We start from the raw sequence: 142,429 nt of genomic DNA, 5'->3' as shown, positions 1-142,429 counted from the left end.
TCCTCTGGTCCTGAGGGCCCTAGTCCCACCCAGGGGCAGAACCTGTAGGCATCCAAGCCTTAGACACCCAGTGGACAACAGAAGCAAAACTCTAGCCCTTCTACAGTTCAGAGGTGGTCAAATTTAAAATCACAGTGCCTCTAAGTCCAAATGAGCCAACTTTCTAAACAGCCAGAGACCTTGCTTAAACTCTGCTGAAATTGAATTGAATGATACAGAAGATGTCTTTGGGGTAAGAGCAACCTCACAGAAATACCACATTTCATCAACTTTAAGACACACAATTGCAAAAGGCACCATTATTTTTTGTTCTGCTGTGAAAGAAAAATACACTGCTAATTAAACCATGACACAATGCTTTCTTATCACTTAGAATTTTTAATTTTACTTATTGAAAGAATTATTTGATACTTAATTAGACAGATTTTAATCACATATTACTATTGTGTGTACATAAAAATGAAAATACAAGTGAAATAAATTGGTTGTTATTCCTCAAACTTCTTTATACCGAGTCCAAATCTTCTGAATCACTTTTCAGCTCAGACTCATCAATGTCTGGGTTTTATTCCACACTCCCTCATACTCTGCGCATTCCATCCATAGCACTGATGATGTGGCATTTCTTTACTGAATCCATAAAAGGATTAAAAGTCGGAGTGCTGGACTCTGAAGTGGACTTTAGAATTATATATGGTTTTTCTGCTTTGGTTCCCATTTCAGCAATGTTGCTAAACATGTATGATTTGCTCAAGTCCTCCATTCCTCCATCCATACAACCATGACATGCATAGAGGTTAAAGGAAGCTTCCTATGCAATACAAGATCTCCTTCCAGCATGCTGTCCTTGGTCAGTTGCATGTTAGTTACATGTGTTCACTGCAGAAGGGAACTTCAGATTTGGATGCTGGTCATTTTGATGTTCACACGCACACGGGCAATTCAACTATATCATGGCCTTCATAACACACCATGAACTGTAAGATACATCGTGATTTCAGCAGTACAAACGTGAAAAAATGTCCATCTTCCAAATAATGGAATGCAATAAGTGGACAAATAAAATAATGTCAGGTGGCCATACATGTTATGAAGAAAATCAAGCAGAGACATATGATCAAGATTGTCTGGGAGGAGGTGGACAAAGCAAACCATTCTGAGAACAGGATATTTGAGAAGAGTCTGAAAAATAAGAAGCCATCGGCCAAAGGAAAATCAGGGGAAAGCTCCCCCACTGTATCGGCAGGAGAAGTTAGATTATGCTCAGAAAAAGAGTGGCATTGACATATATACACTACCAAATGTAAAATAGATAGCAAGTGGGAAGCAGCCGCATAGCACAGGGAGATCAGCTCAGGGCTTTGTGACCACCTAGAGGGGTGGGATAGGGAGGGTGGGAGGGAGACGCAAGAGGGAGGGGATATGGGGATATATGTATACATATAGCTGATTCACTTTGTTATACAGCAGAAACTAACACAACAATGGAAAGCAATTATACTCCAATAAAGATGTTAAAAAAAAAAAAGAATAATACAACCTCCAAGTCTCAGTGATGTAAAAAAAAAAAAAAAGATTTGTTTCTAATTTATACTTGGTGTCCATAAGCAGGTAGGCTGCAATATATCTTTCTCACTTCAAGACCCAAGGTTGATGGAGAAAGTGCTGTCTGGAAAATCTCCAGTTGCCATGGCAAAGGGAAAGGAAAGGGGTAAATTCTGTGCGGGTTCTGCAAGCTTCTGCCCAGAAACGACACATGTTTCTCTGCCCACGTTGTGAAAGCAAGTTACTAGGGCTGCCTAACTTCCAGGGGGTGGGGAGAGGAGCACAGTCTACCATGTGCTTCTGAGAAGAACCAAAAAGACGTGATGAACGGCAGTAATGGTGACCACACAGGCAGGGGAGAAGAGCAAGCACAAATGCAGTAGGGTGCAGAGAAATATGGTGACTGGGAGACAGGGAGAAAGCCAGTGAGACTGGAGAAGTATGGAAGGGGGGAACAGGGGGCAGAAGACAGCACCCTAAAAAGCAGAGAGACCTGTTCTAAAGCCCAGCCATGCTCTAGAAACCACCATTTCATCCTAACTATGACCTCAAATGCCTGTAGACAGAATTAAGCAACTAATTGTATAATGAGGTGGTTGAATTACACCTAATTTCCACAAATGCTTTTGTTGCAACGCCAGAATGTGGTTTTCAATCATTTCATTAGTCTTCCAAAATGCTCCAAAATCGGTGTTAATCACAGTTGTAAAATAATACATGTCATGTGTCCTTAAATACTTTACCGTGTCTCAGCATTAATCCTACAATTAAGTCCATTGAGTAACTGATAACACATTTGACACGTGGTGCTTGGGAATTTGAACATAATGCATTTCTGAAAGCAGGTGACCAATGGGTGAAGTCCAGTGTGTGTTAGTGACTTCCTTTGGGGAGACCTGGGAGGGAGGGGCCTGGCTCTTGGAGGTAGAGGGGTGCAGAGATGAGGCAGGCACTAAAACCAAAGGCTTGGGGCTCCATGCAGGGTCAGAGGATAGCTCAGCTGTGGCCAAGGGAACCTATGGGCACGGCACAGTCCTCCACCCAGCACTGGGCTCCTGTAAATGCTCCTTTGGCACCGCTCCCCCCACCTGGAGATTCTGCCAGGATGCGGCCATGCAAAGATGCTGCAAAAACCAAAGATTGTAAACTGCAGTTGGGCTCTTTCTTCACAACCTCCTCTCAACACAAGGATCCCTGCCCTGCATCCGCTTAACTGCTAGGGAGCTACCGGAAACTTCCAGTGGATGGAGAGCACATCAGTACCCCAGCTTTGATATCCCCATAAAGTTTGAGCCACCAAGAGAACCTGAAAAGGCCAAGTTTGGGGTTGACCATCTCTTGGGATCCAGAGACATCAAGTAACATCTCTGCCCTCCCATTTCTTCATCCTAACTTCAGCAGTGGACAGAAATGAAGAGGGATTTATCGCACATAATAGAAAATTGTCGTGGAGATGCAAGATGTTTGTATCTTGACAACTATGCTTCATTGATTCACTCCCAAAAAAGTGTTTATTGAGACCATCTCAAAGGCATCTTAAAATATATGACATGTCAACAATCTGGATATGGCGGTCTTGGGATAAAAGTTTTCACTTTTGTAATAGAGACCCAAAATAACAGTGGCTTAAGCAACATGAATGGTTATTTTTCTGCTATATAACAGTCCTGACACAGGCAGTGCAGAGATGGATGGCAGATCCAGAGGCAAAGAGCGAGGCTTCTTCTAACTGGTTGGTCTTGCATTCACCCTGTCCATGTGACCCAAGATGGTGCACCACCACCTTTCTGGGTGGACAAAGGGATGAGAGGCAGACACACTCCTTCCCTGCAAGGGCTTGACTTGAATAGCATATAACTCATACTCTGCACAGCTCTTTGACCAGAATTTAGCCATAGGGCCATATATAGCTGCAAGAGAAGTTGAAATGTTTTATTTTTATTCTGGATGACCAGGTATTCTGGTAAAAACTGGGGAATCAGTTACCATGAGAAACAAAGGAAACATGATATAGGACAACCTACAGGCTGGGCCATGTTGCCCTCCGGGAGTGTGGAGTCTGCTGGGGAAGAAAAGCATGTGGCCGAATTCCAACACTTCATCCTAGAATGAGCCAAACACCTATTAGGATGGAAGCCCAGAAAAGGGGGGAGTTTGGGGACCTATACCCAGAGGGAGCTACAGTATCTACCGCAAAGGATAGTTATAGGCGCAACATGAACTCAAGAGGGCAGGGACAAGCTGTGGCAGAAGGCAGCATGGGTTCTGGGTTCACAGACCAGAGCTTGAATCCTGCCCCACCACTTACTTTCTGGATGATTGTGGAAAGCAGAATTCAAAAGAGATATCCTCCGCAAGATTCCCAACCCCTGGTTATTCAATCAAATGTCAAAATGGCAACATTTCATTCCTTTTTATGGCTGAGTAATACTCCATTGTTATATATATACCACATCTTTTTTACCCATTCATCTGTTGATGGACACTTAGGTTGCTTCCATTTCTTGGCTATTGTAAATAGTGCTGCTATGAACACTGGGGTGCATGTATCTTTTCAAAGGGGCAGGAACTATTTTAGCCCCATTTGCAAAAGAGGAAACTGAGGCACAAAGACATTAAATGATTTTCCCAAGGTTCTACAGCTCATAAGAGGCAAAGCTGAGATGCCACCCCAAGCCGTGTGGCTTCAAGCTCTGAGAGGAGGGAATGCAGATGCTCCCATCCCACCCCCATCGTACAGATGAGCAAAGAGAGGCCGGGAGCCCTGGAGTCCCACAGCGAGTCTGCAGTGAGCCAAGTGGGTCTTGGGTTGAGACGATGACGACCACATGACCATGGCCCACAGTGGAACTGATGGTTTTTGTTCATCCTTCCCAGATTTCAGGGAAGCCCAGGGTCACGCTGCTCAGCTTCCAAGAGCAGGCTGCTCGAGCAGAAAAGCCACGACTTCCATCGGTTTAAAGGCCAAAAGAGAGAAAAGCAGACCGAAGTCCCAGGAGAGTTCCTCCATGTATTCAGCAATCACTGGGCTCCTTCTAGATGCCAGGCACTGTCCTTGGTGCTGGGTGAGCAAGATGGGCACGGGTCCCTGCAAGGAGGTTAGGACAAGAATCAAGGAAATCAGACATCTGTAAATGATCATACTAAACCAAATAAATCAAAGGAGTAAATCAGATCATGTGGATAGAGGGAGGCCTTCAGCCCTGGGTCCTGCTGCTTCAGGGCCTGCGTAGGGGGCTGCAGGGGGGTCGGGGGGCAGGTCTGTTGGCTGCTGCTGCCACTACCCTCTGTCCACTGTTCAGTAAGATTCTGGGCATCCCTTTGCATGTTATAGGGATCTGGGGTGGCCCCTATGTCACTGGGAAGCTGGCAAAGAGGTCGTGCCCAAGATGTCCACTGGGCACCGAGTAAGAGGGTCTGGGCTTTGCCTTGTCCCCATATCAGGATGCTGGTCTTCTCTGCTGACCGTCAGTGACCCAAACTTCAAGGCAATGACACTCTAATCTCTGGATGCTGAGAATCAGCAGAACGGCTGCTGAGCAGGGCCTAAAGGAGAAAGAGAAAGAGAAGGAGGAGAAGGGGCGAAGTCCCCATCCAAGGCTAACCTGTGCCACCAATTTGCCTCCCTCTCTGAGCCCCATTTTCCAAGCTTTAGGACGAAAGACCAAAGAGGAGAGATGACCTCGCAGGTCCCCTCCCCGCCCTGGACGCTGACCCACACTTACTCCTTGCTCACTCAGCCAGCCGCGATCTCCCGCCTGCCATGCGCCCAGCCCTGCATTCATGACTGTACATTGATCGTTTGGGTTCCCTCTTCGTACTTGGCAACCGTCAAACCGAGCCGCACATGGGACCACCTGGCCCGCCCATGGGCCAGCCTGTCTGGTTCCGCATGGAGGTGCCTGATGGGGATCTGCGCTGGCCTGCATCGCTTTAAATCACCTCGAACATTGACTTTGGAGGAGAGCTTGATGGGCGAGGTGTGTTTTCCTACTGGAAAAACAAGCAGAGCAACAGCCCAAGGCGACCCCACGGAAGTCACGCGGGACCAGAGGTTGAATAGGCCCTAACAGATCAGTTGAGAAGCTTCCAGCTGTGGTCGGCAGTACAAGGGGCCCCTGTCAGGTCCTGAGACCCTCAGCAGAGCAGAACCTCAGCCCGCGGGGTTTCTCCTGGCTCGGCAGGGCCCGCGTGGCGGTCACCCTTAACTGGCTCACCTCCCTCCAGTCAAAGCCTGCTTGAGATAGAGTTGAGGTTTGCAGAGGATTTAGGTCAATTCACCTTTAGCAGCAATCCAGTGGTTTATAAATAAATATGAAAAGAACAAAGAGGCCAGAATGGGCAAAGGTGTTTCTAGAAGGCACACAAACGCCTAAGAAGCACATGAAAAGACGCTTCACCTCTGGGATCATCAAGAAAAAAGCATGTGAACATGAGATTGCAACAAGGGAAAATATTGCCAACCCTTGGGGTGCGGAGCGTGGGGGGAGAGAGGCCTTCCCCTGCCCTGTTGACAGGCGTGGAAAATGGTCTACTTTTTGGAGTCCAACTTGGCACTGTTGGCACGGAGATTAATCATCTCGGAATTTTTTCCCAACAATGTAATCAGACAAATTCACGATGTGTTTGTACCAGGTGGTTTGTTGAAGCCAGAAAATGCCCCCTCCCGCAAAAAGTTAACACCCCAATGTCATTTGCGGCAACAGGGATGGACCTAGACGTCATCATACTAAGTAAAGTAAGTCAGACAGAGAAAGACAAATACCGTATGATATCACTAATATGTAAAATCTAATTTTTTTTAATGGTATAAATGAACTTATTTACAAAACAGAAACAGACTCACAGATTTCGAAAACAAATTTATGGTTACCAGAGGGGAAACGTGGGGTGGGAGGTGGGATAAATTAGGAGCTTGGGATTAACATACATACACTACTATATATAAAATAGATAACCAACAAGGACCTACTGTACAGCACAGGGAACTCTACTCAATATTCTGTAACAACCTATATGGGAAAAGACTGTAAAAAAGAATGAATATATGTATATATAAAACTGAATCACCTTTCCGTACACCTGAAACTAACACAACATTGTAAATGAACTATACTCCAATAAAAGTTTTTTTAAAAAGTTAAAGCCGAACAAAAGAGGCTCAGCCAGCTCCATCGTGGGACACGCACACAATGAAATGCAACGCAGTCGTGTACAATCCTGGCATCACTCTACATTTTCTGGCTGAGAAAGAAGTCTCTATTATAGTACTGAGTGGAAAAATAGCAAGTCACAGAGCAGGGCACGATGATGATCCCATTTATGTGAAATTGCTCCTACGATGGGGTGTGCGCGAGCCTCGTGCCATCAGACGCTGCAGAGGACGTGGCCGCGGTGTTACCCCTTCCGTGGGAAGAACTGGAGAGATTTTAATGTTCATCTTTATGCTTTCCAGTGTGGTTTGAATTCTTTACAAGGAGCGTGTATAGTTTTTATAATCAGAAAATGTACAATAAAAACGGGTTCTATTTGACGAAGAGAGCAAATTCAATAAGGCACAAAGAATCAGGACCTGGCCGTGCCTGAGCCAGGACCCTGCCAGGCCACCCGTGCCCATGCCTGCACCTGCTGCCTCAGACCTGCTGCTGCCCCCAAGCCCCCTCACCCGTCCCCCCCCATACACAGACACACACACTGCAGCTGCCAGGTTGCCATGTGCGCCAGGAAGCAAGCCCCCTGCTCCCCCCCAGGGCCCCATGAGGACCCCGACACCTGCACGGGTCTGGGAAGTGGAGGATGAGGGGGCGAGGGTCACCCCTGGGGGCATCAGTTGGGATGAGGACAGAGCGGGCAGCAAGAAGTCCAACGAGACCAAGGCTTCTGGAGCCAAACTGACCGGCTGAGCATCAGTGAGCCAGGAACTCCATCTCCTCTTCAGTCCAGGAGAGTGAGATCCTGGGAGCGGCTGCACAAGAGGGCTGAGCGGTGTCCGGAGCAGGGCCTGGACTTCAGAGCCGGAGCAGACAGTAAGTAAGTACGCCACCCACTGGCGTATGGTGGTCACGTGAAGCCTCGATTTCAATACCCCATCTAGGAAGCATCAGGGGACCAGTCCCAAGGCACACCAACATTTAGAGACACAGAAGGCAAGAATCCAGCAAAGAAGACCAATATGATATAAAATAGATAACTAATAAGGACCTACTGTATAGCACAGGGAACTCTACTCAGTACTCTGTAATGGCCTACATGGGAAAAGAATCTAAAAAGAGTGGATATATGTATAGGTACAACTGATTTACTGTGCTGTACAGCAGAAAGTAACAAAACATTGTAAACCAACTACACCCCAATTAAAAAAAAAAAAAAGACCAATACGGAGCCAGCGATGAGGTTGGTGGAAAATCAGGAAAGAGCTAGAGGACAAAGAAAATGCTTCCAGAAAAAGAGGGTGACAAACTATGTCAAATGCTGTGAAGTTCGGACAGTGGAATTTGCAACCCCAGGGCTTCAGGGAACATGAAAAGAGCCTCATCTATGGGGTGTGGGGATAAAGCCCTGAATATCAGTGGATTTGAAGGAAAATGGAGGACAGGTAGAAACAGGGGCAACAGTCGTCTCTTTGAAGAAATTTCAGGTAAAGGGGAGCAGAGAAAAAGGGTGATGGTGGTAGAGAATATGGATGGAGATTCGCCCTTTTTTTAAGATGACAGAAATAACATCAAGTGATAAATAGCTTGGGAGGAGGGGGGATTGATGTCTCGGGAGAGAGAGGAGCAAGGTGGACACATACATGGAGAAGTTGGCCTTTGACAGGAACACAGACTGTTGGAGAAATTGCGTTTCCTAAAGAAATCCGTTACTTTCCAGCGCGGGTAATGATTAAAAGTAATTTCTCACCAAATGTGTTCTGCCAGCCAGGGACGCGTCCATAAGGGATACTCAATAAATATTTATTGATGGATTGATTTTCAAGTATGGTTCCTACTGAACTTGAACACACCGAGGTTCATTTATAATTGGAAGCATCTCATTGCCTCCACTTAGTGAGCCAAAGTCCGAACGACAATTTGCTCTCAATCTTGCTCTCACTCCAACCAGCCTGGCCTCAGTTGAAATGATCACTTCCAAATTGGTGAGGCCTGAATTAATGAGATTTTACTGCCCTCACGGCTTTAGATTAAAATCAATGCTGTACCCAAATGCAAGTCGATGGAAAAGAGTCGAGGAAAGCAGAAACTCATAAACAACTCATATTTTCCTGTGAAATGCCAACCAAGGTCCCCTATCTCCCAGAGCTTTTCCACAACTCCTTGGTGTACCTGAGATGGGCGTGTCAGAAGCTGTAGACCCAACACCTATTACTCTGTCTTGGAGGGAGACTGAGCCCATCACTGTCAAAACCAACATCTTCCTCAGTAGGGTTTGTGGGAAAAATACAGCCATTAAGGCAGGGCTTCTCGAGCTTGGGTGTGCGTGAATCACCTGTGAATTCTAGGGCCGAGTCTAGGGCCGCAGGCATGGGATGGAGTTGAGATTCCACCAATGCCACTGGTCTGGACCACTCTTGGAGGAACAGGGCATTGAGGATGCACTGATCTGCAAGTAACAGCAGCCGGCACTTCAAAACAGCTGAAATGATAAGCACTTTCTTTTATCTCACTTTACAAGAGTTCCCAAAGCAGGGCAGGGCCACGGATGACAAATTCAGGTGTCCTATTGAGGACCTGAGTCCTTCCTTTCTCTCTCTCTGGTCTTGCATCCCTGGAGTGCGAGCTTTGTCTTTGGGCTGTCACTGTCACAAGATGGCCAGTGCCACCCCAGGTGTCACATCCAGCCCTGACAGCATCCAGCCAAAGACAAGAGCCTTGAGCCTCTTTTCCAGAGGCCCCAGACAGATGTCTTTAGTGCCCCATTGGCCAGTCCTGAGACACTTGCTCCCTCCAAAGCTAGCGCTGGTCAGAGCAATGGGCTTGTCGAAGCCGACTGGCTCTAATCAGAATTTAACCCCTGAGTGGGGATGGGGTTGTCACCCCTGAATACATTCCCAACTTGGAGGAGGGTAGGCGCCCACACCAAACAGAGGTTCCGCCAGCAAGGATGAGGCGTGCTGGCCAGCGGTGCCTGCTACGTAACAGCTGCTACATCCCAGGCTGGACCTCGCAAAGGGGCCGCCCCTTCCATGGAGGAAGCTGAAGATTGGAGGGAGGTGGCCTCGCTAGAGTCCTGTCTTGTGACCCTAAGTTCAGCGCCGCCTTGCGTTAGGTCCTCCTTGCCCGGATGGGAAGCCCGGTGAAGAAAGGAGACACTCCCGGACACGCTGTGCCCAAGGAGGTCTCTGACAGCATGACTGTGCTTGCTTGGATATATCTGTGCTCCCCAGCCGAGGGTTTAGAGTCAATTAAAGCCCGATCAACCACTAATCATGATTGTGGAGGCTGAATGATCACAGAACTTGGATTGCTAACCCTGAGACAGATGGCGAGTCGGGTACACAAAAACAAACCTTGCATGGCACTGGGGGATGTTGCCAAGGGACAAAAAAGGCGACAATCTTATCCAAAACCAGGATCTGTACCCAGCTGTGCTTCCAGCCCGCCCATCTTAACACGAGGCCAGACGAGGCCACCAACACAGCGACCGTTTTTCTTTGCCATTGGGGCCTAAGCTGTGACCCTGGGGGCTAACGTTATAGGACACACACAGACAGCCTTGTGTCTGCCTCCCCCTCGGAACTTCATGAAAAGAAACAGCCATAGGAAGAAAGTTTATTTTTCCTGAGCTGTTGGCTGATCACCTGACGTTGCCACCAACACGGATTATTTGGCATCCCACGCCCTCCCCCCTCCTCACTCCCCACACCTGAACCAACACCACTGACCTTCAGGGGGAATGGACACAGGCGCTCCTGGCAGTAGGGAGGTCTGCGTCGCCTGCTCTCGTGTGCCCTGGCCAAGCTAGTTAGAAGTCAAAACTTCACTATCCTTTCAACTGGCCTCCACTTCAAAGATGCTTTGCAGAGTTTTTTAACCTGGCTTCTGTCCTGTGAACAAGAAGCTTGGTCAGAAACCAGAGGTGCTCCGTAAAGCAGAGGCCCAGATCAGAGACACTCACGGGAAAAGGAGACCCCTCTGCTGCTTGCTGACGCTGGCAACTGAGGGAAGACCACTGCCCGCCTAGGAACGAATGGGTAGCCCACTCCCCTCCGCTGTGTGGACCCCGTCATTGAAGTCCACTGCCTTTTATCCTGCTTCCTCCTTGCCGGAGTTGGTCAAACACAAGGGCTACCGATTGGCTCTACAAAACCATCCTTCCCCAGATAATGCCAGCGCAGTTTGCCTCTGGGCTCGGCCGATCTCCTTGGACCACTGTGGACCCCTCCTCTCAATCATCACACCAGGCCGTGCACAGAGATCCTTCCCCCCCCCCGCACAAAAGTTCTTAGCTGGCGTTGTTTAGGTGGGACAGGATGTTCAGGTCTGAAATTCACCTCTGAATATGCAAGCGGTATTTGCCCAACAATTTTTTGCTATGCATAAGATTCCCACGCACGGCTGGCGATTTTCTCTCATAAACAGATGCCCCAAACTTCCTTCCTCTCGCTCTGTGTTAATCCCCACATCTGGGCCATCTGTGTGGCTGCACCTTTCCGCAGGGGCAGCGCCTCAGGCTAGGGGTGTCGGGGAGGAGATGCAGTCTCGGGAGCAGACAGAAACTTCCTGGGGACTTCGGGCAATTTCCTCCTTGACAAAGTGAAAAAAATGAAGCTATGTGACCCTTCCTGCCTGGCAGGCTAGGCTGCCACGAGAGGAAAGGAAATATGCGGCTGCTTTGGAAATTATAAGCTTGGACCTCCGAGAGTATGATACAGAAAATGACAGTGGGCATCTTAAAAGGCACCATCAAGCCTCCCTGAGAAGATTCTGGATCTCACTGGGCCTCCCCAATATGACTTCGATGACTCTGAAAAGGAGAGGCAGAGTGACATGATGACAGTAAAAATAATAGTAAGCACTTGCTGGGCTAAGTGCTTTTCATGCATTAGCTCCCAGAGTTCTCACCACTTTTGAAGTTGATATTATTACGGTTCCCATCTCACGGAATGACTCTAAGAGGTCAGCGGGCTGGTATAACATCACACGGCGAGTAAATAGCACCAGGACATGTACCCGGGGCTGGCTGACTCCAAGGCCGGAGCGCTCAGCCACTCCACTAGAGCAAACTCCTAATGTCATGTCACAGGGACCTCGAGCAGCCCATGCGCCCTCTGGGCCTCGGTTTCCCTCTCTGCAGGAGAGAAGGAGGAAGGGACTAGATGCTCCAAACCCCATCCCAGCCTGGTCAAGCTCTCATTCTTGGAATGAAACTTGGTTGAGAGCAAATTGCAAACTCTTCAAGGCAGCACTTGGCGTCTGTGCTTCACACTGCTCCCTGGCTCTGCAATTTCCCCCCACTGTGGGCATGGGCCGTGGAAAGAGACTTTTCCTATTGCTCCCTTTTTAGCCCCCAATTCAGGCAATGCTTGATTGGCCTGAGACCCCATGGAGGCAAATTGTTGTGGGGGGAGCATTTTCAGGCGAATTTCTCCCCCTCCTCCTGATTCTTCCTATTTTTGATAGTCTCGTGCCTTCCCAGACTCAGATATTCAAACCTGTTGTCAAGGCAACCCTAGGTTTCCCTCTTTACACTCTCCTGTCTCAATGGGGGTATCCATAGCAACAGGAATACCTTGCGTTTTCAAAGTCAGTGACCTCCCAAAGCTTCGTGGGGCTTGTGGAGATAGATTACGTTTAGACAACTTTTTAAGCACAGCAACCAATGTAGTACCTCACAAGCTTAACGGATAACATCTGTAACAGTCAGCTTTTGCTGCATAACAAATAACCCCAAAACTTGGTGGCTTAAAACACTGCACATTTATGATTGCTCTGAAAGTCATCTGGGTGGTTCTTCTGGTCTCAGCCAGGCCCACTTATGCATCTGTCATGAGTTGCAGATGGGGACACAACCCTGCTCATGTTGACTGAACTCTCTCACATATTTGGGGGTCATCTGGCCATAGAATGGAACAGGACGGCCTCATCTAGGACAATCAGGCTGTCTTCTTCAGGGTCTCCCATCCTTCAGAAGCCCAGGGTTTTTCACATGGGGGAAGCAGGCTTCTGGGTCAAGACAGTGAGAGAGAGAGAGAGAGAGGAAATGAATGACCAGGGGATGGGTGGAGAAATGTGGCCATTTTTGCAAACAATCTACCACATCTCTCCACATTTCTTGTAGAAAGATTCAGGCACCACTTACATGCAACCCAAGTTTCAATAGCCAAGAAGCAGTCTTAGCACAGAAGGAATAGAACCCTTCGAATTCTCAAATCTCCCTGGCTCCCTCTAGAAAGAGCTCTGGATTCCCTTGTTCTCATGACCATTCCGATTCTAGCTGTAGTACTGCCTCCCTCTGTGCAGGTGGATCAGCCCATTTGATCCACATGGGCTGAGAATACAGTAGGTCCCCAGCAGAAAAGAGAGATGCTGTCACCAGAAAAAGGGATGTGAATGCTGCACAGCCAAAGTCAACAGGTGACTATGGCAGATCTCACCCAACCATCACCAGCCAAGAAGTAGGAATCCACACCGGGTCAACAGTCAGCTCTTTAGCAGGAGAAATGGAGTGAATTCTTATCAGGTGAAATCTCCACCACCTGTGAACGTGGGGCGGGTTTCAGAACTCTTATCAAAACTATTCTTAAAAACTAACTCTAGAAATCTCAGCTGGTCTAATCCTAGACAAGGAAAGCAGGAGCAGCTGTCTCTCTCCTGAGGCTGATGAAGGATGCTGTGTTGCAGAATGGTCCAGAATGGAGGGTCACGGCACACTCGGGGTTGACCAGCTGCCCAACAAAGGTGGCGAAGATCACCCTCTAACGAGCGCTCACTGTATGCCCAGAGCCACCTCCACTTCACAAACGTTAGCTTCCTATTCCTCAAGATCCTTTGGGTGCTAAGTGACAGAAGCCCAACCCAGACTGGCTTATTTCTAAAAGGAATTAATCCAGTCGGGGAGTGAGGTCAGGCTCAAGCAGGTGGATTCAGGTATGGCCACGTTAGGGTTACAGGTGACGTCTGCAGCCACATGTCTCTCTGTCCCTCTGGCCAGAAACAAGGTCCTTCTAAGTTCTGGTTGATTCGCCTTGGTCCCACCCCAGAAACGCCAACATCTGCAATGATGCCTGGGACCCACTGGGCGCTTAGGAAAGGAACTAGTGAACAAAAGATTGTAAAGAGAAATTTTACATGCATCAGAACTCCTTGGGCAACCTGGTATTTTTCCACTGGGAATGTGAAAACACTCCTATCTGCCCGGGGTTCTGGCAGGGAAGAGCCGACAAGGACTGAGCCAGAAGCCCAAAAGCTCCCTTCCCTGCATCCGCATCAGCGGCAAGGAGAGGGTTAATCTGCTTTTTGGATCTGTCGCCTCTCCGTCTATGCCCTGTCACCCATCTCCCACTCCCTGTTTGTTCTTTGTGCATAAATGAAATAAGTTATCCTCCAGCATTTGGCCTTCAAAAAGCAGGAGAATAGCGTCGCGTTTTGGGATGATCCATGCTCTCTTGCTGTAAGGTCCCCTCTCCAGCTGTTCCTCTCCTGCTCGTACTCCCCGGTGATTCATCCACTTTAAAATTCCCGCTTTCCTCCCACTCTTGCAAATGTCAGGAGCACCATGTCGCCACGTAATCAATTCCCTTATCCTCAGGTTGAAAACCTATTTTTTTTCAAAGGTGGTTGTTTTAAACGGAAGCCAGAAAGAATATCACCGTGTGAAGTTATGACAGTCTGTGAAAGGAAAGAGTTGAAGACAAGAGATGATGGATGGGACTTTCTGGACACTTTCTCTTTATTTATTATTTTTTTTGAGGGCACTTGCAAAATTCATCCCTGGGGCAGTGACGATTAATTTACGTTATTTCATTTAGGGTGGAAAACAGTGGCTGGAAATTATCACCCAAAAGAACCCCTGCACAGCTTCGCCTCTTACCAGAGACATAATAAGAGAGATCCGAGTCTAATCTTTATTAATAAAGCAGCTTTTTATGAAATGTACTTCAGCTCAGACGCAAGTTCAACGGCTACAAAGTCAACAAAAAGCAATATGTCCAAACTGATTTATCTCCTGCATTTTTAATGCTTTCAGATCATTTTCTCATTTACAAATGTGCTGATTTTCAATGACAATGCTTCATTTTTGTCGAAATTTAATATGAGGAAATTGGACTGATGAAAAAAAAGTATAAGGCTCGGTCGCCTTGTGGGTCAAGGAATATGGTATTGGAGATTTTGGTAAATGATTGATTTTAACCCAGTTTAAATCTTTTCATCTCCATGGGCTTTGTGTGTTTTTGTTTGTCTGTTTGTTTTGTGACACAGGTATACTCACATTTTATAATACATATGTGAAATCTCCACATTTGTGCATTAAATTTTTGTAGCACAGTTGAGATGTGTATCTCTATGTTCCTGCTTTGGCCCTGGCCACATCCCCAGCACAGAGTAGGTTGGCAATAGCTGCTGAATAATGAAATCTACTTAAAAAGACTCCTTTAGTATCGTAACAAGTAGTCCTTGAATTGATAAATCTGTATAATCCACAATTCTCCATGTTGAGTTTCCCGCAAGTACCAGAGTGGGCGGCCAACTTCTCAGATTATGGAAAGGAATTCCCGGGATTGGCTTGAGCTAAAAAAACAAACACTTGACATATAAAAAAGTTCTGCCCTTGGTCACCTTCTCTGTATTTCTCCACATATTACTCTCGATATATCAACACATTACATTAAAATAATTGTTGAAAGGCATCTCTTTTGGAGACAAGGCTGGGATCAGGGCAGGATGGAGACCCTCTCCACCTGTCCTTCTCATCAGCCTTGTCATAAATATGTTGGTGTGGGCTTCTTCCTCCTTTTACTCAATGTTCTTTAGATGGAACGGGGTCCAAAATCCCACACATGTCAATATGATGGTTTTCAGAAAGACTTTCCTCCAATTTTCCTTTCATGTATCTTTGTTGTCTTTCCCCATGCAGAGAGCTGGCACTTAGCATCAAGAAGATGCGACGTCATTGTTCTTCCAGTTAGAACAGGAAGCCTCTTACTGGTCCCCTGAAGTTGGCTTGAGGACTCTCTTCATACAGATTTCATCTGGGCATCAACTCAGAGTTTCACGCCACATCGAGGTCCAATATCCTCTGAGGGTATTAAGGAAGAAAAAAATCTCTTGGTGACACATGGTAATTAAACCTCCATGTGGCCCAGAGCTATGACTATTTATGGGCACTTATCTGCAGGCTCAAGGGTGATCTTTGCTGGGTGGCAGAACCAGAAGTAATCTATCTCGACATTTTGTACCTGTTCTTACAAACGCTGAGTGGTGGGATTTTGGAGGGAGGAAAGGGTATTTGAGCATCTGTCCCAATAACAACAAGCTCTCAGCTCTCTGCTAGAAGCCACAGCACTCAGAGTCAGATTGGAAACAGAAAAGAGTACGTGAGCAGAGGTCACCCACTTTCATGACCCATGGAGTGAAGAAACGAGGGCCTCCTTGGGGGCATGAGGACACTAACCCTTTGTACAGACTCTCGGGAACATCTCAGCCATCGGAAGGCAGATTAGGACACCCCGTCCTGCAGGCGAGTCAGCCTCAGAAAGACACCCCCTCCCCAATCAAGGCTTTCAAGTACCAGCTGCTTCAGGAAGGTACTCAAGCCCACTTAAGCTTTTTCCCACAAGGAAATGAATTTAAAAGATTGAAGGTGCATTATCTCTACTCCTAACAACAAAGACTTGGGCTTTTATCTGTTGTCAAGGCAACGCTAGCGTTTTTCTCCCTGGCTTCTTAATGCCTAGATTTATGTTTCCATAGTTACAAGAAATCCCTAGGTCTTCAAGGTAACACACACTGGTCCACCCAAACTTTCAGGGGTGGGATTGTGGCCCTTGGACAAAACATGCCCACGGGCATAGAAGACATCTGTTCACCTACCTACTCACCCCATCCCCACCCAGGGCTGGGATTCAGCATTCCTTCCTGTCCTTGGGGCCTCATTTGCACTTAGGAACAGCTATCTTAGTAACCTCTTGGGCCAATCCAGGAATCTCAGAAGTTAGGAAGTGAAAGTGAACTCAGGAAACAGAGCTCCTTCAAACCACCAGACTGAATTTGTTAGACCCACTGCTGCCAGAGCACCACCAAGAAGAACTCTGCAAAGTCAAAGTTACCCCTTGGGGCTCAGCACAAGAACACCATGAGGACAGGGCATTTGGAGAAACGGAGATATGCAAGCTGCCAAAGCACCCTGCCGGGACCTCAACCCCAAGCCCCAGGCTTCGTGGTGTCAATTTCTAGACCCAGAAACTAGTCTTTTCTCAGGATCAACTCACATAGTTCAGACCTTCCAGACATTTTCGTGATGGGCTTTCAGTGTCTTTGTTTCAGCCAATTGGTTAAGAAATCATTACTTTTCAAAAAAAATCCGAAGCGTCACAGGGTTTTGTGCATTCTATATGGCTTTTTGTTCCTTACTCTTGTTTCTTCTCTTTTCGCCAAATTTTCTCCTGCTTTTCCTTACATGTAATTTTACTAAATTTAAATGCATAAGCAAAGCATATACATTTGTAGAGTTTGTGCACATTTGTAAAAATAAACATAGGAATTAGTAAAAAAAAATAATAATAAAATAAAAAATTATGTAGCCAGAAAAGGTAGGAAGAAGTAATATATGCATGTGTCAGGCAGTTAATTATTAATTAATTAAATACTTTTAAAGTAGGAAAAAAAAAAAAGAAATTACTTTTCATCTCTCCGTGGGCTTCTTGGCCTTTCCCAGGGATTCGTTATCTCAGGAATAGCCTGGCAAATAGTTGGATACTGTTGCTCAGAGTATTATAAGCAAAATTGTGTGTACATGCGCACACGAGTCAGTGTGTGTGTACACACGTGCAGTAGAGAGTGGGAGGAGCCTAATCTAATGAATCAGAAATATCGTCAGAGTAACAGGGAGGTGGCCAAGCTGAGAAACCTAGATGGGAGCCCCGACTTGGGGCAATATGGCCCAATTTTGAAGCTCTTCTTTGTCATCAACAACATCAACATCCTTAACAATAGCTGTTGCCTCCCACTGAGATTTGAGGAGGGCGCTGGGCAAGTGATGCAGGGACACACACACAGGGATCCCCAGTTGTATTAGTTTGCTAGGGCTGCCATAACAAACACCACAAACTGGGTGGTTTAACACGTATTTATTTTCTCGTGGTTCTGGAGGCCAGAAGTCCAGAATCAAGATGTTGGCAGGGCCGTGTCCCCTCTGTTCCATGCTTCTCTCCCACCTTCTGGAGGTTGCTGGCGACCCCTGGTGTTCCTTGGCTTGTGGCTGCATCACTCCTATCTCTGCTCCTTTGTCACGTGGCCTCTTCCCTCTGTGTCTCTCTCTTCTTCTTACAAGGACACCAGTCACATTGGATTTCGGGCTACCCTACTGCGGTATGACCCCATCTTAACTCATCACATCTGCTCACGACCCTGTTTCCAAATAACGTCACAGTCCAAGGTTCAGGGAAGAACCTGCAGTTGGGACGGACACCATCCCCCCAGGCACGGGGATCAAGGCCATTGGTTAGGGACTTAGCTATCTCTCCACAGAATTCAGCTGGGCCACCCCCTCCTCCAGGAAACCTTCTCTGACCTCCCCAAAACCAAGGTCACTGCCCCTCTTTGAGCCCTGAAAGCATGTGACTCTCCCCAGCACTGCGGCTGTACTGTAATTGCCCATATGCTGTCTGAACCCCTCACACGTCAGAGGCCAGGGAGCCCCATTTGGTCCTCTCCCTGACCCCCCATCCTGGGAGTGGACCTCGGTGAATGTTGCTCGTCTCTGACTTTAAGTGACAGAAAAGCTGGGCTTATACACTGGCGAAAACATGAGAGAATAAATTTTCTTCCCAACAGGAAGTCCAGAGGTAGGTGAACTTGGGACTTAGGACATCAGGGCTTTGGCTTTGCTTGTGGCCTCCGCAGGTGTTAGCTTTAGCCTCAGGTGGGGAGCAAGATGGCAGCCTCCATTCCAGGCGAGCCTTTTTCCGAGGGATATTTCCTAGACTCCCCTGCTGTCAGGATGTGTCCCACACCTGTGGTCAGCCAATCGCTGGCAAGGCTGGCTTGGGCTAATCATTCAGGGTTGGCTGGATTTTGGGGATTCAGCCAACAGGACCACTTCTCTATGTGAATGAATCCACTGTTGTTGCTTTGCTATCTCTACATTGGGCCTAGGACAGTGCTCTGCTTGCAGTAGCCTTTTGATTTCATGGTGACTTTGAAAACTCCAAAGGCCCAGCTTAAACCCCCAGAGGCATTTTGCAGGATTACAAGAACCAGTGGAAACACATTTCCTCTGGCTCGGGCCAGCCTCTCCTGATGACCGCTCCTTCGTGCCAGCACTCATGGAGGTCAGCTGAGGGGATGGCTTGATGTTCTTTCTTGGCAGGAATCAACTTCTTTCTTGGAAAGTTACATGTTCCTGAGCCAGAGCTCCCAGGCTGCTCTTAGGTCACGGTTGTGGGTCCATGGAGGGTCTGAATGAGTGTGGCTTGGCCTGGAAGCTGATCTGGGGACAGATGCCTGCCCTCATTAACTCAGGATTTTGGCTCTTACTGGTCAGCAGAAGAAGGGGGGTGGAGTACTAGAGGTGACCAGTCACTTTTGAAAGCCAAGAAATTTCAGAGCAAGGTCAATCTTTATTTAGACATGTTCCTGAAGAATAAAGAAGGTGTTGATGATGTGTCTACTTCCAAAGCAAGATCAGGAGGAATAAATCCTCTTCGGGGAACGCTGATCTCCTATTGCTCCCTTACCTGAACCCTTTCGGTCAGCTGAGGGTGGTGAGGTGTTGACCCTAATTGCATCACAGGTATGCCTGCCCTTCCCCTGCTTAGAAGAGCTTCCTTCTTCATCTGGGGCCTCCTAATTTTGTGACAAAACATTTTTAAAATAGGAAAAAAAGAAAAGATGATGATAATATGTAAATTGGCCAAGCACTTACTATGTGATAAAGGCTATATGTGGGATGTTTCACTTAATCTAGACAGAAAATACAATATACCTATGAGGGGTATAGTACTATCATTCTCCATTTTACACTTGCTGGGCTTGAGGCTCAGAAAGGTAATGTCACCTGCTCAAAGCCCCACTGCTTGGTCATGATAGGGTCCGGATCTGAGGTCAGGTCTTCCTGATTCCAAGCCTGAGCTCTAGACCACCACCCTGTTTTGCCTCTCAAAACCCAGCAGCCACTCTTTGATCACCTCTCATATTTGTCCAAATAGTTACATTTTAGTGGTAAAAATTGCAGTAGTTCTTCCCACTGGCATCCTTTAGTTTAACCATAAGTTGTGATTAAAATGTTCATTTTTCTCATGAGACACAACACAATGATTTTTTTTAACATCTTTATTGGAGTATAATTGCTTTACAATGGTGTGTTAGTTTCTGCTTTATAACAAAATGAATCAACTATACATATACTTATATCCCTATATCCCCTCCCTCTTGCATCTCCCACCCTCCCTATCCCACCCTTCTAGGTGGACACAAAGCACCGAGCTGATCTCCCTGTGCTATGCGGCTGCTTCCCACTAGCTATCTATTTTACATTTGGTAGTGTATATATGTCCATGCCACTCTTTCACTTCCTCCCAGCTTACCCTTCCCTCTCCTGTGTCCTCAGGTCCATTCTCTATGTCTGTGTCTTTATTCCTGTCTTGTCCCTAGGTTCCTCAGAAACTTTTCTTTTTTTTTTTTTAGATTCCATATATATGTGTTAGCATACGATATTTGTTTTTCTCTTTCTGACTTACTTCACTCTGTATGACAGACTCTAGGTCCATCCACCTCACTACAAATAACTCAATTTCTTTTCGTCTTATGGCTGAGTAATATTCCATTGTATATATGTGCCACATCTTCTTTATCCATTCATCTGTCGATGGACACTTAGTTTGCTTCCATGTCCTGGCTATTGTAAATAGAGCTGCAATGAACATTTTGGTACATGACTCTTTTTGAATTATGGTTTTCTCAGGGTATATGCCCAGTAGTGGGATTGCTGGGTCGTATGGTAGTTCTATTTTTAGTTTTTTAAGGAACCTCCATACTGTTCTCCATAGTGGCTGTATCAATTTACATTCCCACCAACAGTGCAAGAGGGTTCCCTTTTCTCCACACCCTCTCCAGCATTTATTGTTTCTAGATTTTTTGATGATGGCCATTCTGACTGGTGTGAGGAAATACCTCATTGTAGTTTTGATTTGCATTTCTCTAATGATTAGTGATGTTGAGCATCTTTTCATGTGTTTGTTGGCAATCTGTGTATCTTCTTTGGAGAAATGTCTATTTAGGTCTTCTGTCCATTTTTGGATTGGGTTGTTTGTTTTTTTGATACTGAGCTGCATGAGCTGCTTGTAAATTTTGGAGATTAATCCTTTGTCAGTTGCTTCATTTGCAAATATTTTCTCCCATTCTGAGTGTTGTCTTTTCATCTTGTTTATGGTTTCCTTTGCTGTGCAAAAGCTTTTAAGTTTCATTAGATCCCATTTGTTTATTTTTGTTTTTATTTCCCTTTCTCTAGGAGGTGGGTCAAATAGGATCTTGCTGTGATTTATGTCATAGAGTGTTCTGCCTATGTTTTCCTCTAAGAGTTCTATAGTGTCTGGCCTTACATTTAGGTGTTTAATCCATTTTGAGTTTATTTTTGTGTATGGTGTTAGGGAGTGTTCTAATTTCATTCTTTTACATGCAGCTGTCCAGTTTTCACAGCACCACTTATTGAAGAGGCTGTCTTTTCTCTATTGTATATTCTTGCCTCCTTTATCAAAAATAAGGTGACCATATTGCGTGGGTTTATCTCTGGGCTTTCTATCCTGTTCCTTGATCTATATTTCTGTTTTTGTGCCAGTACCATATTGTCTTGATTACTGTAGCTTTGTAGTAGAGCCTGAAGTCCGAGAGCCTGATTCCTCCAGCTCTATTTTTCTTTCTCAAGATTGTTTTGGCTATTCGGGGTCTTTTGTGTTTCTTACACATTGTGAAATTTTTTGTTCTAGTTCTGTGAAAAATTCCATTCGTGGTTTGATAGGGCTTGCATTGAATCTGTAGATTGCTTTGGGTAGTATAGTCATTTTCACAATGTTGATTCTTCCAATCCAAGAACATGGTATATCTCTCCATCGGTTTGTATCATCTTTAATTTCTTTCATCAGTGTCTTATAGTTTTCTGCATACAGGTCTTTTGTCTCCTTAGGTAGGTTTATTCCTAGGTATTTTATTCTTTTTGTTGCAGTGGTAAATGGGAGTGTTTCCTTAATTTCTCTTTCAGATTTTTCATCATTGGTGTATAGGAATGCAAGAGATTTCTGTGCATTAATTTTGTATCCTGCTACTTTACCAAATTCATTGATTAGCTCTAGTAGTTTTCTGATAGTGCCTTTAGGATTCTCTATGCATAGTATCATGTCATCTGCAAACAGTGACAGCTTTACTTCTTCTTTTCTGATTTGGATTCCTTTTATTTCTTTTTCTTCTATGATTGCTGTGGCTAAAACTTCCAAAGCTATGTTGAATAATAGTGGTGAGAGTGGGTAGCCTTGTCTTGTTCCTGATCTTAGTGGAAATGATTTCAGTTTTTCACCATTGAGAACGATGTTGGCTGTGGGTTTGTCATATATGGCCTTTATTATGTTGAGGTAAGTTCCCTCTGTGCCTACTTTCTGGAGGGTTTTTATCATAAATGGGTGTTGAATTTTGTCAAAAGCTTTTTCTGCATCTAAAAATTGACAGCGAGCTGAAATAAATGAATTTGAGTGAATATCAAATTGGTGCCCAACCAGACACACAAAAAGAATTATTTCAAATGATTTTAAAACACAGTATCTGGACTCTCTGTCCCTAATGTAATATATCCTAAGGATAAAAGGAACTGTAAATAAATCTTAACTTGAATTCAAAAGTCTTGTTTTCAGTAAAAATATTGGTATTGCTATTTTGAAACTATTATACGGATAATGCAGGTTAAAGCAAAGGGCAATTATGTTAATATCATAGGGAACTAAATTTTTCAGCTTAAAAGTAAAGAGATATACATATAAAACCCAAAGAAGTAAAACTCTGTAGTCTTAAAATATGAATCAGAAATATCAGTATGAACTCATGAGTTATTTTCTCCTTAGAAAACAGCTTACAAAGTTCTTAATTATGTCCCACTGAAAATAATGATTGAACCAGTAGCATTGAGCACTCCAAGTATCCAGATTGTGGTCTCTAAATATCATTTTCCACTAAAAAGAACCAGAGACCTTAGAGAAATGGCCAATTCCAGGTCTGGGGCAGGAAATGTACGAGCTGAACAGGGGAGATTCTGTTCTACAGGAAAGCAAGAAAGCTATCAATGACCAATAGGATCATGTCAAAAGGATACAGTGTAACACTGGGGCTTCCACTGGCCAAAGACAGATCAACTTGGGCAACAAAAAGAATAATGGCTGCAATTGATTGAAACAAATCAATAAGGTCAAACTGATACTAAAAAAAAATAGAAACTCTTTAGTTACTCTTAAAGACTGATAGGGCACCAACTTAGTCTGAAAAATAATGAAGAAAAAGAAATAAGCATTCATACAGTCTTTCTTGAACCCGCTGTACATCATGGTAACCAAAGGTTGACAAGGGAAAGTTCTTTATAGAAGAAATTTAGTTAATAAATGAAGAAGGAATAATAGGATTAGAATCTTACTATTTTGCTGTCTCCAATGAAATTTGGATCTGGGACAATCTTCAAAGTTCTTAATACTCTAGGTGAAAGGTTAGTGGGAAACTCTGTATGGGATGAACCAGGCTGGCAGCACTTAAGACAAATGATCAATCTTAGCATCACTGAGGGACTTCCCTGGTGGTGCAGTGGTTAAGAATCTGCCTGCCAATGCAGGGGACACAGGTTTGATCCCTGGTCCAGGAAGATCTCACATGCCACAGAGCAACTAAGTCTGTGCTCCACAACTACTGAGTCTGTGCTCTAGAGCCCATGAACCACAACTACTGAGCCCACATGCCACAACTACTGAAGCCTGTGTGCCCTAAAGCCCACATGCCACAACTACTGAGCCCATGCACCGCAACTACTGAGCCCGCATGCCACAACTACTGAAGCCCGCACGCCTAGACCCATGCTCTGCAACAAAAGAAGCCACTGCAATAAGAAGCCCACGCAGTGCAATGAAGAGTAGCCCCTGCTCGCCGCAACTAGAGAAAGCCTGCGCACAGCAGCAAAGACCCAACACAGACAAAAAAAAAAGAAAGAAAAAAAAAACAGCATCATTGAAAGGATAAGGGAACAAGTAAAATAACACCACAAATAAGCAACCACCAAATCCAGAATATGGGACTTTCTATAGGACAAATAGCCCAGTTTCTGTAACATAAGTAGCAAAGGGGACAGAAAAGGCAGGGGTGGGGTGAGGAAAGATCTCTAGATTAAAAGAAATGTAAGAGACATATCAATCAAATGCACTCTGTGGACTGTGTCTGTAACCTCATTCAAGTAAATGAACTGCACAAAGAAACTTTGGGATAATTGGGAAAACATGACTGTCTGGATACTAGATGATATTCTTGTTCAATTTTTTTAGAGGTGATAGTAGAATTGTGGTTATTAAAAAGTGTCTTCAATTAATAGAGATGTAATCTAACAGTATTTATAGGTAAAATAATACACTATCCAAGATTTGCTTCAAAACAGTCCAGGAAAAAGAATAGATAAAACAGATTTGCAAAATATTGAAAATCACAGGATCCGGGTGGTGGATACATGGGGATTTATTATATTATTCTCTCAACTTTGGTGTATGCTTGATCATTTCCATAATAAAAAGTTAAAAAAATAAGAGAAAATGGTTTCTTTATAATTAAAAAAAATGTGGCTCATTTTTATATTTCCTTGATTTGGTTATGGTACACAAAAAAGTTTGCTTTGCTCTAAGGCCTGGTCCAGATCTCACCTCCTCTGTGAAGCCTTCCCTGACTGCCCTCCCTTGAAATAATCTCTCCCCAGTGAAGTTCCAGGGACATTCTTGTCCATATATCACTCTAGGATGTATCCAGTATCATTTGGTACCATTAGCTAGGTTTTCACGCCCTGAAGTCAGGATTTTCAAATCCAAAGGTCTTGAGTTTGACACCTGGCTCCGCTACTTATTCCTTAGATGACATTAGGGAAATTATTTAGCCTCAGTTATTCCTCTGACGTAGTGGGATAGTGGATGTTGCCAAGGGATTGGCCCAATGCCTGGCATATGTTTAGAGCCCAAAGAATGGTAGATGTCACCTCTTCCTCCAAAGTGTCAAGGATGGTGTTATGGGTTGAATTATGTCCCATAAATTCATAGGTTGAAGTCCTAACCCTCAACACCTTAGAATGTGACCTTACTTGGCAATAGGGTCATTGCAGTTGTAACTAGTTAAGATGAGGTTATACTGGAGTAGAGTGGGCACCTAATCCACATGACTGACATCTTTATAAAAGGGAGAAATTGGACCCAGGCAGGTATGTGAAATGAAGATGGCGATCTGTAAGCCGAGGAGAGAGGCCTGGAACAATCTTTCCCTCGCAGCCCGCAGAAGGCACCAAGCCAGCCTTGCCAGCGATTGGCTGACCACAGGTGTGGGACACATCCTGACAGCAGGGGAGTCTAGGAAATATCCCTCGGAAAAAGGCTCGCCTGGAATGGAGGCTGCCATCTTGCTCCCCACCTGAGGCTAAAGCTAACACCTGCAGAGGCCACAAGCCTGATGTCCTGAGTCCCAAGTGCACCTACCTCTGGACTTCCTGTTGGGAAGAAAATTTATTCTCTCATGTTTTCGCCAGTGTATAAGCCCAGCTTTTCTGTCACTTAAAGTCAGAGACGAGCAACATTCACCGAGGTCTACTCCCAGGATGGGGGGTCAGGGAGAGGACCAAATGAGGCTCCCTGGCCTCTGACGTGTGAGGGGTTCAGACAGCATATGGGCAATCACAGTACAGCCGCAGTGCTGGGGAGAGCCATGTGCTTTCAGGGCTCAAAGAGGGGCAGCGACCTTGGTTTTGGGGAGGTCAGAGAAGGTTTCCTGGAGGAGGGGGTGGCCCAACTGAATTCTGTGGAGAGATAGCTAAGTCCCTAACCAATGGCCTTGATCCCCGTGCCTGGGGGGACGGTGTCCGTCCCAACTGCAGGTTCTTCCCTGAACCTTGGACTGTGACGTTATTTGGAAACAGGTCGTGAGCAGATGTGATGAGTTAAGATGGGGTCATACCGCAGTAGGGTAGCCCGAAATCCAATGTGACTGGTGTCCTTGTAAGAAGAAGAGAGAGACACAGAGGGAAGAGGCCACGTGACAAAGGAGCAGAGATAGGAGTGATGTAGCCACAAGCCAAGGAACACCAGGGGTCGCCAGCAACCTCCAGAAGGTGGGAGAGAAGCATGGAACAGAGGGGACACGGCCCTGCCAACATCTTGATTCTGGACTTCTGGCCTCCAGAACCACAAGAAAATAAATACGTGTTAAACCACCCAGCTTGTAGGACTTTGTTATGGCCTCCCTCCGTGATCTAATTAGGAAAGCAGTACAGTCCCCTTCATCTTACAGAACAGCATTTGGGGCAGAGCGGGGAAGAAAGATGATGTGCCCATCTGAAAAACCTACATTTCCCAGATTTCCCTGCAGGAGAGGGTGTCACAGGCCACAGCTCTGGCCAAGAGATGGGAGAAGCAGTCGCTGGCTGGATTTCCAGGAAGCCTCCTCGGAAGAAGGCGTCCCTTACGCTTTGCCCTACACTCTTTCCCCTCCTCCCTGGTGAGTGCAGCTGCAGCAGGCACCTTGCATCGCAGTGAGAGGAAGAGGTCAAGAGTGCAGCCGTGACCTTGGACCTGGTATCCCTGAGCGACCACATGTCCTGGCATGTCCGCCTCGGGCTTCCGGTTGCAGGAGAGAAAAGGCAGCCCCTATCAGCTTAAGCTGCACCTGTTTGGATTTTCTGCTACCTGCAGTCATTCAATCCCCGACTGACACACATGGGATGGATAGGTGAGAGTCAGGCCAGTGGCGGGCGAGCGAGGGGAACGGCCAGCGGAAGGGACCTTGGCTAAGTGCCAGATTCAGAGAAGAGCCCGGCATGTGGGGGGACACGGTGTCCAGCCCGACTGTGACACAGGATGGAACGGAGGCGCGAGGGCCAGAGAGGCCGGCGAGGACCGGACAGTGAGGAGGGCAGTGTCCCCTCCCCCGAGCCGGAGGGCCCAGTGCAGCCCGGCCCACCCCCAGCTCCAGTCCCCGCATTTCTTCGCTGGAGGCCTTCCTTGAGCCAGAAACGCCAGAGCACCAACGCTTCTTGAGAGCCCCGCTCAGGCAGTAACGGGAGGGGGACCACAGACACCCCAGCCCCCTGGGCGGGGAGCAGGACGGCTCCGAGAGGCGTGTCCCCCTGACTCCCTGGACTCCCCCGAGGGACTGAGCTCCACTGGCCCACGCTGGTGACCAGCTGAGGGCACACGCTTGTGTGTGTTCTGGGGACAAAATCACCACAAACTGGGGTGCAGGGGGCACTGAAAACACCAGGAATTTATTCTCTCAGAGTTCTGGAGGCGGAAGTCCAAATCAAGGTGTCTGCAGGGCCGCACCCCCCTGAAGGATCTAGAGAACACTCCATCCTGCCGCTTCCAGCTTCTGGTGGCCCCAGGTGGTCCTTGGCTTGTGGCCGCATCCCTCCCATCTCTGCCTCCGTCATCCCACGGCCTCTTGCCTGTGACTCCCTCTTCTGCCTCTTATGAAGACATCAGTCATTGGACTGAGGGGGCAGCCTAAATCCAGGATGATGTCACCTCAAGATGCTTAGCTTAATTATAGCTGCAGTTAAATTAATTAACCTGGAAATAAGGTCACATTCACAGGAACTGGGGTTAGGGTGTGACAGAGCATATGGGAGGGCACAATTCACCCCACTTATACACTCCCTCCCCAGCAGTAACTTCACCTCTCAGAAAATTCCTTATACCTGAATCCTTATCTCAGGGAAGCCAAGCCTAGATAAGAGGCTAGTGAGTCATGGGGGCAGTGAAAAAGTCTGATGTCTATCCAGAGAGAAAGGATGTACCCACATGGATGAAAAGACCTGTTAAGAACCACAAATTAAAAATGATGAGGGGTGGGGAAGGGATGGATTGGGAGTTTAGGATTAGCAGGTGCAAACTAGTATGTATAGAATGGATAAACAAGATCCTACTGTATAGCACAGGGAACTATATTCAATATCCTGTGATAAACCATAATGGAAAAGAATATGAAAAAAGCACATATATATGTATATGTATAACTGAATCACTTTGCTGTACAGCAGAAATTAACACAACATCGTAAATCAACTATGCTTCAGTAAAGAAATTTTTTTTAAAATGATGAAAACTTAGTACTTTCCATGTTCGAAATTCTCAAGGCTTCCTGCTACTATTTTTCAAGCCCCCTTTTGATTGCACTGGATACCGGGGTGTGTGTGTGTGTGTGCACGTGCTTGTGGGTGGATGTACATGTATGTGTGTGTGTGTATGGTGTATATATGTGTTTCCATAGCCACTGATTGTTTATGGAACATTCTCACGCACACAACCTCATTAATCCTTATAGCAACCCTGAGAAACGTGACAACTATTTATAGCCATATACTTCCCCAAAAGACTTGAGTTGACTTACGATTACAGGCACAGATACCATCAACCCATAAAACTTTGAAGAGAAGCCTAAAAGAAGGTGGGGGTGCAGGTGAGGGCAGCAGGTCAAGTACAACCTCACTGGGGAAAACTAGACTAGTTAAACACGAAAACTTTCTCTAAGCTTCCTGGAAACCAAGGCAAAAAGAGGAACAATTCTAATTGTCACAGAGCTCTTATTGTCTACAAAAGAAAAAATATATACAAGTTTGCCAAGAAAAGCAAACTTTTTTCCAAGCCCTAACTTTAAAAAGACTTTTATCCCAAGGGTTCTGAATAAAGGGCAGAGCACAACTTCGAGGATGGTGCTTTTGAGAACAGTTTCTCAGAAAATGGCCATTTTTCCTATCGACCACGGTTAAAAGCTCAGAGCGTGAAGTTAAATCATGTTCTCTTTAAAGGCAGTTCTGCAGGGAGCTTCTGGGCCTGCCCCTTCCCAGGGAGCTGGCCCAGTCAAGGGCTGGGGCTCCCAGAACGGAAAGAACCAGCAGCCAGTCTGTCCTCGGGGGCTGATTCCTTCCAAATAGCAGCCAACTTAGCAGAAGGCAGATTCCACAGTCATGGCGACAGCGGGCTCCACATCTTCTGTGCTGTTTATTCAGAGTAAAGCCTCATGCGCTGGGCCAGGGGTTCTCAGATTTGACAGATTTACGACCTGGTTCCTTATTTAGGGGAAATGATATAGAGTTTCCAGCTTTTATTTGCCAAATACAGACACCCCCCCAAAATGCCCTAACCACTCTTGTCACTGTTATTTCCTTAAGGGGGGCAGTTTCATACTGAAAAATCAAGTGTCTCTTTAAATTGAATAAATCTACCTTGGTGGAAAAACCCACTACCTTGGGCCTATTTTTTCCCCTTGTTTCACTATGGAAGTGAGAACCTGATCTTGAACCAACTTGTAGGAAGCCCCGCCCCCATGCCTGGCTGAAGATGGCGAGACTGGCATTTGGTTGGGGTCACGTGCAAGCCTGACCTGTCCCTCTGTCCGTGGGGAGGGATGACCCCGGTAACCCCTCCTGGTAGCCCCTTGAGAGCTGTGACTTATTTCTAACCCACGGACTGTGGCTAAGGAGACAAGAGGTCAGTCCTCTGATGGGGTTTCCTTATGTAAGACTCCATCCTGGCCAACTGGAGAGAAAGACTCCCCTCACCCGCTTGAGAGAATGAGCAGCCATGTGGAAGAAGCTCACATGGGAGGTGTGAAAGCTTTCTAGGGCTGCCATGGCCTAATACCTCAAACTGGGTGGTTTAAACAACAGAAGTTTGTTTATGTCTGTCTCTATGTCCCAATTTCCCCTTTTTACAAGGACAGAGTTGACTACATCGGATTAGGGCCCACCCTAGGACCTGATCTGAACTTGATCACCTGCAATGACCCCATTTCCAAAGAAGGTCACATTCACAGGTACTAGGGGATTGGGATTTCAACATCTTTGAGGAACATAATTGAGCCCATAACAGCAGGGAGCTGCAGGCTTCCTCTAGAACCCGAGAGCAGCCTCTAGCCAACAGCCAGCAAGACGCTGGGGCCCCCGGTTCCAGCACGCCAGCAAACGGATTCTGAATTTGCCAACCACCACGTGAGCGTGCAAGGTGACCGCCGCCCCCAGATGAAAATGTAGCCCAGCTGACTCTTTGATCACAGCTATGTGAGACCCTGAGCTGAGTCAGCTGATCAGACGCCTGACCCACAGACACTGGGAGATAATCAATGTGCGTGTTGTGTCACGCCACTAGGTGTGTGGTGATTTGCTACAGATCACAGAAAACTAACACAGGAGGGACGTCCAGCCTCTTTGGGAGAAGGGTCGCCATGTTGGATGCCCAGAGGCAGTCTGTCCTCAGGGTGGGGAGAACCAGAGCCCAGACCCCACACTTACCCGCTGTGGTTTTTTTTTTTTAAAGGAATTCCTTTATTTTTATTTTTTGTTTATTTATTTATTTATTTATTTATTTTTGGCTGTGTTGGGTCTTCATATCTGTGCAAGGGCTTTCTCTAGTTGTGGCAAGCAGGGGCCACTCTTCATCGCGGTGCGCAGGCCTCTCACTATCGCGCCCTCTCTTGTTGCAGAGCACAAGCTCCAGACGCGCAGGCTCAGTAGTTGTGGCTCACGGGCCTAGTTGCTGCGCGGCATGTGGGATCTTCCCAGACCAGGGCTCGAACCCATGTCCCCTGCATTGGCAGGCAGATTCTCAACCACTGCGCCACCAGGGAAGCCCCCCGCTGTGGTTTTGACCTTAATGACGAGCATGGAAAATTTCAGAGCAGAGGTCTGACCAGTATTTGAGGGGGCTAAATTGAATTACTGTGCACAGGGATGTGGGCAAATTAGGATCTAGTGTGTGGACTCCAGGAAAGCATTCTCTTCTGTAGAATAAGGGCTGGCGGGAAGCACCTTGTCTCCTAAGAAGTTATCACTGGAGCATCTTCTCGACCTACAGGTAAAAAGAGGCTGACTCTAATTAGGGAAACTGAGGAGTGAGCTGGTAGACCTGGACAGTGGCCATTTCAGGTCCCAGCAAATTCACCCCAGACATGAGATCCACTTTCCTTGTCTCTCAGGTTTCCCAGCTGTTGCTCAGCACCCTGATCCCCTCCCTTTAAGCCTCAAAACCCCAGGGAAATAAGAATAACCAAAAAGAAAACAAACAAACAAACAAAAACCTAAGCCAACAGTAAAGCAAGTGAAACCGTAGCAGAAGGTTTTTGATGAGACCCAGAGAGAGGCCGAGGCCAGGGTAAAGCTGAAAACCCGTGATTAATCATAAAACACCACCCGTTCTCGTGAAGTCCCAGTACCTGTGTCCACCCACCAGTTTAGAACTCTCAGCTCTCCAAAAACTAAATCTCCGCATCAAGCCTACAGCCCAGTAGCCCAGAACTTGGGCCAAACCACACTCACCTTGACCCCGTTGTGATGGCAAGGTTAAGTCAGGAGGCCTGCCGAGAAAAAGGGCTACGGGGGGTAGCCAGAGCCAGGATGCTCTCGGGAAGAGCCATGGAAAATGCCATCGCTTTCCACAGGAGAAAGTGCCCAGGGAAGGGCGGCAGGGAGCTGGGGAGAGACAATGAACCGTCCCTCCTCTAAACACTTTCCCAGGCGCAGGCAGTCCAGCCTCCTGTTTTACCCGGTCAGCTCCACCACCTTTTTTATTTTATTATAATAGGTTCCTGAAGAAAACACATACCAATATAATACTCTCAGTTAAGACTGAGTTAGACATTATCTGGCAGAACATTATAATAAAAGCAGGGATTATTTATACGCTGAAGAAAACTTCAAAAAGGGTTCCATTCCCAGCTGTGGGCACTTCCCGGAGGATGTGATTGACAGCTGGTTTTTGCTTTTCAACAAGATGGAAGGGAAGTTGTAGAACCGAGGAGGCTGATGCCAGAAGTACCAGAAAAGCACAGGTCTGGAGCAGGAAGGATCGAGAAGCAGTAGCTCACCCTTGGCTACGTTGGCATCTGTTGCACGGGGGCCGTCCTGTACATTGTAGGACGTTTAGCGACATCCTTGGCTTCCACCCGGTAGATGCCAGGGGCACCCTCCCCGAGCTGTGACAGCCAAAAATGTCCCCAGACATTGCCAGATGTCCCCTCCTGGTTGAGAAGCAGCAGCTCTGTGATTTACTGGCACTCTGACCTCAAGCTAATCCCTTCACCTTTCTGAGTTTTAACTTTCCTCATCGCTGCCCTGCTGGCTCTGAACTTTCGAGAAGGTCAAACAAGATCATGATTCGAAATCACTTTTAAAGCTCTGAAGTTCTATAGCCATGGAAGTTATGGGAGTTCTATCACCTGCTACTCGAAAAGTTTCTAACGTCTAGAGGTTTTTCATTTTCATGCTGGAAGCAAACATGAACTCCTGGAGGAGAGATCAGAGTTATTACCTACAGCAATAACTGCCCTGATTCCCTTGCCCAATGCCCTACAGGGACCCGTGAGAACCAGATTTCACTCTGTATGTACAGGGGTCTGTACTGCAGGAGAGGAGCCCCCAAATCATTAATCTGGGAGTTTATATACAGAGGCTACACACTGAACCCCTCCTCTCTGAGAGAGAAACTTTGCTTCCTAATGTCTTACAATCCTTTGGAATACAAACGAACCCTTTAGGAAGAGGAAGGGGGAAGACCCTACCCCAAAATGCAAGTATTAGGCTCCAGGGGAGGTGAGGGTGTTTTCCAGCTTTATTGAGCTACAACTGATATAGAGCATTGTGTACATGGTGGGGGGGGGGGATGGATTGGGAGTTTGGGGTCAGCAGATGCAAACTATTATACATAAAATGGATTAAACACCAAGGTCCTACTGTATAGCACAGGGAACTACATTCAATATCCTGTGATAAACCATAATGGAAAAGAATATGAAAAAGAATGCAGGTATGTGTATAACTGAATCACTTTGCTGTACAGCAGAAATTAACACGACATTGCAAATCAACTGTACTTCAATAAAATATTTTAAAAACACTGTGTAAGTTTAAGGTGTATAACATGAGGATTTGATATTATAAAATAATCGCCACAATAAATGAGTTAATGACCCATCACCGTACATAGTTACCTTTTTTGACGTGTGTGGTGAGAACATTTAAGATCTATTCTCTTGGCAACTTTCAAGCATACGATACAGTGCTGTCAACTGTAGCCACCTTGCTCTACATTAGATGCCCAGAACTTACTCATCTTATAACTAGACGTTTGGAACCCTTGACCAGCATTTCTCCATTTCCCCCACCCTGAGCCCCTGGCAACCACCAATCTACTCCTTGTTTCTATGAGTTTGACTTTTTTACATTCCACAGATAAGTGAAATCATACAGTATTTGTCTCTCTGTGTCTGATTTATTTCACTTAGCATCATGCCCTAAAGTTACATTCACGTTGTAACAAATGGTAGGATTTCCTTCTTTTTATGGCTGAGTAATATTCGTGTGTGTGTGTATGTATATATATATGTGTGTGTGTATATATATATACATATATATATACATATATACACATATATATACACATATATATACACATATATACACATACATATACATATATCACGTTTTCTTTGTCCATTCACTCATCAGCACACACTTAGGTTGTTTCCATATCTTGGCTATTGTGAATAATGCTGCAATGAATGCTGGGATTTACAAATGCATTTATCCCATCCCAGGGATAAATCCTATTTGATCATGGCGGATGATCCTTTCAGTGTTGTGTTGAATGCAGTTTGCCAGCATTTTGTTGAGAATTTTTGCCTCTGTATTCACCAGGGACATCAGCCTGTTGTTTCCTTTTCTTGTTGTGTCCTGATCTGGCTTTGTTATCAGAGTAATGCTAGCCTCATAAAAAAAATTCAAGAGTGTTCCCTCCACCCTAATTTTTGGAAGAGTTTGAGAAGGATTGGCATTAATTCTTCTCTAAATGTTTGGTAGAATTCACCAGCAAAACCATCTGGCCCTGGGCTTTTCTTTGTTGGGAGACTTTTGATTACTCATTTAAGATCCTTAGTTGTTATTAGCCTGTTCAGATTTTCTATTTCTTCATAATTCAGTCTTGGCATGTTTTATGTTTCTAGGAATTTATCCATTTCTTCCAGGCTACCCCTTTTGTTCTTGGCATTTAATTGTTCATAGCAGTCTCTTTTGATGCTCACTTCCGATAAGGGACTCTTTTGTCCCTTGGGGGACTCTTTCACTCAATAAGCTCTCTGCCTCCTGACTTTATTACAATGGGCTCCTAAAGAGACGTTTTGCAAATAGCATGTATCACTACCTAAAACTGTCTCATAGATGTATGTATTTATTTGTTTATTGACTCTCTTTTCCACTAGAATATAAATGCAATGACAGCAGACACCAGGTCTATTTTCACCACTGAATCTCCAGTACCTGGAAGTGTGCCTGGCACAGAACATATACTCATTATATGTTGAGTTCTCTTAAACTTGTAGTTCCCAAACATTAGCATGACAGTTGGAATGCCATTTCCTCTGCCTAGAAAGCGCTTCCTGACTCTCTTGGAAAACTCCTACTCATCCCTTAAGATACTTTTCAGACATCATCACCTCTATGAAACCTCAGAGTTCAATATATCCCCTTCTATCTCCCATAGCACCTTGAATATACTAGTAATGATAAAAACAACAGCCAAGATTTTCTGAGCTGAAAAAGAATAGATATATGTATATGCATAACTAAATCACTTTGCTGTACACCTGAAACGAACACAACATTGTAAATCAACTATACTCCAATATAAAATAAAAGATTTTTTAAAAAAGATTTTCTGAACAGAGACAATGCATTGAGCATTGGGCTAAGTACTTTATAACTCAGTTAATCCTCATGATGAAAGTGGAACTGTGAACATCCTGCATTTTACAGATGAAGAAACTAAGACTCATAGAGGTTAAATCACATGCACAGGACCACAAAGATATTAAATGATACAACCAGGATTTGAACCTACAGATCTGGCTCTGGTACCCACTGTTACCCACAGAGCTAACTGGTCTCCCATACCACCAACCACCATGGCCAGCACAGTAATGCAGGGTAATCGCTGGTTTACCTTCCTGAGCTCCCTACATGACAGGAAGCTCTTTGCAGGCAGGGGTCTTATGTTACTCCTCTCTGTAACTTTATTGCCAGGATAGGGCCTGGTACAAATGAGACACTCAATTCATGCTCATGGAGTAATTGGTTTTTATATTGCTGATTTTTCCCTGGGATTTCTTTTTTCATTTCAAAAACCAGTATCAGCTTACACCTGAACCAAAGCCAAAAACGTCCAACAAGCAAACATTTATAACCATACGAGCACAAAGTTCTCAAATTATTTGCCATTTCTGATCTCATCCAAGGATGTCCAACACTGGGAATGTAAATTAACTCTAGACTGAAGTTAGAGGAGAATTCACCGGACTGAGAATGACAAATAAGTGAGAACAACAACAAGAATATAATCTGTCCCCAAGCACAGCATCCAAAATCAGACAGGAAAGGATTAAGTTTTACAGTTGACTTACCTGCCCAGAAATTCAGCCCCTAGCTGAATAGAAAGAAGAAACCAGGCTATTTACACCTAAATATTTTTTAAAGACCAGAATTTCATCCTATAAAGTATGGCAAGAAAAGATAACAAGTTGATTTTCCACTCTGGTAACTGAATTTGGAAGGAGAGAACCATTTATTTTTATCGGTTTCTCATTTGCCCATCATGGTACTTTTGAAGTTGATGGTAGGAGCTTACAGATACCCAGCCATGAGGCAGCGTACATCCCTAGTTGCCATCCAACACCATGTGAAAATTACAATAATTCCGTTCCGTAGAATTGATATCACCTTGCCTCTGGAGAGCTCTAGGTAGTACTCAAATTACATTTAAACACCAAATTAAAATTTTAACTATAAAAAATAACGGGATAAGCAAGAGAGAATCATATTATAATATTATATTAGTAAAAATATGGCTGGGAGAAGGAAGCGGATTTTCCATATTGCCATTGTGCTAAATGCAACGTTATTTCCATTAGAGCCACAGGAAGCATATGGCCCATTTAGCATCAATCTTCATCAGAGTCCTGATCTCTCACTAACATTTATTAAGGACCCATGGATACCGGCTACTCTCCAAGTCAAGTCACTAGAGAGCAAATTCCTGTACAAGTTTTCCTAATGATGACTAATATGGACCTACAATTTCCTATTTTCCAAAAGATATTTTCAATGAGAATAGAAAAAGGCATCTGGCCAAGCTGAGAACAGGCCAGCCATGGACTTGATACTTTGCTTTTCCTCCAGGTGTTCTGGCTCATGGGGCCAAAGCCTTGTTGGGCAATTTTGCTGGAGAGGGGTCTCCTCTTGCCTCTCAAGACCCTCCTCTTCTCTCCTTCCTCCAGCCCCTTCTTCTTCCCCAAATGCAGAGGCCACAGAACTATTTCAAGCTACGGAGCCTTTTTAAGCAGTATTGGAAAAGATTGAAGGACACATTTAAAGGAGAATTTGGTCTCAGGATTGATTTATGTAAAATAATAAATGGTGCACTTGGCTGTTTATAGAGTTAGAGATAAAATTAGATTCTAGACAGTCCTTCCTCATGCACCTGGGGTAACTGATGGATTACTGCCTTCATGTGACTTTAGGATAACAGCAGCTCGTGGAAATTTACAAGGGGCTCCTTGAGAACACATTTCCCAGCCAGATCCAATAATTCAGAAGGATATTCCCAGTCCCCAAAACGACTCAGATATAATTTGGGACCAATACTTGAAAAGAGTAAGCTGATAAAAAGTACTAAATAGTTAACAATTTTGAAGTTACTTCACTCTCCACAGCTAAGCAGAAACAATTTCTTCCCAGCCTCACTTCTACTGACACACTCTTAGCCTGGCCACCCTCAAAAAAATAAGCAAAGAGGGAGCAAGTAACGACCCTGAGGATTGATGAGATGAACATTTCATCGGCTGCCCAAGAAAGGAGGAGTCTGGATTTTAGCAGGCTAATGCCCTTGACCTTGGCAGTCTTACTTTTTTATAAAGTTGGAAATCAGGCCAACCTGAGTGTTGATAGCTACATAGGCTTTAAAGACTTCTTGACCTGAATGTCAGCTGCCCTCTGGCAATAGTCAGCTGTGTTGAACCCACTCATTTATGTAACAAATACTTATGTGCAACTGCTATCTCCTTGGCACTTTGCTACTTCTGGAGATGCAAACAGAGACCAAGAGCAGCCTATAAAGCAGGGTTCAAAGTGCTCGTATGGGGGAAAAGTAGACGGGATGAGTTAAGGATAGTTAAACTGAGACCTGAACAGACAGCGAGGCTGCAAGGCAAAATTCTTGCGGTGGAGGGGTGGGGTGGGGTACAGAGATAGTATTGATGGAGGGGGAATTTGGGGCAGAAAAGCAAGAAGACTTAGACGGCTGAATTGTAAAGTGGGAGAGGCAGAATCACGAGCAAGGAGACTGAAGAGTCAAGGAGAAGCCAACTGATTAAAGGCCTGCCAGCCAGCCACATGTGGGAGCTAGAACTTTATGGAAACAATGTCATGTGACACTACCAGGCGCTGTAGAAAGAACACCCGCTAGAGTACAAGGTTGGATGAAGGTGCGTAGGGCAAATTGAAACGGGAAGACACCTGAAGACCCTTCCAGGCCCTGCCAGTCATTCAGGTGTCCTCCACTGGGATGGGGGGCCACCACGGGATAGGTTCCAGATAGATCTACAAGGCAGAGTGCACAGAACTTGCAGACTGATTGGACGAGCAGACTGAAGAAGGCGGATTCGCCAAGATGATGCCCAGGTTTTGGCTGGAGGAGCCATGGAAGGATTTACTGGGGCCAGCACACCAGGGAGGCAGGTTCCAGGCATGGCTTCTGAGATCAGTTTTGGAAGGATGGCTTTGGAGGCGTTCACGGGGCAGAGCCAGGCGGAGACGCTTCAGAAGGAGTCCCCGACCCTCCCTTCACCTCTAGACCCGGAAGAGGAGGAGAAACTATTAGACCAGCAGGTAAATTGTGAGGCAACCCTTTCTCTGAAAACTACAAGGTTCCCGGAAAAATCAGGGTTTCCACAAAAATCCACCGGAGGCAGCGGCAGCTGTGCATTCGCGGTGACAGTTACGGGGCCTCCCTCGGAGGGGGGCGGGACTTTCGCCGAGACCGGAAGGAGCCTCCAACAAGCGAAGAAGACGGCAACATGGGCGCCGGCTCACGCCCTTCAGTCTCTGATGGCAGCAGTACTTGGACCACGTGTGCTCACCCAGAATTTGAAGCAATTCCACTGAAAGCAGAAAGCTTCTGTGCGGCCTCCTTCCTCTGCGGCCCTCACTCTCTGGCTAGGGCAGGCAATGCGTGTTTGTACTGGCAGCTGTGCGGGTCCTGGGGTCTCTTGCTCCAAAGCTGCTTCCAACTTTTCTGCTCACCACCACCCGCCAGCTGATAATCCCAAAGGGCGTCATGTTTCTTCCCGTGGAAGCTCCGGCTTCGTGCTTTCCTTCCAGTCCCTAGGGAGACACTGAGCAATAGAAATGCCACACAAGCCACGTATGTAATTTTACATTTTCTAGTAAATACATTTTTAAGTGAAAATTTAAATGAGAAACTAATTTTAATAACGTACTTATGCCACTACATCTAAACTATTTTTTAATTATCAAGATAGTTTATAGCGTTTGTGTGTGTGTGTGTGTGTGTGTGTGTGAAATCTTCAATCTGATGTGTATTTTACACTTAAACCACATCTCAGTTTGCACTGGTTACATGTCAAGGGCTCGGTGGCCACATGGGGCTCTGGGATGGTGTTGGAAAGCACAGCTCTAGACCGTCAGGCCCAGACCTAACAGTCCAGAGAGCTAATAATAGCCATGAGAGCTCAGGTGTATTGGGCACTGGCTGAATACCAGGCACCGTGATAAGCACTTTATGTGGGGTATAATGTGGATAAGTGCACAGATTCCTAGGCTTCAGTCCTGGCACCAGCACTTACTAAATTAGGCCAGTTGCTTTTTGTCTCTGTCCCTTAATTTCTTGCTGTAAAATGGGAATGATAATGTTATGGTTTGAATGTGTCCCCCCAAAATTCATATGTTGAAACCTAACCCCTATGGTGATGGTATTTGGAGGTGGGGCCTTTGGGAGTGATTAGTTCATTAAGGTAGAGTCTCAGAAATAGGTTTAGTGCTCTTATAAAAGAGGTTCCAGAGAGCTCCCTTGTCCCCTTCCACCATCTGAGGACACAGTGAGAAGCTGGCAGTCTGCAACCGAGGGGAGGGCCTTCAGCAGACCCCAGCCATGCTGGTACCTTGATCTGGAACTTCCCAACTTCTAGAACTGTGAGAAGTAAATTTCTGTTGTTTATGACCCACCCAGTTTGTGGTACTTTGTTATAGCAGCCCAAATGGACTAAGACAGATGATAATATCCAGCTAGGACTGTTGAGAGAATTAAATTAGCAAGTATTACACAAGTGCCTAGAACAGAGCCTGCCATAATACGCTCTGTATAATTGTTGCTATTACTCTTATCCTAGACCACACAGCTTCCAAAGAGGTCAGTGTGACAAAGTTTGAAACCTGTCTGTTGGATTTCCAATTAGAAGCTCTTGGTGACCCTACCAAGGGCAATTGATTTGAATGGTGATAAAAACCAAAACCAGCCTGCTCTGTGTGGTGAATAGGCAGTGATGTGAAGATCTCCATTTTCATTTAGTATCCACAGTTCCTTTAAAACCAGATCAGAACCACCCTATGGGCACTTGCCTTATCTATGCTACCATAAATTGAACATCTGCAAGTCTCCCTAACACCCTTCACAATACCATTCAATAGTATTGGGTGAATGCCGCCAGAGAAGCCAGGAGCACAATTGAGAGCACCCAGACAGTGTAGAGAAAGGAACAGCAAACAAAAGGGCCTCAGGGCTTGTCCACATTTAGATGACAAAAGCAAGTTAGAATTGGGGGTGGGGGGTTGGGCGATAAAGGAGAAGGAGGAATGAGAAGTGGATAGATAAAGAGGTATTGCTCCAGCTGCTAAGTCCTAGATATCTGTGGCCTGTGCCTTTCGTTCACAGTGCATCAAAGAAAAGGTTTAATGGTCTTAGAAATGACTACCTTGTATTAACTTTTTATTTGGAAATAATTTTAAAGCTACATAAAAGTTACAAGAATAGTACAAAGAGTTCCCAATATCCTTTACGCAGATTCACCGATTGCTAGCATTTTGCAGCATTTACTTTATCGTTCTCTCTCTGTCTGAACCATTTGAGGTTAAATTGCATACATCATGTCCTTTTATCCCTAAATACCTCAATGTGCATTTGAGGCCTTCTCTAATGTAATGACAATACAGTTATCACATTCAAGAAATTTTACATTGATATAATACTCTTACCCAATCTACAGTTAGAACGGTGGCGTGGCGGTGGGGTTTGGGGGGCGGGTATGAAAGAAAGGTGGAATCAGAGGGCAGATGAATAATGGGTGCTGCTCTGTGTTCCAGCTCCACCAACTGTCTCAACAATGTCCTTCAGAGCAACTTTTTTCTGGCCCAGTATCCAATCCATTATCATGCCTTGCATCTAGAAATAACTAACTTTTAACTTTTTCTTTATTTACCTGAACATTTTGGACTTCAGCACTAAATATCCATTGGCCTAGTTCAAAGATGCTTGGAATGTAATTTAAATGAAGGTATCTTAAGAAGTGGCAGGGATGTTAAGGAAGGGTGGCAAAGGTAGAAAGAGCCCTGGAAAGGTACAGCTGAGCATCTCATGTTTGGACACCATCGTAACTACAGAAGACGGCACAGCTGCGTCCTTGGGAACATGTGCTGAGTGACCCCTCTGTTAAGTTACGGAGACACTAGGGATACAAATACAAATAAAACTGACCCCTGCCCAGGAAGAGATGACAGATCTTTTCAATAGGAACACAGATCACTTCAATACAAAGTGGTAAATGATGTAAATGCCGAGACCCACCCACGTGCTCACCTGCAGAATCATAGTGTACTGCTGGTCATTTTATTCTCGCTACTCAGAGACTTAAAAGCCCTGGGCTTGAGTCTCAAGAGATCAGTTCTATTAAGAATTTTACCACCACAGAGCACTAGCTTTTCTCACTGTAGGATTTGGAGGGGATTCTCCCTATCATGTGCCCAACTGTGTCCTGATAACCTTACAAGCATCCCAAATTTCTCCTTTCTTCTTTAGGCCTGAAACGTCTCTGAAACTTCACTCTTTGTATCAATTCTATTTCGATCAGGCTTTTTGAGTTTCAAAAATCTAGACTTACTCAACCCAGCTCAAATAAAGGGCACAGATAATGACAGAAGCCCCTCAGCAGTGTAGGGATGGCATATCTCTAGGACAGTTTCAGCAAGGAATTAGAAAACTCCAGGGACGAATATGGAACTTCAGCATTGAGGGTAGGTGTCCAAAAGCATTGACAAGTGTCAAAGCAAGTTCATGCTAGTGTGAAAATTTCAGTTATTTTTTTAAATAAGTTTCCTATATCTCTTGAGAAACCAGAAAATCATTAGTCCTCTTTTGCTCTTAGAAAAGAACATTACTAAAGAAATATTTCAGCCTTTATTTTAAATCTTTTTAGACTGCATGTGGAGTAATTTGGATGGCATGTATTTCGCGGTGGAATTTACCTCTGCGTTCCTACCAGAGTGAGTCTTCTTGGCGAATCATAGGAGGAGAGAAGGTGAGTTCTGATGTTTCCTGCTGGCATTCCAAGTCTACACAACCGAAACAAGTGTTACCCTTGCAGCAGGGTGCCAGGGAAGAGAAAATTAAAAATATAAAATGTCAATATTCCACAAATTAAATGGTGTCGGTACAAATAATACAATCATGCATCATTTATCTAACATGGTTTTGTTCGATGTTCCATGGTAATTTTTCAGGAAGCTAAAGTTTGTGGTATAATGACAAAAGTTAACAAGTAATTAGCATCAGGAGGGAATTAACTCTGAAAGGGCACAAGAGAAACTTGCTGTGGGGATAAAAATGCTCCATCTTGATAGTGGTGCTGGCTGTAAGCATTTGTCAAAAGTGCTGGCACTGAACACTGCTAAAGGGTAGATTTTATTGTATGTAAATTCTACCTCGATAAATCTGACTCTTAAAAAGGGGGGAAGTAATTAAGATGCTATCAAGAAAGTGAAAAGGCAACCTACAGAATGTAGGGAAATATTTGCAAATCATATATCTGATAAAAGTCTAGTACCCAGAATAAATAAAAAACAACTCACCGACAAAAGGCAAATCATTTTAAAGTGGGCAAAAATCGTTGGTTCCTCAAAAAGTTAAACATAGAATTACCGTATGACCCAGCAATTCCACTCTTAGGTATACACTCAAAAGATCTGAAAACAGGTATTCAAACAAAAATGTGTACATATTTTCATATCAGCACGATTCACAATAGCCAAAAGGTAGAACCAACCCAGATGCCCATCAGTGGATGAAGGGATAAACAAAGTGTAGTCTATACATATAATGGAATGGTATTCAGTCATAAAAAGGAATGAAGCACTGATACACACCACAAGGTGGAAGGACCTTAAAAACATGCTGAGTGAAGAAGCCAGACACAAAAAGTCACATATTATATGATTCCATTTATGTGAAATACCCAGAATTTAAAAATCCATAGAGACAAAATGGAGATTAGTGGCTGCTAAGCCTGGATAGAGGGAGGAATGGGGAGAGATTGCTTAATGGGCACAGGGTTTCCTTTCGGGGTAATGAACATGTTTTGGAACTAGAGAGACGTAGTTACACGACACTGTGAATGTAGTAAATGCCACTGAATTGTTTGCTTGAAAATGGTTAATTTTATGTTATGTGAATTTCACCTCAATGAAAAACTTTTAAATGTTTTAAGGAAAAAAACTGGCATTACTGCTAAGTGTTTCTAAATATGTGTGTTCTTCTTCCCAGTTTTCTGTCGTATGTTATAGTGTCAATAAATGCATTGAGAACCACGGCTGGGGTCTCTATGGGGGTCCATCACAGAACTCTGAGCTGCCAGAGTAGGTCGTCAGTAGCTGTGTTTGCCTGAAGACCCATGAGACCTCTTGGGAGAAATAGTGAAAAGACCCTTGAAGACTCTAGGCCCCTGGGCCATGGAGCTAATGTCTCTTAAAAAGGGGATGCTCCAACAGCTTACTGTGTCTGTGAAACTCACAGGGCAAGGCATTCTCTCCAAGCTAGGAAGGCTCTGCATTCCTCTGCACTGACCAGGCATCCAAGTTGTGACTTAAACTGCAATTGTTGTGGTCCTAGGCAGCACCCCTCAAATGCCCTTGGAGCTGACCCCTGGGAACGTGTTGCAAGTAACATGATAGGAGGAATTAAGAACTTTAAAAATAAAAACTGTATCTACTGTCAGGCAGTCAAAAAGCTCTGTGAGCACTCCAAAGCCAGATTGTCCAAGGTGGGTGGAGAGAAATGTATCTACTGCTGGGAAGAAAACCAATCCCCAACACTGGACATGCACCTCAAGAGAAGTGGTGAGAACAGAAGCAGATGAGAGGCAAAAAACAATGGTCCCCAGTCTCCAATCTTTGAAGCAGTAAGAACAGTGCAAGATTGTCCCAGAACTGAGCCACCTAGGGCCTAAGAAATTGGGGAAACACCAGGGGCCACCAAGGCTGGTTTAACTGACAGGCATCCAACAGGAAAGCAAGAAGACCAGGGAAGAGTAGGCTCCAGGGGCAGGGCCAGGGGGAGATCTCAAGTGATGGCCATTGCTGTAATTGCCCATGACCTTGGCTTGGGAAAATTAGAATCCATCAAGACGGGTTTCCCCCAAGAATTGTCAACCAGTAGATTGCTGTCAACTTGGAAGGAGTGCCTTGTTATACCCCTGGGCTCCGCTTGACCCTCTCTGTTCAACTAAGATGAAGACTCAGAAGAAATGTGTATCCAAGCTGGAAGTAGCCCAGGAATGGAAAGAAACGCTTATCCTTTGATGAACAAAACAAGTCAAGAGTCAGAAGGGTTTTCACAGGTGAAAGCTGGACCAAAATTAAGAAGAAATTTAACAGGAGTGTGTGTAAAAACCTAGATTTCTTTCTTCTTTTTTTTTTTTTTTTAATAGAGTTAAAGGATAGCGGCATGTTGGTGAATGGCATGAAGTGCCCATTACGTGCTGGACATTTGACAGGCATTATCTCATCTCATCCTCATAACAGTCCTACAAAGTAGCAAATAGGAGAACTGAAGCCCCAAGGAGGGCAAGTAATTTGCTCAAAGCCACATACTGTATGTGTGAGGCAAAGCCCATCTAGGTCCCCTGACCTCCAAAATACATTGTCCTGTTTTCCACAAACAGTTCCTCGTAGAATAAACCTGAACCTAAGCACAATTTGTGTGAAGAAGACCTGGGGCTCCACTTGACCATGTGTTTTTAAAGACTGTGTAAGTTGAAGCCTACATCAATTAAAATACAGGGTCCCAAATCTCAGGGACAACCGTCCTATTGTCCTTCAAGGATCCATAGGAGTATTTGAGTACCAGACTTGAGAAGGAACTGAGTGCCTCAGAGTTGATTAATCAGTCTCACAGTCTCTCTAAAGATTCTGAGTTGGGTCCTGAATCCAGGAATCTTAACCAACTAGAACAACCCCTGGGGAAATCTTAGAAATGAGGCACCCCCTGGTGGTCCTCTTGACCAGGGACCATAGCCCATTCCAGAGTATTCTATTCACCTGCTGCAATGCACCAACCAATCCATTTTATCTCTAATTTTTAAATTATGTTTTGATCGTTGAGATTATTTTCACCTTAACGCTTTGACCAATATCTTATATTTTAGAGAATATTTATTATATACTTATTTACAGTTGCATCCCAAGTTCAAAAATTGGTAGTATGCTCCTATAGAATTAAAATTTCAGCTCTTTACCGTGAGTTTCTCATAAACAACAACAAAGCAAGAGAATCCAAGCCCATATCTCACTCAATATAGAACTTTTCGAGCTTTAAATTAATATTGTCATTATGCCTTTGATGGGGAATGTTTATTTCACAAAGGAGAGGGTGGATACATTGCAAGGGAGTTTAATCATTTCCTACAAGTAACATTATCTTAGCAGCCTTAGGGTAGTCTTCAGCTCAGAATTAGTATCTCATTCTTTATATTATCCATCGTATGCCTTATTTATTCTCTGCCTCATTTATTTTTATGAAAGTAACTTGCAGAGTTTTTAGTTCTGATGAACAAGTTTTCTTATTTGCTTTTGAGCATTGATCAGCCACAAGTTCTAAAATAAACACATAATTTGAGTGTAGAAAAGCAAAGAGAAGCAAAATTAATTAATTTGCCAATCCACTATCATTGGTGAATATTAAAGTACATATAAATCATCACAGTTATGAATGATTCTATAAGATGTGTTGGCAAACTTTCCCATAAAGAGCCAGTGAGGAAACATTTTAGATTCTGCAAGCCAGAAGGTCTCTGCCACAACTACTAGACTCAGCTGTTGAAGCACAAAAGCTTCCAGAGACAATATGTAAATGAACAGATGTGGCCATGTTCCAATAAAACTTTATTTACAAACCCAAGCAGCAGGCCAGATTTGGCTTGCAGACCTTAATTTGCTAACCCCTACTATAGTGAACAGTTTTTCTCCATTGGTGCCTTCCATTTTGGAAAACAATTCTGGAATATACATACTAAGAATGTTGAGTAATAATATGGAGTTCACAATTCTATTCCTACTATACTAGTATTTACTTAGTGTTTTCTTGATTATATATTAAAGGATATTTATAAAGAAATGTATTAAATATTAAAATTTTGATTGCATCTGAACAAGTTACAACAGTTTTATACTTTGTCATACGGTACATAAGTCACCTTTATAGTTTAGTTACAAAAATTTACCAACCCATTTTTTTTTGTTTTCATTATGTGGCCAGCCTCCTAACAGACATTAAAATGATGAAAACATAATTCCCTTCTACTCATAGGAATTTTTGCTCTCCCAGGCATATAGTCTGGTTGTTATCTCAAAGTTTTAGGCAAGTACATATTTTTTGTATTTTCATTCTACTGTCTGTCTTGTTCTATATAAAATCTCCTAAAGAATTTGTATGAATTTTATTAGAAGGGTTATAAGCTTTCTGGATGATATATGTTTACATTATTTGCATTTAATTTAATTAGAGTTTTGAAGGGAATGCTGTAAAATCAGATTTAGTGTTTTTATGCCATTTGAAATTTGTTTCCTATCCAATTCACAGCACCAGTAATCAAGGATCTTATTTTTGAAAGCAGTTTATGTAGCTGTATTTTGATGTTTTAAAAATTGTCTAGAGGATAAGACCAAAAAAAAACAATCAAGATTTGTGTCTTTTGATTTTTTTTAATGTTTTGGTTCATGGATTTTTAGCTGAATCTTCATTTATATAGAAGATTTTCATTTTGAACCATACTTTTCCCTCATGATAAATGGAAATAGCTTTATTTTGAACTTATATACTACTGAGTGACCCAGTTTCCTTATGAATCTTACAGGTGGAGTATTGAAGTAATCTTGTGTATCAAGCAGATTCATTTTTAAATGCAATTATGCCTTCATTTTGCCCCAGAAGTTCCATCCTCACTGCTCTTTGAGCAGACTATCAACCATGGTATGTCAACAGCCACTGGAGGTCCAGAAGACACAGGTATTAGAGTATCTTACTTCTAGTTTTCTCTTTTTTCCACAGCTAATGATATTGTGTTGGAAGAAATTTGGAAATGAAGTGAATAGAAGAAAAAGGTAATTTGCCCCATCTGTGAATAAAACCTAACAATATAAGGCATGTCCATACTTTCCTTTTATGTTAGAATTTTATTTTCACCATTTGTCTATAACTTACAAAGCACCCCATGAACGTCCTAGTAGAAGGAAAAGGGTTGTGGAACTTACCTTCTCATCTCTGCATGGCAGGTATTCTTCGGTTTTCTAGAGTTAAATAGGGATAACTGATAAGTCAACCCAGTATCCTAAGGGAAACCTAAACAGAAGGTTAAAACCTAATGAGAAGCCAGCATTTGTCTTAAGGTCCCTTTATGTCCCAGCATCCAGAATCAATGTCATAACCAGCAAAAGTCTTGGATGCTACAAAGAGACACAGTAATGTCTGCCACAGAAGACCCAATTTGATAAAATTCTGCCAGTTGGTTTACTCTGCTGCTTAGCTGTTAGAGCAAAGATTTTTTCCACTTTCTTTTGAAATGCTTTAGAAATATAGAGTGAGATGAAATTATATATGCCTGAGAAGAAACATTAAAAATTGTTTTAATGGAGCACTGAAATAAGGGTAGCTGTTTCTTTTTTTTTTTTTTTTTTAATTGTTCGGAACCTGTTGGGTGCACAGCTGCAAATCCACACGTTCCACTGTGCTGGGCGGCTTCTTCGGGCCACAGTCTCTGCCAACACCAGTCTGGAAACCCTGCCAGGGACCCAGCCCCCTCTTCTCTCAGGGTGGGTGTTAGTTTTGGCTGAGATGTGGTACCACCTAGCCAGGTGAAGCAATTAACGGTATATTTTTAAAAACATTAAATTTCAAATGATTTTAACTGGAAAATATAATCCTGAGTTCAACATCATCCAGTCTTCCCTCATCTACACCCCACCTTTACAATTTTTGCCATGTCCCTGTATTATCTGTACCGTTATTTACTTTACATTTTTCCTGTAGTGGACTTATTTATTTTACCCAAATAGATTTATTTTTAAATCGAGCTTTATGAATCTACTGGATGGAAAAACCAGCATCACCAGCTTGGAACAGAAAGTCGCCATATGAAATGACTAAGTAACTCTTAGGTGTACGTGCCCATCACCTCCGTTCTGAACATTTTCTACTCTCATCTCTTGTCTTGCTCCAGGTCACATTGCCTGAAATTTTACTAAGATGAAAGGATCTTGCAGTAACAGTAAGAAACCATGATTTGAGTACCTCATTCTCTGGGGTTAGAATGGTCTGATTGCAGGGCCAGCGCCCTCACCAAAGCTCTGGGCTGCCTTTGGCATAGGTCCTCAAAGTCCCTATCTCCCACCTAATATTCTCCAAAGCCTTCTTCATTTACCCCTGTAGGGGGAACAAGTCCTCCCCTCCCCTTTGCGGAGCTTCACCCCATTGACCCAGCTCTCCTCTGGCCCTCACCCTTTCTCCATGTCCCTTGCTCTATCCAGCCTCTCTCGCTACTGATCTTGTCCTGGCCTAAAATAATTCTTCCCTGAATTCTCCTCCCGGCTTCAGACATCCTTCCAAGCTCATGCATGCCCTCCACCCCAAGGCTCTTGCAAAGAGGAGTCAGGCGTGGAGGCTGAGGGGCTCTGCCCTGTCTTCCCTATGTAACCGAAGGTGTTCCCAGGAAGGCCCCAATTCCTAAAACCACATGTTTCTGGGCCTTCCTTCTCATCTCGCCCCAAACCGCTCTTTAGCACTTGGACCCCTGAGGGCCAGGTCTTCCTGAAGCGTATTCTGCACTTGTTGAACATCTAGGAAGCCCCTCTGTGCTCTTAATCCTGTCCCTCCACCTATTCCTCTTCCCCCTGAAGTAGAAAGTCCCCAGGAACCTACCTCTGGTCCTCCTCACTTTCCTCTCCCTCCTTGCCCTTGGCAGGCAGATGCCATCTCTAATTTTCACTTCATATGACCGCAAGCAAGTTATTTAAACCTCTTGGACCTCAATTTTCTTATCTATAAAGTGGGGATAATGGTCACTATATCAAGGAGTGTTTCAAGGAGTGAATCACTCGGTGCATTTACATTGCTCTGAATCATGCCCAGAATTTGGTAGATGTTCCATTGATGGTAGCTCGTACCCACCTGCCATGTGTAGTACGCAAGTCCGCATGGCCCACACTTGACCCTGGGAGAGGCCCTCACATGCATGTCCAGATTCACTCAGGCTCTTCCTCCCAGCACTGATATTCAACACATATCTACCAAGTGCTTGCTGTGTGCTCCTGCTGTTCCAGACACTTAGGACCTAGGGTAGGGCCAGTGGCATTCAGCCCAGCGGCACTGGGCACCTTGCCTGGAGTATGGTAGATACTCCTCAAGTCCTACGTGAGCGAGTGGATATCAGCTTCTGCTAAAAAGAAAGAAAACCCGACATAATGGGGGCTGGGAGGGGAACTTTGTGATAACCATTAGTAACATCTAGACACATAATTGTAGATACAGACAAGCTTAAAGAGTTGCAGTAACTCTGTACAAGGAGAAAAACTGAAAATTTCAAAACGCATTGAAGGAGCTCATTCTTTCATAGGACAACTCCGTCTTTCCTTTAGTAGTGCAGTTGGTAATCACGTGACATCCCTGTTTTTGCATTTTTATCAAGTTTTCTTAAAGCATGAAAATACAGATATTTTCTCTTGGGTAGGTTTCTTTTAACAGCAATCTGAAATAGTAGTAGAAAAATGGTAAATAAAATATCGTATTTTATTTCATTCTGGTTAAATTGATTTATTTTGATATACTTTATACTTTATGAAGAAAGAGCTCTTATTAATAAGGAAACTTTTTATTAAATTATGTTTTATTAAATGCAGTTTGTGAATTTGCTTTCTTGACATAGTATTTCTTGGAAGTAGATTTCTTTTGAGTGCACTCAAAAACCATGTAACCTAATTGTGTTACTACAATTGCCTCAATGTTATCTCACCTAAGAGGTATAAGTCTTCGCACAGAAGTGCAGTCTAGCACTTTGGAGAGCCTCAGTGTTTGTTCAGCATGATATATCCGGCTTTTCACTGTGTTATTATGTCTCACAGGACATAATTTACCCGATAATACAAATGAGCTCATTTAAAAGTTGTCCAGGTTATTGCTGGGTTCTTTGGAGGCACTCTGTGAGTCATGAGACCTAATCCTGATTTTTCATTCCTATTTTTGTTATATTACCTATACTGTTTTTCTTAATACAAAGTATTACATGCTAATTATGACATAGTTGGAAATAGAGATAAGAAAAGAATTCAGTCAATTAGAGCCTCATCACATAATCCTCTAAATTCCCCCTTCCCAGGAATCACCACTGTTGATGTGTTTTGTGTAATTACATATATATATATATATAAATTTTTTTAAGCAAGCACAACATTAAATGCCTATATCCACTATTTTCTTGCCTTCTTTGACACTTCTTTCCCACTAAATATATACTAAACATTTTCCTTATCATGAGATATTCTTCTCTATCATCATTTTTTTATATTGAGGAAAAATTCACATAACATAAACTTAACCATTAACCATTTACCATTTTAAAGCAAGCAGTTCAGTGACATTTAGTACATTCACAGTGTTGTGCAACCATCACCTCTATCTAGTTTCAAAACATGTTCACCACCCCCATTGGAAGCCCTGGACTCTTTAAGCATTCACGCCCCAATCCCCTTCTCCTCCCACCGCTGCAAGCATTAGTCTTTCAGTCCCTATGGATTTACCTATTATAGACATTTCATATAAACAGAATCATACAACATGTGGCCTTTTATATCTGGCCTCTTTCACTTAGCATAATGTTTTCAAAGTTCATCCACGTTGTAGCGTGTATCAGTGCTTCATTCCTTTTTATGGCTGGAGAATATTCCATTGTATGGCTATACCGCATCTTCTCTATCCATTCCTCTGTTGATGGACATTTGGATTGTTTCCACTTTTTGGCTGTTGTGAATAGGGCTGCTATGAACGTTCATGTTCCAGTGTTTGAGTCCCTGTTTGCAATGCATTTGGCTACATACCTAGGAGTGGAATTATTGGGTTGTGCAGTAATTCCATGTTTAACTTTTCAAAGAACCACCAAACTGTTTTCCACAGTGGCTGACCCATTTTACATTCCCACCAGCAGTATCTGAGGATTCCACTTTCTCCAACCCTCACCAAAACGTGTTATTTTCCAACTTTTTTATTATAGCCAGCCTAGCGGGTATGAAGTGGTATCTCATTGTGGGTTTGATTTGCATGCCCCTTCCAGCTTTATTTTTTTTTTTAACACCTTTATTGGAGTGTAATTGCTTTACAATGTTGTGTTGGTTTCTGCTGTATAACAAAGTGAGTCAGCCATATGTATACATATATGCCCATATCCCCTCCCTCTTGTGTCTCCCTCCCACCCTCCCTATCCCACCCCTCTAGGTCATTGCAAAGCACCAAGCTGATCTCCCTGTGCTACGCAGCTGCTTCCCACTAGCTATCTATTTTACATTTGTTAGTGTATATTTGTCAATGCTACTCTCTCACTTCGTCCCAGCTTCCCCTTCCCCCTCCCCTCCAGCTTTATTTTTAATGTCTGCCTAGCATGCCATTCTGTAGGATTTATTTTCCTAGTATTCTGATGGTGGACATTTAATTAATAATAATTTTCTGTTTTTATGAACAATGCTGTAGTGAACATCCTCCTACCACAATCTTTACACAAATTCATTATTATGTCTTTTTAATATATATTTCTAAAAGTGGATTTGTTGGAGCAAAAATAAAGCTAAGGCTTTGGACATGTATTGACAAATTGCCTTCAAAAAATATTGATCCAATTCACACTTCCTGTCATATCTGACCTCTTTTTGGTAAGTTACTCATTTCTGCCAAAATATCAATATATAACAGGCTTTTAAAAAAAATTTCTACCTGCCCTAAAACCTGCTGGTACTAAGCCTATATTGTCACTTATTTGCACATATGGATTTTTCCCTATGGTTTTGCTAGAAAGAACAACCAACACTGTGCTTTAAAAGTACCTGAGGGATATGACACTTTCTTAAATGTATGTGGAAAACCCTTTATCAAGACAGCTCAATTTACGAACAGTTATAACTATTGAGTTGTTCAGGTTCAATAATTTGGCTTGAGCAATAACTCATTGCTTGATTAAATCCTAAAACTAGGTATTTCATTTGTACAATCAGATGCCACTTCTTGAAAATTTATCATTTCTATTCTTTAGAGGCAATGTCTGCTCTTCCCTCTGCTGTGATCACCATAATGCTGGACTTGTTTAACTTTTTGTTAAGGCAATGATGATTTATGTATTATCACCTTTAGGGCAGTAAAGCACCTCTTTGGTGATGATCTAATTTCCCTTCATGGAAAGTAAAGTAAAATAGTGCGTGGAGTTGATCATTTGTGTCACTGTTTACCAAAGAAATGCCTTTTCATGCACCTTGAAAATTCTGCATATAATTAGGAATCAAAGAAAAAATACTCCATGAACAAGATGAATAGCAATTTTAATTTTTTAAGAATTTATTTTTGTTATTTCTAGGATATTATGAATAAATTACATAGCAGGAATTTGGATGTACCCACTTCCAGAAAAACTTAATAACCATGAATTGGTGGTAATTTTTACAGCATGCTATTTTATCATAATAGGTTTCTATCTTTTCGAAGCATGACAATAGAGTTGATACGGCATAAGTAATGGCAGGCCCTATTTTTAAAGGAACATGTTTTCGTAGCTTGAGGAGTGTGCAGAGGTATAGAGTCAGCTGGACTATCTGGGAACATTAAAATAACTAATTCATGAAGACTGAGAGAACCTGCAAGATATTAAAGAGGGGAATTTTTAGCCTAGATGCACGGCACAGACAATCATTATGGTTATAATGACCAAATCATTTCTGCCCTAGGAAGAAGAGTTTTGATTTACCGTGAGAAAACAAAATGATTTATAATTCATACTCCCAATATGTTAGCAGGCTTTGGGAGCATACACTTCCTGGTGTCACAACTGGTCTTTTTCTCAGAGTAGAGATATCCCCAATAGAGCGAAAATATGAGAATGTTTATTACACAGTTCATTAGTTTCAACCACTGGGACCTAATTAATAACCCTCTAGCTAATACCTAATTTTCTGATTTCTATTCTAAAACAGTTCCCTCTTTATTAGTATTGAAATAATCAACACTTTTCATTCTCTGTATTTTGGTTTTATTAAATGTTTAAAGTTTCTAGTCTTTTGTGTTGTTAATATGGAGTTCGTCACTTAGATTGTATAATTACTTAAGCTTTTCCTTTTTTTATAAACGTATTTATTTTATTTATTTTTATCTTTGGCTATGTTGCATCTTCGTTGCTGCGCACGGACTTTCTCTAGTTGCGGCAAGCGGGGGCTACTCTTCACTGCAGTGCGTGGGCTTCTCATTGCGGTGGCTTCTCTTGTTGCGGAGCACGGGCTCTAGGCACACGGGCTTCAGTAGTTGTGGCTTGCGGGCTCTAGAGCGCAGGCTCAGTAGTTGTGGCTCGTGGGCTTAGTTGTTCCGCGGCATGTGGGATCTTCCCAGACCAGGGCTCGAACCCGTGTCCCCTGCATTGGTAGGCGGATTCTTAACCACTGCACCACCAGGGAAGCCCCAGTTAAGCTGTTTCTACTCACACAAACCATGTAGATTTTTTTAGATCAATTTATTCAGAAAAGGCTCATGTGTTTTTGAAAAGAATTTGTTCAACCTGCTTTAAAAACTCATGGTTGACAAAAGCAAACTTTTCCCCTAACCTAGTGGACATTGCCTCCCCTCCCCTTCCTCCTCTTCCTCCTCCTCCTCTTTCTTCCTCTCCCACCCTCTCTCCCTCCCCACACTCTCTCCACTTTGATAATACCCTTCATATCTTGGTGAAATTCTCCATTGTGAAGTCCCTGCCTCTCAGAAGGGAGCCAAGGCGGGGATACAGATGTACCCTCTCTCTATTTCCCAGCCTCCAGGATATGGGCATATACCTAGGCTCGGCCAATCATGCACTCCTGTTCATGGCTTTGAAATTTTAGGGAGTGACCCTAAGAAACAGGTGCACCTACAGGGTATTAAGCATGATGGCAGCAGTGTTAGGAGCCAAGGGGTGGTGATGGCCAGTGCCCAGACAGGCAGATGCCAGTGGGGAGACCCAGCTAGACTCCCCTTATGGTGTGATCTCGGTGTCCTTGGCTTCCTGATCCTGCGCACCTTGCTCACATCCCAAGACTATGTCACCAGCCTTCTCTTTGGTTCTCTGAACAGTTGCTATCCTTCCTATAAATTCCTGTCCTCTCAAGTTAATCAGAATCCATTTCTGTCGTTGGTAATCAGAACCCTTGATTGATACAGTGTATAACTGAGATTAAACTTGAGATACAAATCATGGGCTTGTCACTGATTGAATCTATTAATAGAGAATAAATTTGAAATTCAAATTCAATAAATATTTGTTGAGGAATGATCCTATTTAAGACATTATTCTGAGGAATGAAGAAAGGCTAAAGATGTTTTCGATTTTTTCTTCTTTGGACCCAAAATCTAGTGAAAACACATATCCATCTGATCACACTACAGGGCAAATCACACAAAGTCCTGCAGTTGAGGTAGAAACCAAGAACCATGGGCCTGTAAGAAAGGGAAAAATCATTCTCACTTGACTGATCCAGAAAGACTCTCTGAAGGACATGAGGCCTGAGTTGGGCCGCATCCCTCTAAAGTTTCTCAGAAAATATCACCACATTTTCTTGTTGCTGACAGTGATATGCTGAGAGCTATGGAGAGTGGTAAAAAATTGTATATATATATATATTTTTTAAGAGCAGGCAGGCCTTTTTTTGCTTTTTTTTTTTTATTTGAAGTATACTTAATTTACAATGTTGTGTTAGTTTCAGGTATACAGCAAAATGATCCAGTTATATATATTTATATATATATAAATTCTTTTTTAGATATTTTTCCATTATAGGTTATTACAAGATATTGAGTATAGTTCCCTGAGCTGTACAGTAGGTCCTGTTGTTTACCTATTTTATATATAATAGTGTGTATCTGTAAATCCCAAACTCCTAACTTATCCCTCCCCCCTCTTTCCCCTTTGGTAACCATAAGTTTGTTTTCTATGCCTGTAAGCCTATTTCTGTTCTGTAGATAAGTTCATTTGTATCATTTTTTTAGATTCCACTTATAAGTGATATTATATGATATTTGTTTTTCTCTGCCTGACTTATTTCACTTAGTATGATAATCTCTAGGTCCATCCATGTAGCTGCAAATGGCATTATTTCATTCTTTTTTATGGTTGAGTAGTATTCCATTGTATATATAGACCACATCTTCTTTATCCATTCATCTGTTGATGGACACTTAGGTTGCTTCCATGTCCTGGCTATTGTAAATAGAGTTGCAGTGAACGTTGTGGTACATGACACTTTGAATTATGGTTTTCTCAGGGTATATGCCAGTAGTGGTATTGCTGGGTCGTATGGTAGTTCTATTTTTAGTTTTTTAGGGAACCTCCATACTGTTCTCCCTAGTGGCTGTATCAATTTACATTCCCACCAACAGTGCAGGAGGTTTCCCTTTTCTCCACACCCTTTCCAGCATTTACTGTTTGTAGACTTTTTTTAAAAATTTTATTTATTTATTTACTTGGCTGCTTCACTGCTGCGCATGGGCTTTCTCTAGTTGGGGTGAGCGGGGGCTACTCTTCATTGTGGTGCGCAAGGTTCTCATTGCGGTGGCTTCTCTTGTTGCAGAGCACCAGCTCTAGGCACGCGGGCTCAGTAGTTGTGGCTCACAGGCTTAGTTGCTTCCCAGACCAGGGCTCGAACCCGTGTCCCCTGCATTGGCAGGTGGATTCTTAACCACTGCGCCACCAGGGAAGTCCTGTTTGTAGACTTTTTGATGATGGCCATTCTGACTGGTGTGAGGTGATACCTCGTTGTAGTTTTGACTTGCATTTCTCTAGAAATTAATGACGTAAAATATGTTTTCTTGAAATGGCAGAATAGCACATCAAGGAACTCTTGAGCTGAAACCCCAGTCTCACTTGGGAATCACTAGAAACAGGGTGATATCTGCCACACGGTGGACGCCATGGTCCTGCATCACTGCTTCTTCTGGGAAGTGCCCCCTCCCAGTTCCTCCTTCTCTGAGCCGAGGGCAGAAGTGCCCAATGAGACCAGCTGTCCAAGGTCATCCTGTGCAGAGGGAAACTTTCTTTCTGCTGAAAGATCAAGTGAAGTGACTAAAATGTCAGTGGCTCTCATAAAAAAATATTTAGTTGGATTAAATGCAGATCTTTCTCATGATGGACTGAAGGTTGATTGGATCATTCTTGTGTGATTAACTCCTTTTTCCTGGTAGCACTGACAATGTTTCCAAAGTTCTCAGAATTCCGCACCCCCCCAAAAAAAATCTAAGTACTCTTTGTCATGCTTTACTGGCTCCAAAAAAAATTAAAGACATAAATGTAAGAATCAGAAAAATAGAGCATGAGAAGTTTGAGTTTCATTATGACTACACGGTACTCTTGGACCATATACATCTCATTTCAACTGACCATTTTATATCTGAGAAAGGTAAAAATGAAGCCATTTCTCAACTCTAGTTTCCTATAGCGAAGGAGAGAAATATTTTGGAATAATTTGCAAATTGTTACCATATGTTACATGGACCACGAGGAGGTATTTGATATTCTGTATTTTAAAATTTGATATGCTGCAATTAAAATTCATTTACTTGGAAAACCTTAGACTTCTTTTGTAAGGATAAAAAAGTAAAATTTAAATGTTTGCTCTAAAGAAAAGCCCTTTCAACCAAGAACATGGGTCTGCAAATCCAGACACCGAGGAGATGTAGAAGTTGAAGGGTAGAAAAAAAGGAAGCTGGCACCTTGAGATCTCAAAGACCTGGGTCCCAACTCAGGTGTCTCCTCTCATTAGCCGTGTGAACTTCTCACTCTACAGATGGCAATGTCGAGGCTCAGAAGGTGAAGTGTCCTACTACCTGGCAAATGGTTAGGCCCAGCAGAAACCAAAGCAGTCTGACCCCGGAGCTGTGGGCTTCTCCCTTCTCCACAACAGTGCTGGAGCTCACATTCATCTTGGGCTTGCTATTGGGCTTAAAGGGTAAAGAGACAAATCAAGACTTCATATGGCCCCTGTGACATCTTACATTGCGTAACTGGAAAAAATAAGCCACATAATAGGAGGAGGGTATTCTTCCTCTTTCCGGTTCAACTTTGTCCTCCAGTTCTCCCTAGCTCTGTAATGGCCCGGCCAGAAACCTGCATCATCTCTGATGCTCTCCCCACCCCCAAGGCAGCTATGTACCGTTGTCCAGGCTGGACACTACACCACGTCTAAATGGGTGCCAGTCACATCATAGACTAACTTACATGAGAGCACGCGGGCGGCACGGAGATTCTGGGCCTCCCGGACAAGTCTTGGCACAGCCAGGGAGTGGGCCCCCTGGGTAAACCCACACTTGCACACACTAAGGGGCACATGTACGCACGTGTTCTCTGAAACACAGGCCTTCAGGGCTGCTCTCAGCCGTACTGCATCAAGTCCCCACTCCCTCACCTGACTGGAACCTGACATGGCTCCCTCCTAAGAGTAGAGGGGAAGCGGGGGGACCAGGGTGAGAAGGAATGTGAATGCCATCCCTCCTTCCTCTTACCTCCTACCTCGTCCCACAGCCCAGTCGTCCAGACCTCAGGTGTCCAGCCCCCATCCCCTCTCCTGAACACGCTTCCTCCTGCTGACCAGGGGTTGCCTGTTTTTCATCGTTCAGATCTCAGGTTCAGTGTCACCTGCTCAGGTAGCCAAAGCGACCTGCCTCGGTAGCCATCGCCTCTCCCTCTGCTCCCACGCGGCACCCTCAGTTTTTCGACCATACTCGGATCTCTCATGCTCTCCCACGTTTTGTAGTTAATAAAGTGTTTGCTTGTTAGGAATAATCTTTCTCTCCCACTAGAGGGTAAACCCCATGAGGTCAAGTGCCATGTCATTTTTGTTCTCCAGTGGGCACATAATAGGTATTAGATAAATACTGGTTGAATGAATAGATGACTATATTAGAACACTAGAAAAGTCTAAAATAATCAGCTCTTAGGAGATTCTTACTATTTCCTCAGAACTTTTTAATTCCTCCATGGAAATCTCCCTTGGGAGAAAAAATTAACAGGTGCCCCTTTCACATGGAAAAAGTGTTTATAATGATAGTGAAGCTGAATGATACGAATATAGGACTTCAATAAAAGCTAACCTGCTAACCTTCCTCACATAAATCCATTAGTCTCTCTGCTCTTTTTATAAATGAAGACAATGCAAAGAGCCCTCAGTCTGTTTCTGAAGTTTTCCCCTTTGAAGTTTTGCTGCTAAAGTAAAATCTCCATCTTCCATATTGGAACAGGAAACTGAAATGGAGGAGATCTGACTTTTCATAAAGGTGTTATAAATTAGTCAGTAGAAGTAAGTAGAACATGGTTGTGAGCTGGTAAGTGTGAATCAGTCTTAATTACTTAGGGCTCTATTTTTTCTGTTCTAATAACCTGTCATTGAAAAGACACCAAAGTGAAAAACCCATTGTATGATCTCCTCAGGCTCTGTCGGTGCAAAAGGAGATGAAACAAATAAAGCCACCCCAAATTTTTCCTTCCCAGACATTGACATTTCTCACACCATGTTTTTAAGAAATACAGTATTCTTAAATTATCCAAAATGTCTTGAATGTTCTTGGAGAATAAATGAGGCCATTTTCAAAATTATAGGCAAATAAAGAGTCTTACTTTCTCATTAGAGCTTGACAATAGAGCTTTCATTTAAAAAGACTTTTCAGCGTATCCCATTGCATTCTGTTAAAGTTATGAAAGTGGTTCCTATGGAACTTCCTGTCAGGGTTGGGTAATTAAGTGCATTATCTTGGGATTGTATTGCTTGTTTAAATGATTGATAGCCTAATCATTCGTGATTTGTTATGGTCAAGCTAACTCTGTAATGCATACGATGGGTCAATTTTTTTTGTTATTATGGAAACTCTATTTGAAACTCCAGTGTCAGTGTTATTATGAGTCAGCCAGGTTGGATACTTTATTTCAACAAGTGCTATGAGTCATTTGAAATTATGTATCATTCATAAGCAGAAAACTTTTTAAATTCTGTTGTATCCCACCTACCTGTGACATTTTGATTCTCTATAGAGTGGGAAAAAAACAGTATACATTGTAATTTGGTGTCTATTTTTCAGGTAATTGACTTAACAAGATGAAATGAAATCGTGTGCCACCCAGTTTGCATAAGAGATGTAGAATTAAGCAGTAACTTTCTTGAGTAGCATCAAAGTTCAACGTGGTAATTCTGAAAGTTGTTTTTTCCCCTTGGTGTGTAGGAGCTAGGAGGGCAGTTGGCAAATTTTTCTATCTCAGAAGAGCTACCGAGTTGATCGGAATAAACTACATTTAGTAAATTTATACTGAATTTTAAGCATAAAAGTACATATTTGGAGGACTCACATTAGGTAAGATGCATACTGTGTGGGGTGGTACTGTGTGTCAAGCAGCGAAATGGGAATTTTATGTGACCTTGTATTTTAACGCATTTCAATCTTCCTTACGCGATACATTGACATACTGCTTTACTGAAACCTGCTTGATTTTGATTCTTATTCCTTACGAATTCATAGGATCAAATAACAATGCTTTCTAGGCAGAGTGCATGAGGAAAAGATGTCCACTTTTTCAGTAGAGTGTTTCTGAATTAATCTGAGTTGCCCTTCACTTGTCACCGAGCGGTAGAGAAGTGCATCTATCATTTTCATTTATATTACCAAGTGAATTGTTTGTATTTGGTGTCTGTATGTTTCATCATTGTCATTACCTATTCATGGGAGCCTTCCCATGCTCTTACTGTCCAAAACTCAAGGTATTAACTACTGGATCCTCCTCTTTACCCGTTGCAAACCCATGCTTGCTCCCTGACCTAATAATTGTATTTCCTAAGCTCATCTTTCTCTGCCCTTACCTCTCCTACCCACCTCCCCAAAAAAAGAGATTTATGAACTCCTAATAGCAATTCCATGTACTCCAAAGATTGCTGTGAAATTCCATTCGTGCCCTGTTTCTCTTAAAGGCAGCAGCGTAAAACAATGGGGAAGATCAGGCCCTCTGTGACCAAACAACAAGACAGTCCTCAAAGTCTGAAAACATCCTGTTCAGAAGAAGCTACTAAGTGGAATCAGAAGAAAAGATATTATTCTTCATTTGGTCAGGAAACACTTACAAAGCATTGCTGTAGACCAGGAGCTGTGCTGGCTTAACCATTTGTGGACCAGTGAGGAGACCTCATGCTGTCAGGGAAGAAGAGTGAGGTCTGGAGCCTGTAGACCTCCCAGTGATTAGCTGTGTGACCTTGGCCAAATTTTTGTTAAAGTCTCTGAACTTGCACAGTGGCTGCAGCAGTGATGATACTCGCATATTAGAGTTTGGAACTGACTGGATAAATGTGGGTGAAAGTGAGGGAGAGGGAGGGGTCACGGGAACCGAGGTCTTCAGCCTGGGTAACCAAGGGCAAGATAGTCTGAAGGAGGAACAACAAGATTTATCACCTGGGTAAAAACCTAGGGCAAAGTAAAAAAGGTGACTTCGAAGTTGAGCATCTTATTAATTAATGCTTTGCATCCCTCCTTCTCCCCAACCCACCCACTGCCATTAGCATGTCCCCGTCCTCTGGGCTGCTCCAGTCCCCGCCACAGCCTGGTACTTGCCCTCTGGTTTATTCGGAAACCACCCTGCCCCCAGGCAGGTCTTCTTGATCAGTGGCACCGTGGCTGCCAGCCCGTGGAAGTGGTTTCTCTTTCTTACGTGGTGGAGAGGGGGATTGTCTAGAAGCCCTGCCACCATCTTCATCTTGGACTTCTAGACTCCATGACCGTGAGACAATAAATCTCTGCAGTTTAAGCCACTCAGCATGTAGCACTTTTTCATGGCAGCCCTAGCAAATGGAAACACTCACTCCCGATCTAAAAACATAAATGTCATCCACTAAAAGGTGCTCTTGCCCTTTTCCGATCACTGGAAAAGTTCTTAAGAGTGTCTGACTTCCACAATGCCATAGATATGTCTTGCCTTCCCTCTCACTGGGAGTGACCTGGGCTCTGTCTTGGTCCTGAGGCTCCTTGGTAACGTCTGGCTCGCCTCTGTGCACCTGCAAACTCCCCACGTGTGACACGCACCTGTTTTTCCCAATAACAAATGAATCAAGAGCTGGCAGTTAAACTCCAACCTGAACCAACTTCTCATAGCCTCCTATTCAAAAATTAGAATTTTTACAAAGAGGCTTTCTTTTAAAAGATAAAACAAGGATGACTGCATGTGATGTTCTTTCTACCAATATTTTTGAGAACATTCACCAGTGGAACTGCCCAGTAGAATCCCAGGACACAGGGAAACTTTCAGCTTTTCATTTTAATATCCCAAATAACAAAACGAGGAAATAAATGTTTTGGGCTCCTTTTAAAAACATTTTAAGGAACTAAACCTGCTTTCAAAATGGGTTTCAGTTGCAATATTTGATGAAAACAAAATTACCGTTGAGAATAAACAATAAATTCTCCCCACCTATGTTCTACAGTTAGTTACAGTTTTTTAAAATGTTTAAATCATTCGTGGAAGGCATTCCAATACAAATATAAGCTGTTAATGAACATCAAGATGTGAATGAAAGATAAGCTAGGGGGTGATTTATTCACTTTAACAACAGGGCTGGACTTCCCTGGTGGCACAGTGGTTAAAAATCCGCCTGCCACTGCAGGGGACACAGGTTCGAGCCCTGGTCCGGGGAGATCCCACATGCCGTGGAGCAACTAAACCCCTGCACCACAACTACTGATCCTGTGCTCTAGAGCCCACGAGCCACAACTACTGAGCCGGCGTGCCACAACTACTGAAGCCTGCGCACCTGGAGCCCCTGCTCCGCAACAAGAGAAGCCACCGCAGTGAGAAGCCCGTGCACCGCAACGAAGAGTAGTCCCCACTCGCCGCAACTAGAGAAAGCCCGTGCACAGCAACGAAGACCCAACGCAGCCATAAATAACTGAATAAATAAATAACCGGGCTTTGGGATTCTTTTGTAAATGAATCCATTTATAAATATTTAGTTTTACATTAGTTTAGAGCACATCTATCGAAAACAAACAAATCTTCAGTTCTTAATCAAACAAAAGATTTACTGAGAAGGTTCTAGATGCCCAGTTCTAAATTTGGTGCAATGGGGGAAAAAAATACTGAGACATGAAATTTGGCCTCTGTAAATTTATGGAATTCATTTTTAGCCTGCTTGCAAAGATTACAGACTGAGGATTTTAGGACTTCAACATCTTTGGGGGTTGGTGGGCATAATTTAATCTGTAATAGTGGGCAGTCTTTTTCTGTAAAGGGCCAAATAGTAAATATTTGAGGCTTTGCCAGCCTGAGGGTCTCTGCAGCAATGACTCCAGTCTGGCTACACCATGAAATATCCGGTAGATGATATGCAAATGAATGGGGTGGCTGCATTCCAATAAAACGTTATTATGGACAATAAAATTTGAATCTCATATCATTGTCATGTGTCACAACGTATTATTCTTTTAATTTTTTCCCCAACCATTTAAAAATATAACAACCATCCTCAGCTCATGGGCTGTACGGAAACGGGGGGCTAGCTGGATTTGCGCACTTGTGCTTGAGAGTATCCGTATACATTCTTGCCACGGGATTTCCGTACACAGAGGTATATCGACTGCAAAATGTGCCTGCAGCAAACCAGGAGGCAAGTATCTAACGCCTGTCTATTGTGTGAAAGTAAAACAATTTGCAGAGTCAGCGTCCTAGGCCTGCAGCAGCCCTGGCAATCTCTTAAGAAGGGAGAATCAGTCAGTAGAAGCCTCTGAACGCTCAGAAAATCGAAACGCCGGAGACAGCATTGAAAACCAAGGAAATAAACACCCTGCTCGAATTAAAAGAATAGGCCGTCATGTTTCCTGTCAGGTAGCTGAAGATGTTTGGGGGGAAATGTATATCTTCCATTTAAATGCCGCTTCACAGCAGCGTCTGGAAGGAACAGGAAACTGAAAAAAGTGATGTTGAAACAAGTGATGAAATGGCCATCTGAAATCTTTTCTGTGAAAAAATTTTTTGCAAGTTTGATATCCTGTGTTTGAGTCTCTAATGAAAACGATAAATGAAGAACTTTGTTGCTTCTTGGGTTAGAGGGTTGAAAGATGAAGACGCCCCCTGTCTGGATTTGAGGGCGTTTTGCTTCCTCTGGGTTCCGCTCTGAGCTGAGAAAAGAGAGTGGCGATTGAGTCAGATCAACGCTGAATGACACCCCCAGCCCAATTTCAATCACAGCAATTACTAAACCGTTTGCTGACATTTGTAGCAGCCTGGACATGTAGCAGAGGTTTTAACATGTCTATGTGAATTAAGCCCCACCCCTGCCCCCATAACACACTGAATATTTAACTTTTACCAGTACTTGGCATCGTGGTGAGACCAAGAAACCAACTGCCAAATTTTGAAACAATAACATTTCAGTTAAAATATTTTGATCAGAATATTTTATATCAGTTTTGAGGTTTCCAAGCAACTGTTTCCTGTTTTATTTACAGCTGATGTCACTAATAATTTAGGAAGGCCATCGGTATCCTAAAACTGCAGTTCTCAATAACTGAAAAGAGATTAGATTGAGCACTTTAGCGTTTTTAAAATAAAAGATAGAGATTAGACCCCTTTGGAACAGTTTAACACCCAAGTAAAAGTACCTCCTAGGATATTTATTTTCTTTTTCTTCTTTATTGTGGTATAACCTACAGATAGTACAGTGCCCAGATCTTAAGGGCACCGCTACAAAAAACCCTTTAGCTCTCATCATTCCTATGGTTGGGAGCAAGATATAGATGATTATTATGACCACAGCTAGTCAACATTGTGTTGGAGATCGTAGCCGGGACTCTAAGCCTTTGGATATAATCGAATTGATTTTTAAATGCTTCATCTTTTCATCCATCCTCATTTGTCTCTATTTTTTTATATAAATTTATTTATTCATTTATTTAATTTTTGGCTGCTTTGGGTCTTTGCTGCTGCACGCGGGTTTTCTCTCGTTACTGAGAGCGGGGGCTACTCTTCGTTGCGGTGCGCGGGCTTCTCATTGCGGTGGCTTCTCTTGTTGCAGAGCACGGGCTCTAGGCGCGCGGGCTTCAGTAGTTGTGGCCTGCGGGCTCTAGAGCGCAGGCTCAGTAGTTGTGGCGCACGGGCTTAGTTGCTCCGCGGCATGTGGGATCTTCCCGGACCAGGGCTCGAACCCGTGTCCCCTGCATTGGCAGGTGGATTCTTAACCACTGTGCCACCAGGGAAGCCCTATCTCTATTTTTTTTTAGCATATTAATCATAGTTATTTTGAAGTACTTTTTTTACTCACTCCGGTATATGGATAACCTCTGGGTCTGCTTCTACTGATTCTTTGAGCTTCTGGTTGAACAATCACATCTCTTGTCTATTCTCAAATCAGGTAATTTCTTATATATGCCAGACATGTGGATAATACATTGCAGTTTCTGGATTATCTTCTTCTAAAACATGTCTTTTAAAATATTTCTGATTGATATTTTATAATCATGAAAGTAAAAGCATTACTCTGTCATAGGGAGAATATTTAACTTGTTATTTATTCTGAGCCAATATCCTTGTTATTTATCCTTTAGCAATATTAAAGGCTGACAATTTTCATCCAATCTATAGAATCAATTGTTCAGAATAGCTTGGAAAGGAATGCAAGAGTGTTATTAAACATATTTCATCTCTAAACCATTCTAAATCATTGCAGACTCCGAATTGTTCCAATATAATAGCTGCCTACTTATCATAAGCGTGTTCTATGCCTCTGAATCCTTTCAGGAAAAAAAGGCAATGACTGTGTCTTCTATAGTGTGACACAGAATGTGGCTTCCCTCTGAGAAGTCATGAGATCTCTTCTGAAGAAACAATTATCTTTTTCATCCCATTGGACCGTTATACATTATCTTGGTGGTAACTGGAGAATTAGAGTCATAATGTCCAGTTCTATAGTCAGAATCTTTACCTTTCTTGATATCCGCATAGTTTTCTTTGAAAAATATAATGCAGCGAAAGTTTTTTGTTTCATACTCTTTTCATTTTGTAATTCCCAACTCAGGTTTCCATGATGTATTTGTGCCTCTCTCTATAGATGTACCTAGATTTCCCTGCAACCATTTGTATTGGCCTCTACTGATATAAATTAGCAGAACTGTAATCACAGCACAAATTGATACTGGTAACTGTCCCTTATTTGTAACTCATTGATAGTACTAAGTGCAAGGGGGGGTGGGGAATAAAAGGTAAAATAAAACATATTTATTTCCTGTATTTTTTTTGCTAGTATAATATTTAATTCTACATTGATGTTTTATCATGTGGATAAAATGTATCAGTACATGAACGGAACCAGGAAAAATCAAGGGTGATTCATTAAAACCACCATTTTCCCCTCATCTCACAATTTATGGCCCCACCTTGATGGTATAGAAAGACTAACAACAGAAACTAAAATTAACTTGTTTGTTTTGTCCCTAAGTTGCTTCATGTTATTCAAGGAAAAAAAAAAAAGAAAGAAACAGAAAAGGCCCTCTAGCCTCCTGTACTATTTATCACTTAAAATATTAGAGCTAATTTTATAAAAAGACTAAAATTTTAAACTTTAAAGAACTACAGGGTTTAATTACTGGCCTTGCTTGGTTTTTATAAATAGAACATTTTTTATTCAGTAGGTAAATCCTATTTTTGTACTTATTACCACAGGCTTGTGAATCACTAAAAGAAAACAAAAAACCTCATTCCCACAGGTGATTGTTTTTATTATTAATGTCACAGAATTGATTTTCAAATTTAGAACTACTGATGTGTTCTGACTAGTTATTTGGTATTTATTAAATGCCAGCTGTGTGTCAGAAATATTATTTTTGTGATTATATGCTTGTACAGAATCACTCACTGCAGAATTTAACCACCTCATCGTACAGAATTCACAAAGACTTTCCAGGAGGCGGATAATTTGGAGTAGTTCCTAATATGTTTCTGTTTTCCATCAAAAGATGAAATTGATTAAACTAATTAAAGCTGGCCCTGCTTCAGTAAGGTTGAATCTGGCATACTAGGCATATACAGGTAAACAACCTAGGCTATTCAAGTCTGGGCATGTTATGTAACCCTGAAACCTACCCAGGGCCTTTCTTCTTTGGGGTTAACTTCAGCAATGCAGGCTCTGTAATCCATACCCATTGATACCCCATCCTGAATTCTTTCTCTTAAGGACCCACGAGAGACATGTTATTCGTCCTAAAGCAGAAGCCAGGAATCCCACGCGCCCAGGTGACTGCAAGGGGGGAGGGAGCCAGGTATCTTAGTCTTCTCGATTCTCGAATCATCTTCAGTTATTGTACAGAACACAGTAAGTTCACTCCAACTCTTTTTGATAAGTTTCTGAATACTTAAAGCACTTCTGAGTCTATTCTGATTTGTCACTTTTGCTTGTCTGGAGGTCGAGTATAAATTACTTTTATGAAGCCATGTAACCTTCCATCGTCCATTTAGTTTTTCCCCCATAGAATCATTTTGATTCACAGTGAAGTGTCACTATTTTTAAAGCCCAGCTTCGGGCCTGACGTCAGGATTCCTGACCTGCGTTCGTCTCCCGCGGTGCCAGAGCCCTTTTCATCGGCACCCTCCTCCACACTCTCGCCCTAAATCTCGGTGACTCACTCTGCCATCATGTACCATCATTTGGCGCCCACGCGGACACGGGGCCTTGCTCCGTCCGGCACAAAGCTGCATGCCTGTCTCCCGTCTCCAGAGAGGTTAGGATCTGCTGAAGCAATTTCAGAGGCCGTGCAGGGAGAGGAAGATAAGGCAGCCAAGCAACACTTCAGATAAATTACCCACCGAAAAGAAAACGCTGTGAAGCTATAGAAGGCGTCAGCGTTTGCGGTTAGGGTGTTAGGATGGCTGTGAGAGGGACGTATAAATGTGTATTCGCATTTTGGAGGGACGCAGGGGGAAGGATGAGGGCAGAAAAAAAGGCCAGGCGTAGGCTTCCGGTTTCCAAATTGCTTCTTTGACGTCCCTCTCTTTTCCCAGTCCCAGACTGGGGGGATTACATTTGATGGTCGTATTTCCAGTTGGATTTTTCTGTGTTGCTTTGTTTATCCTGCTGGAAGGAAAACCAAGGTTCTGCATCTTACTATGGTGGTGTCAGATTTGTACTTATGCATACTATATGTAATCATTCTAGAGGGATTTTCCTCCATTTGGGCCAGTTAATGTAAAAGGAAAGTCAGCTCACAATGTTTGCCTTGGAAAAACTGTCAACTTCTGAACTCCCTCTGAAAATGGGCTCTAGATTTTCTGCTGATTTTACTCATTCTAACATTTCATCTTCTCGTTAGGAAAAGAGTGATCCCTTTCTGCAGAATAATACCATCCGTTAGTTTTCTGTCCACCCTCACAGTACACACAAAAAACGGTTTTTCCCTCTTAAAATCACCCATTTGTAATGTTCTGTAAATGACCTGGGTGAAGGTTAAGCAGGTGTATACACATAAAAAAATACATATGTAAAAACACTTAAAAGCACTTTACTCTTTGTAAGTTATACCTCAACCAAAAATTAAGTAAAATCACCTATTTTTTCTCTCCGCACAGCAGCCATTTTCTTTCTCGTTATTATTATTCTATTGCTAAAATAATATTTTCAAATAATTAAAGGAATTTAAAAAATTCAACCAGTATCTCCCTACTGTAATCAAAATGTTTGTTTTTCAGTATCTGATCTCACTTTGGACATACAGTTGTGATTGGGAAATATATGCTGTTTTGTATTCTGCTTTTGTTGCACCTGTAATATTATATCAAATATTTTCCTGTCTTTCATGACCCTCATAATTTTCCATTTTAATGGCTGCAAACTCTTCTGCTAAGTGATTACAGCATCATTTGCTTATCCACTCCTCTTGTATTGGACGTCTAGGTGACTTCAGATTATTCATTAAAACAAATTACCCTCCTGTAAACATATGCATGCATGCATTCATCCATCCAATGGAGGGAATATTAATTTAAGCCTCTGTTCTATGTGGAGGGCACAAAAACGGAATGCAAATGTGAAAGCTCCTCTGAGGAACACTGAGTGTGGTCTGTACTGTGCAGTAAGAACTGCTAATTAATTACAGTATGGTCCTGTTTGTTGAGACCTGCGGTGTGATCGCCATGCGACACACCCATCTCTGGACTCAGCTCCGGTTGGAGACGGAATGGCTGATTGGGCTTGCCTGGTCCACCCCAGTGTGGCCAGCACTGGTCAGCGCCCTGTAACTACTCAAGCCTGGCCGCTGAATGAATGAATGCATTATCTGATCTCACTATCCCAACAAGCTTGTGAGATAGACATTATTATCCCCGTGTTACAGATAAGGAAACTGAGGCTCGTGGACAAAGGTACAAAGTGTCACGGAAACACGGGGCTTATCAGCTGACGTGCACGATTGCATCTAACCCTCATTCAAACCCTCTGAGGCACAAATGAGAATCCCAACTTTGCTGATGAGGAAACTGAGGGTCACTCAGCTTTCAAATATTAGAATCAGGATCCAAACCTAGAATTTCCAACTCAAATGCCACATTCTCTTCAGGTACTACGCTTTTTCTCAGATGTGGGATTATGCAGTTAAAAGGCAGAAACATTTTTATTATTCTACTTTTAATATTGCCAATATTCCTTTCATTTCTGCTCAAAAGAAAAGTACTACCTGTAACATACATAGTTAACCGTGTGTGACTACAGCTGTACTAGCAACAGGTATTATCTTTTTAAATATTTTTGCTAATGTGAACTGTTTTAATAGCACCTATTGTACATTATTTAACATTTCTTTAATTCACATGGAAGCCCAACACTTTTTCATTTGTCTGTTCTTCTGTACATTGTCTCCTTATGAACTTTGTCTCTTTATTGGACTCATAACTTTACTGATGTATATTGAAGTGGCTTCTTTAGATATTAACCCTTTGTCATATTTGATTCCTACATCTTTTCCCCAAATAGTTGTTTCCTTTTTTATTTGGTTAATTTTCATTTTGTAGAAGTGGTCTAGGGGACTTCCCTGGCGGTCCAGTGGTTGGGACTCCACGCTCCCATTGCAGGGGGCATGGGGTCGATCCCTGGTTGGGGAACTAAGATCCTACATGCCGCATGATGCGGCCAAAAAAAAAAAGTGGTCTGCAGTCTAATAGTTAAAGGCTTGGTTTCTTCTATTGCTTTATTCCTTAGAAAGTTGTATCACTCTTCCGAATATCTGTTTAGCATCAAATATCTTATATTTAATATACTAATTCATCTGGAGTTCAATATAGTAGAGAATATGGATCTAAAGTGTATTTCCCAATTTCCTAATTTAAGCCAGGGCTACATTAAATCCACACCCACCTGTACTGTGGCACCTGGTAGACATACCCATTCCATACTGTTCTTAATAACTTGAACATCACCTGGTTTGTTACCCAATGCCATATATTAAATTATTCATTCTTTCATCACATTTTTTGTGACACTTTCTCATATATTTACATTTTATATATCAATGGAATATTTCTAGCTTTTTTTTCTATTCGAATGACTTAATTTTCTACACCACTTGAGTAACCTGTTAACTATTGTATATTTATAACATTATTTTATATCTAGCATGGTAGAGTCAAATATTGTGGCATCTGGAGCTTATACAATTTTGGGGACACGGGTCATAAAGAAAATATATTTAGTTTTTGTGAAATTAATAAAAACATATGACCATGAGAACACATTGCTAGAACACCTCCCAGGACATTGGGAAAGTCTGCACAGAGAGGGCACAAAAGCTTAAGCTTCATTGGCTTCATGGTAAATCCACCTCCACCATCTGGGCTACACTCCACTTATTTAAATTATTTATATGTTCCTATGGCCATTCTTTCCTAATGATTTTATAATTATTTACTTCAGTTGTTTTCATCTGTTTGTTCTGTTTAACATCTTCTAGGGATTTTAGTTGGACTTGGGCAGGATTATCATTCTTAGAAAATTTATTCTCTTCCAGAACACACTGCTCTATATTCCATCATCTCCCTTTATACTTTCCAGTAAATTTTTCATTGTTTTCATACATCTATTCCTTGTTAAGTTTATTCCTAAGTAATAAACTTATAATTAATTTTCTTTATAATTTATTTCTTGTTATAATTAAAGAGATGTTAATACTGCTACACAAGAATATTATTGATTTTGCACACTTCTATATCTGGCAACTTTTTGCAGGTTTCTTTACATTTTTAATCACCTGAAGTTGAATATGTTGTCTCTATGGGCCCAATATGTATTATTCTTATGTCATAATTTTGGTTCTTAACTTATTGAAGAGAATAAAACAATATTAAACTAAGGCAGCACCTTAATTTCATTCTGCTTTTAAAGAAATGTCTCTAAGATTGTTCATTGACCTAACATTGTCCCTTGATTTTAAAAAAAAAGTTTCATAATATGTTAAGTCCTTTTTATTTTATTTTATTTTATTTTTTTAACATCTTTATTGGAGTATAATTGCTTTACAATGGTGTGTTAGTTTCTGCTTTATAACAAAGTGAATCAGTTATACATATACATACATCCCCATATCTCTTCCCTCTTTCATCTCCCTCCCTCCCACCCTCCCTATCTCACCCCTGTTAAGTCCTTTTTTAAAAAAAATGTAGTTGGAATGTGTGTTTCAAATTATTTTTTAGCATCTATGCAAATGACCATATGTAAATTTTCATTTAACTCATCTGTGTCTTATAAGATTTTTCAATTGAGCCATCCTTGAATTCCAGGGGGTACATTTTACTTTCTAATGCAATGCCCTTTTGAAGGGTTTTGTTTAAGATTTCCCCATCTATATTTATGTCATTGACTATTTGTTTGGAGTGCTTATCCTTATCAGTAACGTATTAAGTGTTTCTAGTCAAGAACACACTTTGCAACGTAGTGTTATCTATCTTTTAAATATTTTAAAAATTCAGTCATATTCAGAGCCTTTTAATGGAATTGTAATAGTTCTTTCATGACTTTTCTGATTTTCTCTTCTCTTATCAATCTGTAAAGATTGTCTTTGTCTTGCATCAACTTTAGAAACTTTTAGTCTGTATGAAATTTCTTTGAGAATTACAAATACAGTAGCATACTTTAGATATTTATTTCTCATAGTTTTTATTTCAATAGAGTTTCTATTTCCTTTCTAATTTCTATTTTTAAGTGTTCTTTCATTTTTCTTAATTAGAATTATCAGAAGTTTTTTTCTATATTATTAAAGTTTCAAGAAATCAGCTCTTGTTTTCATTGACTCTATTTTTTGCTTTCCAACTTATGACTTTATCTTTTATTTCTTTCATTTTGTTTTTCTTCTCTGAGATATTAAGTTGAATAATTTATTTACTTTCTCTTTTTAATTTTAGCAATAAAACATTTAAAACTTTTATTGATGTTTTTCTAAGCACTGATCTTGGTATGCAGGATATTATCATTATTATTTTCTAAATTGTCTTTTAATTGAGTTCTTGATTTTCCCATTGTACCAGTTGTTCTTTGAGATTATTTTAAAATATCAGAGTAATTTGCAATTCTGTTTCTTTATTCTGAGGACTTCTAATTTTAAGTTTTAGTTGTATTTTGGTTAGAATGTAGCCTGTAAAACCTCTGGTGAAGTTTATTCATTTAATTTTCTGTAAACTAGCAAGAGATAAGATTGATAAGTGTTCTTTGAGTAATTCTAAAAAAAATTATATCTCATTTATAGAGGACAGAATTTTGCCTAATTTACTTGTTATAGCTTTGGTTATAAGGAATTTAATTCTCCCCTATAACTGAATTTTTGTTTGTTTCTACATGAAATTCTTACATTCTTTGCTTTTTGTGTTTTGTTGCTACGTTAGTTGGTGCATATGAATTCGCATATGAATTATATCTTAAGTATGTACTATGTTTATCTTTGTATAACCACCCATTTATTTCACTTAATATGTTTTATCTTGAGTTATTTGAAATTATTATTCCAACCTTTGCTTTCCTGTATTTATTATCATTGTTATATCATTATAGAAACTTTTAATTTTAGGTTGTGTGACTTTTTATATGTATGTTATTCGTGAGCAGCACAATGCTGAACCAGAATCCCCTTTGAGCATCTTTGCCTTTTAGTGGGAGTTCCACTTGGTGTTTTTCCTTTTCTTTTAGTTCCATTCTTTTTTCTTCCCTGGTGTTCCGTATATCATCATTCCAAAAGAGCACAGCATTGTCTAATGAAATGCAGCCATCTCCAAGTTTCCAAACTCCCCACCACCACAAATAGCTCTCTTTTCCTATTCAGGTTGTGCTTTCTTGACTTCTATAATTGTTCATTTGCCTTCCATCAAATGCTGATTCCTATTTCTTATGTTTTGATTTTGAGACTTATTATTCTGGTACAATATTTTTAGCTATTGTCTTCAAATTTTAAATATGTCATTCAAGTCCTTTTTGTACCAAAAATACCATATACAAACCTCATTTTACTTTTCTCTCAATTCTTCTACACAACTCCACAGTTTCCTTTTTTTGAAATTTCAATAAACCATAAAATTTTATTAATTCTGTTTCAAGAAGAACTTTGAGAAAATAATGTTTCAAAAGCCAATTCCTTCTTTTTTAATGAATGTTTTATGAAATATTCTTTCTCTAAAGGTCACTATTATTCTTGTTCCAATTATAGTATTAGTGTTCACATGCACCATTAAAATATCACCTCTATTTTTTTCTGGTACTTTCCCACTTATTCTGATGGAAAATTTGTCCTGAGTAAATGATAAGCACAATTTAAACTCTTTTCCTTATAGCACTAATATTTTTAAATGTCACACTTACCTGTAACAACTATAATAAATAGCAATATTGAATTAACTCTTTTTAAAACCCAGTTTTGTAACTGGTGGTTCTGAGGCAATATTTATCTACTAGTAATGTATGTATGTGATAGAAAAATTGTGTGGGGGGAAGAGTGGGGGGAGGGGCACAGAGGAGATAAAGCATAACCAGTATAAAGAACCATAAGATTAACAAGTAAGTGTTATTCTATATTAATATTGGAATTTCCAGCATCAGTGCACCCCCTACTGACTGAAGTCCAAATAAATTTATTTTTAAATGTCATTTAATGCATGTCATAAAAATGAATCAATAGAGTTACTTAGGAAGAGTCTTTATCAATTTTCTTCCTAAGAAACTTTGCTGGATCTTCACTGGTGAAAGAGTAACACCACAACTCAAAAATATGGAACTCAAAGCCACTCACCACCTGAAAGAAATCTACTCATTAACTAACAGACATTTATTAAGTACCTAATAGGAACTTGGGAGGATATAAAGATGACCAACACAGAATCCTGACATCTTAAACTCTGATGAGGGCGACAGACGACTGCATAGGTGCTTCTGAGCCTCACCCCTTCCTACTCCCCCATATGCCCCACGTCAGCCATGACAGAGCACACGACAGTCTCCAAATTGGCCACGCACTGAACTCCCACACACCCCTGACACCAGCCATGCTCTTCTTTTTTTTTTTTTTTTTTTTAAAGGGGACTTAATCAGTGAAGGCAGTTTACAAGTAGAGGGTTTTTTTTTTTTAAATTAATTTATTTATTTTTGGCTGTGTTGGGTCTTCGTTTCTGTGCGAGGGCTTTCTCTAGTTGTGGCAAGTGGGGACCACTCTTCATCGCGGTGCGCGGGCCTCTCACAGTCGTGGCCTCTCTTGTTGCGGAGCACAGGCTCCAGACGCGCAGGCTCAGTAATCATGGCTCACGGGCCCAGCCGCTCCGCGGCATGTGGGATCTCCCCAGACCAGGGCTCGAACCCGTGTCCCCTGCATTGGCAGGCAGATTCTCAACCACTGCGCCACCAGGGAAGCCCCATGCTCTTCTTTCTCTCTAGAATTCCCTCCTTCCTCTTCCCTCCCCTTGAAGGACTTCTTTTCTTTCCCAATCCAACCAGGGAATAATTTTTTGAACATTTAAGTTTTTTTTTTTTTTTTGAAATTTACATTATTACAAATAATTCTGTGATCTAGATCTTTGTCCAGTCTCAGAATATTTTGTTACAGTAGATTCCTGCATTAGGAATCACAAAAAACAAAGAGGAATGTTTAAGGCTCTGAAGAGATGTTGCCAAATTGCTCTCCACAAAGATTGTACCAATTATACATTCAACAGAAGTGTATAAAAGTGCCTATTTCACTTCACACTCATCAATTCTGAATAAGAGCTATATTTTAATCATTGTTAATTTCATAGGCAAAAAAAAAAAATTGTATACTGTCTTAGTTTCTATTTCTTGGATCACCAGTATGGTTGAGCATTTTTTCACATCTATTCACCATTTTCACTTTTTCTACCCATTGTCTGTTTGTGGTATTTTTATTTTCTAAAAGATTTTAGTGGGGTTTTAATAGTTTATGAGTTTTTTTATGTATTAAGAAAATTAACACTTAACCTGCCATATTAGTGGTAAATATTTTCATACAATATTTTCCTTTCAATTTTGTTTTTGATTATTTCTATTTTTGTGTCAGTGCTATTTGTGCAGTGGAATCCTTATGAATAATTAGATTTTTAACATTTATCTCTTTAGTTAATCTAGAACTTATTTAGGCATATAGCCTGAGATAATATAACTTAACTGATTTTTCTGAATACTTAACCCTCTGTCCCAGCACCATTTATTTACTAAGCTATCCTTTCCCCTTGGATTTGAAATGCTGATTTAAATCAAATGCTAGGAATTCCCTGGTGGTCCAGTGGTTAGGAATCCATGCTTCCACTGCAGGGGACACGGGTTCAATCCCTGGTAGGGGAATTAAGATCCCACATGCCGCAGTGCGGCCGGAAAAAAAAGAAAAAAGAAATCAAATGTTAAAATATCATATATACTAAGGTTAATTTTAAAGCTATCCATTCCTTTCCACCCATTTTTGCCCAGTATCACACTATTTTGACTACTATAACTAGATAGTATGTTGTAATACCTGTTACATCAAATTCTCCTCTTTGCGTTTTCAAAATTTTCTTGGCAATTCTCAACTCTTTATTCTTCCAAATGAACATTGGAATCACTCTATCAGGTTCCAAATGCATCCTGTGGGGCTTTTGATTGGAATTTCATTAAACTAATTTGGGGAGAACTGACAACATCAAAACATTCAATCTTCCTGCCCAGAAGCATGGTAGCTCTTCCTTTATTCAAGTTTCCTGTTATATCCTTCTGAAAAACTTTATGATTCTCTTTATATAGATCCTATACATCTCTTGTTAGGATTTCTTCCTAGGTATGTTGTATTTGGGGTTATTTTGAATGGAAATTTTTCATTATTGCTTATAAGTGATCATTGCTGGTATGAAAAAAAAGCTATTGATTTTTTTGTATTTTAAATTAATTTTAAATTAAATGTAAACAATTTTATATTAGCTTTTCAAATAAATCACAATTACCTAAAGTATAATTTTAGGAGTTCTACAACCAATTCTATGTGCTGATTGATTCTGTTAAAAATGTAAATATCTGGGGCTTCCCTGGTGGCGCAGTGGTTAAGAATCCATCTGCCAATGCAGGGGACACGGGTTCGAGCCCTGGTCCGGGAAGATCCCACATGCTGCGGAGCAACTAAGCCCATGCGCCACAACTACTGAGCCCACATGCCACAGCTACTGAAGCCCGTGCACCTAGAGCCCATGCTCCGCAACAAGAGAAGCCACCGCAATGAGAAGCCTGCGCACCACCACAAAGAGTAGCCCCCGCTTGCCGCAACTAGAGAAAGCCCGCGCGCAGCAACGAAGACCCAACGCAGCCAAAATAAATAAATAGATAAATAAATAAAATAATTTTTTAAATGTAAATATCTGAATGTATTTGTGCTCAGCACCCGTTGGCTGATGGAAATAACTAAAGCTATATGAGGATTTCGTCTTATTCAGAGTTATAGTCAATGGCATTTGAAGAAATAAGAAACCACTGAAATTACTTCTTACAGCAGGCTTTTTCTACATTATTATTTAGTGAACAGACAAGTCAGAAAAGGAAAAAGCCTGGACATGCCAATATGGTCTTTCTCCAGTGCATTCCAAAGATTCTCAACACATGGGTTCTGGTGCCTCTGTTTCCCCATCTGCTAGGTTTCTGAAGTGTTTGGAAGGAAGGTCTATGTAAATTTAAGATTCCATCATGATATATCAGCCTGCAAGTACTCATAAACATTTTCATCTTGTTTAATGTAACACACAATCCGTAAAAGGGCATGTTTTCTGTTGGAGCTCATGCTTCCCTTCTCCATCCGAGCCCTTAAGAAAATTTCTTACTTTCCTCTCTTCCCCGGTGGTTACAGTACATGCATTTGTCAAATATTTCTTTGATGAAAAATGGAAGTAGACGTAGCTGGGTAGATTTTGGTACATTTTGACATTAAACTAACTTGCAGCACACAAGTAAAACAATATGCAGGGACTGGCTGATGATTCTCTAATCAATCATTTGGGCAATTCTCCTAATAGCGCTGCACACTGATTTACTAAGGACAACACTTTTTTTCCCAACCTTAGGCCCAAGCAAACAGCTGTTCTCTTAAATGAAGGCAGTTTGGGCCCCGGGCACATCCTTCCCTCCAGGCCTGCTCTGAGCCACCAGCCAGAGTGCTGCCCCTGCTTCTCTCTGCTCTGGCCTCCAAGACCAGTCTCCCTAGACTGACCTGTAGAGTGGTTGGGGGCACTGCTCAGACTCAGGCAGCTGCTGGTTCTCTCCCAGTTCCCTTGTGTTCTTTCTGGCTTTAGACCGTCATGCTGTGCCTTGCAATTTCCAAATTCTGGTAATTATCCAGCTTCATACATGTGTCAACACTGTTATTGACTCGCATCAATACATGAGGCATAGTGTCACCTCATGCTAGGGCTTGCTTTCCGTTCGTTCTTTTATTCATTCAACAGTTGCTTTTTGAACAGCTACTATGTGCCTGGCACTGTGCTAGGTCATGGGTAGGCACTGGAGACACGGCTGTGAACGAGACAGACCATCTCTCTGGAGTATTCCCTCTGTCTGCATGGGTCCCTCAGAACTAAGAAGATCAAAACCCTGGTTTCCTACAGGCCTCCAAGCCCCTCCGAGCCTAAGTGCTGGGGTCTGGTTTGCCTCATAGTCCGGAATGGTATGAGTTTACTTTATCCTTCATGGAAAAATCTCTTGGCAAATTTCCCACATGATGTTGGAGCATCCAAATGTGAATAGACCCATTTTCTCAGTGGAGAAGCTCACATGAAGATAGAAAGGATACACTGTTTTGTTTGTTTGGGAGGAGACACAAGGACACACGATGGGAATGGAAGCTGACATCTTCCATTGTTGTCTCTTCCTAAAGGTTTTCCAACCTGACGCCCAGGGTGAGCAAGCCTGAGCCCATGCGTTACCAATGAGGTTGGCCACCCAATGTTCTGGTATTCATCTTGGCTGCCAATAATCTAGTTTAGTTTTTCTTCCATGAGCTGACTGAACCACCTAGTTTAGGCATCGCGGCTACATGAAAAGAAACCACCTCCGTGGGAGGAGCTACCTGCGGGCCCACAGGTACCTGTGGTCAGTATTACTGACTCCAGTGTCTTGGAAAAGAACCACTGAATACTACTCCTGGATCCATATTCCAGAACCTTCTACCCACATGCTGTGAAGCTCCTCAGTGTGGTCCGCAGTATCATGCGGTCCTTCTGTGATGGGCACTGAGTCTCAGTGATGAAATCATGTATTTTTTAAAATGGTCCAGGTCAGTCATTATAAGATGTTTCATGGCAAACCACTGACTTTCCTTCCATTCTTCCATTTTTTGTGCTTGTCTTTCATACAATTTCTTGAATGTACATAAAATGCCACCCTTCTGCAGAATGGACCTCTCAGGAAGACCATAAGAAGGCAAAGAGCTGACTCTACCCCAACTTCTGTGAATAGAATCCAGCAAATATTGATTGGACTTCCCCTTATGTTCAGAACATTTTAACAGACCCACCTTCTTACAGAATGAATAGGGGTAACCAGCCAGGTCAGACTCTGCGATTTCACACATCCCAGCTCTGCTGGGGCTGACCTTGCCACCTCCAACCTGGGGAACGAGGCAAATACATTACACGAGTTTTGTGTTGTTGTGTCTGTCACCCCTGTCCCCATGCCACAATCTAGTGATGAGAAAACAGTGCTGGCCAGTGGAAGGCACGTGTGACAGAAGAGGCACAACCATCTCTTTGCCTCCGTTTTCTGGCTGTAAAGCAGGAATAAAGTCCCTACTTCCTTTCTTTACAAGATGTCACACTAGCCAATGAGAGGATGCATGGGATGGGCCCTGAGCTGCCTTGGAGAAAGACAAGATATTTATTCACCCCAGATTTCTGCCCCGACACTTGTTACTGCATGGGTTGGAACCCCGGGGGGTTGAAAGAGGTGCTGATTTGATCCTTTGAAACTGTAGTCAGCTGGACTGCTTTCAGGAAGTGGGTCGTGGCTGTAATTGTTCTCTCCCTCCGTGTTCATGCTGTTGGCCACTGAAATGTTATCTCCGAAAGGTCATCCAGATAAAGTCGAGCAAGAATAGGCCACACAAAAAGGAGCTGTCTGAATCCGTCCCAGGCCAGTAGGAGGCTGCATTTGTAACTCCCTGTTTCCAAGGTCCCCTGTGGATGAGGGTACTTGGAAGGGGAGCCCCAAACAAGGCTTAGTCTGCTTCTGGCTTGGTCCGTTTGTCTCCAGCAAATTGGAGGAGACTGTCAAGCTCCACAGCTAGTCAGGAACCAGGCTCCAATGCCCCCCCCCTTTTTTTAAATTGAACTATAGTTGATTCCTCTTTTGTAAACCTAGAGGGTGGGTCTCAGTGCAGACTGTCACCCCTCTCTCTCGATGGCATAGAGCTGAGCTATGTTGGCCGTGGTCACCAAACAGCAGGTCACAGTCTGGGTGACTTCAAATAAGAAATGTCCTTTATAAGAGAAAAAAAAAAGGGAAACGTGGCTCCCACCTACGTGCAGGTGGATGTTGCTAAGAGCCTTCTCTGGTCTTCAGATGCTTGGTGCTTGGCTAGGGCACCTCCTTCCATCTTTTCGTCTCCTGATGTGGTCAGAGGAACCAAACAAAGTACCTTACATGACCATGAAAGAAGGACTGCTAGAATTGTTCATCTCAGAGATGCATGGGATGATGACATTTTTATTATCCCAAGAAGGGTTTCTGGCCAGGTTTTATACCTCTGTGCGTGAGGGTGTTTGCAAAGCAGTCTTTTCAGGGTAAAAGCTTTCCACATAGAAAGAGAGCGAAGCTAATTTCCACATGGACCGCCTGGTTATGAGAAGATAGCTCATAAGACAAATTGGTTTAGCTCGAAGAAATTATCCTTAATTTCTCAGGATAAGGAATTACTGGAATAGTCAAAGTCCTCCCAGGAGAAGGGATTCATTTCTTATGATAGCAACTTAGGGATAACTTGGTTAGATGCTTAGGTGAACATAGAGTGGGGGTGGGGGGGGGGGGCGGGGAGTGGAAATCATATAGATAGAAAGCTCTGGACAGATACCCAAAATCTGCGATCACTAATGGGAACAAAATTGAATTTGCCTCAAGATACTTGTTGAATTAGAAGTAATGAAAGATTCCTGAGATGAGGAGGTGCCCTTCGTAGAGACAAGCAAGTGGGCTCCAGGGCCCAAGGTGCCTGCAAGCCTCTGAGTCCCTCCTGCTTTCTGGTCTCTTTCCAGGCCAGTGAAATCCCCAGGGAACAGAGGCCATGGGATGTTGGATTCCTGGGCTTGTCGTGCAGGTTGCTTCTTTCCGCTCATCCCGAGGCCACGCAGACTCTGTCTCTCCTTTTGTAAAATCTGCTTGAGTCAAAGCAGAAAGGTGAGTGTGTGTGCAAGGTCCCTACCAGTAGGGCTTCCTAAAAATGCCTCAAACCCCACCTCCCCTCCTTCCACCTCTGCCCTTGTTGTTTCTCACCCTGAGTGCCTGCACATCTTCCTCCTAAACAATCACCCTGAGTAGTCCCAGCTCTTGAGGTTTAAGAAAGCCCTCATTCTTAGTGTACAGTTGGTGCCCAGTCAAGCCACTGAATCCACTTACAACCAACAGCAAAATTTCATAGTAAATAATGAAAAGCAAAAATTGTAGCTAGGACTTTACCCTGGAAAATGAAATATCAAATGACAGTAGTAAGTTTATAGACACACACAGGCACATATATACATATGCATAAATGTAGTGATACATATATATTATATAGTTATATATATTATGAGACACATACACACAGAATTTAGGTTAAAATTGTAACTCTATGCAAATTCTTATACATAGGATGAATCAAGTGCTGGGTTTTGCCATCATTTTCCCCACCAAACTGGAAAAAGCGCTACACAATATGTTTGAATTTCACAGCCCAAACACAGTGATGGAGATCTTTGCAGAAATAGTCAAGGACTTGATTAGTTTTCCCATGGGTCCCTCCTACTCCTTAGCTATTCAAAACATTGTCTTATGACATGCTTTGACTTTGGGAACCATCTCTTGTCAACTTTCTCTTCTCAGTTGTTAGCTGCCTTGATTCCACAGGAAGTCATCCACTGGTGGTTTCACATGTGATGGAGGAGGTCTTGAGGGTCACCTGCTCAACCTGATAAAATCCTGCATCTTTTCCCAGCGTTGCCACTTCACTTTCCAACAATTGGTGGTACATTTTCCGCCATGGACAAGCACCGAGAGACTAACCAGAAGACACTTGGGCTCAACAGGGTCTAGGCTAGTGTCTTCAGCAGGTGCTAAGTTTCCAAGTGTTTGGCTCAGGAATAAATATGTTCATGTTTTGATGATTCTTGCTTCCCAGTATGGCCACAGGCCCTCTCATCCCTCTAACACAGAGGTTGCTATTGTCTGAATGTTTGTGCCTCTCCCCCCGCCCCAAATTCATATTGAAATCCTAACATCCAACGCAATGACATTAGAAGGTGGGGCCTTGGGACTTCCCTGGTGGCCCAGTGGTTAGGAATCCATCTTGCAATGCAGGGGACACAGGTTCGATCCGTGGTTGGGGAATTACGATCCCACATGCCTCCAGGCAACTGAGTCCATGCCACAACTAGTGAGAAGCCTGCACGCTACAACAAAGAGCCCACGTGCCGAAACTAAGACCCAATGCAGGCAATAAATAAATAAATAAGTATTTTAATACATAAATATTTTTTAAAAAGAGGGTGGGGCCTTTGGGAGGTCCCCAAATGGATGAGATCGATGCTCTCACAAAAGAGGCCCGAGACAGCCCCCTTGCCCCTTCCACCAAGTGAGGCTGCAATGAGAAGTCAGCAACCCGACCCTGCTGGCATCCTGATCTTGGGCTTCTAGCTTCCAGGACTGAAAGAAATAAATTTCTGTTGTTTATAAGCCACCCAGCCTGTGGTATTTTGTTACATAAGCCTGAACTGACTAAGACAGGAGTCACAACTTTGTACTTTACATTGCAGTCGTGGACACACACACACACACACACACACACACACAAAATACAATCACAAGATCTATACAAAGTGCCACCAGCACAGAAGCAGAAACAAGGCGTTGGGCCGAGCTGGGGAGAGGCACACCTGTGAGGTACTCGGGGTCAGGGGAGTATTTTCAGCCTCAAGACATGAGCAAGACTCTTTAGGGCAAATGAGGGGAAAGTGCCTTCTGGGCAGAGAACACCATGTGCAAAGTTCAAGGGTGTGGAACTTGTGGCCTGTTGAGGGACAGCTAGTAATCGCTGTAGCTGTAAAGGTCAGGTGAGTTGGCGACTGGAAGGACAAAAGATGGAGTCCAGGCAGGTAGACCTGTCTGATCCTAAGTCCAGATTCTAAGAGCCTGTTAGCCACAGCCCAGCGTTTCTACGATGCTTTTAGAAATGTCAGTAGCATTTCTACTGATGCTTAGGGCCGGCACTTTTTTGATGTGGGGGACTGTCTCTGTCCTGTGTTCTGTAGAGTGTTTAGCAGCATGCCAGCCTCTGCCCACCGGATGCCAGGTGCACCCCCCTCCCTAGCTGTGACAACCAAAAAGGTCTCCAGACATTGTCATGTGTCTCTCAGAGGAAGTCACTCCTGATTGTGAACTGCTGGTGTAGTGTCAGCTCCATGAGTGTAGGGAGGGCCTAGAATGGGTGATCTGTGGCTATTTGTTCAATAAATAAATGAAGGGAGCAAAGGCAAAAAGGTTGGGAAGAATATGTTCTCTGAGTGCAGAGAAATACAGAGAGGATTAACGATGAAGAAACTCACAGTAAATTCAGAGACAAGGGTCATGGCTGAGAGGTTCAGAGGAAGAGGTGGGATTGGGTTTGAACAGTACAGATGAGGGTTAAATAGCCATTAAGAAGCTTGGAAACTGACCCCAATGTGAGACACACCCACTCCTGGAGTCCATGAAAGATGATGAGGAGGCCACAGGCTTACTGTTTTGCTTTAATAGTTATGTGTTGAGTGAAAATCAGGAGAGAAAAAAAAAAAACAATTTTCTATTGACGGTAGTTACATAAAGTGTATTTGTTAAAAAGCTGATATAAGAAACTTAAGTAATAATGGAACAGATGGTATGAAGACAGGGCAAATTGTGAAGATGGCATGAGAATGACTGACTTTGGGAATAAAAGGCACCAGCGCCCAGCTGAAGTTGAGGCATGTGACTTCATCCGTTTCTCCTGCCAGGCCTGTCTCTGTGCCCCACGAACGTGGCCCTGCTGCCTCTTCACTTCCCAGCCCCTAATCGAGGCCCTTCAGCCAAATCCTGCTCTGCAGCCCGGGAAGAGGTTCCACCACCATCTCCTGAGAAGGAGCTGCCTTCACAGTCATGGGCCTCTGCTCTGAACACCTAACCCCATCCCACCTCCCGCTTTAAAAATCTTCTAGTTTTGGGGGGTTTTTTTAATTGAAGTATAGTTGATTTACAATGTTGTGTCAGTTTCTGGCATACAGCAGCGATTCAGCTATATATATATATTCATTTTCAGATTCTTTTCCATTATAGTTTATCACAAGATATGGAACATAGTTCCCTGTGCTGTCCAGAAGGACCTTGTTGTTTGTCTTCTAGTTATTTTTCGCCTTGTGTTTTGGCTCCTCAGCCAGTTTTGAAGTTTCTCACTGGTAGGAATCCCACTTGCATTCTCCCCAACTCGCACCCCAGGCACAGGGAAGGGCGTGAGGCTCTGGGGATTGTGTGTCATCCTGGTAAGTAAGTGCCATAACAAGCCAGTCACCAGGGCTTCCCTGCTGGCGCAGTGGTTAAGAATCCACCTGCCAATGCAGGGGACACGGGTTCGAGCCCTGGTCCGGGAAGATCCCACATGCCGTGGAGCAACTAAGCCCGCGCACCACAACTACTGAGCCTGCGCTCTAGAGCCTGCGAGCCACAACTACTGAGCCCGCGCGCCACAACTACTGAAGCCTGCGCGCCTAGAGCCCGGGCTCCGCAACAGGAGAAGTCACGACAATGAGAAGCCCATGCACCGCAATGAAGAGTAGCCCCTGCTCGCTGCAAGTAGAGAAAGCCCGTGCGCAGCAGCGAAGACCCAACACAGCCAAAAATAAGAACAAATAAATTAATTAATTTTTTAAAAAAAGAGCCAGTCACCTACTTAATTTCAAGTCAATTTAATTACCTGCCAATGACTTGCCTGTTTCTGTGAGAGGCACAGTCAGTGACACAAGGCTTAGGTATCTAAAAACCATTCATTTGTTTCCTCTGTGTGTTTCTGAGTGAGTCTCCAGGAGATAATCTATGTAAAGTCCTGCTCTCCAAACCCAAGTACAAGGTCGGTGGTATGACTTCCACACAGAAGAGATAGTTGGGCCTAGATCTCCAGCCTTCCATGCCCCCATCCCCACCACTCAAGCTGTAGTGAGCAAAATCGATAGACTGATATAGAATGGGGGGGGGGGGTAGTTGTCATTTTCACAACTTTAAAAAACAGAAATATTGAACTAGGGGGCAGAATAACATTCTCTAAAATAAACAGAATAGGAATCCTGGATGGTGAACAGCTTCACGGAGCTCCAGGCATAGCGGAGACAGGCTGTTCTGTGCTGACAGTTCCTGAACCAGTGTTTTTAACACCCAGCGACATTAACTTCTCAATTGAAGTTAATGACATTAACTTCTCAGTAATTGAGGCTGAGGCTTTCTCAGCAGCCCGTAAAGCATTACCTCCCTAAGAATCCCCTCTAAGTACTGTAGGTTTTGTTTTTAAAGTCCTAGGTACCACAAACTACACTTAGCAACTACCCAACCATATTATTTCCTTCCTGTCCAATGTAATTTTTCTGTTTCTTTATATAAAGGACTTCGGCTATTTTAAAAAATTATCCTCCCTCCTAAATTAACCTGGGTTTTATTTGTTTTTAACAATCAAATGAGGTAAGAACAAGAATGAGGCAGTGCTTCGAACTAGCTTCTAGGTAACTAGATGTAAAAATTTTCCTCCACAGCCATCACTTAAAACGGCAAATTGTTCTGTTAGGGGGTGCAGGTTGTGGACTGTGGCGGGTACCAGAGAGAGAGGGCTTGTCCTGAAAGCGAGGCCAGTTTGTCCACTGGACGAGGTTCATCTCGTGATGTGGATGAAACCGCATGCCATGCCATCCTGCCCCCTCACGTCCTTCTCATTCATTCATTTACGCAACAACCAGGGATTATGCAGGTGCAGGGGGATTGCTGGACAAGTCTGGCAAGACCCTCCCTGTCAGGCGCTTACAGTCTAGTGGCTGTATGATTCCAGTAATTCATTCATTCCACGAAGAATTATTATTTCATTTTTCAATAAATAACCATTGAGCCCTTACTGAGAATCATTATTGAGCAAGGCAGGCAAGATCCTTGCCCTCAAGGGCTTACATCTGAGTGGAAGTTAAACAAATGAACAAGATGATCTCAAAGAGTGAGAAGTGCTAAGAAAAATGCAACAGGATGTGTGTCAGAGGAATTAAGGTTTAGAGGAGCTCTAAGGAAGGGTGATAAAGGAAGGGCGGGGGGCGCTGACAGCTGAGCTGAGAGCCATCCTGTAATCCGTGGGCCAGCTGGCTTTCCACCTGTTCCATTGAGCACTCGTGCTTCCTAACTACACCCTCCACTGGGCACTAAGCACACTGTCTGATGTTAGCTTCTCCGGTGTACTCTGTGTCTCTTCTCCCCGCCGAGGGGCAAAAACCTCTTGGAGGGCAGGTGGCACGAGCACAGGGCTGACTGCCTGCTTGGCTGGTTGCTTGCTTGGTTGATCGCTTAGCTGGTTGACGATGGACCCGCCACAGCCTGGGTTGAGACAGCAGGTAGGAGGAAGTTTCTAATGGGGCACCATGAACATTTGCTCAAGGGAACCTCGAACACACAGGAGATGCCGGTGTAAGAGGGCCGATTGGATCCGTCAACAGTCCTCGTAACGCCAGGCGAGCTCGGGCCCGGCGGGAGCGAGGAGGCGAGGGGGGCGGGCGGCGCGCCCAAGAACCAGCTAAGCCCGGCCCAACTCTGCCCAGAGGTCGGCGTTCCCGCCGACGCCCGCGAGGGGGCGGACCGCAGGTCGCGTGCCGCGCCTGCGCAGCACAGCGCCCGCGCCGCCCTCGGAACTGCGCCGGCGCGGTGAGCCTGGCGCTAAGGGGCGGGGCTCCGTTGCGCCGCGCGCAAGGCTAGGGCAGAACCCAGGCCGGGATAGGGCGTGGGGCAGCGCGTCGGGACGTCCCTCGCGTCGGGCCCGATGGCGCGTGCGCATTGGGCGGCCGCCGGGGCGGCTGAGGGGCGGGGCGGGGGTAAGAGTGGCTTCTTTACCTCGCGGTGCCCTACCGCTGCCCGGACACCGCGCGGGCCGCCGGCATCATGAAGATCTGGACTTCGGAGCACGTCTTTGAGTACGTTTGGGGCGGGGGCAGGTCGGCGGGGGGCATGGGGTAACTGCGGGGTGGGAGGGCAGGCGGGGCCCGGAGTCGCGGCGAGGCCGGGGCGGCCCTCAGGAAGCTTCCAGGCGTCGGGCCTGGTTGGGGGACCTGGGCCCGAGCGCCTCGGAGCCCTGGGGGCGGGGACGAAGGTCACGACCCCGGGGACGCCCCAGGAATGGGTTCCCAGGGGAGACGACCCGTCCGGGAGGGGGCTGGGGAAGGGGCCCTGGCGGCCTGCCTCCCGGGGACGCCCCCTCGGGGGGCGGGGGCGTCGCCGAGCACGAGGTCCCTGACGGCGCTGGGGGTGGGAGAGGCGCCCCGTTGCCACATGGGGCCTTGCTGAGCCTTGTGGGTCGTGGCCCCGAGGATCGTGGGCTGTCGAGAGGCTGGTCGCTCCAGTATCTTCGGGTGAAGTTCCTTGCTTCAGAATGTGGACTTAGGGCGAGCTCAGGCGACCACGCAGCGGACCTTTTCCGGCAGCCCGTTGACCTGAGGAGTTAGAATTTACGGCCTTGAAATTGGAGTCCAAGGTCCAGCTCTGGCTCCAACAAGCTGTGTGATCTTGGGGTTACGCATTTTCGTCTGAGACATGGAAGACGACGACGGACGGTGTCGTCAGGGTCTGACAGCGCTGAGATGTCTTTGAGGCCACGTTCATTAACATCTGTTGGTTAGGGAGAAATGTTTGGTAAGGAAAATAGGCCTTACACCAGTTGGATGTTGGGAATTAAATTCCCTTCTGGTTCCATGATTCATTGTACAAAAGAACCATGCATTTATTCGCCTGTATCATTTTTGCCTGAACGAAATTTTGATCGCTTGTCTTATCACTCTTTATTGACTAATCTTTTTTCCTTTCACCCATTTGAAATGCCACCTTCCTCCTAAGACACTTGTGATTTATACTTTAATCCATTTCTGAGCTATCTGTTCTATCCCAGTGGTCTGGCTGTTGTTGCCACACTGTTTTAATTTTTTTAGCTTGGAAGTATGTTTTAGTTTATTTCCAGGGCAATGTTTAAAACAAGTTGTAGACTTTTCACACACTCAGTGAATTAGACACATGCAGGAGTCCACTGGATCCTGGAAGGTAGAGAATGTTAGAATCAGGGGGCAGATTTCTTTTCTCCCTAATGTTTACAATCTTTCTGGGGGAAAGAGCCTAAGTTTGTAGTCTTTCCAGTATTCTTTAACCAGGTCACATTCTTCACTACTCTGTTTCAGCCGTTGGGTTCATGGATGGTTTCTTCTTTGCAGTTCTCTTCTGGGTTTAAATGCTTGAAAAGTTCTTGGCACTGTGTCTCCTTAGAATTTTTTTCCTTAACACTCTTCTCCCTAGCTTGTTTCCTACCCCTCCTCCCCACTCATTCGGCCCTTTTCTTTAATGTTTTCCTCTCTTCTTACCCTTCAGTGTAAATGTTCAGTGAAATTCTGTTGTTGGCCTTCTTGCATTTCATCAGGGACTATTAGTCTCTTTTTGTTGCATGCTTCTCTGAAATTTGATGAAAGCTCTGGGACTCTCCTAGCAGAAAATAGACATATTCACATAAATGCTCTGTGTGTCCTGGGAGAAGAAGCCCTGATCCTGATTCTCCCCAGATAATGTGGACTTTTTGATCAAGGTCCCAGCTGATACACACATTTCTGGCACCCAAATCTGTACCTTGGGCTCCAGTCTTTCTTGAACTTAAAATCCTTATTTTCAGGTCTTAGCAGGGTCTCTCTACTCACATGTCCTGCAGGCTCTTCAGACTCAGCATCTCTGAAAATGAAGTCATTTATCTCCCCTCTCAAGTTTTATGCTTTCCCTGTGTTTTCCATCTTAAGGATGTTACTAACTAGCAACATCTAAGTCATCATTCTGGGTCTTTCCCGCCTGTGACTTTCCAGTGCTTCCTTCTGAGGCCTAGCATGTCGTTGGCATCAGTTGAAGTCATTCATTGATTCCTTCAACAAATATGAAGGCCCACTAAGTGCCAGGCACTGTTCTTTGGATTGGTTCCACTTTGGTAAATAAATCAGGACACTGTTGCTGCCTCGGTGGAGTTAACAGTGTTCCCCACCTCGTTTTATAGGTGAAAAAATTGGACAGCTCACCAAGCGCGACCAGGTTCTACTGACTGACTGTCCTTTGGGGCCATCTTTGAATGTCTTGCAGTGTGAAGTCTTTCCACATGATTTCATTAATTCAGTTAAAGTGAATTACTGGAAGATTGTTAATTGTAATATGCATCCTTTGTGATTTTTGAGCTAGTCGTGTTTTATAAAGCAGTCTTCATCCAAGCTAAGTCAACGTCAGTGTTTTCAAGTTGGCTCAGAGAGGAGAGAAGGACTGACTTACAAATAATGCATAACCACCCTGAAGCCTTGCAATTATTAATTTTTTCAAGGAGGTGGGGGAAGAGATAAGTGCGTGGAAGCCACCTCCCCATGGTATATGACTAGATGGGGACAGGGAAGGGTTCATCCGATTCTCATGTTAGATAGTTTCCTTGGTAACGATCAGAGTGCTTGGCCCCTATCACTTCTATTTGTGGGGACTGTTTAGCTTTATGAAGTAGCTCCGCTCATATACTTGCACTGTTTGCTGAATAAGGCTTGAGATTAAAAACAGAATGGGGTTCATTTCTGTATAATATTAGAGCAAAAGTGAAGGCAATTAAGAGTAATGTTACTGGTTGTCCAGGGTTTTGCAAAATGAGTGGGGCTGAGATTTTCCTTTTGTCCACGAAAAGTTGTCAGGCTTAGTTCTCTGAAAAGTTGAAATAGATTACTGCCTACTTGTTTTGCTTTTATTTTTTTAAATTTTTTTTAACATCTTTATTGGAGTATAATTGCTTTACAATGGTGGTGTTTTGCTTTTCGAAAAATAAAAAAAGTCATGCTGTGTGGTTTATCGGTAAGTGTAGTTTGAAACACCATCTCCAGATCTTGTCTTTCCTTTCAGTGAAGACGTGTAAAATCAGTCACTTTTAAGGCTCATTGTAGTTAATAAGAAGCTCGTTTGAAATGGATATCTTTGGTACAAGCGTGTTGTTCAGATAAGTTGTGAAGAGAACAAATGTACATCACATTTTGAATCACCCAAGTACATGTGCTTTCTGAAGAATATAAAGATGCTGCCAGTTCCATGATACTATTACCGTCTCGATCCTAGATGACAAGCAAATGCTTATTAAGAGAGAATATTAGAAAGTGGCACATTAGGAGCACCTTAAAAAAACATTTTATTGTATTGAGTGACCTTTTCAAAACAAATCGGAATCACTCTTGAGGAAAGTAATGGATAAAGATTGACTGGAGGGGCCCCTATTATTTATTACCTTAATAGAGAAAAATACATGTTTAATATTATGATATTTAAATCAGTAATGCTTTGGATCTTTTTGTAATCCCTATGAGAATTTGTAGTGCCTATATGTTCTTTTGCTCTTGTTACTTCTTTATGGCTTCACAGAAGTGGGGTTAGACAAAAGAATAAATGGTATAATAGTGATATTTTTTGCTGTTTGTTTCTGTAGAACATAACTGTAAAACACATTTTTATGAAACAGTAATTCTTAGAAACAATATTTACACGTGAGAGTGGACACTGGTAAGTAGAAAAGATGCCGTAAGAAACGGTACTGCAGCGCTCTGGGGGTTATTCTAACCTATCGGCATCAGCGACGCCACATAGCCTGTGTGCTGAAAAAATACTGAAATCTGCACATGTGCAAAATGTAGATTGAGCCTCCCAAAATCATCTTTCAGTCAGCGTTTCAGAAAATAACCTTCCCTAGGTAAATTAAGTGAAGTTTAATTGTAAAGACTAATTTGATGGGTTATAAAAATGGTTTAATTTATATGCGTATTTTTTAATGTTTGATTTTTTATTCCTGTCGGCAGCCACCCATGGGAAACTGTTACAACAGCTGCAATGCAGAAATACCCAAACCCTATGAACCCGAGTGTGGTTGGAGTTGATGTATTGGACAGACACGTAGATCTCTCTGGAAAGTTGCACAGCCATAGACTTCTCAGCACAGAGTGGGGACTGCCTTCCATTGTGAAATCTGTAAGTGTGTCTTTATTCCTGAAGCAATGTGACTGCTGTAGAGAAGTTTTCTAAACCACATTATAATTTCAAATAGGTTGTGGGAGCCAATTCTGAATGTCATTTTTGCATCAGTTCAAATTGTATTATAATAAACTTGAGTTATGAGTGTATAATGAATTGGAAATATTATTACAGTCTTCATGAAGGCACCCGATAAAACCTCCTGAAGGAAGCCAGCTAATGCTCTGTAATCTAGAAGTTTTATTCTGCTTTTCCTACTTTGCCAGCAGCTTAAGATGTGGAAGCAGTGGTCTGGTGCTGGTTGTTAGCTGACAGTTGCTGTGGTCAGTGGTGGCCGCGCCTGTTAAGTGAGGAGCATGGTCTCACTTTGCTGCTGCCGTGTTTGTTCCAATATCTGGTGCCTCTACCTGTACATTTAAAAGCAATTCTGTGCCCTTTCAAGGGAGCAGGCTTTAGTGAGCCAGTTTAACCAGCAAGAAAGTGGGGTGCCAGTTTATCGTGATGGGAGAGAACCCTGGTGTAAGTGGACCCAGCTGTCTGTAGAGATTCTTTTTCTAGAAAGTGGGCCCCCTCAGAAAAGTAAAGTACACATTTTCCAACGATTTGCTTCCATTGCACACACCACGGCGCTAGACGGTGTGGACGCAGGAATGAGCAGGGCTGGGACTGGCCTGGGACAGAGCGCAGGGAGTGACCCTGGACGTGCTGTGTTATCTTCGTCCTGACATGGCTGGTTTTCTGTCTGGAGACCGGAGCCACTGCGTCCTCTCGCTTGGGCTGCGCTAGGAAAACACTGACAGACACTCCAAACCTCTCCTTTCTCCAGATGCCCTGTTTCCCGAATAGTCGGGCTCACTGCTCCACCCTCAACCTTGGCAGTTCCCGAGTCCTGCCTTGTACTCTGTGCGCTCTCAGCGGCTGGTTGCTAATCGCCTCTGCTTGTGTCTTGGGCGTCTCATCTCCTTCGCGGTGTGTGAAGTCCTTTTACCCTTAAACGGGCCTCCTTTCTGACCTTTGTCGCTTTGCCATGTTTTTTATGAAAACAGATTTTTGGTTCAAAATATTAACACATTTTTTACCTTCACATAAAATATTGATACACTTGTTAAGAAATCCTTCCTCCTCTGATTACTAATTCTGAATGTTTTACTTAGCTTATTGGTGCAGCAAGAACCAAAACATACGTGCAAGAACATTCTGTAGTGGATCCCGTAGAGAAAACGATGGAACTTAAATCTACTAATGTAAGTCTGGACTCCCTTTTGTTTTAATTTTAAACTATTTGGCTTAGTTTTTTTCTCTCTTTTGTAGTTGGTACACAAATGTATGCTCTTCAGCCTGGTTGAGGAAATCAGTACTGAGATGCTGCATTGTCTCCGCCTGTTTGCAGCTTAGCCTCAGCGCTCTAATGAGCCTCCCTGTTATTTCTAGGAGACAGCACTCAGTAAAGTGAATTTGGCATCATGTGCATGTTATTACTATTATGATGCTTTTGTCAAATTTATTATTTTTTTGATAAAAAGGAAGCAATGAATAGTGAAAACTTCTTTTTACACAGTAATATCAAAGTGGTTTATTTGCTGCTGTTTTGTATATTCAGCTAGCAAGGTTTTGGTTTGTGAATTAATTTTGGAAATATTTTTAATCTTGGTTTCCAAAATGATTTGACTTTTTTTTTAATTCTATAGATTTCATTTACAAATATGGTTTCAGTAGATGAGAGACTTATATACAAACCACATCCTCAAGACCCAGAAAAGTAAGTGAAAAATATTTTAACAAACCTATTTTACAGTGTGTTTTAATTTTTTTAATCGAATATTTCTTTGAAAAATGAAAATTAGGTCATCCTGAAGCTGTGTAAATGTGTTTTGTTCCAGAACTGTTTTGACTCAAGAAGCCATAATTACCGTGAAAGGGGTCAGTCTCGGCAGTTACCTCGAAGGACTGATGGCAAGCACGATATCGTCAAATGCCAATAAAGTAAGTAAGGCTGCTCCCCGCTTGCTCTTTGTTTTGTTTGTTTTTCTTTGGGGGTGTGCAGCGCAGGCTTGCAGGATCTTAGTTCCCCACGCCCCCTGTGGTGGAAGCGTGGAGTCTTAACCACTGGACCACCAGGGAAGTCCCTCCCTGCTTGCTCTTATTCCTGGGTCTTGTTTCTTGGAAGCGCTGTCCTTGTGAGCTGACTCTGAGCCACTGCAGTGCGAGGTGATGTGGGCAGTTGCTGGCACGGGCTCTGGGGTCCAGCCCACCTGCGTTCACGTCCCAGCTGTAACTCTGACCAGCCTTTCACCTTGGGCAATTAATTAAGTGAACCTCTCTCTGCTTCAGTTTCCTGTCTGCGAAGTGGAGATTAATCACCCACCTTACAGGGTTGGGCGCGAAGAGTGAATGAGATAATATGGGAAGCCTGTAGCCCTGGGCCCAGCATGAGGGAGGGGGGGAGCCGTGTAGCAGTGCGTCGCTGTTGAAAGCATAGATTCCCAACCTTTTTTTCATTATCGTCTCCCTTCACGCCCAGGTCCACTGTAGATATTTTTCCCCTAATTACCCCCACCCCATGAAATTATTTAATACTACAGATTATATCTGTAGATATAGATAAATGGATATATGTCTGTGCTTTATACATGAAAAAAGTGAGATTTTTCTCCACTGCCCCCCAACTAATTTTTGCCTGATTGAGAATGGATGATTTAAAATAAAGTAAGTTCAGAGAAAGAGATGCCTGATGTACTGTTTTTATAACACATGTTTAATATAATCATTCAGCAGTCAAAAGATATTCATAGATGCCTTCTCTGTGTCAGGCAGAGTGCTAGGCTAGACTGGGGATACAGCGGGGAGCAAAACAAACGTGGTCCCTGCCCTCGTGGAACTAAGAGGAAGGCGACATTAATCATACAGCACATCATTAGGAAAGGAAAAGTACAGAAAGGTATGACAGTGTTTAATGAGTGTTCAGTAAGTGATGCTTCTGCTGAGTTCTGAATGAGGGGTGGGTAGGCTATGAGGGGCCTGCTAGGAAGCATTCCAGGCAGACGAGCTGCATATGCAAAGGCCCTGAGACAGGAAGCAGGAAATGCTCCTGTTCCGTCCCTCAAGGAACTGCACAGGGTCCAGGAGAGTGGTTGAAGTGGAAGTCAGGGCCCAGAGCCTTCAGAGCCTCGTACAGGATTTTGGTTTAAAATATGGACATACAAAGAAAAAAAAGGAGTTTGACCTCACCCCAAAAGGGGAACCATTCTAATCATAAATAAGTAAAACATCACTGTCGTTTAATTGTAGATTCTTTTGAGAACATCTTTTGCAAAAATTAAAATTAAAATCAGTATATAGATCAAGCCAGTTTCTCAAGGCATTTGATATTTGGTAAATAACATGAGAGAAAAAAAAGCAAAGGTAAAAACAACCTGTCCTGGTGAGGTTTAGTTACGCTTGTACCGCTTCTTGTTACTTCCTGATGTGCTGTTTATTTGACAGGTGCCTTTGCTCCCACTTGGTAAGAGTAAACATGGTGGATTTTTTTTTAAGGGCCGAGAAGCAATGGAGTGGGTAATACATAAATTAAATGCTGAAATTGAGGAATTGACGGCTTCGGCAAGAGGGAGCATCAGGACACCAATGGCAGCAGCAGCATTTGTGGAGAAATGATCATGAAAGTTGATAACACCCAGTTCCCCAGGTCTCTATGAGCTGGCAGTATATTTATTTGTTATTTAAAAAATACAACTATATTTTCGGTAGAATTGTTTTTTTAATAAGCTGAAGAAGGACTATGTGACTTGATCAAAACAAAGAGGTGCAGGGTTTCTAAATAAAAGGGATTGGCTGAAACTAGTGTTGTCTGAAATGACTGTCTGATTTTGAGGATTCCAGTATTTATGTAAAAATTTAACAATTTTTGAGAAGTACTTGAAAATTGGTATTGGCTGATTAAACCTCCTTAAGGTAGAATTTTAAAGCTTTTCACGCATTGGAACTCTACCTGTCTTTGGACCAACCCCAGAACCAAGCAGAGCCACCTCTTACATACCCACCACTGCCCTGCAATAAACTTGGAGAACTTGCATGAGGGAACTCACTTTTAAAGGAGAAACTGTATAGTTTTAAAAAGACATTAATTGTATAAAATAATTTGCTCTGCTATAAACCACCATTAAAAATCACAATGTTTTAATTTGGTACTCAACATTTTTGGAGTAAAAATTATCACGAAAGTAATAAACGACTCCAACAAAAATATATTTTATTGTGTTAAAGAGTACTGTATTGATTTGCCAAAGTTTTGTAACTTAGTAAAGGTATTACCTTCCTTGGATCTGTACTTTATGACTTAGTATGCTGTGTCGTGGGCTGGTTATGTTAACTGAAAAAATAAAATCATTACCAGAATTTTGCAGCACTCTAAACTTAAACAGAAGAACAGCTGTTCACATCTTTTAGCATTTCATATTTGCCTAACTTATAAATTGCCATGTGTCAAAATCGTGGTTCTGTAATTGCTAAAGCATGATATGTCAGGTTATTTGAATATAGTTACTTTTTGAAGTAATTGTGACCACAAAACATCTTTTTTATGTGAAGAGCTGTACATCATTTGAAATTACTCGAATGATGTCTTGATCTGAAGCATAAATCCCAGGGACTTAATGTTTTTAATAATACCGTGTCACTCCGGGGGATGGGGGCGGTGGAGAAGAAAAAAGAATAATAGGGTGAAAAAAGAGCATTGACCTAAACTAACCAGTATGTGAATTGCTTTGCAGCCTTTATTTATGGGAAATCCTTGCTTTGGATGCCAGTGGGCAGCTGCAATCTGAAAAACAATCCAGTAAATGTTGTTTTGTTTTGTATTTTGTAGCAGGCAATTAATTATCAACCACTAAATAAGAATATCTTTGATACTGGGAATTGTTGCATACAGAATATTTTTGTTAAAAGGTGATGAGCTCTTGCCTTTATTTCACAGTACTTAAAGTGACAAACTTCTAGTCAGGTTTCCTATAAAAGAAACCAATTAATATATGTACCTAAACCACAAAAATAGTATACCAAACTATTTGAAAATTATTGTTTTTCTACTTAAAGTATTGTTTAGCTTGTGACTTCTTAGGACATTTGTAAAAGCAAGTTAAAGCCAGTAAGGTTTTTGATTACTTTTTGTAACCGGAGATGGTTTTTACAATTAAAATAACATTTCAACTAAACAAACCATTGCTAAATAATATTTAATAATAAGTTGCCTTGTATAATTTCTGAACATTATACTTGTTCTGAAAAGTATAAGAATACCCTAATGGTAAAAAGATTTCTAAACAAAATTTTATCCTGTTTGATTTTTTTTACTCTGATCTAATGACAAAATTCTATAGATTTTCATCTTCCAGTGTAGTTACTTTTCGTTAAGTAGCTCGTAGGTAATGGCTTTTACCTGTTAAAATATAAATAACATAGCAGGCATTCGAGAGGACTAAACTGGAGTAAAGTGTTCATGGGTTAGAATTGGACTCTTGGACTATGGAGCATATTATCCTGTTTAATGTTAAAGATGGATCTTGTATGAATTAAGAAAAACCTTCCTGTTAATAAAAACTTCCGTTTAACTATGATGTTTTTCCTGATTATAATTTCTTTTTAATAACTAAGGAGCAAAAGAAATGTTTTTCCTTGTAAGAATTCACCTAATTTCCGCGCGCTCGAGCCGGCTCTGCGCCGCGAGGTTGAGTCTCTAAGTTGGACGCGCTGCGCCTCCTCCCCTCCTCCCTCCGATGTCCAGTCCATTCTCCCCGGCCAGGTTCTGGTGCCCCGGGCCGGCCTGAAACCCTAGGGATTGTCGAGGGGCGTCTCGTTTTAACTGTTAATTCGGGGCGGACATGCTTGAGTGTTGTCAACATCAAGGTCGGGACGCGGCCATCGGGTCCGGGGTCGGGGGCGTGCGCCCCGACACCGACCTCGACGCGGCCCCGAGTCTCGCGCTCCCGAAGCTACGCGGTCGCGCGTTCCCTCCTGCTCCCCTCTTGCCGCCCCGCCGCCCCGCCGCCCCGCCGCCCCGCTAGGGCCACTACGGAAGCCCGCGGAGCCAATAGGAACGCGCGGCCGGCCAGCCCGCCCGGGGATTGGCAGCTGCGGCCCGGGCCGCGCGCCCCCATTGGCTCGCGGCGCCCGGGGGATTCTGCGACGAGACGGCAGAGGCCGTGCGGGGGGGCGGGGCGGGGCGGGGCGGGGCGGGGCAAGAGGCGGTGGGATTGGCAGGTCCGGAGCTCCGCCCCTTCCGCTTCTCAGGCCTGACCTTCCGGCAGCCGGCTCGCACGCTGAGCCGACCTTGACGGGTCCTCGCGATTCGGCCCGACGCGCCCCCTCTCGCGACATCATGGTGGCGTACTGGCGACAAGCTGGACTCAGGTAGGGCCGGGCCTCGGGAGGGGCGGACAGCTGGGGCGTGGGGAGGTCCGGGGCGAACCGGGGTCGGAGGTCACGCCGGGCGCGGCGGGCGTGGGGGTGGTCCCGGCGAGTGCTGCCCCAAGATGGCGGCCTGCGGACGGGGAGGCCGGGGTCACAGCCGTGGGATGCGGGCGCGCCGGGGCCGAGCACCTGCCCGTACCTGCCGGGGGCGCCGCCGAGCACCTGTGCGCCGCCGTGAACGCGCTCGACAAGTGCCGTGTCTTCCCGAGGACGGCGTTCTCGCCCGCGGGGCCTTTGTCCTTTGAATTACACTCGGTTGACGTTCTAGAAGTAACAGAAGCACATAAAACTTGAGAACTCGAAGGAGCGGAGAGAGGTCTCTGGCGGTAACCACGGTCACCATACCTGGCCGTTCCAGCATTAAGGTGGGGCCTTTCAGAATGGCATACCCATTTTCTTTTTTTTTAATTAACTCCTGTTGCTCTCAGGTTTCCTTATCGGTAAAACGGGTGAAAGCCCTTGGTAAGGTGTAAAAAGCTCTGCCACAAGGTGAGTGGTGGCTCTTGGGAAGCCAAACTATGGAGCCCACTGGAGGACATGGCTTCTGGTGAAATGGAGACACCGTGCATCTAGGTGTCACACCTGGTTTCTTTGCCTGTGCACCCAGTTGAGCTGCTCACTTGGCTCAGGTTAACACACCTTGTTACTTGACCAGATTAAGTAGCACCTCCTAGTAGTGACCTTCTGTGGGTGTGTGCCTGTGGGCAACGCACGTGTGTCCTGACTTCCAAGGTCAAGCAGAGTTTTGTACAGTTGGAAGGATGATGGTCCCAGTCAGAGGGACCATCTATTAAGCACCTACTACGAGACAGGTGGGGGTGGGCTGGCCTGCTCTCCACACTTTGTCTTTCCTCCTCCCTACCACCAGTGGGGCAAATACTGTTATCCTTCTTCTTTGTTCTATTGTTTTTACAGAATAAATTAGCCCAAAAGATGGAACAGCTTAAAATTCACCAATTAGTAGGAGTGGAAGCAAGAATTGGAATTCCTACTTCTGGCCCAAAAAAACAAACCTGAAACATGAGGAAATAGTCGCAGCCCCCTCCCCTCTGTCCTTCCTGTTTTCAAAAAGTGTAAAAAGTGAGCTGACATCTTTTGGAAAATAAGATGTTGATGGGAGTCCATCTACCAAACAGGAAGCAGGCTGTTAGATATTTTGGTAGAATTGCTGATGTTCTATAAGGACTTCTCAGTTTGATTTAGAAACCTTCGTTGGGAAGTATTTTCAATGGCAGACCTGAGAAGCAGAAACCAGTATTCTCAGGAAAATCTTTAAATAATCAGAAGTAGAGCTGTTTTAATTCAAAATAGTTTTTCTTCTCTTTTAATTATGTATACTTTACCTTGTAAGAATAATAGAAGAAAAAATTTTAAATAGAGAAGTGGGGGAAAACCACTCATATTATACCCTCTGTTAACATTTAAGACTGTTTATTGTGCTGTGGGATTTTTTTCTCTAATATATGCATCTTTTATTTCAAATTAATATGTATTAAAGAGAAAACACTGCAAAGAAGAAAAAGCAAAAATCACCTAACCCCAATTAAGACTTTGATACATTTCTTTCTGCTCTTCTTTTTCTTTGTATAGATTCCTTTTGCATTAGTCATTTTTTTTTAATTAGTTAATTAATTTGTTTATTTTTTTGGCTGTGTTGGGTCTTTGTTTCTGCGCACAGGCTTCTCATTGCGGTGGCTTCTCGTTGTGGAGCGCGGGCTCTAGGGCGCGCGGGCCTCAGTAGTTGTGGCTCGTGGGCTCTAGAGCGCAGGCTCAGTAGTTGCGGTGCACAGACTTAATTGCTCCGCAGCATTTGGGATCTTCCCGGACCAGGGCTCAAACCGAAGTCCCCTGCATTGGCAGGCGGATTCTTAACCACTGCACCACCAGGGAAGCCCTGCATGAGTACTTTTTAAGTTCAGTTCTACAATGATGTACAATCCAACGAAAATGAAAAGTATAGGAAGAAAAACAAAAGCACAGTCACACAGCCAGTCTGGCTGGATCATTGATAATTAGCTTTATATTGTCTCTCGTGTTCCTCCAGCTACATCCGATACTCCCAGATCTGTGCAAAAGCAGTGAGGGATGCACTGAAGACGGAATTCAAAGCAAACACCGAGAAGACTTCTGGCAGCAGCGTAAAAATTGTGAAAGTGAAAAAGGAATAATCTGTAAGTTGCTGGTGGATTTAGAGAAAGAGTTGCATCTTAAGTTTTTAGAGAGCTTTTAAAAATCAAAATAATTTTAGTTCTGCCTTCTGTTCACATTTGGTCCATCAGCACATTTAGAAGTTAGTTAGTGAGATGATAATGTCAGGCATACAGGTTGTGGAAGCCCCATGGCATCATCAAAGAATGTCATTTCGAGGCCCTGACAAGCAGAAGTAACTGCCACGTTGATTTTCAGTTCATTGAGCAGTGCTAGGTAGAAAGCCATCTTATTTTAATTAAACCTGTTTCATGTGTCTGCACAACATCAAATAATTCGGAGGATAAACTCCCCACTTTTATAATTGTTATTGGAGTTATGTAACAGTTCAGGAGCATGAAAAATTACAGTTCTTTGAGTTTTTATTTCCCCCACATCTGCTAATGTTCTCACAAATCACTACTTCCCGAACATAGGGCTACAAGTACAGGCAAGGGTCCTGCTATTTTATCAAGCAATAAAATCGGCAGGACCCTGCAGTGAATACTGTTTTGCTAAATTTATGTTTTCAGAGTTTGGTTCATTTTACTTCTGATGTTGGCAACGCAAAGTAAGACAGTTTCGTACAGTTGATAAGTTCAGGCTTTTGTGTTCCAAACTACTAAAGTGATTTGATCTCTAAACTGCTTTCTTGACATCATTATTTCGAAGATCAAGCGAGGCAAATTACCAGAAAGATGTTTTTCTGATTTAATTTTCTTGTTTAGTTTTTAAAAAGCTTCAGACCCGCAGTTGCAGGGAAATGTGATAAATAGTAATCCTTTGGCAGCTTGTGGTTATGAGCGATTTTACTTATTGGAACTGTCTCTCCTAAGCACTTTTCATTTTCATTTTGAATTAGTAAATATTTTATTACAAGTCTGGAGATGCGGTGTTGAGCCCTTTTTCTGGGGCTCTCTGTCTGATCTCATAATTCTGAGGAATGAGACCTGGTTTTAGGTTGGGTTATTTTGTTTTAACAACGAGCTGAGAAAAATCACCCAGCTTCTGCCTGCAGCATGGCCGAGCCAGACTCGGCATCGAACTCCCTCCACCTTGTAATGTGCTTTGGGCCAGGAAGTAGTGTCCAGCTCCGGTAAGCACAGCAGTGACCATTCCCTATCCATCGTGCTGGGGACGCAGCCCCACCGCCGCAGCATGGGGGATTTAGCGTCTTTTAAAGGCAGAGTGTTTCTTTATTGCGGGGAGAGTGTTTGGTTTTACTTAGCAGGGAAGTGCCTGTTCGGCTAAGGCAGTGCATGTGAACCTGCACATTTTACAGCTGAGAGCCAGGGTTTATCACCAACCGAGTGAATTGGATCTGCAGTCATATTATACTGCTCATTATAAGGAAGTTACTTTCCCTATTCGTGTTGGATTTTTAAGAAAACATGAAGGACTGGCAACGTGCTATTTCTCTTTTCTTCCTAGACCCTGACTACAGCTTGAAATGCTGCATGTTCATGGTGAAGATGTGTGGGCACGTGTTATGGCAGATTGAAAACGCTCCCCCTTCATGGAAAAAAAAAAAAAACCTATCTTGTTCATAGATGGACAATGCCAATAAATTAAAGTACAGTTCACTCTTGCTGTTGGTTTTTGGTTTCTCTCGGACTTTTTCTGTTTGGGAACTACCACACAACTGCAGGATTATGATCATATGAACCAGGGCTTTTTAAAGGAGAACAGTGAATTCCCTGGCGGTCCAGTGGTTAGGACTCCGAGCTTCCACTGCACGGGGCACGGGTTCAATCCCTGGTCAGCGAACTAAGATCCTGCAAGACGCGCAGCTGAAAAAAAGAAAAAAAAGTTAAAGGGAGAACAGATATCATATCTAGTGACCAGAGGGATCCAGGAGACATTTTGAAAACGTCTCAGAAGAGAAAGTTCTCTTCTTCGTGACATAATTGACAGAATTGGGCGCCGTCATTGAGGCCGTCTTGCCCCTTATCTTTGAATTGCAGACGTCATGTCAGAGCAGTGGGTTGGGGTCAGGGGTGGGGCGGGTTGTCTGCTGGCCTCGTCCTTCTGCGCAGGCAGGCGTATCCAGGGGGTGCCACTCTGCAGGCTGAGTGCGGATAATTGTGGAAAGCAGAGATGAGAAGAAGAAATACTAAATTGTAGTATTCATTTTCTGTTCACTTCAAAGCTGCCGAGAAGTACTATTGTTGAAATTCACTAAACACAAGATAACTTTTCACGTTGTCTTATAAGTGAATTTTTATATTCTGGGAGCACTTCTCATAGGAAGTGAGGCAAAGCCGCTCAGGAACTTGCTTACCGAGTTGATGGCCGAGCTGACGTGAAAATCTAAGCTTCTGGACTGCAGGTCTAGGGCGTGATCATTACAGCAGGTGTATGGTGTTTTCATGGTGATTCATTTACCTATTAAATATTTAGGGTTGAAGAATTGTTGCCAGTGGGGTGTTTTTCTCTTTCTTTGAAACTTGAAGGCACTTGGCGGGTAAAACCCCAAAGTTTACAAAGTTGCAAAGTTAACTGTTTGATTTTTATCCACTTGTGGAGATAAGAGAGTTACACTTGGACAGGAAATGTTGAAACACCTTTCAGCTTCTGCCCCAGGACAGGTTCTCAGCTTGGTACTTAAGCTAACAATAATTTATCACGGCCACTCTGCCATGCCAAGGATGAGTGCAAGAGAATGCCTTTGTTGTTGGCTTCTGGAGAGGACTTCCTGCCCTGGACACTTGACCTACAGGCTTTATCTCGTTCTTGGCATGGGGCACACGAGGAGGAGCTGCAGGGCTGGACAGAAGCAGCCTACGAGCCCCTTGTGCCCCTGTGCCTCAGGCTGTTGTCCTGCTCTTTTGAAGTCAAGGCCCCTCAGTTGTCATGCTTCCGGTCCCCACAGTTAAGGTACCAGGAGGCATCTTTCATTACAGGGACAGGAATAAATGGATCACAAGGCCGTGGGGCCTTTTTGGTAGCAGGCAAGTAAAGTAACTGATAGGCAAAGGGCTAAATTCTCTCCAGCCAAGTTAATTAGAAGTCATTTATTGGGGAGGCAAATGGGATAATTAGAGACGAGACTTAGGGACAGGGCTTGTGGTATGGAAAGGATTAAAAGTCAACTGAGTAAAGGACAGATTCACTGCTCAGTAAAGATTCTTTGAGGCTCTTTCTCTGTGATTAAAAAATCCTGAACCGATACTGTGATGCCCTGCCTCATGCCCTGCTGGGAGCTGGCAGGACCACTGTGTCCGGGTTACCAGGGGGCCCTGATCAGATCTTGTTGTGGGTATTTCACTAACCACCTGAGTGATTTGTGAGGGATTCAGTCTCTTCACTCAAGCAGTGTTCTTGTGTGTGAAGTGAAGGAATCGGACAAGCTCTAAAATTCAGATTCTACCGTCTTGGTCTCCGAGAGACCAATGTCGCTGTAGCAACCGTACAGCTAAAGGAATAGGCTCTTCAAAATCAAAGGGGACATTTCTTTTGGTTTCTAGTGTTTTTTTGGTTTTTTTTTTTAATCTATTTCTACCATACGAAAGAGTAGGATGGTGAGATGCATTCTGAAAATATTTTTAACTACTCACATTAATCAGTCTGGACGGTTAGAATTCCAAGAAAAGGAATTTAGTCAGAAATAAAGCAATTTAGCCATTTAAAATTGCATTTCTTTTTATTTTAATGATTACTGTTGAGCAAACAAAAATCTTTACAGTAATATAAATTAGCAGGGTTTTTTTTTAAATTTAGATCTTTGTCCTTTCTTGCATCTATTTAATTACCTTTTTAGATTTGAGAAAATGAAAAAAAGTGCTAGAGGAATCATGTGTGTAAATTCTTATGTAATCACAGGTTATAAGTCTTTTTAGCATCTAAGGAAGTTATGAACTTCAAACTAGGAGTAGTTTAGGTGCAGTTCCTTAAATCTACTTTTAAATCTACTTTTGTTTTTAGTGCTTTTTGAACCACAAGTAGAAAGTATTTAATTTTTTTTTTTTTTTTTTGTAATTCTGGAAATAGAAGACTTGTCATGATACCAACAGCGAGACTTAATTTTCTCTTGGTACATGTTTTAGTTACTTCCTCATGAGACATACATGAAAAGAGTGAAGTTTCTCAAAATGAGCTGCTGTCACCCATTCACCGGCTACCTCATTACTGCAGATTACAGAGCAAATCCAGTTGCCTGCAAGTAAATATTTCCTCCTGTCACCAGCTACCCATGGATCAAATAGGACAGCTCCATGGTAATTCTAGAAGGCCATTAAAACCCTTACGGCGCTGGAAGGGATGGTAGTGCTGTATGTCAGGAATAGGTAAACTGTAATTAAGAAGTTATGGATGATCTGATTACGCTTTTGTGTATCTGGTCCTGTTGTAACGTGAGCAGATTAAAATCATGTAATGGTTAAGCTGCATCATCATGCAAACATTTATGGCAACTTCTGCAAATTAATTTGAACTGTAGAAGTTCCCTAATGAGACGATGTCCTCCGTAACCGCAAAGGACAGCGCAGCCACCGCTGCTCAATTCCTCCGTTTGAATGGTTGCCGTGCGTGCCTGTGCCCTTTTAAAGAACAGAGCAGCTATAGAGAGCTTTCAGGAGGTGATCGCCGCATGAAAGTGAAATGGGCATTTCGAAATAGCCTTTACAAGAAAAACCAAAGATGATGATTAATGAATTCCCAGAATCAAACATTAATAAGAAACTTAAAAGTATGTAAATACACGTATGTTAAAAGCTAGCTCTTCAGACATAAAGATCAGAGGATTGGAGTTGTCGAGTTTTGCTTGTCGTTTTTTGGTTTTTGGTTTTTATTTTTTTGCCCAGGTATTTGAGGGAAGGAATGCCACTCTCCTTTCCTCCCTTTTGCCCTTTGCAGTTGGTACGTTGAAACATGCACACGGTCTCCACAATTTACTAGTGGACGCTGAAACCCATTTACCTCTGTGAACCTCCCGCACACCAAGCAGTCACCTGGCTTTTCTGGAGGCCGGCAGGTGTGAGCAGGTGGGCTGCGGGCAGCGAGTTAAGAGAGCACCTGCAGGAAGAGCCTTAGCAGCCCGGGATGCCAAGTACAGATCCCGGGACGCTTACCAGCGTAGCTAAAGCGTTTACAATTTAACCTCAACTGCAGCGGCTGCCCACGCGTCCACGTGTGGAGCCCTGATGCCTGGCGCGGTGCTAGGCATACAGCAAATAGCCAATCCAGATCTTTAAAGAGAGGGAGCGCTTTACCATAAATTCACCTGGCTATTAAAAAGAAGCGACTAGAGTGGGCAGGGAATATGAAGCTCTTCAAGGTTAGTCGGTGCCAGCAGAAGACCCTACTGCCCGTCAGTACTGCCCCACCCGCGCAGTCCTGTGTCGAAGCTAATACTGGGTGGCTGCGTGTGGCTCGCGGTGCTGCGGTGCGGAACTGGCCGGGGACGGCCGCGGGGACTCACTCCTCCTAGGTGAGAACACTGGACGTGACTCCACGCCGCGGCCGGCCCCGCACAGCTTCTCTCGTGGTTAATGCCCCTTATCTCCTGGTTCCGTTTCTGCCTCCCCCCCAACCTCCTCCTTCCCCTCCGGAACTGCTTCGGCATCTTGAAGCTGTTGGTACTCGGACACCAAATCCTGGATGTTACTCTCGGCTTCGGCAAATTCATTGATGTCCATCCCCTCGCCCGTGTACCAGTGCACGAAGGCCTTCCTCTTGAACATGGCCGAGAAGTGCTCGGAGATCCTGCCGAAGAGCTCCTGGATGGCCGTGCTGTTGCCGATGAAGGTGGCCGCCATGCTCAGCCCGCGGGGCGGGATGTCACACACGGCCACCTTGACGTTGTTGGGGATCCACTCCACGAAGCAGCTGCTGCTTCTGGTCTGCACGGCGAGCACCTGCGCGTCCACCTCCTTGGTGGACATCCTCCCCCGGAAGATGCAGGCCACGGTCAGGTAGCGGCCGCGGCGGGGGTCGCAGGCGGCCATGGTGTTGCGGGCGTCGAACATCTGCTGGGTGAGCTCGGCCACTGAGAGCGCGCGGTACTGCTGGCTGCCCTGGGCCGTGAGCGGCGCGAAGCCGGGCATGAAGAAGTGCAGGCGCGGGAAGGGCACCATGTTCACGGCCAGCTTGCGCAGGTCGGCGTTGAGCTGGCCCGGGAAGCGCAGCGACGTGGTGACGCCGCTCATGGTCAGGGACACCAGGTGGTTGAGGTCGCCGTAGGTGGGCGTGGCCAGCCGGAGGGTGCGGAAGCAGATGTCATAGAGGGCCTCGTTGTCGATGCAGAAGCAGGCGTCCGAGTTCTGCAGGAGCTGGTGGAGGGACAGCACGGCGTTGTAGGGCTCCACCACCGTGTCCGACACCTTGGGCGAGGGCATCACGCTGAAGGAGTTGAGGATGCGGTCGGGGTACTCCTCGCGGATCTTGCCGAGGAGCAGCGTGCCCATCCCCGAGCCCGTGCCCCCGCCCAGCGAGTGCACGAGCTGGAAGCCCTGCAGGCAGTCGCAGCCCTCGGCCTCGGCGCGCACCGCGTCCAGCGCGCTCTCCACCAGCTCGGCCCCCTCCGTGTAGTGGCCCTTGGCCCAGTTGTTGCCGGCCCCAGAGTTACCTGCGGCACAAGGGACTCGGTTAGCCCGCCGGGGTCGGGGGAAGGGTGTCGGCAGCAACACGCAAGGAGGCGCTCCTCTCTTCCCGCTGGAACCTTCCAGGAAAACCTACCGTGGACAAAGCTGTCCGGTTGGAAGAGGGCCCCCAGTCGGCTGGATCGGATGCTGTCCATGGTTCCAGGTTCCAGGTCCACCAAGACTGCTCGGGGCACGTATTTCTTACCTGCGTGGAAAAATAGGAAGAAGTGAGCCAACTGCTGTTTTTCTAAAGGTTAATGTTGCATCAGAGTAGACCCTTGTGACACGGGTCCAGAAGAAAAAAGCCCTCCTAGAAGGTGTCTTTGGTAGAAAGACTAGAAATCATATCTTGGACTGCAACAAAATTCACACAAATCTGTAGAATCCTGCAGAAATAACTTTTTCCATCGTTGTCCGTTTTGTTTGTTGTCTTGCCAATGACAGGGATTTTGTTCCTATTTGAAATGATTCTACTTTTTATTTAAAAACCAGAAAGGGAGAATTCCCCAGTGATCCAGTGGTTAGGACTACCGTGCTCTCACTGCCGAGGGCATGCGTTCAATCCCTGGTCGGGGGACTAAGATCCCACAAGCTGCACAGCACAGCTGAAATAAAATGTTTTAAAAATTAAAAAATAAATTAATTCATTAAATAAAACCCAGAAAGGAAGGCCGGGGCCTAAACTGCTTGTGTTGAGAGTGTGCCCCCCTCCAGTGACCAGAGACCAGTGACCCTCCAGTGGGCAGTCCTGCCCTCAGTCACTCGGGACGTCCCCCGTCTGGCGTTCTGGTCTCGCGGGACCTCCTCTCTCTGCCGCGTCCCTGGGGCTGGTGACGGGGGCCGACAGTGAGGGCCTACCATGGGCCTCGTTGTAGTACACGCTGATCCTCTCCAGCTGCAGGGCGCTCTCCCCGCGGTAGCTTCCGGCCCAGTCGATCCCATGCTCCTCGCCAATCACCTCCCAGAACTGAAAGCAGAAGGAGGGGAGGTCAGTGTCCAGAGGGACCCCGATGAGCGCCAGGTCGGCGACAGCGCATTGAGCAGAAAGACAGGAAGTGAGGGCTCCTGGGCCTGCTTCCCTCCCCAGCATGATCTCGGGGGCCCTTTCCCTAACTGCCCACCCCATGGCGTAACGTACCCCTTACCTCTGCTCACCATGAAGTGAAGACTGAGTTTTATGTCAACCTGAACTGCTTCAATAAAATGTCAACACATAAAATATTAAATTGGATTTTGCTCCTATTAAATGCAGGCCCTTGTGTACATTAATGCTGTCCTTTTAGAATTTCACATCAGAAGCGTATCTCTAGTTTGGCCTTACGGTGCTTGCAGCTAGTAAAGTATAGATCCCACTACGTAAAAATAAACTGAATTCTTATCTGATTTCACAGTAATATCTCATTTTACTTTGCAGGTTTATTTTCATGCAGTTTTCCCAAAAGCCCATCACTAAGACACCTATGCACGCTTTTAAACTGCGTGCATTTGGATGATCAGGTATGCACTCAATTCAAAATTATGCATAGCTGTTCTCTTGTAACTATCTGAAACATACTACACTTTCAATCACGTTACAGTATTTATTAATATAGGTAGGTGCCAAGCTCTTTATATGGAATGGGAACAGTTACTGAGATAACCCCTTTTCATTACCCTGAAGGAGCACCTAGTAAAGCGCAATGAAAATACATTCATTTATGTTAAAATCCCCAAGGGTGTTTTCCCAGCCACATCTTGTAAATGATGGCTCTGATGTGGCCTTGGTCTTACGAACAAGATGACTTTATAGTAAATTATCAGCACTCTTCAGGGTGTGGGAAAAGAAAGAAATTTAAGTTCTCTCACACCACAAATTAAATGTGTCTTAAAGTTCTTATGGCCCCAAATAATAAGTAGTTGCTGGGATCTGGATTCAGAGCTGAGACCCTGTCTAGACCCTCCACTCCCTCCTGGGGTCCTTTCTCCATCTTATCTTCCAACTTCAGAGCAGTTGGGGCCCATGCCTCCCACTTCTCTGTGTGTTTTAGTTTTGAACGTCTTATCACTCGGCAAGGAAGGATGACAACTCCTTTGCAAGCAGTCATTTTCTTTGCCCCAGGTTTTAAACACCTGTATTAAAAGACTTTCATTTTTTCATAGCTGCACTAGTTCCAATAGCCAAAAGTCGGAAACAATCCAAGTGTCCATTGACAGATGACTGGATAAACAGAAGGCAGTCTCTCTATAGCATGGACTATTATTCAGCCTTAAAAAGGAAGGAAATTCTGACACAGGCTACAACAGGGATGGACACTGAGAACACGATGCTGAGTGAAATAAGCCACTCACAGAAGGACAAACACTGTTACATGAGACACCAAGAGCTGTCAAATTCATAGAGACAGAAAGTAGAATAGTGGCTGCCAGGGGCAGGAGGAGGGGAAATGGGGAGTTAGTGTTTCATGGTACCGAGTTTCAGTTTTGCAAGAAGAAAAGCATTTTGGAGATTGGAGGCACGACAGTGTGAATATACTTAACATTACTGAACTGTACACTTAAACATGGTTACGATGGTAAATTTTATACCATTTTATCACATTTAAATTTTTTTAAGTTTTAATGCAATTAAATTTTTAATGCAATTCGTACTAGTAAAAGTAATTTCAAAATAACAAAGAGGCAGTTGTTATATAGTAGAACTGATCATCTTAAAATTAGGGTTGGAGACCTTGGGCTCTGGCATCTGTTTTTTAGCATTGGCCAACAGTACCAGGTATTTTTTTAGAAAAATTTAAGGGGGAAGGAGAAAAACTTTTATATTCCAGAGGATATATTTTAATTATTTCTGCTGCTGGACCCAAAAAACTTTTAGGTTTACCTCTTTCATTTTCTGTTGCATTTGAAATAAAATAGTAGTTGATCTTTTTTAACTTTATAACATAAACATGGGAGGGAGGGAAAGATATCTTAGTGATCCGGTGTAAAAATTTTCCCAAGAAACTTTGGAAAACTGTTTTGAGACAACTTACTGGTTTTAGATATGAAAAGTTCATTGCTAAGGTGATCAAAGTAAAAATAGTTGACAGGTGTATTATACACATGTAACTGTCAAGAAAATTAACATGAATTAAATTAACCCTTTAAGCCTTTACTATTTCCTGGGTCTCTTGAACTACAGGTGTCGTTTAGTAAGTCAGATACCCGGCAAGCGCCTCTATCTGCTGGGCTCCCAGTCCTCCCTGCTAACTTAGGGGGTTTTTCTGAGTTGGCTGCACTGTGGGTCACGGAAAGGCCAGCACTAGTCATAGAACTTTCCTTACCTTGGCTCCGATCTGGTTGCCACACTGGCCGATCTGAATGTGTACGATCTCACGCATCCTTGCTTTGTGCCCAAGGGCAAGATCTTCACAGGGTCCCCAGTCTCTGGGAGAGCCGTCCGTCACCGCTGTGAGCCCCACACAGCTCTGGTCATCGCAGCAATGGGACCAGCTGACCAGGCTACCTCCCAGTGTGACCCGAGGGTGTGTCCAGCCCAGAGGCCCAACCCCAGCCCTCCCCCTATCGTCCTTGTGGAGGGGGAGTTTTTTCCTCTCCCAACACGGAATATTGCCTGGTCATTTCCTAGAGTTCAAGACCAAAGGCTGCCGTTGTGCAGGGTGCGTGGAAGTCTGGCACCAGGCCTAGGCCTGCCATGGTGGACTCTGGGCACCAGCGCTGGCTCCGGGCCCCAAGTTGGTGAGGCTCCTAGCTTACTGGGGTGACCAGGACCACCTCCAGAGAACCTTCCCATCCAAGCCAGTTGTATTATTAGAAATCCTGTTGTCTAAACGCATCGCTTGACAGATGAGGGCACGAATCCCAGAGCATGAAGTGGCTTCACTACAGTCATACATACAACCACTAAGATGTCTCCCCACCCTCCCTCAAGAACCTGCCATGTCTCCCTCGCCTGCAGCCGTGCTTCGTCTGAAAGCCACTGGTGGCGCTGAGGTGACTGTCAGGGGAACCCGGGTGGACAGTTTTTACGTTGTATACTTGGATGTTAATAGAAAAAAATGACTAATATGTGTAGTAGTAAAATGATAGTAAGAGAAAGTTTGCTTTTTGAACTTGGCCAAATTTGTCTGGGTGACATGGGATTCTTGGGAGTTTGGGAAACCGCAGTCAAGACGTAGAATCTAAACTCCCTGGCTTGGGACTTCCCTGGCGGTCCGGTGGTTAAGACTCCACGCTTCCAATGCAGGGGATGTGGGTCTGATCACTGGTGGGGGAACCAAGATTTCACATGCCGCGAGGTGTGGCCAAAAAAGTAAAAAAAAAAAATTAAAACTTAAAAAAAAACTTCTAAAAAATAAATAAATAAAATATACTCCCCGGCTTGCCATCAAAGCCTTTGCTAACCTGGCCCCAAGCTTCCTTCCCAGCACCGCCTCCAAACTCTGGTCCTGAGAAAGCCTGTATGGTGAGGGTTCTGGAAGACACCTCCCTCGACGCTGGGCCGTCGGGTTCTCAGCCCACGACTGCTCTCGCCCAGCCCAGTGTTCACACTGGCGTTCATGAGCCCCTCCCTGACATGCCAAGGCCACTGTTCATGCAGAGGCTGCAGCTGCTCTGTCGGGCCTTCTGCCCAGACCAGGGCCTGGCTGCCCTCTCGCCCCCCAGCTCTGTGCTTTGTTGCCCCTTTGCTCTTGTCACGGGGGGCTCACTGTTTGCTGTTGGGTCCTTTACCAGATGATGAAGTCCCCTAGACCCAAACGGACTCCCAGCCGCACCTCCCTGACGCCCAGCAAGGGCCGGCCACACAGGAGGTGCTCAGCCCACGGCTCCCAGCAAACCACGCCCACCAGCAGCCCCCCGCCCATCACCTCTCACCCCGCACGCCCCAGCCTGACTGTCAACTCCTAAACCCCGTGCCTTTCTACAGGCCTCTGGGGGCCCACGACGTGAGGTCAGTGACATGGGCAGGGAAGTTACTGCCAAAGGACTTTCTGGGGAAGATAGCCTCTAGTACTCCCAGGAGTTCAACCGCAGAGCAAAGACCTGAGCTGAACACTGGGAGGGAAGCCCACAGGTGGGGAAGAAGGACTTTGTCCCGCGGAGTCAGCAGCAGGACCTCTCCTGTCCGTTGTCTGGTGACCTCACCGGCCACGTGCCGACTAAGAGCCCCGTGTGACTCTGGGTCAGCTCCTGGACCAGAGAAGGAGTTGCTGTAAGGGACACGCCTGGGACAATTGTGGACATTTGAATACAGACTGTGTAGATTGGATAATAACCGTGTAGCCACGTTATAATCTCTGAACTCCATCTTAGCCCAGGGGCTACGCAAATGCAAATCCTTGTTTTCAGGAGATATTGCCAGGTATTCAAGGTCACCATGCAACTTTCTCTGAAACAGCTGGGCAGCAATAACAACGTGATACATGGAGAGAGAGGTTAAGCAAATGTGGGGAGATGTTAACAATGGGTGAATCTTTCCAAACTTAGAACAAGGTGAGGACTCTGGCAACATTTCTTAGTTTGGAAATTTCTTTCTACTCAAAGCTGAATGACCGCATGATCCACACCTGCTTCAGGTCCAAACTTGGCCTCCCCCAAGGTAAAGAGGAGACGAGGAGACCGGGTAAATCCAAGAGGAAGAAATCTGCATGTGCTTAGCAGTGTTTTTCACAAATTAAAAAATATGCAGAGGGGAGGGATAAATTCGGAGGTTAGGGTTAACAGATAGACACCACTATATATAAAATAGATATCCAACAAGGACCTCCTGTAGAGTACAGGGAACCATACTCAATATTTCATAATAACCTATAAGGGAAAAGAATCTGAAAAAGAAAAGTGTATATATATATATATATATATAGTGCTGCACACCTGAAACTAACACAATATTGTAAATCAACTATACTTCAATTAAAGAAAATATATACATATACATACACAGAATGAACCTTTCGGTTTCCAAGGAAGTCACCCCCCCCCCGGTGCCTTCACCCCTTCCTCTTCCCTCTGTGTCCCCACCTGCCCAGCCCGCCCTCCCCTGCCCAGCAGACTCCGAGGCTGGAGCAGGAGATCAGACCCTGGGGGGTCAGGGACACCCCCCCCTTTTGGCGGCCCCAGAGCTTTAGTGGCAGTTTCCACATACGGTCTCGTGTTTGCTCATTACTTATACTCCTGCCTTATCTCCTCACCAGCACGGGAGCTGCTGTGTCATTTCACCTTTAAGTCCCCAAAGTGCCTGATACATAACAGGGCCTCAGTCAATGTTTGTTGAGTGCAGACCAACAGCTGGGCGAGTTTGAGCAGCCCTGCTCAGAAGGGCGAGTTTTCTTAGAGCCAAGAACGTATTTATTCTCGAGTGTGCCCTAATGGGTGGGGCTCGGTGCCGAGGGCTCTTTCCTCCGTCCCCTAAGAGGTGGTCCAGGCTGAAAGCGTAAACTGTTCCAAAGAACAAGGAGGTCAGGATCGAACGTGGAGTCAGCACACGAGCTATTTTGGGACACTGCAGGACACGGTGGGGGGCAGAACTGCTGGGGGGGCCCAGGGGCTGGCCTGAGGGACACCCTTGATCTCCATGTGTTCACTGCATGCCAGAGGAGCAGGGTCCGGCGGGCTGGGCACGCCAGCCTCCACTCTGGAGCACACCTCTCTTGGTCACCTCAGTGTGCCAGGTTTCCAGATGAGCGCTTAAAAGGTTTTTCTGTTAATGGGGCAGCTGGCAAAAAGGGGGAAGAAGAGGAACCCTGTTTGCTTTGATTCCAGCGCGGCCAGCAGTGTTTGCTCAGCCTGGGCGGCATGTGCTAAGCTGGGGATGCTGCCAGGGGCGGGGGTTGGGGGTAGGGGGCGGATGCCAGGCAGGGAGGCTGCGGCTCAGCAGGGCCCACCTCTCCCCAGACCTGAGCCGTCTCAGCTGGAAAGCGGGACGACAGTCCCGAGGCCCAGGTCTGCGTTGAGGACTGAGCAGCCCTCAACACCCCTGGGCGGGCAGTGTTTTCCAAGTCAGCTTCACAGGATGGAAGGTGGCGATGCAGCTGACTGCGTAGACGCACCAGCACCCTGGGTACTGAGCACCTACTACGTATCTGGCCTAAGCTAGCTGTGGGCACACAGAGCCCTCCATCCGGATTTAACACTTCCGGGTAGCACAGAGTGGCCGGACACGCAGCAGGTCTGACGCCAGCCTGTCTCTGCTCCTCTGTCCTTATTCATGAAGGTACCTGCTCCCTGGGGAATGTGCGCCCCTCTGGCTGCCAGGTTAGCGAGAGCCAGTGAGGAGGTGATGACACAGTGCCTTTTTCAGTCCCCGAGAAGTGGCCCCTTCCCGCCACACAGGTGAACGTGGGCCCTCGGGAGACCCAAGGTCTGCTCTCCTGTCAGGCTGAAGGTGACCCCTTGCCCTGAAGCACAGCAAGTGATTAAAAGTGGCCATCTGTGATGAATGACAAAATCATCTTCTCCCCTGAGAAGGGCTGTGACAAAGGCAGGTGATGGTGACAGACCCTGAGCAGAGCTTCAGCGGGGCAGAGGGCAGGAGCGAAACTGCCCTGTGTACCGGGGGAGACCCCACTCGCCCAAGGACACTGAAATGATTAGGAACCAGCGGCCAGCCCTTCGTCGCGAGGAGCAGTCCTCAAGAAGATGGGGTGGCAGCAAGCCCCTTCCTGGATGACACTCGGGTCTATTATGGGAACAGGACCAAGACGATAAGGAAAACCAAGTGTCATCCAGAAACGCCACATCGGCTGCTGCCAGACTTCCCCTGGAGATGACCCCCGTGGTCAGATGGGGTTCCCCCAGCCCTGCATTCGGCAAATGAATGATTAGGAGAAACACAAAGTTCTCGGAGAATTCATTGATTTCATCCGCCCCTGATCTTCCACTTCTTAGTGCATCATACTTCCTTGCATAACTTAGAGAAGACTGGTGAATTATAGTGTTTCCTTGTGATTCAGAGGTAGAAATTTTTCCAAATGTCTTAGCAAGAAAATGACATCTTGAGGGGCCATTAGGAGTGACTCAGCCGGGTGTGGGCAGATCATCAGATGAACTGAGTTCCACTTGCTTGTACTCTGCTTCGTCGTGCGTTCTCTTACTGTAAAAGAAAGTTTGGGGAGGATGAATAAGTAACTGCAAGAAGAAAGGGACTAACTAAAAAACTAGTCAGTGTTTTTCACTAAGCCAGGCTGCCCAGGTCCACGGAGGAGTCTGAGACCTTCTCCCCCTCGGGTGCTCCACGCTGACGGCGCCCCATCCCTCTCCAGCTTCCAAGCCCAGGGTGGGAACAATGCGCCATCTCTTTGGGTACATTGAGAATCAGCGTCCTGGGCTGTGGCATCTCTGACTTGCAGGAGGAAACACACACACACACACTTCCCGTGAGTTGCCGTGATTCTGACGGTGTATGGAGACGTTAACCTTCTCGGTTGAATCTCTCCCATCTCCCAAGGTGTGCAGCTCCCGATTCACAATGTTCAGTGGCAGAAAGAGAGATACGCATAACATGTGAAATCAAACACAAATATATACTTCTTCCAGCCCCGTGTTTGTCCAAGAAATCTCCATTTTGTCTGTCTCAGAAATCCACTCGTTTATCCAACAAATATTGGCTGAGTACTGTTTGGGGGGCTCGAGGGACCTCGGCGAAGTAGGAAATCCCCTCCAGGAATGAGAGACACACCTGCCGAGTTCCCTCTCTCTGGCCGTTACCAAGTTCTCTGCCACCATCTCTCTTGATACCTCTTTTAGCCCACCTCTGGGCAAGGGGATGGTTCCTCTCCATCTGGTAGAAGAGACTAAGGCTTGGAGACGGACCCGACAGCTCAAGTCCCAGGATGACGCGGCAGAACCAGAGGTGGGTCGCAGGTCTGCGGACCTCCACATCTAGGGATGATTCCAGGTGTCAAGAGGCGGGCCGGCCAGACAGCCTCCGGCTGGTGCTTCCTCCTCATCTCTGGTCCATAACTGGGTCCTGCCAGCCCTGCCGCCCAGACAGACGTGCCCACGCTCACCATCTCTCAGCAGAATCCCTAACCCATCACCGCCAGCTCTGCTGTCCACGACCGCAATGGCCTCTAACTGACCTTCCATCCATCCTCCCAGAGCGAGCTCATAGAACACAAAAGGTCGCGCCCATGGCTCTCCAAGGAAACTAGCGGCCACCAGGGTAAAACCACCCCTCTTACCGCAGCTGATATGTTGTTCAGATTGATGGGAAAACCCCACGCTCGGAGGCAGGGAGGGAGCCAAAGGAGGCCGAGAGGGAGGGAGGGAGGGACGGGGAGGGCTGGGTGGGAACCGGTGGAGGAGGAGGAGCCCTGCACCGTGAGGACAGTGGCCTTCGGGCAGCGGGAAGCATGGTCTTAGATCGCAGAGCGCGGCAGCTGAGAGGCGCGTTTACAGCCCGGTGACCTCGCCCTGCCGCCCTCTTCTCCAACCACCTCTGCTGCCACTTGGCCGCACCTACCAAGGGTGCTGGCCTTTCAAGGCCTTTGCACACACTCTCCCTTCTGCTTGAAAGGTCCAGCACTTTCCATGGCTACGTCCTCATCAGTCAATCCCAACTCACTGGATGGCTAAGAGGACGTCCCAGAGCAGACTCCCGAGGCCCTGTCGCTACCAGGCCCCATTTGCTCTGTATCCAGCACGTTCTCCTTCGAGCCTCTTTCTGTTTCCACGTGGCCGCTTACCAGAATGTTCGCCCTGGGCAGGCGGGGACTGACACTCCTGTGTCCCCAGGGCTGGGTCAGTGGGTGGCGCGTCCTAGGTGCTCAGCGATGTTTGCCGACTGTCTTTAGAGCGCCAGCAGACTGGACCGGGTGAAAGGCCCAGGCCGCTCTGCAAGGGCTCCTGGGCCAGCACCTGGGTGGGCTGGATGTGACCTGCCCGGTGGGCGGTGGCCAGCGTGTTCTGAGATGATACTGACAGGCGATACTCAACGAATGTGACCCCCAGGAGCCGAGTTCCCTCCCAAGTGAGCCTGTGCGGCCAGCAGAGGGTGTGGTGGCGATGGCATTTGGGGAGCACGAACTTGACCCACATTCACTGCAGAGGGTCAGCGTGAGCGTCTGACCCAGTGGCCGCGTGGATGGAGACGAGCCTGCAGCTGGCGAGAGGACCACGGTGCCCCGCAAGCCAGACTTGCCTTCTGTCACCGCCAGCGTCTTTCACAACAGATGCGGTATCCAGGATGTGGCTCAACTCAGGAATGTGGAACCATAGGAAATGTCTGCAGCCTGCCGGGTGCGGGCAGGCAACACGGCACGAAGGAAGGAGAGGAGAGGACTTCGAGGCAATTCCACGGTAAACAAAAACTCACCTTGTTCTTATGCCGCAGGTTGGGAGACTGGGCCGGCCCTGGCTTACCTGTAAAGTGTGTGATTTCTTTATTGGGACGAGGGGACAAGTCAACCTTATTTTTTATTTCTTTATTTTTTATAAATTTATTTATTTATTTATGGCAGTGTTGGGTCTTCGTTTCTGTGCGAGGGCTTTCTCTAGTTGCGGCGAGCGGGGGCCCCTCTTCATCGCGGTGCGCGGGCCTCTCACTATCGCGGCCTCTCTTGTTGCAAAGCACAGGCTCCAGACGCGCAGGCTCAGTAGTTGTGGCTCACGGGTCTAGTTGCTCTGCAGAATGTGGGATCTTCCCAGACCAGGGCTCGAACCCGTGTCCCCTGCATTGGCAGGCGGATTCTTAACCACTGCGCCACCAGGGAAGCCCTCAACCTTATTTTTAGAAGCAAATAGGCTTTTGTGTCGTGGCCTTGGATCACATGTTCACCAGGAGACTTTACGGGGCGTTAAAAAAGAAAAAAGGGACTAGACTCAAACCCACCACCCGGGAGCCTTGGGCTGAGTACCGGTCTCTCAACCTCTCTGGAGCCTCGGTCTTCCCACCTATAAAATAGGTGACAGCATCTGATTCCCACCTCACGGGGTTGTGCCTAGGGTCAAATGAGAAAAGACTTTCCCAGGCGGGAGAGCCTTCTAGACTGTCATTTGACTCTGCCTGTAGACACAGCCCAGGGAGCGGGAGGGGAGCGCAGGGATGACTCAGTTCCCCAGGGAGAGGCCTTTGTCCTGGTTTCAGGGAAGGGTCTGAGTCTCAAGTATGCGTTAGATGTGCTCGCATGGGGACACACAGGTGAGGATGGCCTGAGGGGAGCCGACCTTGGGGCCCTGCCCGAGCCTCCTCTGTTCCAGGCAGATAAGATGAGTCACGATCCACAAAATGCCCTCACAGGCATGCAGAGCGGTGTCCGGAAGGGACTGCGCAACCTGCCGCTCAGATGCGTCTGCTTCGGGGAGAGACGGGCGGCCTGTCCAGCAGGTTCTCCTCTCCCTCCGTCCCAGCGGCCTTTGAATTTCATCTGTGCACCTTCAGAGACCTCCTAGGGCCAAATGCCCTCGGCTAACAGAGGCGGTCAGGGCCGTGGTCCCCTCCCTCAACAGAACACAGCTCTAAGGGACCCAGTGTGGTTTCAGTGACCCCTAAAGTGACGCAGCTAGCTCACCCCTCAGAGCCGTGGGCCAGGTGGACGTGCCTCGGCGGACCACAGCCAAGTTCAGAGGGGAAGAAAGGGTCCAGGGGCTTGGCTCCGCGTGTTGGACCCGTCACAGGTGCTGAAGAAGCAGAGTGGGTCCCAGGAGAACTCATTTCTTCTTGCCTTGAAAGTTGTGGTTTCAAATGTCTGGCCTCCCTCCCCCTCCTCCTGCCCGATTTTCCTGTCACTCTCTGAGTTTGAGTTGCTTCTAGGACAGGAAAACCCTGGTGTATCACCACCTGTCAACGCTGGATATCCTATTCGTTGCCAGCCTGAAAATGTCACTGTCCCTCCCTTTAACCTGCATTCTCCAGGGCTGAATGCTCCCTGACCCCCAAGCCCCACTCTGACCCTTGCTGCAGGCCCTGGCCTACGGAGGCTGAGTCATCGGGCAGGCCCAGCTCTGCAATCTGCGGCTCAAAACGCAAACAGGGCGCCTTGGGCAGCCCGGCATCACCCCAAGTGCTCGGGGCCCTGTTGACGGCAGGGGTCACAAGCCCACGACGCCGGCCCTGCCTGTCATAACACTGACGCGTGGGGACCTCCTCGGAGAATCCCGGGGCGCCTCCAGAACATCCAGGTCTCCCAACACGGCAGGTGCCGAAGAGCTTGTAACCCAGCACATCATTTTCACTCAGCATCAGGGATGCAGCCCCAGCCCTCACAGCAGTCCTCAGAGGCTGGGCCTAGGGACCGTCTGTGTCCCGTGTTGTAAAACTTGTGGTCGGACTTTGCACCTCTTGGGCCCTGACCGCTTATGGGGACTTGGGGGTCCCCAAAATATTTGTCACCCTGCAATATTGGGACCATTCTGGTCATTCTTCAGCAACTAGGAGGTTTTAGCTTGTTCTTCGGAGGAGACCAAACACCCGCCTCTTAGGAAGACCCCACCTGGATGACGGATGTCACGGGGGTCACGGGGACAACCATGCCGGCTTGTTTCCGCACGTGGATGGAGGACAGATTGGCCGACTCACCTTGGCCGTGGAGGAAAGAGGGGTAGGAAGGGGAAGTCCTGGCTGGCAACTCCCTTCCCACACCTGCTACACCCGAGGGAAGGGAAGGGCTTTGGCGCCAGGGCCAGGACACCTGTTGGAGCAAATCAGCCTCTGCAGACGTGGTTTCCGTGCCCCCATCCCCACTGCTCAAACCTGCACGTTTTCTCACGGGATCGGGGTGGAGGGTGGGCAGCCCCATCCCACCTCCTAACCAGGAACTGACTCACACTAAGGGTTCCGAGGAGCCGACTTTCCGGGAAGATAAAAGACACCTCAACAGATAGACTTCAACAGTTAGAGGCCGTGTCTACATGTTGCCTCAGCAATAGCGTCTCAGGAGCAGGGACTAAGCCCTGCTGGGATTCCGTGGGTGCCCCAGGGCTTCCAAGGGTGGTCACAGAAATGGCTGGAAGTCCCTGGGCCAGCCACCGTGGTTTCTGATTGCAGGCTTGGTGCCGGCAGAGGGAAAGAGGGGGTGGGTGTGTGGGGATGCCCATGTAGTCCAGGGAACAGCAGGGTCCCCGCATCTGAGGACCCTATAGCCAAGGCTGTGGGCCCTAGAGCAAAAATCCTGGGCCCTCTTCTCCCAGGACCACGGAGGCCATGCTGTGGTCGGCTCAGGTGACCACCACTCAGGAGGGGCAGGAGGAGGGGAAATTCTTGAGTTACGAAACCAAGGCCCCCAGGATCCCACTTCTGCTTTTGTTTCTCTGTTTGAAGATGAAACGCTTTGTTAGCAGAAACTCATCCAGCAAGCTTTGGGAGTTGGAATGTAGAATTAATGATTCAGGCCCAAGTGAAACTTTCCTCGAGGGGCACTTTCTGGGAGGATCCTGTCGTCCTTCACTATGTAGGGAAAATGTCTCTCCAGAAAGGGCCTGGGCCTTCGGGAAATGGCCTTCAGAAAGCTAGACCAGAGCACAGTCCCGCGGGGAGACCCCCTGCCCATCCCCGGAGGCCCGGGCCCACGTGGGATGCGGGGAGCGGGGCACCTCTCCGGGGCCAAGGGTCCCAAGAACCCAAGGCTGGGGATGCCCCTGAGAGTGAACGAGGTCTGCCGGATGGGAGGCTCCCGGCTGGCGGCCGGGTCGGGTCTGGGGTCAGCCGAGACCTGGCGCGTGACCCGAGTCCGGGCGGCGGGGCCGTGTGGCCGGGCGGGGCGGGGCCGGGTCACCGGGGGCAGCCGCGCGCCCCGCCCCGGGGGAGTGTTCCGCCCGCGCGCAGCCACCTTAAGGGCCGGACCGGGCGGGGCGGCCGGGGCGGAGGCTGGCGGAGGAGCTACCGGCGCGGGATCCGAGTTAGGATCCGAGTCGGGATTCGAGTCGGGGTCCGATCGCAGCGGCGCGGGAGCCATGGCGTCGTCCGGGCCGGCGCAGTTGCTGCTGCTGCTGCTCGTGCTGCCGGCGAGCGCGGCGCGGGCCGGCCTCCACTTCCGCCCGGGCCGCGGCTGCTACCGGCCCCTGCGGGGGGACCAGCTCACCCAGCTGGGGCGCAGGTCGGGGCGGCTGGGGGGGCGGGGAGGGGCTGCCCATCTCCCGGGGCTTCGCGCCCTCTCCCGCCTGGGGGACCCTGCCGCCTCTTTGGGGTGCCAGGAGCCAGGACGCCCAGCCTCGCTTGACCTCTGAGGGTCAGGGCCAGCCCCGTTGCTTTGGGGGCGCGCTCTTTCACATTTGCGGGGTTGGACGAGGCGCACCGGTGCAGGAGGCAGGCCAGCCTCGCCGCCCTGGCATTTGGGGCATTGCTGGCGGAGCGGTCTGGTTCCTGCACTGGGGTGGGGGTGGGGGGGCGGGTGTGTGCCCTGCCCACTTCAGATTCTGAGCGGGCAGGGGCGTCTCCTGGCTGAGATGGCCCGCTCCCGCTCGCTCTCAGTTTGGGGAGGGGAGAGGGCGCTGGGGAAGGTGCCTGCGCGCCGGACCCCCAGGGGCCCCAGTGCTGATTCCGGTGGCGGTGGTCTGTTCCCAGGACATACCCCCGGCCTCACGAGTACCTGTCCCCATCGGATCTGCCCAAGAGCTGGGACTGGCGCAACGTGAATGGGGTCAACTACGCCAGTGTCACCAGGAACCAGCACATCCCCCAGTACTGTGGGTCCTGCTGGGCCCACGGCAGCACCAGCGCCATGGCGGGTAGGTCGGGGCTGCGGCCCCTCTTGACTGTGGGCCAGGAGGGCCCGTCCAGCTGCCTGCTTTGTCAGTACCGGCAGCTGCAGCCCGGGGTCCCTGGGGCCCGCAGTTCTGTGCCAGGACTCAGCCTGGCATGGGGCGGTGTCTGCATCAGGCCTAGGGGAGCGGACCCGGGGCCTGTGGATGCCCGGCAGTCACAGGACTGAAGACCTGTGACAAACGGCTCCCAGGAGCCTTATCTGTCCCGAAGCTTGTGACCTGGGCTCTTGGGGATCAAACCACAAACTCACCGAACCCCTTGCTGGTGTTTGGGTATGCGGAAGTGAAACTACTTTTCAGCGTAGTTAATATTTGAAATGAATGCCTGCCCTGGGCTTGGAACATTGAGCAAGGCTGGCCGTTTTCTCATCTGGGCCTTAGCCGCCTGGCTGCAGCGAGGGCGGGAAACCTCGAGGCCAGGGTTGCGGGGCGGGGGTGGGGGGGATCCGAAGTCAGCGCCGCTCTAGAAGGCTGCTGGGCCTGCCTTGGTAGGGGAAGGAGGGGGACTTCACACCAGCCTGGGCCTTCATTCAGCTCGGGGTTCCGGGAGCCTGCAGTCACGCCGGAATCTTTCGAACTCCTGCCCTGTGGCATTGTGTTAAGCCAATGTGTGGCTACCGCCCCTGGCCTACGCTCGATGTCTCATCCCATTTAAGCCTCCTGGCTGCCCTGTGATTGCTCCCACTTTGCAGATGAGGAAACTGAGGCTCCTGGCAGGGAGGTCAGGAGACTAGGCCTTTGTGGGAGTGACAGCTGGGAGCAGAGCCCGGAAGCTGGGCTGTCTTTAGGATGAGGAGTAGGGGTGGCGTCTGGACCCCAGGGCCAGCCAGCTGTACTGGGGGCATCTGGCAGGGTCTCGTGGTGGCCCTGCCCCATCTCTCCTGGGGGCTGTGTTGTACTTCTGACCCTTCAGGAAGGAGGAGGTCGGGGGCGGGTAGGCTGAGCCCCATTTTATTTTGTTTTATTTTATTAAAAGATTTTGTTTTGGCTGCACCCCGCGGCTTGCAGGATCTTAGTTCCCCAACCAGGGGTTGAACCCCGGCCCACAGCAGTGAACACGCCGAGTCGTAATCACTGGGCCACCAGGGAACTCCCTGAGCCCCATTTTAGGGTGTAGGAGCTCTTCTGGGCAGCTGGGGAGGCCCCTGACTGGGAAGGAGATGGACAGGGCCCCTGGAGAAGAGGCTTAACCACTGGAGCCGCTGGGAGACTTCAGGGCCCCGCAGGCAGGCAGGCAGGCAGGCAGGGTGTGGGCGGGCCTTGAGCCAGAGGCTCAGGGCAAAGGCCTGGCAGGAATGGCGCACTCCCTGGCCTGGAGGAACTGAGAGGGCCTTTGTGGCAGGGGCCTAAGGGTGGGTGGGGGAAGCTGAGAAGGTCACCAGGGGCCCTACCCCCAGGGGGAGGGGCCAGGCAGAAGCCTGAGGGATCTTAGGGAGGGAGTCACATGCCAAGATTTGCATCTGTAGAGGAGTGCGGGGCCTGGAGGGGATGGTGGGGCCTGGAGGGGATGGCGTGTCCCTGTTCACAGGTCAGCCCTCCACTTGCTGGAGTGAAGTCTCCTGGGCAGATAGATGACTGCTTCTCCCCTCTTGCTCTCCGACCGCTAACGGCCTCCCTAGCAGCAGGCATCCTCTTCCTCTTTCACTGAGAAAACAGAAGCCCCCAGAAGGGGACTTCCACGGTGCCCGGCCCAGCTGCCACCTGCTGCAGCTGGTCATAGCTCGCCTTCCCTCCCGTCCCCGGGCGTCCAGCGTCTGAGCCCCTGGACGAGGCCATCCTTGCCGATGCTCAGACCTGGCCATCGCTGAACCCCACCCCGTCTCCAGCCGCCACCCCACTTCTGGGCTCCTGGAGGGGCCTGCAGTCCCCACTTCCTCCCTGCCAACCCGACCCCCTCCAGTCGCCTGCCAGCTCCTCACCAAGGTCACCGGCACGGGGCCGCCAGGGGCAGGTCTGGTGGTTGCCCCCGGGCCTCGCCCTGCCCGGTTGTGCTTGATCACCCCCTCCCCGAAATGTTTTCCTCGGCTTTAGCCACAGGCCCCCCCGATCTCTGCCTCACCGGCCCCTCCTTCACCCCCCTCACCGGCTCCTCATTCCCCCGGCTTAACTTCTGGACCTTGGGCTCCCCAGGACCCTGCACCTGGACTCGGCCTTCACGTCGCCCCGCGGGACACCTCCAACCTCAGGTGTTCCTCCTTTCTGCCACCACCCTCACCCCCAGACCGGTCCTTCCCCGGCCTCCCTGATGGCTCCAGGAGAATGCCATCCCTCCCTCACTCGGGCCCAGGCCCAGAGGCACGCCACCGGCCTCCTGCTTCTCACCCTCAGACCACCGGCCGCAGGGCTGGACCCCACCTTCAAAGCGCCGCCGCGGAGCTGCCCCCCCGGCCCGCCTGTTGCTCCCCTGGTGCAGCAGCTCAGACCCAGGCCGGGGCCCTTTTCTGTTCTGCTTGAAGCCCTCCAAGGTTTCAGGCAGATAAAACAAAACCCTGCCTCGCCCGCACAGCCTGTGTAAGCTGGCTCCCTGTTCCGTGTTGGGACCCAGTTTGGACACCAAGAGCTGAAGAACGGGGCGGGGCACCCTCAGGTGGGAGGGGTTATTGGGTGAAGCGGTGTCAGCTGGAGGGCCAGCAAGGCCGGGGAGGAGGCTTGAGCGCCCAGGGCAGCGCCGGCCGGAGGCTGCTGAGAAGGAGCTTGGGGAGACCTGCGGGGGGGGGGGGGGGTGGAGGGCGGGGCTGACCCGCACAAGGGGGTCCACAGAGGGCTGTCCGCGGAAGAGCACTGGGGGAGTGCGTCCAGGGGCACTGGGGGAAGGGCTGGGGTGCGTGCTGGTGACTGGCCGTGGGTTCCAGAAGGCCCGGGGCTGGTCACATGGCCGGATGTAGAGCCCTGTGGGCCCAAGGGCCTAGGAGGTGACCCCAGAGCTATAGGGAGCCTGGGGATGCAGGAGGGAAGGAAGGGGGCGCCTGGAGGGGGCTGCTGGTGGGTGGAGGGCCTGGCCGCTTGCTCGCCATCATCAGGGAAGGAACAGGCGCAGCTGCGGTGAGTTCTGACCTGGAGGGGGGATCTCGGGATGCGGCCACGAGGTGGGTGGTTGCGGGAGCGTCGCTCCGGGAGAGTGGAAAGCGAGGTGGCGGCCCGTGGTAGTGTTGGCTGCAGGGCCCCGCAGGATGCTGTCTGTGCAGGGAAAGGGAGGGCAAGGCGCGGGGGGCCGTGGCTGCCCTCAGCCGTCCCCAGCTGCCCCGTGGGGCGTGTGGGCCCAGGCGCGTGCGGAGTGAGAGCGGGGTCGCCGACCGGCCCCTAGTCTGGCTCCCCAGTGCCCTCGGGGATCTACCAGCCTTGAGGCAGGACACGCCCGGCCCTGCCTGGATGGCACTTGTAGTGGGGGGAGGGTGGGCATCGGTGCCAGGAAGGGCCCGGGAGGCCTCTCTGGAGAGCAGGGACCCCAGGGAGGAGGGGAGGGCCCTCCAGAGAGGGATGCGTGGCCCCCGGAGCGGCAGGCAGTGGGGTGGGTGCTGACCAGCATGGGTGCTGCCCCCGCAGACCGGATCAACATCAAGAGGAAGGGAGCGTGGCCCTCCGTACTGCTGTCCGTGCAGCACGTGATCGACTGCGGCAACGCCGGCTCGTGCGAGGGGGGCAACGACCTGCCGGTGTGGGAGTACGCCCACCGGCACGGCATCCCCGACGAGACCTGTAACAACTACCAGGCCAAGGACCAAGGTAGGGATTGCTCACCCCCCAGACGCGCACGCACACACGCGCGCGCACACACACACACTCACACTCTGCCCTCTTCCCAGCGCGCGTGTGGCCGGGGCCCTGGGGGAGGGTGGGACGGAGCTGGGAGCCCCCTGCCGCCGTGTGCCTCGTGGGGCGGGGCGACGGGAAAGTTGGGGCCTGGCCTCCTTGGTGGGAAGACCAACAAAAAAGGACTTGGGATGGGGGTCTCCAGCCTGCGTGCCCTGCGGCCAGGCCAGGCCCTGGTGTTTGGGTTCTGACACGTTGGCATTTTGGTGGTTTCATGGCCCTTTGTAAGGGGAATGCTCATCAAGGGAAGAGTGTTTTCCAGGAGCTGGGTGTGGTGAGCAGGCAAGAAGCAGGCGGGCCCGGCCTGGTTCGAGACCCTGGTCCCGGCCGCCTGCATCTGGGTGGATTCGGAGCCGAGGGCGCAGCACGGACCAGCGGATGCAAGCTGGCCTGGGGCGCTGGAGTCGGCCTGGTCCTTTCAGGCTGCTCCCCTTGGAAACCCAAGGAAAGAAAAAGTCCAAACCCTAACACCACAGTGGGTAGTTTTAAGTCACCTGTCTGAGCTCCCTCGTAACCAGAGCAGAGAGCTGAGACCAACTCAAAAGGCCTTTTGAGACAGGAGCGAGGAGGATGGCGGTGTGTGGGGGGAGCCCGGGGGGCTTTTCTGCCCCCCTTCCATCTGTAAAAGGTGTGCTCAGGCCCCTGTACCTTCCGAAGGCGCCATCCCACGCCCACAGGCTGCCCCCGCCTTGCCTCCCAGGCCGTATTGCCCAGCCAGAAAGCATCTCCCCAAACTGGTCCAGTGAGTTGTTGAAGTGATAGATGCAGCAGGGGTCAGAGAACCAAGGAGAGGTGTCCAGGATGAAGGGGAGCAGGTAGGGCCCCCGAGGGCTCAGAATCGGGAACCAGGTGGTCCTTGGAGTCCTGATCCACCCAGAACTGGTCTTGTCTGTCCTCGGCCAGGCTCCTCCAGCCCACCTAGTACAACAGGGCCAGATGGAACTCATCAGCACCTGATTGTTTGCAATAAGTAGTCCTGTCTGTTTTTTTTTTTCCTTTGGCTGTGTTGGGTCTTCGTTGCTGTGCGCGGGCTTTCTGTAGTTGCGGTGAACGGGGGTTACTCTTTGTTCCAGCGTGTGGGCTTCTCATTGCAGTGGCTTCTCTTGTTGTGGAGCACGGGCTCTAGGGCGCACAGGCTTCAGTAGTTGTGGTGCATGTGGGCTCAGTAGCTGTGGCGTGCAGGCTCAGTAGTTGTGGCTCACGGGCTCTAGAGCGCAGGCTCAGTAGTTGTGGCACACGGGCTGAGTTGCTCCGCGGCATGCGGGATCTTCCCGGACCAGGGATCGAACCCGTGTCCCCTGCACTGACAGGCGGATTCTTAACCACTGCGACACCAGGCAAGTCCCAGTAGTCCTGTCTTTGTATTAGCAAGTGTGGCCACAGATCCACCTTTTTTCAGGTTGTCCTGGGCATTTGGTGTCCAAGGGACAAATTAAACCAACAGTTTAATCCTCAAGGAGTTTCATGTCTTGGGGGAGGAGTCTGGATAGATACAAAACTATAACAGAAATAGGTAACGTGAAAGCAGTAAAAAGTGGTGCTGTGGGCCGAGGCAGGATAGACGAGGTGAGAAGTAATGCTGTCTAGGGCCCAGGAAGGACGCAGGAGACGGTGTGGAGTCTTCCAGATCTCATAGCTGCACTGTTTTTTGAGGCCTAATTATTGATACCTCCTCAGACCGAAATAATAAGAAAATGCTTATCTTTTCCCCAAACATGTCAGCCTATTCACTAGCCAACAATACAATCTTATTAAAAGTGAATAATTTAATTACACTCTATTCTCAGCTGTAGAGTATTGTGCAAAGGCCTTTCTCCCAGCTTTAAAGGAAAAGTGGAGCTTTTGAGCACCTACTATGTGCTAATTAACGTTTCTTTCCACTGAGGCCTGGGGAAAGGCTTTTTATAACTCCTGCAGCTGAAAGAAGAGGGTAATTAAACACCCAAGGGCAAGAAGATTTCCATTATTAGCTGATGGATGGAGCGTTCAGTTAGAAAAGTGGAGATTGGGTCTGGGCATGCTTCTTTGTTCCCGGGTTAACGAGGAAATGGCCTCACGCTGACTTTCCGTGCTGTCCCCAGAGTGCAACAAGTTTAACCAGTGTGGAACATGCACTGAATTCAGAGAGTGCCATGTCATCAAGAACTACACCCTCTGGAAAGTTGGCGACTACGGCTCCCTCTCAGGGAGGGAGAAGATGATGGCAGAAATCTATGCGAAGGGCCCCATCAGGTGAGGAGCTTTGAGACCCCTGCCCGCGGAGGGCGTGCACGCTTCCAGTAAACGGGACCCGGGTGATTTTCACCCTTTCCTTCTGGCCAACTCTACCCACAAGGCTGGAGACACGGCTGCCACGTGAGTTTTCTCAGAAGTAAAGCTCAATAGCCCATGTGCCCCTCGTAGGATTATTGTGAGGGAAGGACACAGCCATGGACAGTTCCCAGCGTGTAGCCAGCGCTCTGGGGCGGCTGGTACAGCTTCGGTAGGGAGGGCGCAAGTGAGTAACAGAAGTTTGGGCAGAATCATCAGGTGTGCGTTATCTGAGTTGGATCCACACGGCTCTTCCTAACGATGGTCAACGATGGCCATTGAAAGCGCTCATTCTTTCCCTGCTTGCTCTCAGCTGCGGTATAATGGCAACGGATAAGATGTCTAACTACACCGGTGGCATCTATGCTGAATACCACGACAGGGCCTACATAAACCACATAGTTTCCGTGGCCGGCTGGGGTGTCAGCCACGGGACGGAATACTGGATCGTCCGGAATTCGTGGGGCGAACCATGGGTAAGACATTTCCACTGCGACTCCTCTCACTCGGATGGTTCTGGGGGTTTTGTAGCCGAGAACTGCGGCCCTGAGCAGAGGGGCTTCAGGCTCCAGACATGTGGGGTGCGGTCCTTCTGCGCTGCACGGGGGCCGTCCCCGTCCTGTGCATCGCAGCACGTGTAGCTGCATCCCCGGCCTCCACCCAGTAGATGCCAGATGCTCCTCCCCGCCCCCCAGCTGTGACAACCAAAAACGTCTGCAGACGTTGACAGATGTCTCCCCAGGGGGATGGGGGCTGAGAAGTGCTGCTTTAGAAGTTTCCGTTTAGCTAGCTTTTATTCCTTTACAGCCATCTCATTCTTTTTCTTGCCATACTTTCGGCTCTTCTAAGTAATACTGTGGAGTTTCTTCAAAAATACTTTTGAGTCAAAAACCCAGGGGAATTAAATTATCTGCCAGAATCTTCATTTCTAAGACCTAGTATTAACCATTAACAGCTGAAGACACAAATTCATTGTTATTGAAATCAGGGAAGGTGATTTATGTCGAAGTGATGAAATGTCAGTATTTTTTATTAAACGACTATAAATGGGGATATTAATAGGTAGTCGAGTCATCTGGTCTAAAGAGTCGATCAACATTTTAGTTACATTAATTAGCTCTCGGCCTACAGGGCCACGTACCCCTCGTGTTGAATATTAACCAAGTTAGATATTTCACAAAAGCTATTTCCGAACAGGGGTCCCAGGAAAGGGAAGGGGCAGCCGAGCGGGTGGCGGGGACGCTGCGGGCCCCCCGAGCCTGAGGCTGAGTGAGGAGGGGCGGGGGTCAGTCTACGCAGAGCGCAGACAGGATCCAGCTGATGCACGGTCCCGCTCCTCACAGGGTGAGCGAGGCTGGATGCGCATAGTGACCAGCGCCTACAGAGGCGGCAAGGGTGCCGACTACAACCTTGCCATCGAGGAGAACTGCACATTTGGGGACCCCATCGTTTAAGGTGGACGTCTCCAGAGGAGCGGCTCCTAAATGATCGCATGAGCCGTAACCAGAGGGGATCCCACCTTCACGGGCACTGGGGTGGTACTGCCGTGGTTTGAAGGAACTGGGGGTTGACGGTCACATACGTGATGGCCGGTGACGGCCCTGGGCGCCGAGAAGGGACGGCTGACGCGATGCCGCACGGGCTGAAAGCGTTCCCGGGGGGGAGTCGCAGAGGGGACGACCCAGCACCCACACAGGACCGCTTCCTGCCGGGAGGACGGCAGCGCACCATCTACCTGCAGAAGAGTGATCCACCAGGCGGTGAATGATGTGACCTCCGTTTTCTTCAGTAAATGATTTGGCGACTGTGGTCTGTGATGTATTTAAGAGGTGGAACACTTCAGACTTGTCATCACCACTTCCTCTGTCACCCTGAAATCAATGGTAGGGCCGAGGGGGGATGGCGATCTCAAGTTGCCCAAGGGATGAATAAAATGCACACTTCACACCAGAACTGAATCTGAGTGCTTTATTTACACACGAAAACAACATTAACACTGGGACCTACACCTTCCAACCGCAGAAGGGCTTTTTATTTGTTCTCGGAAAATGAAAGCAATTGCAATATGAACTAATCAATGGAGCCTTGTGAGAAAACTTAAATCAACTTTGAAAATAGTTCATCAAAGAGTCTCAGTTTCTGAATTGCCATTGAAAATAGTTCACCTAAGAGTCTCAGTTTCTGAGTTTCCACCACCCCTGGGGCTGACAGTTGGCTACATCCCAAGAGGGAACGGGAACCTAGTTCCGCTACTGGGGGAAACGAATACTGTAAACAGGACTCGGGGGCGGCCCTGGACTCACGAGCAGGGGCTGTTGCTGACGGGGGCTGTTGCTGACGGCCGTTACACTGCTAACATCTTCCTTCCTAACAAAGTTATCTGCCTCCTCCCACCAGAGCCCATTTCCAAGATGCTGACGGGGCCTCTTCAACAACAGCTTCTGGAAAGGGTTCTTCCACAGCGGGTCTCCTGGAATGTTCTGCTCCGGCTCTGGAGGGTGCACTGAATCAGTTCACCAAGATGAAGTTAGACTTGCAGTGAGCTTTAACAAGCAGAAGGAAAACAGGCACTGGGTTAGAAACGGGAGGGAAACAATGACATTGAAAACTGCAGCCAAGAGACGCGCAGGCCAACCCTACCTATGAACTCTGTCACAGGGTCGTGTTCACCTTCCGTTTTAATGGTGCCGGCGATGCTGTCGTTCTCCAGGATAGGAAGGAAAAGCTGCACGAAGTCAGAGGTGTAGGGGGGCGCGACGACGTCGAGCACCTAGGGGAGCACAGCCGTGAGCGGCTCCGACTAGTCAGACGGCAGCCGTGCGCGAGACCCTCCCCCACGCCCCGCCACCCTGCTTCCTGCCCACCACCTCCCACATTAAGACGCCCGGGGCTCAGGCAGGTAAAGCACTGTTCCTGCAGGTAGGAGGTGCCTGGCAGACGGGTACCGTGCCACCGTCATCACCGTGACTCTCCGAGGGCACGGCTCCCGGAGTTCGGTGCAGGATGACACCGAGCCCAGAAGGGCGCTGCCAGGGGACGCGGGAGCCGGCGCCGCTGACCTCAGTCACAAAGTGGCGAATGAGGGAGATGTCGGTGTCCAGCTTCTCCAGACGCGTGCGGATGTAAGTGACCACGGGGAGCACGCAGCCCCGGCTCAGCAGGTGCACCGTCCTGTCCAGGAGGGTCTTCTTCAGCTCGAGCTGCGCGGGCAGGGCGACGAGGCTGAGACGGGGCCGCCTCCCCACGGGGCCGCCCAGCCCGAGGGCCGCCCGCTCACCTGCTCCATCACGTCCAGCTGGGAGTGCTCCGTCTCGAAGAGCTTCACCAGCAGCTGCAGGACCTGGGGGTGGAGGAGCTGGTGGCAGGTGCTGATCTACAAAGAGGCCAAAGGGAGCCGCCCTGAGCGCCACGGCTGGGTCTCCGGGCTCCCCATCGGCCCCAGAGAACCGCCACCAAAGACAGCTCGCGGCTGACAACAGCGGTCCCCAGCGCTCGGCCGGGGGCCAGTCAGCCTCTGTCCCATTCCTCATCCTTTCAGGGACGCTTGATAAAAACTGAGAGATCTGTGGAGTCAACGAAACTAGCTCCTTAAAAGGAAACTCCTCATTTGGAACAGAAATAACCAGCTCCGGAAGGACTGTCTCCTGAAGGCGTGGAGCGGACGGGCGGGAGCCTCGGGCCCGGAGCTGGGAGCCCGCAGCCCCTACCTCGTCCAGCAGTGCCAGGTGCACCGGGGTGTGGTCCGTCTGCAGCTGGAAGTACCTCGGCTCGGACACAGTCCAGTCCACCCACTTCAGCACGCCCATGGCCACCACCGGAAACCTGCAGGTAGACGAGGCAGAGCGCTTCCTTTAACCAAAGTTTTCTACAGGGTAAACACCACCAACTCTACCCAGCGCATCAAGTCACTCTTCAGCGCGCTCTGCCAGGGAGACGCGACGAGTGAGAACAGGCTGACGGGACCAGCATCCTCTCAGACGCGCTGCTCGAGAACCTGAATCCCACGCTCAGCTGACTGTGGACCAACCGTGCCGGTTTGAAAGGAAAAGACCATTCATGCAGCACTCCATGAGCTTGGGGGGCTGGGCTGAAGCTTACTTTTACTTAGCAAACCCTTTCTTTGTCACTAGTACAAATCAACGGAGGAAGATTCAAATGCCTAAGAGGACACCCCGTGTGTAAGCTTTTCTAGTGAATGCTTATTTATATAATTGGCATGACGCACACCATTTCTATCTAGGCGATACTTCGTTGGTCTAACTTTTAGTGTAAATAGAGCCTCTTCTTCAAATCAATTTTGGTAATTCTGGTTGGTCTTCCTTTTTCTTAGTCTAATTTGCAAACAGACTTCCAGCAAGTAAATACCTGAAAATTACTCATGCTGCTAGAACAGTTTAATGTGCTCTCTCTGTATTTACAAAAGAGAAAATAAATACGATGAATAAGTATCTCTGAACCTGTTATATGTTTTGAGCTTTTAATACGAAGCTCAAAGCACCCCCCCCCCCAGAGAATCAGGCTTAGAACCCCACGCACTCACCGGATACACTGGTACAGGGTGCTCAGCTCGGCCACAAGCTCAGACGCCCCTTTGTTCTCATTGCAACACAAGTTGTGAACAGTCTCAACAGCTTTCGATGTCGACTTCAGCTCGTCTTTATTGATGCTGACTCGCTTGTTCTGGAAACACACGAAGTCGGTGAATCCCGACGGTGCCCGCGTCCTTGCAGTCGGGGTAACCTGGCCTCGGCCCTTCTCTCTGCAAACCCCCGTCCCCGTCTCTGAAGTGTCCCCGTCACACAGCGAGACCGTCCGCCAGGGAGACCAGCGTCTGTCGGTGGCTTAGGGAATCGGTTTCGTTTCTTTAGTCACACTTCAAATTACAGTTTAGATTAGTATCGTAGATGCTGTGTGCCTTTCCTTGAGACATTTAGCACTTTGACTTATTTTATGCAGAAACATTAGAAAAGACATTTCTGAGACTAGTTGGGCCCGTGATTCCCTGCAGCCAAATTTCCCAAATAACCCCAAGGAGAGGAGGTTGCCGGCTCCCTGAAAACGTCCGCGAGCTCTCCGAGCCGACAGCACCTTCTTCCAGGTCTCCACCACGCTCGCCGCATACGCCAAGATGTGGATGTACTTGTGCTTGTGGTCCTGGTTGATCCTGGCCCCTGGCTTGAAGAGTGACTGCATGAACAGGTCCAGGAAGGCCGGCACCCGGATCTGAAGAGAAACACACACACACGCTGAGAAGGAACACAGGAGTGAGACGGCAGCTGAGTCCACACGCACCCATGGCAGGAGGGCCCGCTCACGTCCACCGCTGCACGTGCCTCAGAGCTTGTGAGGGCCGAGGATGTGATGAGGAAGGACCGGGGGAGGACAGAAACACTTCAAGAGGAATGTGCACTCGCTGACTTCAGAGAATTAAAAGAAACACCACCTTTCCAGAAGCATATACTTCAGATCGGCACTGAGGATGTCCCATCTTAGGTTAAAATGAAAAGCAACTCACGAGTTCAACAGGAGGCGGGTCCATGCTTGTAAACATCTTGAACAGGACCGTGATGTCGGCCGGATTCAGGGCTCCCTTGGACAACATCGCCCCAAGGGCCTGACACGCCCGGGGGTAGGAGGCAGCTGTGCCCAGAGCGAGCGTGATCTGACTGGCGTCATGGCCTCTTGATGAAAAAAAATCGTGTATCCCGTCATTGACGAGGTGGCTCTCTGTCCCGCCCTCTCCTTCCTTCTCTCTCCTTCTCCTCCCTTCCTTCTCTCTCCTTCTCCTCCCTTCCTTCTCTCTCCTTCTCCTCCCTTCCTTCTCTCTCCTTCTCCTCCCTTCCTTCTCTCTCCTTCTCCGCCCTTCCTTCTCTCTCCTTCTCCCTTCCTTCTCCTCCCTTCCTTCTCTCTCCTTCTCCTCCCTTCCTTCTCTCTCCTTCTCCTCCCTTCCTTCTCTCTCCTTCTCCTCCCTTCCTTCTCTCTCCTTCTCCTCCCTTCCTTCTCTCCTTCTCCTTCCTTCCCTCTCCTTCTCCTTCCTTCCTTCTCTCTCCTTTTCCCTCCTTCCTTCTCTCTCCTTTTCCCTCCTTCCTTCTCTCTCCTTCTCCTTCCTTCCTTCTCTCTCCTTCTCCTTCCTTCCTTCTCTCTCCTTCTCCCTCCTTCCTTCTCTCCTTTTTCTTCCTTCCCTCTCCTTTTCCTTCCTTCTCTCTCCTTTTCCTTCCTTCCTTCTCTCTCCTTTTCCTTCCTTCCTTCTCTCTCCTTTTCCTTCCTTCCTTCTCTCTCCTTTTCCTTCCTTCCTTCAGATTTATGCTTTGACCTGTTGGGGTCCCTTTGTTTTTTCATATTTCTCTCATCCACTGGTACGTTTACTAACTGACCCATGAAAACATTTAGAGCTAACTGGGAAAGAATGGTTCAGTACAGCTTGCAGGCTTCCTAAAAGGAACCACGCACTTTTTCAGTATCTTAAGACTCTGTTAGTAGAAAATAAAGCTAATTAGAGCTAGTTTTGTTCTGTAAGATATGGACCACGATCTAACAATCAGACTAGTAAAGAACTATTTCAGGACTGCTGCCATGCGCCATGGATGAATCCCAATATATTGGGAATTTAGGTTCATAAATACAGTTAGGTTCATAAATACAGTGAATTAAACAATGAGCAAATCGTTTACCAAATATTCATCGAAGCAAAACTTTACAAAGCAAGCTCTCTTCACGTATTTAAAATCAGCCCGACTTTTTCAGCTCTACTGGATAAAAGCAAGTTTCCTATCTGTCAAAAACAGGAGGACCCCGAGTCTTCGGTTGTGGACACGGGGCAATGCGGTAGGGGCGAGAGTGAGCGGAGAGCCAGCCTCTCACCTCTCCTGGGCGAAGCGCTGGACCTCCTGTGCGATCCGGCGCACGGCCGAGCCCCCCTGCTCCTCCTGGGCCAGCACGGACATCAGGGCCTGCGCGAACAGATACGTGTGCTCCCCGTGACACACCATCTTCTGGAAGACGGCAGGGAGAGAGAGTGGGGGGTTTCAGGACCACAGCGACGACAGAGGCAGACAGAAGAGTCCGACTCCGACAGTTGTGCACGGAGGTCCCCAGCTGGGAGGGCGCCCTGGGACCCAGACATTCTCCCCAGTAAAGAGCACGACCCCAGGCAAACGGCCTCCTCCTAAGCTGAGCCACATCGAGGGAAGCGCTTACAGCAAACTCAGGGAGATTCTTTTCGAGGTTTTCTTCCCCTCCGTCCAAAATCGTAGCTAGAGAGGTACGAAGCACTCTAGAAAACACCTCCAACTGCTGGCAGGCCGTGGACACGCTGGTGATCTCCCCCTGGTATCCTGCATCGGAAATAAGCTGCGACACGGAAGTCAGCCAAACCCAGCGCTGACGAGCCGTGGCCCCGCGCCCACAGGAAGGTGGCCGCTGGCCGAGCGGGGGTGAGGCGGGGCCGGCACCGGTCGTGGGTCTCAAGCTTCTGCTCGGGTCCCCACTTCACTAACTAGGCTGGCGGTCCCAGTCAAAGCCCCCACCCTCGGTTCTTCGTGTGTGAGACGGAGGATGCTCGCCTCCGGACACAAGGCTGTGCCGCGTTCCCGCCACACCCTACAACCCAGTCCACGTCGATCCCCAAACACAGAGTCTACGCTTCTCTTTCTCGATGTTTATGACTTACTAAAGTGAAACGACGAAAACCTTCACAAAAAAAGCACGTAGGATCTTTTCAAAGGACACAGACCAACAACCAACCAAGTCAAAATCACCCTCATTCATAAAGACTTTCATCTTTTCTCGGACTCTAGGACTCTTCCTACCTTAACAGTGAAGTTCAGCATCAAACAGTCTGGGTGGGCTTCAGCCAGTTTGTAGAAAAGGTCTCTCCACGTGGTATGGGCAATCATTTGTTCAAGCCAAGCGGGGGTCTGACAACAAACAAACAAACAGCAAGGTAAGAGGCCTGGCTTGAGCCTAAGTGAAGAGTGCGTCGTGTCAGCAGGCACAGGAAGAGCCCCTGGGCTCCTAGCTTTGGCCGCGGTCCCCTACAGGACGAAGCAGGCCCCGGGCTGCTGAGACCACTTGGTGGCCGGGCGGCCGAGCCAGAGCCCCGAACGCCCCCGCACGTGTGGAAGCTCCAGCCCCTCACGAGACGGCGCTGAAAGGCGCTTCCTGGGGCGTCTGAGGCTAGCGGCCGCATCACACGCACCGACTCATGGTGCGTGGGCTGCACGCCCTCAGCAGAGAGAGGCAGGCGGTCTCATCCGTCACCACATGCAGCGGCCACAAAAATGTGTCCCCTGCTCTCTGGTTGTGCGATTGACGGACCCGGGGCGGCCCCGAGTCCACCTCACACCCAGCGCCCGGCGCTCTGAGCGCACAAGATCTCTCTGCCCCGAGTAGAGCATTTAACAGGACATTCGGACTCTATGCAAGTTCAGTCTCACCCTGATTTCAGCCCCCGACTCTTACATGACTGACACAACACGCCACACTCCACTGTGCAGGTGGAATCAGCAAAAGACTCTAGGAGCTGGAATTAAAAAAGGGAAAAAGGTTCCTCACCTCTCCTTCTTCAGTAAAGATAGAATCTGCTTTGCGGGGGTCGAAATGTTTGATCAATAAACTCTTCAGATGATTTTCCACAGTTTCCTGAACCTGCACGGGTTCAACACCTGAAAGAAAATGAAAGCCACGAGATGGAAAATGGCAATCTCTCAATTCACTGTGTTATTTTAGAAAAAGTAGACAGATCAAAAGTTTCCATGCAAATCAAATATCACAGAACTGCTTCTGACCACTTAGGATCTGGGGCCTCTTATAAAAATTAATATTACTCATATTCGATGGTAAGACCCAAAAAGGAGTCCAGGGCAAAACACATGCTTGTTTACGTGGAAAGGACAGTGACATCTTCGAAGCCTCGCTAGGAACAAGGACAAATTGCCAAAATGGAAAAACATCCCCCCCTCCCCCATGGAAGAACAAAGCAGATGCCAGCCAAGGGGCACACTCGTGTGTGATCACGTGACAGCAGGGAGTCAACTCGCTTACGGGCAGCACCTACTCCGCGATGTCATCTGTACTCAGCACAGAGGATTTACAGTAAGGCTCCACTTGCATCATATTAGCTGAAAGCCATAAACACGCCCAGTCCTAAATTATCCATCGTTTCTGCTTGCTATAATAGACCTCTTAAAAATGACACACTGAACATACACTGTATAATCCTCTACTTCTACAACATGGTGGGGAAAACAGCTCAGTGAGAATCACATTTGCAGGTTATCTGTAAACCTCAATTATTGAATCAAAGATAAAAATCAAGCCAATGAAAATGGGTAAGAAGTTCAGTTTTTACTGACAGAGGTCTTAAAAACCAGGAAAACAAACAAACAAACAAAAAGAACCAGGAAAACAAAGAAGGCCTTTCCAATTTATCAGCATGATAGCGACCCAGCGGTCTACTGTAAGGTCTACCGTAAAGGTCGGGGTGGGGAAGAGCCAGGGCCCGGCCCCCCCGAGCACCTGTCTGAATGAGCCACTCGGCCAGCAGGTTGACAGTCTGGGCCACGGCAGTGTAGTTCTCTGACAAGAGCTGGATGACGTTCTCTGGAGACCCTCCCGCCTGAAAATACCTAGAAAAGAGTAACAAACAAACTGTGACACTCAAATGGACGTAGATGGGCATGGGGATGGACAGCCACGGCAGGGTGAGGAGGAAGACAGGTTATTCAGGCTTTTAAAGTGCGGGGACCCCTACAGGCCTTCCATTCCCGTACCACATTCTTCTGAATTTCACGTATCAAATTTCACAAACATCTTTTGGGTCTATTACACAACTTTCTCCTCCCAGTACAAACAACCTTTCTCACATACCTCTTCAGAGTGTTAAAGATGGAGGGTTCCATTATATAATCCCGGGTAGAAAATTTATGTAGGCATTCTTGCTGGACCTCGGCATCATCTTCTCCCTCTCCATAATCATCCTCCTGCTGGTGGCAAAGAGAGCCAGGCTATTCTTCATTACTACAAATACCCTGCAATCTCACCTTAAACCCGTATAATGCTGTCCATGTCAAAAGTGTTCCACCTGGTTGAGAATCTGCCTGCCAATGCAGGGGACATGGGTTCGAGCCCTGGTCTGGGAAGATCCCACATGCCGCGGAGCAACTGGGCCCATGTGCCACAATCACTGAGCCTGCACGTCTGGAGCCTGTGCTCCGCAACAGGAGAGGCCGCGATAATGAGAGTCCTGCGCACCGCGATGAAGAGTGGCCCCCCCGGGCTTCCCTGGTGGCGCAGTGGTTGGGAATCCGGCTGCCAATGCAGGGGACACGGGTTCGCGCCCCGGTCCAGGAAGATCCCACATGCCGCAGAGTGGCTAGGCCCGTGAGCCACAACTACTGAGCCTGCACGTCTGGAGCCTGTGCTCCGCAACGGGAGAGGCTGCGACAGTGAGAGGCCCGCGCGCCGCGATGAAGAGTGGCCCCTGCTCGCCGCAACTGGAGAAAGCCCTTGCACAGAAATGAAGACCCAACACAGCCAAAAATAAATAAATTTAAAAAAAAAAGATCTCTCATTAAAAAAAAAAAGAGTGGCCCCTGCTTGCCACAACTAGAGAAAGCCCTCGCACAGAAACGAAGACCCAACACAGCCATAAAAAAAAAAAAAAAAAAAGAGTCTGATGGTTAATCTCATTCTTAAAAAAAAAAAAAAAAAAAGTGTTCCACGGACTTCCCTGGTGGTGTAGTTGTTAAGAATCCGCCTACCAATGCAGGGGACACGTGTTCGAGCCCTGGTCCAGGAAGATTCCACATGCCGCGGAGCAACTAAGCCCATGCGCCACAATTACTGAGCCTGCGCTCTAGAGCCCGCAGGCCACAACTACTGAGCCCGCGTGCCACAACTACTGAAGCCCATGCTCCACAACAAGCCACCGCAACGAGAAACCCACGCACTGCAATGAAGAGTAGCCCCCACCTGCCACAACTAGAGAAAGCCCACGCACAACAACAAAGACCCAATGCAGCCAAAAGTTAATTAATTTTTTTAAAAAAAGTTCAACGTTATGTCATTTCATTTGACTTTCACGACAATCTCATGAAGTACGCTGGACAAGTAACAAGTGGCTAAGAAAACGGAATCCAGAATCATACCAAGTGAGATTGTATCGCGACTCCATGCTGGCGAACTTGTGTACGCGGTCATACAGGTTACCGCATCTCATACAAGACACCTCACCTGGGCATCCATTTCTCTTCCACTGAACAAAGACAACAATAGGACCTACTCCCATTTGGCTGCTGTGAGGATTCCAGGAGCTAATTTTTGGAAGAGCCAAGCACAGCACCTGACATTCAGTATGAGTTCAGTAGATGTCAGCTACTATTACTGTCTTCACTATTACTATTTCGTATGTGCCATGCATGGAAGGCTTTCCAACAAAGACTGAAGCAGCGATTCTTGAAGGCACAAGCCATCCATTTGCTGTCAGAAAGTGAAGCTCACTGGCTTGCCTCATATCAGCAGGCCTGCCTGGATACCAGTCCCTGTTCTGCATGGCAGCGACCTTAGGCAAGTCGCTGAATCTAAGGGCAAAACAGGATGATGATGTGATGACAATGGACTGAATGACCCCAAGGCCTGTCCAGCTTTAACGCTGTTACCAACAAGCAGATGCTTTTTGAACACTCACACTATACTGAGCGCTATACTTCCCACTAGGAAACCTAAGAAACTGCAAGACAAGAGATGGCTTTTTCTGCTGAAGTTTACTAACTAGTAACTGCCCCTAACATAATGGGGTAAGAGCTAGGCCAGAGATCAGCAAACTATGGCCCAGGGCCAAATCCATCCTCCCTTTGTCTTTGTAGATAAAGCTTTATTGGAACACAGCCACACGGCCCCCTTTTTAAAAACATATTGTCTGTGCCTGCTTCCCCCCTATAAAATGGGCAGAGTGGAGCTGTGACAGAGACCTGCAGAGCCAACAATATTTACTATCTGGCCCTTTGCAGAAAAGCTTGCCCACCCCTGATGCAGACTCACACCCTGACAGCGGTGCTCTGGGGGCAGAAGGAACCTGACTCCTGCACTACGGGGACCGGGGAGTCTCCTCTCAGACCTTATCTGAGTGGGAGCCTCGAGCGAGACTGGTGAAGGAAGGCCGGCCTTTGCCCCAAGAGGCATCCTTGGGTGTCTGGATTCTCGGGCTTCTACCCTGGGCACTCATCTTTTCCACTACATCTTCTCCTGGGTCATGCCACTTCCCTGCTCATAAATCTAGAATTTGGCCTAGATCTCTTTCTCTCTCAAGTTCTAGACTCAAGTATTCAACTGTCTATTCTCACTTCCATTCGCATGTCCCACTAGTACGGCAAACTCATTAGATTCCAAGCTGACCTCCTCTTTTCCCTCTAAACAGATCCGCTTCCTACAACCCATGTTTTCATAAAGGACTCCATCATCTCTACCTGTTACCTTAAACTCACAAACCTAGAAGAGGTCTTCAATTTCTGCTCCCACATCCCGTCCAAAGACCCATCAATTCTCTCTCCCACATGTCTAACCAACTTGGCCCTTCCTTCCCTCTTTCCCTCCGCCTTTGCTTATTTTGGGCACGCTCGCAGTAGCAATGGTCCCCCAGTGACGTGGTCTCATTCCTTCCTTTCAGTCACCTTTCACACTGATGCCACCATGACCTTAATAAGCCACAAATCTGATGTCTCTTTCTTGCTTAAAGTTTCCTATCTCCCTCAGAAAAGACATCCAGGCTCCAGCAGGACTTCAACCTTCCACTCGCTTGCCTGCCCAGTGTCATCCCTCGGCACTCCCCACTGGCAAGCCGCAGCCGGACTAAGCTATCTGCGTTTCAGTACCCCTTAGCTTCTGTCGTCTGGCCTGAATGTCACAGCAGCCTCCTTACACGTCTTCCTGCCTCCCCCAAATCCACCCACCATGGGGTTAAGTGAACAGAATTTGGGTCACAGAAACTGATCTTCCACTGTCTCAAAATCCAGCTTGTGCCACCCTTCCTGTCACCTTTCTTGACTTTCTCTCTATCCTCCATGAGATCAGAGTTAGAATGAACATGAAATGAACATCTAGCCCACCCCTCTCATCAGTGAGAGCCTATCAGGGTCAGTGGGCCAAATCGGGATCACGCTTGAAGTTCCCCAAACGTGAGACTCCCCAGACTCCTGTCTGTGGGCGTCTAGGCCTGGCTCTGCCACCCCTAACTGCTTAAGCAAAGGCAAACAACTGGCGTACTCAGTTTATAAAATGAAGGCACTGGAGTAGACGGCCCTTAGATATGCCCTAGTTGTAACGCGCTGCGACCGGAAGGCTTTGGTGGCCCGGCGGTTTGCGGGAGTGGAGATGGAGACAAAGGACCTAAGTGGGATCCCCATTCCTTCCTCTATGAGTTTCATGACCTTGGGCAGGTCACTAGGTCCTCTGGCCCGGCGGTTTGCGGGAGTGGAGATGGAGACAAAGGACCTAAGTGGGATCCCCATTCCTTCCTCTATGAGTTTCATGACCTTGGGCAGGTCACTAGGTCCTCCCGTCTCACTTTCTTCATTTACAAAATGAGCAGAGCTAACACCCAACTCAGTACCTTGAGCGTGGAATGAGATAATGCATGAAAACAGCTAGCCAGCACAGATTTTCAATTAGCTAAATCTGACTCTATCTCTCCACTCTAAGCCTCCAACACCCTGGAATGATCCAACACGTGAAGCTTAAGAGTGTCACTCCCTGCCCCCAACTCTTGAACAAGTCATGCTTTTCAGCAGCTCTCAAAGGCCGTTCAGAACCCACTGCTTCCACCAGGCAACTAACCACACAGGCCTCCTTTCAGCTCCTGGAACACAGCGCCCACCTTTGCATCCCTGTACCCCGGCTTCAATGCCCTCAGTGCCCCGCCAGCCCCTCTCAAAGGGGCACGCCCCGCTCCAGGCTTTCTTCCTTCAAAATACCACTTCAGTATGTCCCCAAAACACCTAGCCTTGACTCTTGTTAAAAGGCAGGTTCCTAGGCTCCCCTCCAGACCAACTCCTCCCAGGGGAGGGGCCTGGGAAGCTGGGTTTCACACATCACTTCGGGTGGGTCTCCGGATGAGAATCAGGTTGGGGTCCCCTGGCCGAGCGAGAGCGCCCAGTTCCGACTGTGCAACCCCTGGCTTCAGGGGAGAAGGTTCTGAGCCTCCCTCAGCTTCCACAGCAAACCCCTGAAGGTCAAGGATGGACGATCCTTTCCTCCTCACTCAGGCCGAGGACTGATTACATCAGCCAGAGCGCCCAAGAGTATGGTTTACAAACAGTAAAGCACATGTGGGGAAGTCCAAAGTTCCACTCTTCCCCCTCATGATGCTGAGTTGGATTGTTTTAAAGATTATGACTACTTTTCACACTGTGTGTGAAATGCCCAATCCTCCACCTTCAAGGTGGTGTCTGACCCTCCCGGGGGGGCTAGGAAGTCCCAGGACCCGGCCCCGAGGCCGCCCCAGGGTGGTCGGAAGGTCAGCTCGGGTCACGAGTGGGGGGCGGTGCCCCTGCGGCCGGAGCCCGTCACTGGGGGCGACCGGGTCCTCGCCCCGCATCCCCGTCCCGTGCCCCCCGAGAGGCCGCGCGCCCGGGGGGTGGTCGCGCGGCGGGAGGGGGCGGGGCGGGCTGTGCTTGGACCACGCGGCGGGGGCGGGGCCGGCCCGCCGGCGACGGAGACCAACAGTCCTCATCGGGGGCGCCCGGTACCCCCCTCACCTGGCCGCCGTCCGCCTCGTCGCCCCACTCGGCCGCGCTCCCGAAGTAGTCCTCGTCCATGATGGCGCCCGGCACGGCACCCGCCATCCTCTCGCGCGAGCGCGGGCGCGAGCACGGCGCATGCGCATGGCGGACGGGTGAGCGCACGCGCGGCTCCGCGGCCCCGCCCCCTGCGGACGCGCGCCTCATCCCAGGCGGGAAGCGCAGGGCCGGGGCGGAGGGGCGGGGCCGGCGCGGAGGGGTGGGGCGCAGAGGGCAGCCTACACGCGGCAGAGGGAACCGCCCGTACTGATCCAGGAGCGCAACCTGTTTGGGCCCCAGGGATATTGGATCGGGGTAGAAGTTTGGAACGTGTCCTGGCTTCCGGTCCCAGCTCCGGGTCTTTTTCACTGGGAATTTTGGTCCTCTGAGCATCAGTTTCCTCATCTGACACCTGGGCACAAGGGCAGGGCCAACTTATTGGACACGAGGTTTATGATATCACTTATATGTGGAATCTAAAATAATGATACAAATGAACTTATTTACAAAAAAAAAAAAAAAATAGACTCACAGACATGGAAAACAAACTTATGGTTACCAAAAGGGAAGGGGGAGGAATAAATTAGGAGTTGGGATTAACAGATACACACCACTGTATATAAAATAGATAACCAACAAGGACCTACTGTACAGCACAGGGAACTGTATTCCATATCTTGTAATAACCTATAATGGAAAAGAATCTGAAAAAGTATATATATATTCTGGATCTGAAAAAGAACATGTATGTATATACAGGTATAGATATATAGATCACAGCCACCACTTACAGAGGGCTCATCAGCACTGTGCTTTCATGCATCCCTTCTTTCCTCATCTGACTACTGCTTATTGCGTGTCCCTAAGTGCCTGGCACTATGCTACTCCTGGAGCTCATTGGTGAACAAATCGGACATCACCCTCGCCCTGGGGGAGCCTGTATTCACCTGAGGGAACAAACAAATGAGACAATAACAGAACATGACAAGTGCTAGTTGGTATTCTGGGATAATAGGAGAGCCCAACTTTGGCAATCTCTAAGAAACTTATATTTGAGCTGAGAGTCATGTGGCAAAAGGAGCGAAGCAAGCTGGACCAAGGAGAGAACACTAGGAGAGCAGAGCTGCTGGACAGAGGCTGGTCGTGTGTCCTTGGAACCCAAAGGCCGCTGAGACTGGCACCTGGCAGGCCAGCGAGAAGCCTGGATGAAGTGGGAGAGGTAGGCTCGGGGAGATGGTGGTGGGGAGTTGGGTTTTTCACTGAGGACTCTTTGGAAAGATGTAATGCATTAACGTATTTAGAGCACCAAGCGTGGAGCTTGCACACAGTAGGTGCTCAGTAAGTATTAGTCATTATTATGAGGATGAGGGAACTTGGAGTTGGGAATGCAAATTAAGAGGCCTCAGTGAGAGTTAACGGGGGCTAAGAAGGGGCCGGGGCGGCTGCTGCGAGATTGAGGTTAAGTCCTGAGGATGCAGCAGACTTGGGGATGGCTAAGGAGACGGCCCGGGAAGATGTTCCTGAGACTTGCAGCCTGTGTGCCAGGGGTGGAGCACCATGGAGACGGGGAGCCCAGGGGGTGGGCTGGTTTCTGCACGGGACCCTAATGAGTTCGATAATGAGTTCAGATTGGGTCGTGCTGATTGCAGGTGCCGTGGGAACCCCCGTGTCTGGATGTCTTGCAGGTGTCCAGAGGTGGGAGTCCGCGGCTCTGGATTAAGTGACTCGGCTCCAGCTTCTATTCACGAGATTAAAGTGTATTAAGTTAATGAGTGTCCCTGCTGTTGGCTTGTTTCAGGGTTCATTTTCATTTGCTTT

The 142,429-nt window shown here is 46.4% G+C and overlaps 5 protein-coding genes across 8 annotated transcripts; 3 read left to right on the top strand and 2 right to left on the bottom strand.

The window, feature by feature from the left end:
- Nucleotides 1-85,571: 85,571 nt before the first annotated feature.
- Nucleotides 85,572-95,423, top strand: PRELID3B (PRELI domain containing 3B). Of its 2 annotated transcripts, none has more exons than XM_057530085.1 (6): nt 85,572-85,724; nt 89,640-89,808; nt 90,966-91,055; nt 91,500-91,570; nt 91,692-91,794; nt 93,346-95,423. In XM_057530085.1, the coding sequence occupies exons 1-6, from the start codon at nt 85,693-85,695 to the stop codon at nt 93,463-93,465; spliced, it is 585 nt and encodes a 194-aa protein (XP_057386068.1). In that variant the 5' UTR covers nt 85,572-85,692; the 3' UTR covers nt 93,466-95,423. The 2 variants fall into 2 exon arrangements, with proteins under 2 accessions (XP_057386068.1, XP_057386067.1); XM_057530084.1 differs by having other exon boundaries at nt 93,295-95,423.
- Nucleotides 95,424-96,062: 639 nt separating this feature from the next.
- ATP5F1E (ATP synthase F1 subunit epsilon) lies at nt 96,063-100,046 on the top strand. Its single transcript, XM_007185233.2, has 3 exons — nt 96,063-96,216; nt 98,321-98,447; nt 99,895-100,046. Exons 1-2 carry the CDS (start codon nt 96,185-96,187, stop codon nt 98,442-98,444), a joined length of 156 nt encoding a protein of 51 aa, XP_007185295.1. The 5' UTR covers nt 96,063-96,184; the 3' UTR covers nt 98,445-98,447; nt 99,895-100,046.
- Nucleotides 100,047-103,949: 3,903 nt separating this feature from the next.
- Nucleotides 103,950-108,459, bottom strand: TUBB1 (tubulin beta 1 class VI). Its single transcript, XM_007185235.2, has 4 exons — nt 108,344-108,459; nt 105,903-106,011; nt 105,139-105,249; nt 103,950-105,028 (listed from the first exon to the last, which is right to left on the bottom strand). The coding sequence occupies exons 1-4, from the start codon at nt 108,398-108,400 to the stop codon at nt 103,950-103,952; spliced, it is 1,356 nt and encodes a 451-aa protein (XP_007185297.1). The 5' UTR covers nt 108,401-108,459.
- Nucleotides 108,460-118,769: 10,310 nt separating this feature from the next.
- CTSZ (cathepsin Z) lies at nt 118,770-127,793 on the top strand. The gene is made up of 6 exons (XM_057529090.1): nt 118,770-119,053; nt 119,521-119,684; nt 123,264-123,443; nt 125,612-125,762; nt 126,154-126,316; nt 127,184-127,793. The coding sequence occupies exons 1-6, from the start codon at nt 118,911-118,913 to the stop codon at nt 127,292-127,294; spliced, it is 912 nt and encodes a 303-aa protein (XP_057385073.1). The 5' UTR covers nt 118,770-118,910; the 3' UTR covers nt 127,295-127,793.
- A 1-nt stretch (nt 127,794) lies between these two features.
- On the bottom strand, nt 127,795-140,726 carry NELFCD (negative elongation factor complex member C/D). 3 transcript variants are annotated; one of them, XM_057529087.1, is made up of 15 exons: nt 140,591-140,726; nt 135,708-135,823; nt 135,357-135,466; nt 134,394-134,503; nt 133,649-133,756; nt 133,038-133,190; nt 132,702-132,832; nt 131,356-131,521; nt 130,929-131,063; nt 130,381-130,520; nt 129,548-129,662; nt 129,118-129,213; nt 128,900-129,040; nt 128,481-128,610; nt 127,795-128,383 (listed from the first exon to the last, which is right to left on the bottom strand). In XM_057529087.1, the coding sequence occupies exons 1-15, from the start codon at nt 140,675-140,677 to the stop codon at nt 128,349-128,351; spliced, it is 1,773 nt and encodes a 590-aa protein (XP_057385070.1). In that variant the 5' UTR covers nt 140,678-140,726; the 3' UTR covers nt 127,795-128,348. The 3 variants fall into 3 exon arrangements, with proteins under 3 accessions (XP_057385070.1, XP_057385072.1, XP_057385071.1); XM_057529089.1 differs by having other exon boundaries at nt 132,702-132,790; XM_057529088.1 differs by having other exon boundaries at nt 135,708-135,820; nt 140,591-140,721.
- Between the last annotated feature and the right edge of the window lie 1,703 nt (nt 140,727-142,429).

This window comes from Balaenoptera acutorostrata, chromosome 15 (assembly GCF_949987535.1).
Source record: "Balaenoptera acutorostrata chromosome 15, mBalAcu1.1, whole genome shotgun sequence".
Taxonomy (NCBI): Eukaryota; Metazoa; Chordata; class Mammalia; order Artiodactyla; family Balaenopteridae; genus Balaenoptera; species Balaenoptera acutorostrata.
This window is presented reverse-complemented; position numbering and strand designations above follow the sequence as displayed.

Excerpts from the sequence above, each read along its gene's own strand:
- PRELID3B (XM_057530084.1), top strand. The coding sequence starts at position 85,693 with ATGAAGATCTGGACTTCGGAGCACGTCTTTGA. Across the intron at positions 85,725-89,639 it reads ACTTCGGAGCACGTCTTTGA|CCACCCATGGGAAACTGTTA; the intron begins GTACGTTTGGGG and ends TCCTGTCGGCAG. Across the intron at positions 91,795-93,294 it reads TATCGTCAAATGCCAATAAA|GTGCCTTTGCTCCCACTTGG; the intron begins GTAAGTAAGGCT and ends TTTATTTGACAG.
- ATP5F1E (XM_007185233.2), top strand. The coding sequence starts at position 96,185 with ATGGTGGCGTACTGGCGACAAGCTGGACTCAG. Across the intron at positions 96,217-98,320 it reads TGGCGACAAGCTGGACTCAG|CTACATCCGATACTCCCAGA; the intron begins GTAGGGCCGGGC and ends GTGTTCCTCCAG.
- TUBB1 (XM_007185235.2), bottom strand. The coding sequence starts at position 108,400 with ATGCGTGAGATCGTACACATTCAGATCGGCCAGTGTGGCAACCAGATC. Across the intron at positions 106,012-108,343 it reads GCAACCAGATCGGAGCCAAG|TTCTGGGAGGTGATTGGCGA; the intron begins GTAAGGAAAGTT and ends TTCTGCTTTCAG. Across the intron at positions 105,250-105,902 it reads GTACTACAACGAGGCCCATG|GTAAGAAATACGTGCCCCGA; the intron begins GTAGGCCCTCAC and ends TTTTCCACGCAG.
- CTSZ (XM_057529090.1), top strand. The coding sequence starts at position 118,911 with ATGGCGTCGTCCGGGCCGGCGCAGTTGCTGCTGCTGCTGCTCGTGCTG. Across the intron at positions 119,054-119,520 it reads CTCACCCAGCTGGGGCGCAG|GACATACCCCCGGCCTCACG; the intron begins GTCGGGGCGGCT and ends GTCTGTTCCCAG. Across the intron at positions 119,685-123,263 it reads CAGCACCAGCGCCATGGCGG|ACCGGATCAACATCAAGAGG; the intron begins GTAGGTCGGGGC and ends CTGCCCCCGCAG.
- NELFCD (XM_057529087.1), bottom strand. The coding sequence starts at position 140,677 with ATGGCGGGTGCCGTGCCGGGCGCCATCATGGACGAGGACTACTTCGGG. Across the intron at positions 132,833-133,037 it reads AGAATCTCCCTGAGTTTGCT|AAGATGGTGTGTCACGGGGA; the intron begins GTAAGCGCTTCC and ends GCCGTCTTCCAG. Across the intron at positions 129,663-130,380 it reads ACCCTGTACCAGTGTATCCG|GTTTCCGGTGGTGGCCATGG; the intron begins GTGAGTGCGTGG and ends GTCTACCTGCAG.